Below are 144179 nucleotides of genomic sequence, written 5' to 3' on the forward strand. Positions count from 1 at the left end.
TTTCATGTGGAAACCAAGCCACAGACGAAGAGGCCAAAAGAGTTGCACATTCTTCCGAGATGTTTAGTTTTGATACTCCTGATGTAAAAGAGAAAATGGTTGTAATAATGGTTATGAATAAAATCTTTAATCATTTGTCATGAACGCAGTTAATGGAAGTGCAAGGTGAAGCTCCACAGTAAGAGAAGGACCTGTGGATGCTGAGGGTTTTTTTGTATCCCCTTCTGAAGCACTGTGGTGACAAGACAGTACTGGTAAACTGGTGATGCCTCTAGCCCTATTAAGGGTGGCGTTAGAACAGCTACACTACCCTGCGCATGTCACTAGGGAGAGCCTTTCAGCAACTATTGCGGAGGACTGGTTTGTACCGAACCTGTTAGAACACAATGCTTTTTATGTCGTAAATTGCATCGTATGTCAAAAGTTTACTGCTGGGCGCATGCTGCGAACAGTTAGAGGAGTAATTCCTCGATCAAATGGTCCTTTTCAGCATTCACATATTGATTATGCTGATATGCTGCAGATTTGTAATGGATATAGGTATATGATAGTGGTAGTGTGCCCTTTCTCAAGGTGGATTGAGGCTGGTCCATGCACGCATCCTGATGCCACTTTCACTGTGAAGTTCTTAGTCTGAGAAGTATTACATAGATGGGAAGTATGTGAGGTGCTGAGATCAAATAATGGCCCCCATTTTGTGAATGAGGTATTCGAGCAAATTAGCTTATTACATAGCATAAAACACTACTTTTCTTCTGCTTATCACCCGCAAGTGAATGGAATATGTTAGAGACTCAACGGTCTGCTCAAAGAGAGAATAGCTAAGTTGAAACTGACACTGAAAAAGGGGTGGCTGCATTGCTTGCCCCTTGTATTATATGCATTGAGAAATCAGCCCGGTTCGGATCACCACCTCACACCCCACAAACTAGTTACAGGGAGGCTAAGGAGAACACCTCTACCTCCTCCATCGAGGACTAGGAGTTATGCCCTGACAACTGTACAATTGTTAGGAGAGGAGTTACGTGCATACTTAACATGTATGACCGCTAATATCTCTGTCATTTCAGATCAAGTCAAGCGGATGAGGTGTCGGTCTGAAAACACAGATGAAGACCATACAGCAACCGCACCTGAAGGACTATGTGAACCTAAACCATTTGCTGGAGATCAGGTTTTAATCAGAAATTTCACAAGAAAGTGGCACAAGCCTCAATTTAGCGGCCCTTTCATTGTGGAGGACATTACTCCATCTGCAGTTAAAGTCCTAGGGAGACAAGCTTGGATACACCTAGGTGATGTGAAAGTCTACGCTGGAGAGACCACCGTACCCCTAACCCATTCAGAAGCAAGTCAAAGAGAAGAAGTTCAGCAAGTGCAGACTCAATCGATGACGAGAAAGAAGGACGCAAAGACTGTCCAGTAGACAGATTAAATGGTACACTTGGACTGTGGCTCCCCCTGAAACACTCTTTGTAGCTGCTAAGCAAGGAGTGAGCGAGCTATTGTTCTTGAGTCACAGGAGTTTGCTGACATTGAACTGTGGAGTATTGGAGTAAACGAAAAATGCCCGATTTGGACTTTTTGTTCGACAACTGGAAGAGAGAGCAGTTCCCCTACTCGTTTCTCACTGAGTTTCTCTTTGGAGGCACCCATGGTGTTGTCCGATGTTGACATACACACACTACTTCTTGCTGTCTTCATATGTATTCTACGAGCTTACCCTGCTCTTGTTGGGAGGAGCACTGACATACGTATTTTTGTTCAAGATCCTAAGAATGGCCCGGCCATTAGACGATTATTGTCCGCAATTATAGAGCATATCAGACTATTACCTGAACATCTTACTGGACGTACAGATGGTCCTATCTGACAAAATTGCCCACAAACTACTTGTTATGATCTTTTATTATTTGCTTCAAGTACACCCTTACCTTTTTTGGCGAAATACTAACACTTTTGTGTTCATGCAAGATCCTATAAACCGTCCAGCAATCAGCCAGTTACGTGTGGAGATCATAGAACAAATTCAACAATTACCAGAGCATCTGACAAGTTTGTCTAAATAAAACCAGTTTTTCCTTACCTAAAAGTAATTACAGGCAATTATGCAGTCTATAGAGCATATTTCAGGTCCAGAAAGTGAGCAAGGGCGACGTGTGGAGAGACATTGATGGTGGAGCCTCATGTATTGGTGCATAATATATGCTTGTTCTACATTTATCATTGTTTTTCTGATTTGGTAATCCACACCGTGTATTTAATTGGCCCCAAGAAATCAGTGGTCCCATTGATCCTTCCCACTCCAGTCACCTTGGCAGAACTAGACATTGTAAGAATGTTCCTACTCCAGTAGCTCACCTAGAGGTAACTATGTCTGTAACAAGTGACCCCAAGCATCCCTTTGGAGGGAGGTCCATTTTTGATTTGCTTTGTGGTCATTACAGACAGAATCATTTGACAAGAAAAGAGACCTAATAAAAGTGCAAGGAAGGATGATTATGAATTAAATAATTATTTAGACAGTACAGCACATTTGGGAAACATGTGGTATAAGCACATGAAAGAAGTGGGAAAGAGGACTTCTGAGGAGGATTGCTATGTATGTGCACTCCTGCCTTATGCTATGGGAAAGTCTAAAATATTCATAGCTATTGAAATAGATGTTCAAACGGCTCATTGCCTTACTCACCATACACTCTGTCATACAAGAGGTCAATTCCAGGGTGAAACAGCATCTTTGATATGGGCGACAGAATGGACAGCACCAGATGAGGATGATTCTGTTTAAGATATAAAGACAAGAGCAAGAGCACACACCAGAAATCATGTGATAAGATATGAACAGCCTGGTAGGAAGGGAGCAGGAATTAGATGGGAAGTAAATAGAAGACTCAATTGCTAAGGAAAGACTGAAGAAGAAATTTGAAGCTTTAAGGGAAGATGCCAATTGCAGATCTGGGGAACAGTGCTTTCTCCAGATGGATGGGAAGAAGGTGTAGTCATATGCAGAGCTGTGGCAGTAATTGGTAAACGCAAGCCATTTATCGAACGAGTAGAAAATGGATGCAAACCTCGATGGCCGAGACTTGTAAAACTTCTGACGTGGGTCGAGGACAAAGAAGGTCCATTGCAGATAGTGCCTTTAGCTAGTGCAGAGCTATGTTTCAGAAATAATGGAACAAGAAAAGTTGGAGAGAATCAAGAATGCGGACAAATCTTTGATGTACAAGGAATGAAGGACGGGACAGTAGTGATAATGGATCACTATTGGGCCTGTGGATCCAGAGCTTACATGAAGCTGCCCAGAGATTGGGGAGGACTATGTTCTATAGTGATCATTCATGTTCCAGCATTGGTGATTCCTAAAAGTGACCTGAACATTGGCGAGTTTCCAAAAGCAGATGCTCATTTGAGGAAGAAGAGATCTGCTGAGCTCTTAAATCGCTTTTCCATATAAACATAGATTGTTCAGTCAGACTTCAGCAATATTCACAACAATCTTTATGCCTAGGATCCAGGTGATGATAAATGCCAAATGGTTACAAACAACCAGATGGGAGCTTCTGCAGATGATCAACACCACCGTAAAGGGATTTAATGCTATCAAAGAGGAACTAAGAGCCATAAAACTGATGAATCTTCAGAACAGATATGTCCTGGACATGATCACAGCTATGGATGGAGGTGTTTGTGCCAAAATCAGAGAATCATGTTGCACATTCACACCTTCTCACGACAACGAGAATGGCACCTTGACAGAGGCTATAACGATGCTGACAAACCTACACATCAAGATGGAAGACAAAGTGGAAGACATTGCTGATGACAGCTGCTTTGTGTCAATCTTCTCATGGGTTCCACAATGGATGGCGAACATTTTCAAACTCCTTAGAGCCCTGTTGGTGATGATCATGTTTAGATTCTGTGTGATCAGGATAATAATCTAATAATCACACAATGTAAGAAGACTGTGAAGAAAGCAGTAGGAATGAAGATTGTAATTGATGTTGAATCAAGATTTTAAGATAAAGAGCTGACAGACGAAGAAATCAGAGACTACGTAAAGGCCAGCATCCATGCACCTGAGGGAGCAAAGTTTCTGTACCCGAAGAACCACAAAAATTATGTGGGGAGATGGATCTACTGTAGTCCCAATGGACAATGCATGCTTATGACCTGGAGTGTTGATGAGCATGTGAAATCAGCAGGATGCCTGAAAGGAGTCATAAAGATATGGGTCCCAAAGAAGCACTTCTTCAGACGAGGATGCCTATATGTGAAGACTGATGAGAGAGTGGTGATGAATCTCCCAGAGGGGGGAGTGTAGAGAAGCCGTCAAGTATCCCCACCAAAAGCTCTGCCCATGTTGCCTATATGTTGGGAACCAGAAATTGTGTCATGTGCAGTACCAGTGAGGATGCATGTACCACAAAGATTCCTGGAAACAAGGTATCCATTGAGACAACACTATTTGCATTCACGAAGATGTGATGGTCTTTTGGACAAAGTCCCGGAAGAAGTGTGAAAATGAGTGAGAAAGAAGACTGGTGATTTCATGAGAAGCAGAACTGAAGCACCCAGAAAAGATGCATGAGGCAAAAGAGTATAGACATTCTATAAGATCTGAAGAGGAGGTATCAAAGATGAGCAGCATTTTGGGCTCGAAATGAAGATGCTCATGCTAAAGAAACACTGAAGAAAATGTAAAATCAGTTTACAATTGTACAGATGCAGTAACGCAAGTAGACAAAGTGATCTGGATGTTCCACGATGCACTTTAGCAAAGCTTGAACCCTGTGAATGGAAAGGGTTTTAGGGTGTCGCAGTTGGAAAACAGCTAATGGGGAAGGAGAATTCAAGAAAGGCTTGGCTGGCCCAGCACCAAGAGGTCGAGGCCACCGTGAGCCTGGTTGTCCATCCAGTAGTTACATGAACATGAGAAAGAAACAAACTTCTGTTTGAGGTGGAATGGAAAAACTTTGAAGGCGTCAAGATGTCATCATTTAATAGTATTAAATGCAGCAAAGAGCATGAAAATGCAGTTCCCAGTCACATGGTCAGATCAAAATAGAGATTGGGTTGAGCTACACCGAAACCAGGAGACAAACTATGCCTAGACTCCCTTTTATTCTCAGGCACAGTGAGCTTCTGCAAGGCCAAGTTCAAAGCCTTAGTTGACTGGCAGACTGCAAGAGTGATGATAGATGTTGGGCTAATTGGGTGGGGAGGCATGACCAGGCGAATCCCCACCCCTCAAACACCTAGGGTACCAGCCTGCATGCTGCTGGCATGTGGAATATTCCAGAAGGGTACAAGTGTGCCAACCAATTGTTGAGGGCCACGTAAAAGAGAGCCCTATAGTTTGTATAACCAATGAATCGTCGTATATTTTGTGATGATGTAGATGAATTGCACTAGAGGAGGGTTTAGTTGTCCACCTGATGTTAGAGACCCAATCACTACCCCTGTTAGTATGGAACGTTTACTTAGATGTTCCCTGTCAGCCTATCACATCCCCAAGTAGATTTTTGTAGTTTGCCACGTAGTGTGACGTCATTGATGAAGTTTTGACTATAAATGTGTTTTTATAACATGCGTTGAGAGAAATCGACCGAACGTTTGTCGATGTCCGTTGTAACTCCCTGTTTTAAATAATTGCAAATAAAACTGTACCTTGTTTTGCCAACTTCCTGAGTCGGTTTGATTATTGATGTATGAGTACAATCTGCACCCCCATCTATCTCTAAGTATTGCTGCCTCGTCTTAAAGGGTCCTAGGTCAATGGGTTCACCAGTGTGACACCCATGACAAGTGGATGTGCACACTGCATGCATTAATCCATCCTTACTGCTACTGCAATCTCCCGAATCAATTACCAAACCTCTGTGAAAGTGCACAGAGGACACCTAGGGCATTAAAAGGCAAAGGTAGGTGAAGAATAATAGCAAGGTACATTCTTACCCACAATCGTCAAACCAGTAAACCGCACACATTGAAGGGGACATGATCCTACTCAGCGTTGTGAGTGCATGAAATGTCCAAGTGTGTAGGTGTAACTCAAGGTGCAACACAGTAGTAGCATGCCAGAGTGCAAGGCCTTGACAGCCATGTCTCCATGTATGAAAAATATACAGTGCATACATAACTACATCTATTCCGTACAGCAACAACCAAAAAACTACATGTACCAGAATGCATCACACCATAGTGACAACAACAAGCAAAACACAGTTAAGTAAACCCACAACTCATGATGCACAGCCACAGAATGCCGATACTACCACCCCCAAAACAAATTTTGGCTGCACACAAATTTGACAGGTACAGTTTGCCTGTTAGTACCAGTTAAATGTCTTTATAACGGATACTTTTAAATTCAATGCTTTTAGATCGTAACTTGCAAAATGAAAACACACTGAACAATTTTTTCTCTCTAATATATGATTTCTAGGGGGGTTCCCCCTTAACAACTGTTTTCCACCCCAGTACCCCCCACCCTTTTCGATAAAAATGTAAACCTTTACTAGACACACACATATATTATCAACATGTGTTTTTGTCATATGAGTTGCGATACGAAAGCATGTCTATATAAAGGATTCATAATAAAGACTGCATACCATTAGTACCACAAAATCACACTTGCATTTCATTTAAATGCTAAGAGTACCGTGTTACATGGACATTTACAGCGTAATTCATAGAATTTCGCACAAAAGTGGCGCACGTGGCTGGCGCACAGTGTCCCCGTGCAATAGACTGCGCCAGCCGCGTGTGATAAAATCCTTTTCTTCGCACAGCGTATTCATGGATTTTAGCCTCAAAAACCAGCCGTTGAGCAGCGACCCTGCAGCAGTGCCAGTTACGCCCCCAAAAACGCCCTCGCGCAAGGAAAAGCCTTCAAAATTCCCAAATCATCGCAAAGGGCTGCGCTAACCCTGGACCAGTTCACAGGGCAGCCAAACATCAAACGCCAAGCGGGGAACGTGTATTTCAGTGGTTTGCGGGAAGTTTCACACGCAAGTGTCCTGGGTACGTGTACATCAGGGGTGCGCGGGAAGTAACACATGCGATTCCATCAGGGCACGTGTATTCCAGGGGTGCAAGGGAAGTATCACATGCAAAAACAGCAGGGTACGTACATTTCAGGGGTGCGCAGGAAGTGTCACACGTGATTCCATCAGGGTACGTGTATTCCAGGGGTGCGCGGAAAGTATCACATGCAAAATCAGCAGGGTACGTGCATTTCAGGGGTGCGTGGGAAGTATCACACGCGATTCCATCAGGGTACGTGTATTTCAGTGGTGCGCGGGAAGTATCACACGCAAAATCAGCAGGGTACGTGCATTTCAGGGGTGCGCGGGAAGTATCACACACGATTCCATCAGGGCACGTGTATTTCAGGGGTGTGCGGGGAGCACTACACGTGAATTGCCCGTGTGGGTCCTCCCAGGTGTTCCCTCTACACCCTCCACGGCCCCTGTAGGTGGCCCACACCACAGGGGACTACCCTGCACATGTCCCGCAGGCAGCCCATCCACCATGCCCCCCAGCCAACCCACATGAAACCTTGCACTACTGCCCACCAACGCATGTCCCCCTGCACCTCCACCCCCCAGCACTTTGGTGCACCCTCCACCAAGCCCCCACTCATGCCTCCCTGCACCCCCACCCCCCAGCATCCAGGGGCACCCTCCACCAGGCCCCCACTCATGTCCCCTGCAGCCCCACCCCCCCAGCATCCAAGGGAACCCTCCACCAGGCCCCCTCTCATGTCCCCCTGCACCCCCACCCCCGAGCATCCAGGGGCACCCTCCACCAGGCCCCCACTCATGTCCCCCTGCACCCCCACCCCCCAGCACTGTGGGGCACCCTCCACCAGGCCCCCACTCATGTCTCCCTGCACCCCCACCCCCCTGCATCCAGGGGCACCCTCCACCAGGCCCCCACTCATGTCCCCCTGCACCCCCACCACCCAGCAGTGCAGGGCACCCTCCACCAGGCCCCCACTCATGTCCCCCTGCACCCCCACCACCCAGCAGTGCAGGGCACCCTCCACCAGGCCCCCACTCATCTCCCCCTGCACCCCTGCACCCCCACCCCGCAGCACTGTGGGGCACCTGCCAGCAGGCCCCCACTCATGTCCAACTCATGTCTCCCTGCATCCCCACCCCCCAGCACTGTGGGGCACCCTCCACCAGGCCCCCACTCATGTCCCACCCATGTCCCCCTCCACCCCCAAGCACTGTGGTGCACCTGCCAGAAGGCCCCCACTCATGTCCCACTCATGTCCAACTCATGTCCCCCAGCACCCCCACCCCCCAGCACTGAGGGGCACCCTCCACCAGGCCCCCACACATATCCCCCAGCCAGCATGTCATCACAATCTAGATCCCTGGCCCTTATGGTCAGCCTCCAAATGCCAAACACCCACTCGAGAATTGCATCCACCCACTTAGAAATGGCAATAACATGATAGAACCCCAATTGCAAGTTTGGAAATTAACACATGTCCCTCACATACACCAAATAGGTGTCAGTGAATGTCAAAACCCGTATCATGATATGCATGAAACCAATGAGATGATACTACACATTGAAGTTTGAAGAAAAAATATGTATTAAAAGCAACATAAATTGAATCAAAAATAAACAAACAAAAATGGGAATTAAAAAAAAAAACAGCATGTCTGTGAAATAATGCAAAACCACAAATCATAATCCAAAGAAATGTTGTCCAAAGTCACAGTCCACAAAAGTAAATCCAATGGAAAATTAAAATCGAAAACCATTGCTCCATGGGTAAATCATTAAAAAAAATGAAAATCCAACAGTCAACTATATACAGATAAACAATCCAGGGTCCATGATCCCAACGGAAGAAATTAAACCTATCTAATAACACTACCTAATACAAAAAAACTATATACAAAAATGTGGCCATGTGTCCAAAAGGTCCAAAAAAAATGCAAAACCAAAGGAAACCTAACACTAACTACAGAACTATTTACAAGGGCAGCGGGCTAGTCCGACGCCTCACTTCGGGATGTTCCGGGCCAGGGCATCATCAAACTCCTGCTCAATGTCCCGGAGGCACTCCTCCTCCATGGCCCCGAGGGTCTGCAGGGCCGTCGACATGTTCACCTCCAACTCCCTGCGGATTGCCTCGAGGCACTCGGCCCGCCTCAGGGCCCTCCGCATGGAGTTCTCTGCCCTGACCATCGTGAGCCGTGCCTCTTCCACCCGCTGCCGCTCCGCATCTATGGCGTGGCCCAACCGCTGCCACATGGAAGACACTTCCCGTCCTGGGTCCTCCTGCCCTCCGGCCGATGTCTGCCCCTCCGATGTCGAAGGCCCCGAGCCATCAGGGCTCCCACCTCGTTGCTGCTGCTGCTGTGCCTCTGCCCGTGCACTGCCTCCTGCTGCCTGCACATCCTCCACTGGCTGGGGTGCAGTCATTGATGTGGCCACCCCTGCTGGACGTCCGACTCCCGACTGTGGCAGGGATGCCTCCTCCACCGGCCTGGCCGCACCGTCAGAGGCAGCTCCACAGGGCACCCAGGTGACTAATGGGTGGGAAGATGGCACGGAGGATGACTGGCGCATAGGGGGTTCAGTTGAGGAGTGGGTCTGAGCAAGCACCATCAAACGGAGGAATCCGGCCTGGGTGACATGTCCCAGTAGGCCGACGCGGTCAACGAGCCATTCGAGATGACGTGCAGTCTCCTCATGAAAAGACTGCAGGTCACCTCACATGGCCCGTTGACGCAATGCCACACCAGTCAGGACAGGCTCAACCCGGACCCGGATAGCCACGTCCGGAGGCAGAGGAAGGCCAGTTGTTGTGAGCTCATCCCCTGCCTGAAAACGGGTCTGGACATAGGCATCCCTGCTGGTGCAAGATGATGCAGTGACAGGATCAGGGACAGGATTGCACACAGGCACCTCCGCGGCGGCCTGTGCTGCCTCCTGTCCCTGGTCCTGCACTGCACCACTAGCACCAGTGGAATCCCCACCTCCAGACCCCGTCTCTGTTGCTTGCATGGCCTCCTCCTCCACCAAACCCCCCACCAACCTGGATGACTCCGTGCCATCTTCCCCCGTTGGGCCCTGTGGGGTCCCAGCTGCCCCTTCTGCTGCCGAGGAGTCCAACTCCAACCTCCGCCTCTTGGACCTCCCCCCGGCAGCTGCGGCCTGGGACGCGGCACCGGACTCCTCACTCCCCGACGAGATCACAACCTGAGAGGGGAGCCGGGCCTTGCGTCTCCGGCTGGCGGTGCAATCCACGCCGATGTGCTCCACAGCACCTTCTCCGCCCTCTTCATCATTTGACGCTGCAGACAGGGAGAAATAAAACACAGGCATCTGGGCACTGTACAATGGACACATACACACATGACAGTTGTACATGAGTGGCATTGGCAAACCTCAGACATGGCATCACAATCGCCAACACACATGTCATTTCAACTTGCACACATGAGCCATACCACAGCCATATCGCAACTGCCAGCACCATCCATACACATACAACAGCATGAGCAGGCAAAGGTGAGCCAGACATCACATGCAACACAGGGTGTGCACTACATATGCACACACACCACCACACTTGCATGCATGTGTACACCTCTGCCAACTGTCGCAGTGTTCAGATGGGCATCCATGTCACATCTGCCAATCAGGCTTCCACATCCCGCTGTCACATGCATCCATGTTGCATCACTGTTGCACCCTTGTCAAATACACACAGTGTATGTACACAGTGCTGATACATGCAGCTGAAAACAACATACATGCGTGACATCACGAACATGCCTACTTACATACACATTCACCCAAACATGTGTGCCCACAGAACTGCATTTGGCATGCAAGCCTACACACACAAGCACCATCCATGTCTCACACATGACAGCCCTCGCATGTGTTAGCCTCACGGCCCTGTACACCCCCACCCATACTCGGCCCCATACAAACAGATGTGCAACGTGCACACTACTGGCACATCACCACACGCACAGCATACAATCATGATGCATGTACACTTACCGCTCGACTCCAGACGGGTCTGCCTCTCAAGGACCTGGACATGGAGCGCTGGAGATATGCGTTCCAGGACCCTCATCTGATCTTTCGACAAGTGGCCCCGGCGCCCCTTAGCATCCGCTGCCTTCAAGAGGCGCCGGGCCTTGTTGAGGGTCCTGGGCAAGAAGTCCTCCCAGCGCTTCTTGACATGTTGGAAGTCGCAGACTGCCACCCCCTCCGCATTGATGGCAGTCACGATGTTCGTCCAGATCCGAGTCCGTCCTTCCTTGTCGGCGCGGGAACTTCCGAAGCGGGCATCATAATGCCCAGGACTTGCTCCACCAGGACACCAACTTCGGTGGCAGTGAAGCTGGTGCCCCTCTGCCTCTCTGGCCGGGGGTTGTCAGTGGTGCCAGATGTTGCAGTGCCCGACATGACAACCCCAGAGGCTGGAGTGGGTGGGCAACTGGGTCCTGGTGCTGGGCTGTGGAGCGATGGAATCTCAGTCGGGAGTCTTCGGTTCCAGCAGGAGTGGTCACAGCAACAGCACCCCTGGCTGATGTGCAGGCAGCAAATGGCAGGGCACGTGGGCAGCAGGCAATCAGGCAGCAGCAGATGGCAGGTGGGAGCGTGCTCAGGACTCTGGGGGGGCAGTAATTCGGCCTTCTGGGCAGGAGCGTGGTCTTCCGTGTGCTTACGCGTGGCCAGCTTGATACGGAGTGATTTGGCACGTGAAAATCCAGCACGTCTGCGTGTAATTCGAGGAAAGGGCCTTAGCGTGTAAGCGCGTCAGCACACGTACGTGAATTCATTGGCCCAAAGGCCAACAGTGCGTATGCGCGTCTGTGACGTGCGTGCGCGGGCGTTTCCCTGTACTCGGGTGCATGTTGCACGTCCAATGACTGCACGTCAGAGTGTCAGCGCGTGTAATTGGAGGATGGGGCCTTAGCGCGTACACGCGGAAGTGACACTGGACGCGTGGGCATGTTTAAAAGGTACGTGTAGAACGCCATTTCCTTGTACGTGCTTTTCGTGGAGAGCGAGTGGGTGAAATCTGTACTTCTTGTCGGTTCACATGCGATTTACTTCACAGCGTTCCAAGTTCGTACTCCCTGTTACCTCTGACAGCTTTTTTTCTTCTTGTCTTTTACCTGGGCCTGTTTCCTCAAACAGCATTCACTTCTCCTGTTGTCCTGTCTCCTCAGACAGCGTACAATTCTTCTTTTGGCGGGGGTGTTGCCAACGCGCACACGCATGTATTTTACACGTGATTTTTCCTGGTAGACGGTGAGTTGCGCACGTATTTGACATCTGTGCTTGCCCCGTGTGTTGCTTACCCCTTCAGAGGTCAGTCTAGGCTGCGTGTGACACGCATACGTTCATTTTTGTGTTTCTGGGTGCCACAGCGTAGTGCAGGTTTTTTTTTCCACGCACATGGTCTACGAGGGGTTGCGTGCACATTATCTACCTTTTTCGGGGTGCCTGTGTGTTGCGTGTCCCGTCATCTTCCCTTAGGGGTCACATACAGCCTTGCTGGAGCACTAGGGTACAAATTCCATCTAGTACCCTACCCCTTTGACCCCCAATTGCCCAGGACAATAGTTTACTGCAACTCCCATACGCACAACAACATCAGTGCCAGAGGTGGCAAAGGGGGGCGAGCCACAAGAGGTGGCCGTGGTGGATACGGTAGGGGACGTGGCCAGGACTTGCAGGGTGCCCCTAGCCTACCATATGTGGGTGACCAGTCAGGGACACCCATGCCCCCCCTGGTTGAGGGTAAAGTGGCTGAGACCATCCCTGCTCAGCCCTTGTTGGACCAGCCCATTGTGGCACCAGACCTGGCACTAGATGACTCCATGGCTGACTTACAGGTCAGCAGGTCTAGGCCACGTGTGGCAGTGCACGTTGGTGTCACCAGCCCACATGGATCAGGGGCATCATCTGCTGCCCCGAGTAGGCAGGGTGGTGAGGCTGCAGGGGCAGCTGCGGCTCCATCCACACCAGCTCTGAGTGTCCCAGCCAGGACAGTGTCGGTCCTAGTCCATCCTGCTGATGTTCCCCCTGACCACATCACACTTCAGCTAATGCCTGCACCAACTCCCATGGTGAGTGTTCATTCCCACACTCCTAGTCCACAGTCCACCGGGGCTCCTGCCCCTAGTGTCCAGAGCGGCGTAGGACACTCAGTACCACCACCACCTTCCAAGCGGAAGAGGAAGAGTGCTTGTCCAGTACAGGCTGATGCCCCAGACACGGCTACACAGTTCGGCCCACCAAGGAAGCCCTGCTTCAATCGGGTCGAACTTGATACACTTGTGGAGTATGTGTCCGCACATGACACCGAAATGGTAATTACTGCAGGATGCAAGACCACACCTGCACAACGTCAGACACACTGGCAGACCATTGCGGAACTCATAAGTGCCCTTGGATTCGTGAGGCGCACAGCTAATGATTGCTACAAGCGCTGGAATGACCTTAAGCGCATGGCAAAGAAAAAGCTGGCCTCAAGTCATGCCGCAGCTCTAGTGACTGGAGGTGGGTCTCCGGCAGAGGACATAGAACTCACTCCACATGAGTATGTTGCTGGGACCTACGTCACAGAGGAACAGATCCAAGGCGTGGGAGACCTGCCAGATTACGAGGCATTGTCCGGTGAGTGCACATGCATGTGTGTGTCATCCATATGCATGGCGTGTGTGAGTGCTTCTGATTGAGTGCCAGGTGAGGGGGTGTGTGACTGAGTGGTTTGGGACACCCATGTGCTTCATCCAAAACATTCTGCGCAGCAGGATTTGGGTGTTGCAGTATCCCTTCTGGCAACAGTAGACATTCAGCCCAACCTCACGCCAGTTGCCCTTGAATTGTCATCTTGCCACAACATAGTTGCATGTTATTCTGTGTTCATTCAGGCTGATTGTCTGCATTCCACCACTTTCACTAGGCATTTCTCAGTCCTATTGTCTGACATGGCTAGGGTACATGCCATCTGTGTGATGGCATGTGTCATGTATTTTAATTGTACATGCCAATCACAGGCCAATGTGGGATGGCACTGCTAGGCAGCATGCAGCAAATTTGTTGGTCTTCCATCTTGGTGTCATCTATGTGTGCCATTTGCCTCCTCTTCATACGCAGTGACAGTGCATGCATGGGAGGGTTATAGTCATGTGGGACATGTGTCAATGAAGTACTGTTTCTGTTGCTTCTCAGTCCTAATTGTGTTCCATGTTGCTAATGTCTGTTCCCATTTCTTTTCTTTCATGTCTTTGCAGGGGATGACGCGCTTGATACTGCTGGGGTTGTGGAGATGGTGCAGACCTAGGAGGGGTCTCAGGCCCGACCGGGCACCAGTGAGGGACGTGGTGTGGTGGTGGGTGAGAACCCACACTTGCTGCAGGCCGTCATCTCAAGGGGTGTCTCTGGGTGCACCTCCCCCGAGCTCTATTCAGGTGTCGATTCGGATGATGAGACCTATGTGCCGTCGCAGGTAAGTGTCTCTGGGTGGGATTCTGTACTGTCCAACCCACCTGCACCAGGGGTCGAACCCTCAATGGGGATGTCAGTGTTGGTAGGTCAGCCTTTGGTGGTTACGGATGCAGGGTCACACTCCGCTACATCTGATCCTGTTCCTGGGCCAGCAGATCAGAGGGGAAATGCAGTCCTGCAGCCTCAGGCAGTGCCGGCACAGCAAGGCGCAGTTTGCCTTGCCCCAGACAGGTGTGGTGCCCGCCGACATGGTGGCCGTACGCCACCAGGCAATACCGCATGGGAGCAATCCATATACGGTATGGCAAACCAACAGGCAGCATCAACAGAGATGATGGCTCAGGCCATGGATAGGGTGGCCACTTCCATTGTCCCCCAAGAAAGGCTAATTGAACAACTACAGCAGGCAACAGACTCCATTAGCCAGTCACACAGGGAGGACATGTTGGCGTCCAACAGGGACAGGCGGGCGGCACTGGAGACTCTGCGGGAAGCCATTTCCATTGAGTCCCAGGGCCACAGAGAAGCCCTGAGGGTGGAACTCCGTCAGCTCAGGGCAACTCTGGTTGAGCTTGAGGCTTCAGCTAACAGGAGGACAGAACAGCAGCTGGAGCGGCTCACACGTATGCTCTCAGCTGAGATGCAGGCAACTAGGGCGGAGGTCCGGGCATCCTGTGAGTTGTTGCATGGGGTCCTCCGCACAATTATCCTCCAGAACCAGACCTTCCACACCCGCATGCTTGCTGCCATGGAGGACCAGACTAGGGCTTTGCGTGGGCTGCCTCCCATAGTGCCACCACCTCCTGATGCAGCTGCAGAACGTGAGGAGAGCGACAGCAGCAAATCTCTCACAATAGGGTAGCTGTGCAGACCATGAGCCCATGGAGGTGTTTTTTTTTCCAAAGATCCACACAGGTGGGTTTTGGTGTGCACCCTGTCCTCGGACCTCCTGGGTGGCCTCCCCTACCCCCTGGGCCCATTAATGGCCGTTTTTATTTTATTTTTTTTATTTTTTATTTTTTATTTTTTGGATAGTGTGTTGCATTGTGCGGCTCCCGTGGGCATACGCTGTATTGTGGCTGGGCACATGCAGGCTTGTCCTGAATTTGGGTCAGATGCTTGGGTTTGTGTGACACACACCCATCCTGCTTCCCGTTTCCATGGGCTTGCAAAGGGTGTGCCCAAGTGACATTGACGTACACGGTGACGTTGGACTCCCATTTGATGTGTGGGCAGTCTGTAGTCAATACTGTGTATACATTCCTAGTGCATATTGTTGTTGTATTGTACACTGCATGGTGTATTGATATGTGCCTCTGCATCCATCTCATCCTCCTAATTTGCAGGTCCATTTCTCATGTCTTCACAAGGCGGTCTACTTTGGGACTGGAGTCCATCACATACTACCTGGACGTTGATGGAATGCCAGTGCTTGCGGTTTCTATAGATGTGCTCAGATGCCCTGGGGGGACGTAGAGCCACATGGATGCAATCAATGGCAACAATCACTTTGGGGAATTGTGCCACCCTGTAGAAATCCTGGCTGACAGCCTGTCTTTCTGCAGGTGTTCTGGGCAGGTATATGTGCCTGCGAACTGATGGGCGTGCAGTGATGATGGCCAACACCTGGTGTAGGCACCGTGACTGCGTGGCCTGTGACACCCCCCCCCACTATGGCACTTGTCCGCTGAAATGATCCGGTAGCCAAGAAGTGCAGTACATTGAGGACCTTCTCCAGGGGGCTGAGTGCTTGGGAGCACAGGGTGGGTGATGTGAGGTCATCCTCCCACTCACTGACCAGGTCGAGTATTATGTGTGGTGGAAACCTGTACCTCCCATACACCTGGTCATCTGGCATACCAAATAGGCTGGTTCTGGGTGTGAAGATTCTGGCCCTGACTATCCTTCTCCTCCTCCTGCGGCATCCCACGGCCACTGCTGCCAGGAACGGTATATTCATCCTGGCATCTGAGCTTGTTTGTTGTTTGCGCACTCTTTTATGCTGCGCGGGACGTGCGCCTGCTTCATGCTGGCGTACGTGTTTCAGGATTGGTCCTTTTATTTTTTGGTGTGTTGTAGGCGAGCGTGTAAATCTTCCCGCCCACCCCAGGAATACACGTAACACGCTCTCCCAGGCCCAGTCGCAAGTAAATAATCCCACCCACCCCTGGAATACACGTACCCCACTCTCACAGGCACAGTCGCGTCTGTAACTTCACGCGCACACACCGAAATACACGTACCCTGCAAATTCGTGTGTGGAACTTCCCGCGAACCCCATAATACGCGTACCCTGCTGATATCGCGTGTCAGACTACACGCGCAACCCTGATATACACGTACACAGGCGATTCGCACTGCTGGGGGGTGGGGGGTGGTAGGAAGGAGTGGGGGCCTGGTGGAGGGTAACCCACAGTGCTGGGGGTGGGTGTACAGTGGGACATGAGTGGGGGCCTGGTGGAGGGTACACCTGGATGCAGGGGGGTGGGGGTGCAGGGAGACATGATTGGGGGCCTGGTGGGGGGTGCCCCTGACTGGTGGGGGGTGGGGGTGCTGGGAGACATGAGTGGGGGCCTGGTGGAGGGTGCCCCTGGATGCTGGGGGGTGGGGGTGCAAGGAGACATGAGTTGGACATGAGAGGGGGCCTGGTGGAGGGTGCCCCTGGATGCAGGGGGGTGGGGGTGCAGGGAGACATGAGTGGGGGCCTGGTGGACAGTGCCCCTGGATGCAGGGGGGTGGGGGTGCTGGGAGACATGAGTATGGGCCTGGTGGAGGGTGCCCCACAGTGCTGGGGGGTGGGGGTGCAGGGAGACATGATTGGGGGCCTGGTGGAGGGTGCCCCTGACTGGTGGGGGGTGGGGGTGCTGGGAGACATGAGTGGGGGCCTGGTGGAGGGTGCCCCTGGATGCAGGGGGGTGGGGGTGCTGGGAGACATGAGTGTGGGCCTGGTGGTGGGTGCCCCACAGTGCTGGGGGGTGGGGGTGCAGGGAGACATGAGTGGGGGCCTGGTGGAGGGTGCCCCACAGTGCTGGGGGGTGGGGGTGCAGGAAGACATAATTGGGGGCCTGGTGGAGGGTGCCCCTGGATGCAGGGGGGTGGGGGTGCAGGGAGACATGAGTGGGGGCCTGGTGGAGGGTGCCCCTGGATGCAGGGGGGTGGGGGTACTGGGAGACATGAGTGGGGGCCTGGTGGAGGGTGCCCCTGGATGCCGGGGGGTGGGGGTTCAAGGAGACATGAGTGGGGGCCTGGTGGAGGGTGCCCCTGACTGGTGGGGGGAGGGGGTGCAAGGAGACATGAGTGGGGGCCTGGTGGAGGGTGCCCCACAGTGCTGGGGGGTTGGGGTGCAGGGAGAAATGATTGGGGGCCTGGTGGAGGGTGCCCCACAGTGCTGGGGGGTGGGGGTGCAGGGAGACATGATTGGGGGTCTGGTGGAGGGTGCCCCTGACTGGTGGGGGGTGGGGGTGCTGGGAGTCATGAGCGGGGGCCTGGTGGAGGGTGCCCCTGGATGCTGGGGGGTGGGGGCGCAAGGAGACATGAGTTGGACATGAGTGGGGGCCTGGTGGTGGGTGCCCCTGGATGCAGGGGGGTGGGGGTGCAGGGAGACATGATTGGGGGCCTGGTGGAGGGTGCCCCTGACTGGTGGGGGGTGGGGGTGCTGGAAGACATGAGTGGGGGCCTGGTGGAGGGTGCCCCTGGATGCATTGGGGGTGGGGGTGCTGGGAGACATGAGTGTGGGCCTGGTGGAGGGTGCCCCTGGATGCTGGGGGGTGGGGGTGCAAGGAGACATGAGTTGGACATGAGTGGGGGCCTGGTGGAGGGTGCCCCTGACTGGTGGGGGGTGGGGGTGCTGGGAGACATGATTGGGGGCCTGGTGGAGGGTGCCCCTGGATGCAGGGGGGTGGGGGTGCTGGGAGACATGAGTGGGGGCCTGGTGGAGGGTGCCCCTGGATGCAGGGGGGTGGGGGTGCAGGGAGACATGAGTGGGGGCCTGGTGGAGGGGGCCCCTGACTGGTGGGGGGTGGGGGTGCTGGGAGACATGAGTGGGGGCCTGGTGGAGGGTGCCCCTGGATGCAGGGGGGGTGGGGGTGCTGGGAGACATGGGTGGGGGCCTGGTGGAGGGTGCCCATGGATGCTGGGGGGTGGGGGTGCAAGGAGACATGGGTTGGACATGAGTGGGGGCCTGGTGGAGGGTGCCCCTGGATGCAGGGGGGTGGGGGTGCAGGGAGACATGATTGGGGGCCTGGTGGAGGGTGCCCCTGACTGGTGGGGGGTGGGGGTGCTGGGAGACATGAGTGGGGGCCTGGTGGAGGGTGCCCCTGGATGCAGGGGGGTGGGGGTGCTGGGAGACATGAGTGGGGGCCTGGTGGAGGGTGCCCCCGGATGCTGGGGGGTGGGGGTGCAAGGAGACCTGAGTTGCACATGAGTGGGGGCCTGGTGGAGGGTGCCCCTGACTGGTGGGGGGTGGGGGTGCTGGGAGACATGAGTGGGGGCCTGGTGGAGGGTGCCCCTGGATGCAGGGGGGTGGGGGTGCTGGGAGACATGAGTGGGGGCCTGGTGGAGGGGGCCCCTGACTGGTGGGGGGTGGGGGTGCTGGGAGACATGAGTGGGGGCCTGGTGGAGGGTGCCCCTGGATGCATGGGGGGGTGGGGGTGCTGGGAGACATGAATGGGTGCCTGGTGGAGGGTGCCCCTGGATGCTGGGGGGTGGGGGTGCTGGGGGACATGCGTTGGTGGGCAGTAGTGCAAGGTGACATGTGGGTTGGCTGGGGGGCATGGCCATGGTGGATGGGTTGCCTGCAGGACATGTGCAGGGGTGCAGGGTAGTCCCCTGTGGTGTGGGCCGCCTGCAGGGGCCGTGGAGGGTGTAGAGGGAACAGCTGGGAGGACCCACACGGCCAATTCACGTGTGGGACTCCCCGGCACCCCAGAAATACACGTAGGCTGCTGGATTCGCATGTGGAATTTGCTGCGCACCCGGAGTACACGTACCCTGCTGAAATTGCGTCTGGAACTTCACGCGCACACCGAAATACACGTACCCTGCTAATTCGAGTGTGAAACTTCCCCCGCACACCGAAATACACGTACCCTGCTAATTTGCATGTGAAACTTCCAGCGCACCCCGAAATACACGGACCCAGGGCAATCGCGTGTGGAACTTCCCGCGAATCCCGTAATACATGTGCCGTGCAAATTCGCGTGTGAAACTTCCCGTGCACCCCGGAATACAAGTGCCCAGGCCAATCGCGTGTGGAACTTCCCACAAACCCCGTAATACACGCACACGCTAATTTTCACACAGCGGGTGTCCGTGTTTGTCGGTACCCCTTTGCACCTCATTTGTCCTAGAGGGCCACTGTATGGACCATTCATCATGGCTGTATATGGGTGCTTTTTGTTAGCGCACATTTTGGCGCACATTTATTTCAGGCGCAGGGACGCTACCGCCTGCTTTCTTGTGGCGTACTTGTTTGGCCCTGTGCGCGTCTTTCACCGTGCGCTGGTTTGCGCTATTCGATTCCCTGAATATGGGTTGTAGGCGAGAGTGTGGGCGTTCCGCGCACTTGCCTCCTGTACTTCCCCCGTGACGCCCATATTTTCACGCGCTGTTCCCCATTCCGAGTGTTACGCCCCATGTTCCGCCTACTTTTGTGATGTGCGCTTCGCTATGTGCGATTTCGCAGTGGCTGTGGCGCACGCCGTTGGATGACCTGTGCGCCGGCGTGCGCCGCGCACTTTTTCAGCGCACATCCAATGTTTTTCTCGCGCACGGACCTCCATGAATCGATGTGCGTGGGTTTCCCTGCGATTTTCGCAGTTGCACTGTGATTTTCGCACTTTTACTGCGAATCGCACGTTTTGGCACCTCTGCGCGGGAATTTTCAGCACACATTAATTCCATGAATCGACCAGTTAGTTGAATTTCATTTGTAACACATTACTGACATTTACATCCATTTCATGTGTGTCAGTTGTACGAAAAGTGTTAGAAGTCATGTTGTCTGTGAATGGTCCATGTGAATGCAACTGCGCAACACACACCCCACATGCATTCTGACAAAGTGCCCTTCTGGTACACGAAAATGAACATATGCTAGCTAAACTCAATTTTGCTTGTGCATGTTATTCTTCTCAAACGAGCGCTAACCAGCTGGTGCCAACATGATATGACCAGGAAATTGACATGTACACTTTCTGTTGCTCCCGTGCAGGTGAGGCTGGGTATCCCCTAATGCCAGGGTTAATGACCCCTGCCAGGCAACCCCACAACATCCACGAGCAGACATACGACCGTGCCCACGTACGTACTCGCTACACCATTGAGCAGACGTTTGGCCTGTTGAAGGCCAGGTTCCGCTGCCTCAGCAGATCAGGGGGGGTGCTGGTGTACAGCCCTGAAAAGGTTGGGAAAATTGTGCTTGCATGTGCCATGTTGCACAACATGTGCATCAGGTGCAACATCCCCCTGCCCCTGACATGGACATGCTGCCACCAGAGGCTGAGGATGACACTGATGATGAGCAGGCTATTGCACAGCGCTGCGATGGCAGGGATGGACGTGTCATACGTGGAGACCTCATACACCACTACATTTGAGCACCTGTTACACACACAGCACAGGACATTGGGCACAGGGCACTGTACATGAATATATGCACTCACACTGAAAGATCACTGTCCAGTCATGATTTCTTTTTCAACACCAAATATATTGTGACAAAAACAATTATTTACATTAGTGAAAAGCCTTAACTCCCCCCACAATCCCACCCAGCTATGCCTCCCCACACTCCCTCCCCAACTATCCCCACACCCCCTCCCCAACTATCCCTTCCCACACCCCCTCCCCAACTATCCCTCCCCACACCCCCTCCCCAACTATACCCACACCCTCTCCCCAACTATGTCTCCCCACACCCCCTCCCCAACTATCCCTCCACACACCCACCCAATCAGCATCCTATTTCCATCCCCTTTTAGGCTCAGGGGTTCGCCCTTCTGCCGGGCGAGTCAGCCGCTCAGATCGGCACATTGGGCTGCTTGGAAGTGAACTCCCTGTAGTCGAACTTGTGGAGGGAGCCAGTGGCATCGGCATGTGCCTTTGGTCCATGAGGGCCTGCACCAACACGGATATGGTCTCGACCAGGGAGGACATATCACTGTTGCCTTCCCTCACACGCCGTGCCAAATGCAGAATGGCACCTGTGGCTCTGCTCTTTGACCGGGCGGACCTCCTGGAGCTGTCCTGAAGTCCCTCCCGTATGATCTGGGCCTCATGCAAGTGTTGTTAGACCATTGAAGCCAGGGATTCCTGCCGTGCCTCCATTTTGGACAGGCACCCCTCAATTTCCATGACATTGCGTAGGGGTGGAGGTTGTCAGGTTTGGGGGATCATTAGGCCCATGGGACTGAAGCTGTTGGCCTCCTCATTGCTCTGGTCGCTTTCAACACTTCCGACTCCACCCTCACCCCCAATGTTGTCAGCTGAACCCCCTTGTTGACACCCTTGCGTAAGGGGTGGAGGTGCCTCCAGGTCGGGTGGTGGCTGGGGGGCAGGGGCCTTCTGGTCGGGTGGTGGCTGGGGGGCGGGTGGTGGCTGGGGGCAGGTGCCAGCTGGTCGGGTGGTGGCTGGGGGCAGGTGCCTCCTGGTCGGGTGGTGGCTAGGGGGCAGCTGGTCAGGTGGTGGCTGGGGGGCAGGAGCCACCTGGTTTGTGGGTGTCTGGGGGCAGGTGCCTCCTGGTTTTTGGGTGGCTGGGGTGCAGGCATTGTTGCCTGCTCTCATCTGCCAGAGGATGCATTAGAGTCCTGGGTGGACGTGGTGGTGGTCCGGCGGTGGCGTGGCCTGGTGGTCCTGGATGTGCTAGGCTTTTCAGCCTCATTGGCAGATGATGTGCCTGTTGGGGTCAGAAAGGCATGGCATCAGTGATGGGTGTGGATTCATCAGACAGACATAATTGCTAATACTTTCCGATGTAAGTGCTGTGTCACGGATATGGTGGCGGCCATGGAATGGTGCACACATGCATGTGTTGGGGATGCTGTGTGGGTGCATGTGTGGTGTGCGTACATAGTGTGTGCAGTGGCTGTTGTGTGGGGTACTGGTGTTCCTCGTTTGGGTGTTATGGGTGTGCCACACAAGCTGGATGACATGGTGTTGTGGCTAGTTGTGACATGGATGTGTTACACATGTGACTGCTGCCTATGGCAGTTGCTGCGTTGGTGATGATTTAGCGGGATGGGCCATGGTGGATGGGACGAGTGGGACACATGTATCATTGATGTGTGCATCTGGTCATTTGCTGGTGGTGGAGGTGCTTGACACTGACGTGACTTTGGGCACATGCTAGCACGGCAGTGACAACAGAAGTTGTGCTGTATCCGGTGGATGTGTGTCTGAGTGCTTGCAGGTGCATTTTGTGAGGGCGTTACAGGGGGCCTGTGTGATGTGTGAGTGGTGTATGAATGTGGTTTGCGAGCAAGTTCTATGTGGATGTGGCCAACCAGGTTGAAGGGGGGTGGGCAGCCAGTAGGGCTGTGGTGCTGGCATTGGGTACGACATACTTGACATGTTTGCCTACTCAATTGTATACAGGGTACAAGGTGTGTGATCTGACATTGGGTTTACGTGTACTCACCAGCCTCATCAGATGTTACACCTCCAGCCTCCGCTGCTACTACTCAGTGGCCTTGAGGTGCATGACGCTGCTGCATGTTTTCTCCCATGGTTGCAGATGGATGGGAGATGCAGGTCCGCCTCCTGTGGCCGTGCCCTGGGTGCGCTGTGCTGACAGGAGGTTCGGCACCCTGAGACGTAGATTGTCCCACCTTTTGTGGCAGTCCCGGACTGTTCTGGGGGTTGTCCCGACTGCCGTGACCTTCCAGGCCACCTCTTCCCAGATGGCCTTTTTGCACATTTGTGCTAGGCGCCGTAGGTCACTGCTGAACACTTCATCAGCATTTTCGACTAGCGTGACGGCCAGCATGTTTAGTTCAGCATCGCTGAACAGCGGTTTGTGCCTCTGTGCTGCTTGTAGCCTAGAGGACATGTCTCTGGTTGGTTGTCAGTTCTTGGGATGTGGCTGTGACTCCGGTGCACTGAGGATTGCAATGGATTGTGTTTTGTTAATGACCGCCGGTCCATTTCCTGTCCCGGCATCAAGTTATTTCTGGTCACGGTAATACTGGCACTGGTAACAATGGTGCCGGTAAGTCCAGTTGTGCAGAGCTGGATTCGGAGTCAGAGGTACCAAGGGTGCCGGTGTGGTGGTTTTGGGGGGAGTTTAGTGGTATTACATGCTTGCCGGTGGAACTGTTTCTGCCATGCCGGAATGCGTGTGCACGCTGACACGGAATCAGCCATAGATTCTGGCAGCAGTGCCACACGGACACGGGAGCACCGGTATGCCGGTAATTACGATTTTCTTCCGGCATACTTGTAATGAGGCCCCTAGTATTTGATAAGGTGTGCAGCCTTGTAGAGCCAGGTGAGGCTGTACCAATAAACCTGCAGGGGAAGGCTATAAAAGACATTGATGTGCCAAAAACTGGCAATTCATGTAAGCCTCTCACTCATCACGATCAGTATGAGCAGTTTACTGGTACTGATGATCATAAGGGTGATCATGTGGATACCACATCTGGAATGAATCCTACCTTGTATCTCGCCAATTCTCTGTCTCCTGGAGCAACAACACCTCTCAACTCACTCCTCTAACTGTTGGTGTTCCACAAGGCTCTTTCTTGGATCTGCTCCTCTTTACACTCTTCCCCTCTTCTCCTCTGCTCTTGGGGCACTAATCTCCTCCTTTGGGTCCTTATACCAACTCTTAGAGGACGACACCCAAATCTTCTTCTCTTTTCCTGAACTCTCCTCTGATCTCTATATCAAAATGTCCAACTGTCTCTCTGCCATTAAATATTAGATGGCTACACACTCTGTGATGTTAAACTCTACCAAAACAGAGGTACTCTTCTTCCCTGCCAAAAGCGCTCTCTCATCTCTTCATCTGCCTATTCAGTTCCCACCTGACACTCTCCCCTGCTCTTCTTCAGCTAGAAACCTCAGCGTCATTTAGGAACCTTCACACACCATCGCTACTTTCATCTCCAAAACTGGAACAGCAGCTCGCCTCAACTTCCTAAATATTAGGTAAATCAGGCACCTCCTACCTTCCAACACTGCCAGGCATCTCTTAACCACTCTTGTCTTCAACCCTGCCAGCATCCTCTCCCCAACTTTGCTTTCTGTCCTCTCTGCAAGACCATTAACTTTTCTACTAGGACTCTTTCTGAACTCCCTAACTTCACACCAACTTCCTCGTACCATCACCACGCTGGATGGCTGATGATGCAAAACAGGGCAAGAATTACATTTCTTCCCCTGGTTCACAAATCTATCCATGGTGAGGAACCACTGTATCTATCCTCCTCTATCCAACTCTATAATCCTTCTTGTAATCTCTGCTCTGCCTCCTCCACTACCCGTGTGGCTCCTCGCCCTCCCTGTGCTTCTTCTCGCTTCTGCTCATTCTCTCTTCTTGCTCCACTTGCATGGAATTCTCTTCCCCTGGACATCCGAGAAACAATCCACACGGATTTGTTCAAAACCAAACTAAAAGCCTACCTCCTTGCCTCTGTATTTCCTTGTTACCTGCCTCTAACCTTCCTCTGTGTCTCATTTACTCTGCCTCCATTCTAGCCCTTCACCCATCATTGTCATGCCCTGAGCACAGCTGTTCGCACCGCCTACCTGCACTTAAAAATGTTCAATTTTGGTTGTCCTTAGTCTATGTATGTCCACTTATGTATTGTCCCCGGTGACTGTTCCATTTACTCGCCTCCACCCACAACCTGGTCAGAATGTACCTCAAATTCACCCCATTGTAAAAAGCTCACTGCTTCCCGTCAAATCTGATTTCTTATCTATTGCACATTCTTTTGTGATAAAAAGAGCATTGTTCCTCCTTTATATAAATAAAATAAATAGGGCATATGTCTGGGTCCTGGACAGAGACTATGGGCCTCATTATGAGGTTGGCGGTAACCTGCCGATGCTACCGATGGGTTGCCGTCTACCTCGAAACACTGAATCTGGCACCTGACTTCCTGGTGCCACTGGGACATTACAAGTCCCGGTGGAGCGGGAAGTCAGGCGGCGGATTCGTTAAGTCCCCATTCCTGTGGAGTCCAGTAGGACTCCATAGGAATGGGGACTTTGAAGCACCGGCACCGTTGCTAACGGTGCTGGTGCTTCAATGACAACACTGCCAACTGGCCCAGACAAACAGACTTTTAGTGTGGCGGTCTGGAAACAAGGATGTCGGTAAGCTTACCGGCACCCTTGTTTCCGGACTGCCACACTCGTTATGAGGTCTCATATCTGTGGTAGAACATTACATGGTCATGTCCCATTTCTGGAAAATACTGAGTTGCCAGGATGTGCAGGAACAGAAAGAGGCACAGCAGCGACAAAAGGACAGCAGGTGGGGTTGTTGTCTCGTATTCAGCAGTAGAGGAAAGACTCTTAGAAACCTTTCGGAGAATTGCATGCTCACATACACGGCAATGATGCCAAAACTTACTTGTGATGCCCACTTTTCTGTAGCATAGAGCTAATAATCAAAGTAGTGATATGATCCAAAAACAAGTCTTTAATGAAATTTCCAATCAGAGGAAGCTGACACAGTTACGCCTTGTGCTGCCAATGCATTTCGGACAACCGTCCGTCATCAGGGCAGACCAGTACTGTGTCCAAAAGTAATGCAGAACCTCTGTATCTGGATCACTGTGTGCCACTTTTCATCTAGTTAAGGGATCAGTTCTCACTTCAAAAAAGCGATTATTCTTCCCTCATGGTAAACTAAAGACACATGTACCTACTACATGCAACCACACGTATTCAGCAGTCCCACCTGAGGATTGGGTGCAAATATTGGCTGTTATCTGAGCCATCTCTGCAGTATGTAGACGAACTGTACAGTGTTTGTAACTCTCCAGAAAATGTAATAAGAGAGGCCACTGATGCCCAACACCCAAGGATTTGGTCTGCTGTTCAACAACCTGGAGAGGAGGGAGAGGCAGGGGGCATTGGCTCAGATGTGGCAAGGTCACTCCGAATGGCCAACGCCACCCCATAGAATACGTCATCATTATTCCCACAGCAGAGATGAGCCCAGGCTGTCTCAATCCCCTCGAGCACCCATGGTCCAGGACAAGAAGGGAAGAGGAAGTACTGCTGTTGGTGGATTCATTATTGGCTGTTCTGTGTGGGAGTTGGGATGGGGAGAGGTAAAATCCGCAAATAAGTCAGAGAAATTTGACAGTGGAAGTTGGGATGGGGAGGGGTTTGGGCCAGCCAATAGAGCAGAGGATTGTGATAGATCAGGGGTTAGCGTCAGCCAAAAAAGAAAGGGGAGTGTGATAGTGAAATCAGGGCTATGGTGGGGGTATAACCAGTGAATAGGATAGGCAAGTGTTAGAGCAGGAGTTGGACTAGGGATGAGGTAGGATCTGAAAGTAGGGGAGGCAAGTGTGTGTAATGAGTCATCACTGAACTCTAGCATAGGATCTCCCCCCATGTGGCCGGGGAAGGCAGCCGCTACCTGATCCTAACCCTGGGGGTGTTATCATGTGGGAGGATCACATTGAAGGAGGTGGCTGGTTATGGGGAAGTCATTACTCCTTCAGGAGGGATGCAGTATTTATCTTCTTGTGAGGATGAAAGTCCTATAATTCCAAAATACTTAATGGCATGTTGACATTGCACAAGTCCCTCCCATGAAACTACCCAAAGAAGGTGTCTTGAAAAGTTATCTAAACAGCATAATGTTTGTGGCTTGGGGGTCCAGGAATTAAATGTGCCATCCTCTAATTGTCATGATTTTGTCTTAGGTGGAGGTCCTGGTCCCAATGTTAAATCTCAAACCTTTTACATATCCCCTAACACTGATAACTCAGTTTGCCAAACAATTAAAACTACCTGAATATGAAAGAACCACTATGGACTTCAATATTCACAATGTAAGTGATACTGGGATGAGGAAGAGGAACTCAGAGTTACTGAGGATCAGAGGTACCGTTGAACAGAAGGTGCATTCTAGTTGTAGAGCATTGCACCTGAGCAGGAAATTTAAACCCAAGAATGGGCTTCAGGTGATGAGAAGTGTGGCAGGAGTAGTAGAGTCCGGAGTCCTGGAAATGCTGCAGAAGCCGAAGGAAAAATGCCAGTTGAAGCCGATGTGAGCAGAGAAGGCGGGTAAGACTGCAGTGTGCGCAGCAGGAAGCATTGTCATGGACAGCAACGGGAGAAGAGGCCCATCCATATGGCAAATATGTACCCACCTTATGCCACATCGCTGAGCGGGAGGACGCAGAGGTGCAGCAGAGATAGCAGAGCTCCGGAGAAGAAGCGGGCAGACCACTGCAGTTGTTGGAATCTGTCAGAGGAGCGGGCTGAGTGCAGAAACTCCCTCGCAACACAGACTGATTAGTTGGTGACCCAGGGGTACCCCGAGCAGGACATTTTGCAGAAATTAATGACTTTGAATACCAAACTGATAAAGTGAAGAGGCGAAAAGGACACAATTCCCCTTCTAAGGGATACCAATTTGGGGAAACCTGCAACCTGCATTGCCCACAACCAAGAGGCTATAAAGAAGCAGTAGAAAGACAACATTGGTGCACGTCCCCTTCTTTGGGATACCAACTTGGGGAATTCTATAATCCACATTGTCAAGAGTCAAGAGACTATAAAAAGAAGCAGCCATTGTTCAATCCTCCTTACATTGGATACTGGTGTTGAGAATCTTGGAATAAATATTGCCCCTAAGACTGATTGTAGTTGTAAGAGTGTTTTTCTTCCTGGCAGGTGAGTAAACCAGGAAAGGGATCAGTAGTATTTAGTCCTGGCAGGCGAGTATAACAGGAAAGAAGATATTTTGAAGAAGTGTGGTTTTGGCAAAAAGGTGAGGTGGAAAGAATGTGTTAACTAGATTATTATCCTGATAAACAGTTACTTCATAAAAGGTAGTGGCTGTGCCATCCTGACAAAAGGTAATTGTATGATCGGACTGAAAAAAAGGTCTGACCGTACAAAAAGTCTGAAAAATGCGACCACCAAAGTTTCGAACACCAAAAGTTTGAACCTTTGGTGGTAGCATTGTAGGTAAGAACATCCTGCCCACTATAATGTGTGGTATAGTGAGCAGGGGTTGCGGGGGACACCCCTGCAGCTTCTGGAAAAAGAAAAAAAGAAAAGGACCCTGCAGTGCCGGTTCCCGATCACAGAAGTGAAAGGGAACTGGCGCCGCAGGGAGACAGCGTGAAGGAAAGGTAAGTAGGGTAGAGGTATGTTGGGGGTGTGGGTGGGGGTATGTTGGGGGTGTGGGTGGGGGTATGTTAAGGGTGTGGGTGGGGGTGTGTCATGGGTGTGTTGTGGGTGTGGGTTTGTAGATGCTTGTTTGCATGAAAAATGTGCGAACCTTTTGTGGTTCGCACATTTCTCATGCAAACCATTCCGTTGCTGACTTTTCCGCGATGGAAAAATCACTCAGATCCAACAAAAGTAATCCATTTGAAGAAAAAGTGTGATATGCTAATAATTGCTTTGCACCTTGAGGAAATCAATTGCCTTGGTTAATGAACTTATGTTTTGTGAGAGAGACGTTTGCCTTACCAAGAAGGATATTGTGGAGAACAACAATTGCTTTGAGTTTTGATCAAGTGTTTATGAAAAAGGCTTTTCTTTTTTGTTGTATGTATTTGTGTGAGGGTCAGGGACTTTTGGACACTAGGTCATCTTTCTTTAGTTTAGTTGGCTTGCTAAGGACATCCTTGTTAGGATAGGGAAAGATAGATGTTTATCTCACACTTTTTCATTTTAATAAATGGCAAACCTTGAGAAAACAATACCTTTGTGTCAGTCTTACATTTGTGACCCCCTCACATATGGCAGTGGGAAATGGTCTAGGGAAAGTCACTAATGGTTTAGGTTTTATATTGTAAATAATTGGTTGTGTAGACATGCACCATGGTTTCTGCTGACCCCTGTGTTTCACTTTAACAAGTAGGTCAAACATATGTACAATACCATGAATTGGATTTTGTTGTAGTTGACTTCAGACAAATATATTCATGTACTCTTGGCAGGTAATGCATCATATGTGTCCACTATGCAGGACTTTTCCATGCTGCACATCATCATTGTTACCTTTGCTGTAAGGCTCTATATTCTCTTGTGCTTACATTGCAAGAGGACCACTGCTGCATTTGTGGTGTAGAAGACAGTTGACTATGATCCCTGATTGGCTGCCTGAATAGTCCCGGGGGCCTGGCGTTGAGAGCCCACACCTGCGCGCCACTTTAGACCTCGGCACTGGCACGTGAGTGTGTCCTGGCCCCAACCCCCTAGCCTTGCTGCTGGTGTCCATTTTGCCCCTCTCAGTCCCCTCCAGCCCCTTCATGCACCGTAGTGTCCTCGTTCCCTTTCCCCTCCCAGCTCCAGCCCGCCCATCCCCCGAATGGCTAGATCCCCAGTCATAACTAGCCTTCCCTAGGGCAGCCCCTCGGCAAACAGCGGCTCCTACATCGGCGGCTCCAAGACGTGTCTGCAGGTGTCAGCAAGGGAAGCCAATGAAGCCAGCAGTTAGCAGACACCAACAAAACTGTAAGTGTGACATGGGTGGGGTCTAGAGCAATTACTCTACTCCAGAAAGCTCTCGCCACTCTACCTTACTTTCCAGAATGCTGACTGCCATTGACCTACCCCATACATACTTAGAAATAATTGTATGGCCGGACTCTAAATACTACCATGCATTACATATTAACATAATTGCCAATGTTAACTAGTGCCACTCCTAGGGGGAACTATGAAGATTAACAGGTGCCTCACTTGGATGGAATTATGATTGGTAGAAAAAACCACACTCAGATGGAATTGTAAATGGCAGCATGTCACCTGGCTAGATTTGTAAATGATAACATCTCCACCAAGTAGATGGAATTGTGAACAATAACATATCCTGCACTTAGATGGATTTGTGAATACTAGCATGTGCTGCACTGGGATAGAATTGTAAATATAGAATTGTAAATGATAACATGTGCCACACTTAAATGGAACTGCGAATGGTAGCTTGTCCCAAACTTGTGCCTAATATCATCACGGTGGTATAATTGAACTTAGAAAGTGTGCCTAATATCATCACTGTGGTATAGTTGAACTTAGAAAGTGTGCCTAACTGTGGTATAGTTGAACCTAGAAAGTGTGCCTAACTGTGGTATAGCTGAACCTAGAAAGTGTGCCTAACCGTCGTGTAGTTGAACCTAGAAAGTGTGCATAACTGTTATATAGTCGAACTTAGAAAGTGTGCCCAACTGTGGTATAGTTGAACTTAGAAAGTGTGAATAATATCATCCTGTATGAGGTACGGACTAAAGGTGGGCACCACTATTCGTTCTGTTGTGCAATCTGTCTTTATAACAATTATTTTGTAAGTTCTACTTTTATATGATTTTGTGTTTGCACATGGAGCTCCCAGGTTGAAACTAGCCCAATGACACCAGGGCTATATACAATCTTGACAAGTCGAAAAACAGGGTGGAATCCACCCCGTAAAAACCGGTGCTCACTCCTTGCTCCCAGTTGGAGCTAAATGTGTTGCTTTGTATTAGATCCCAGAGTGTTTTGGCTATCATTCAATTTAATTTTCATTCAACTGTTCTTTCATTAATTCATTCAATAAAAGATTTCCAAAGATTTGAATAAATGTAAAAAAAACTTCTCTGAGTGTTTTATAAATAAAATAGCTGTGTTTTAATCACACAATGTATCAAAGGCAAAAAAAAGATTCCTATTCCTTTAAGTAAAGCTATTGCCAATGCATTTCGGTGCACAGCACCATCTTCAGTGCTTTCTTTTCAAAAATTAACATCATATCTCAAATTCATATGCTGTATGCAGATACAGATTTCAATACATGTCATAAATACATACCACCGTACCACCGTTTGCATGTCAAAGTCATAGTGATGTGTGTTGCGGTTCATTATAACGTAGAAAAGGTAAAAAGGACAAACACAACGTGTCTATTAGTTTCTTTGGCGTGTAATTTTGACTAAATCAACATTTCATGCTCGCTTAGACCGCGTATGCATATTTACCTGAGTTTACACGGACGTTGCTGCCTCCGTTACGTGTATGTAAGGACCTCTCCCTGTAATAACAAAGAGAGTTGCTAAACCTTGGCCTCAACACTACTATCCTTAATGTTCCTGCACAGTACCCACGGGACTCACCTTCCTTACACGTCTGTTCGAGCACCTCATCACCGGGTTGCAGCGCTGCACGCCCGCAAGGATTTTCTGTTTTTATCCGTAACCATGGTGATCATGGCATGAATTAATGAAAGAACAATTGAATGAAAATTAAATTGAATGATAGCCAAAACACTCTGGGATCTAATACAAAGCAACAAATTTAGCTCCAACTTGGAGCAAGGAATGAGCACCGGTTTTTACAGGGTGGATTCCACCCTGTTTTTCGACTTGTCAATAATATCATCCTGTGGTATAGTTGAACTTAGAAAGTGTACCTAATAGCCTAACTGTGGTATAGTTAAACTTAGAAAATGTGCCTAATAGCGTATCTGTGGTATAGCTAAACTTAGAAAATGTGCCTAGTAGCATAATTATGGTATAGTTGGTTTGGATAGTGTGCCTAATTAACATCACTGTGCTAGAGCTGAATCTAGAAAATGGGCTTCATCACGACTTTGGCGGTAACCCTTAAAATCGGCAGTAACGCTATTAGCGCCGATTTTAAGGGTCCGTCGGATCACAAGTCCAAATACCGCCGGCGCCATTACAGCCGGCTTGACAAGCGTCGGCTGTAATAGCGCCAGTAACCATTTGCGCTAAAACATCAGCAATCACGAGTCCGGCGTAGGCACAATTAGCACCAGAAAAGCGGCAGATAATCTGTGGAAAATACCTCCAGCAAAAAGCTGGAGGTAACAGAACACAGGCCACAGCAATAAGGGCCCAGGTGGAACCAATGCATATCAGAGGCCTACAAAGGACCCACCCATGCACAACACACCCTCCCCAACACCATTACACCAGCAGGAGCAGGGAGGAGACAGCAATAAGGGCCCAGGTGGAACCAATGCATATCAGAGGCCTACAAAGGACCCACCCATGCACAACACACTCTCCCCAACACCATTACACCAGCAGGAGCAGGGAGGAGACAGCAATAAGGGCCCAGGTGGAACCAATGCATATCAGAGGCCTACAAAGGACCCACCCTTGCACAACACCCCCTCCCCAACACCATGCTGCCATTTGGAGCCGGGAGCCTTGATGTTGACTTCTACCTGCTGCGCCTGGAGCTACAGAGGCCAGCCAACCAGGCCAGGGCCCTGGGAGTGCAGGGGGTAGTGGGGATGAGGAGAAGGAGGAGGAGGAGGAGAGCAGCACCAGCAAGGCGGCCAGCCATCCCCAAGGTCAGGCCAAAACCCTGGGCCCTGACTGATGGCCAATTGGTGACCGAATATCGAATGGACAGGGCAACCATCACCCAGTTGCTGGACACAATCCAGGGCGATATTGGCAGCCGCATAGCCACCAGCACAGCAGTACCTGCCCTAGTGAAGCTTGTGTCTGTGCTTCAATTCCTTGGGACTGGCAGCTACCAACATACCGTTGCCATGATGCATGGAATGGCCCAGTCCACATTCAGTGCCATGCTGGGACAGGTGCTTGATGCACTGTTGAATCATGTGAACGAGCACATTGCATTGCCAGCCACACAGGCACAGGTGCACCAGCTGAATGGTCAATTCTATGCCATTGCCCAAGTCCCGAATGTAATAGCAGCCCTGGACTGCACACATGTGGCACTTGTACCACCCCAGGCACATGAGGCAGCCTACAGAAACCGGAAACGGTACCATTCCCTCAATGTGCAGATGACATGTGGTCCTGACCTCACCTTCAGCCACTGCTGTGCCCGGTACCCAGGATCCACCCATGACTCTATGGTCCTGCGCAACAGTACCCTGCCGGCGTACATGGAAAGGCACAGAGGCCAAAACACATGGCTGCTGAGTGAGTACAAATGTATACCATAATGCATGTCAATCCACCACTGATGGTGCCTGTCACGAAATCCATTATTCCCAATAGATAGCACCATTACTGCAGCATTCACATTCAAGCACCTTGCACGATAAACCTTGGACATGTCCAACACAGCAGAACACACCCATGCAGGATGTAAAAGACATGTGGCGGCACAGTGACATATGGAAGCCCAACCACCATAAAGCCTCCTGTGTGAGTAGCACCATGGCTCCCAACACTGACACAGTACAGAAATCCCACCCTGGCCACCCAACAGTAATGACATTCTAAACCATAAACTGGCACATCCACAAAGGCACCACATATAAGTAGCCTAAATAATAGCAATGTACATCCCATGTACACTGTCCCCAGAATGGCCAAGCAAATGCATGGAGAACAGTACATAATAGTGACAACCAGCAAATGCAACTGCATCCAAATGGATTAGCAAGGACATGAGGCAGCCACTTCTGCCATGCAGAAGTAGATGGAGGAGCCCCCTTACCCAGCGACAAGTGAATGAGTGCTGTTACATCCAGAAACATAGGCGTACCAAGTTGAGAGTACATCATTAATTCAATTGTGCCAGTAGAACAGCACACTCCACAATGTTCTAGACCAAATGACAATGATGGCAAAATCACACTGATGACAGAGCTCTGCACACCCACTGGACTTACCTAGTCCCCATACCGGCTTTCTCTCCCCTGCAGTTGATTCTGGATATCCCCAGTACAAGTGGCTCATGGCCCCTGTGCGTCATCCACTCACGGCAACGGAGCGGGCATACAACCTTGCCCATGCTTATACACGGATCTGCGTGGAGAGGGCATTTGGACTGCTGAAGGCACGCTTCCGGTGCCTCGACCACACGGGAGGGGCAATGATGTATGCTCCAGAAAAAGTTGGCAAAATTGTACTGACATGTGCCATGCTGCACAACATCTGCTGTCGCAGAAATGGCCACTGCCCCCTGATGCGCATGTGCAGGCACCTGAGGATGGGAGTGAGGGTGATGATGTGCCAGAAGGTGTTGCACATGCACAAAGTTTTGGGCTGAGGGAGGAGAGGTTGGCCAGACAGGGATTGATTGATGGATTTTTTTTAAATGGGTAATGGGTAAATTGGACAGATGTCACTTCACGATTAAATTGGATTTGTCAACAATCACTACTGTCCATGCATTGTGATTTTTCAAACGTGATTTATTTTCAGTCCAACAAACCCCCCTCACCCAGTGAACACCCAGCACACAATCCCTCCTCCCTCCAGTGAACACCCAGCACACAATCCCCCCTCCCCCCCAGTGAACACCCAGCACACAATCCCCCCTCCCCAAGTGAACTCCCAGCACACAATCCCCCCTCCCCCCAGTGAACTACCCTCAACTGTGCAGATAGGCGCATGTGTCTTATCAGGGCACCAACAATGATGCCATGCACCACTAGGATGGTCGTGGGCACTTTCCTTTTCCGGGCCCCTCTGGTGTGTGTGCCCTCAGGTGGTGCATAGCCCGGTGCCTAGGAGATGGCTCGAGGGAACCCTCCGTGGGTGTGGTTGATGTCGAAGGGACTGAAGCGGCGGCCAGCATGTGCTGTCGCATGAGGTTGTTTCCCTCCCTTGTTTGTTCAGCAAGTGCTGAGACTGCCTCGCTCAACTCCCTCACTTGTTGTCCAAACCCTGTCAGGGCAACGGTACATTGTTCCATGACTCTGCGTGTGCGCGCATTGTCATGCGCTATGTATTTGCATCCATGCCGTATGGATGCACTGACAGCCTTGATGTGACGACTCTGCACCTTGGCCATTGATTCCACCCTGGCCTGTTTGGGCTCAATAATGTCGAGTCGGCCCATCACTGCTGCCCCTGTGATGAAGGGCACCCCTGGTGTGTCATGTGCTGGCCTGCGACTTGTGCGCTGTCGGGTGGGGGGGCTGCATGGGGACATGGTGCCGGCTAGGATTGGGCTGCCAGGCTCAGAGTGCCGGTCTTCTGGGCTGCCATATGATGGCGTGTTCTCGTCCGGCTGTGGTGCGCACAGGCACATGTGGGGTTTGTGCATGCTGTGTGCCTGGCCTTGGGCTCCCCTGGGGTGTGACCATCCCTTCGGCGTCACTGCTTCTGGGAGAGTGCTGTCCTCCTGCATGATGAGCACGTGGAGGTGTTGCTCCCACGTCGGGCTCCGATCCACAGCTCAGTCCCTCAACATTGGGGCTGTGACTGGTGGCTTGGGGCGACCTGGCGGTGGCCTCCCTATGGGCATGTGGGTGCTGCTGCTGTCTGGTAGGGCTGCGTTGGGGTGAAGTGGGGGTTGGCCTACGTCATCTCCCTTCCATGCGGCCTCTTTGTGGGGTGGTGGTGCTGGTGGAGGGGCACTGCCTTGGGCGCTGTGTTGGTGTGGCCTCCTCCCCATCATCTTCATCCCGTTGGGATCGACATGTTCCTGTGAGGTACATAGGGTGTGGTTTGAGCTCAATGCTACATATATTTGTGTGATGCAGTTCATGCCAACAAGTGGGATTGAAGACAGTATCAATCACGCATTCTCCTTGCATTCTGTTCTGTCGCCACGTGGTTCTTGTTGTGAGTGGGCATGGAGGTACACTGCATGGGAATGTTGGAGTGACAAGATTGCATGCGTGGTTGGGGTGCACTGCGCTCAGGGTTTTGGAGGTGTATTCATGCACACTCCAACTCTACATAGCTGTCCTATGGCCTTGGATGTCAATCCCCTGCCCCTGTCATTCATGTACTCCACGTGCAGGGTCGTCTAGGCAGCACTACGGTTCAATGGATGTAAGCCTCACTTATGGGTGTATGCAGTTCCTCACACACATTTCTTCGCATTCATTCTCTCAGGGTCTGCATGTGTGGTTCTTTCAGCTGCATGCATTCGGGGGTGGGACTCACCTGCAGATGGATCGATGCCAGTGCCTGCCTCCGCTCCACCAATGCCCTCAATGGTGCCAACATCTATCAGGGCATTCATTTTCTCCTCCCAAGGTTTGAGTTCGGGTGGGGGTGGTGGTGGCCCTCCTCCAGTGCCCCTGCTTGCACTCTTGTGCTGTGACAGGATGCCACGGACTCGCACGTGCAGGTCGTTCAGGCGCTTGCGGCAATCCTCCCCATCCCGGGGGACGCGCCCCACAGCACTGACACTCTGGCTGATGTTGCGCCAGATTTGTGCTCTGCGCTGGCCACTTGTTTTGCGCTGCTGCAGCTCCTCATGGTGTGTCTCGGCCTCCTCCACCAGTACAGCTAGCTCCTGGTCACTGAATTTGGGCTTTCTCACCCTGTCCAGGGCAGTCTTGCCCCTAGTGCGCTCCTGAGACATGTTTTGGGGTTGGATGGCGTGGATGGCTTCCAGGGGCTGTGATATCCGACAGATTGTGATTTCCAAGATGGCCGCTGCTTTGTTTCCCGTTCCGGCGGTGACGCGCTTCATGCGCTCTAAAAGCACGATATGGCGGTATCGCACGGTGCGCCGGATTTAAAGGTTTGCGCTATTTGTGATAACGCCATGGACCGGGGCGCGTGCACGATAACTTGTGATTTGGCGGATTGTCCGCCGGGGGCATTGGCGTTAGCGCTATTTACGTCCGGCGGGAAAACCGCTGCATTACCGCCAAAGTCGTGATGAGGCCCAATGTGCCTAATAGCATCAATATAGTATACTTTAACTTAGAAAATGTGCCTAATAGCGTCACCGTGCCAAAGTCCGAACTTAGAAAGCGTGCCTAATAGTGTAGCTGTCGTACAGTTGATTTTAGAAAGTGTGCCTAATTAACATCACTGTGCTGAAGATGAATCTAGAAAGTGTGCCTAATAGCATCACTGTAGTATAATTTATTTTGGAAACTATGCCTAACAGCATCACTGAGCCAGAGTTTGAGCTTGGAAAGTTTACCTAGTAGCTGTGGTATAGTTGAACTTAGAAATAGCGTAACTGTGTTATAGTTGACTTTGGAACGTGTGCCTAATTAACATCACTGTGCTGGAGTTCAGTCTGGAAGGTGTGCCGAATGGCGTCACTGTGGTACAGTTTAATTTGAAAAGTGTGCCTGCCAACGTCACTGTGCCAAAGTTTGAGCTTGGAAAGTGTGCCTAATAGCGTAACTGTGGTGTGGTTGAATCTGGAGTGTGTGCCTATTAGCGTCGCTGTGGTAAGGCCGAACTTAGAAAGTGTGCCTAATTGCGTCTGTGCCAAAGTTTGAACTTAGAAACTGTGCCTAATAGCATAACTGTTGTATAGTGAATTCAGACAGTGCGCCTTATTTAACATCCCTGTGCTAAAGTTGTTTCTAAAAAGTGTGCCTAATAGCATCACTCTGCCAAAGTTTGAATTTAGAAAATATGCCTAATATCATCACTGAGCTAAATGCGGAATCTAGAAATTGTGCCTAATTGCATAACTATAGTGTAGTTGAACTTAGAAAGTGTGCCTAATAGCATCACTGTGGTATAGTTGAACTAAGAAGGTGTGCCTAATAGCATCACTCTGCCAAAGTTTAAATTTAGAAAGTATGCATAATATAATTGCTGCGCTAAATGCTGAATCTAGAAATTGTGCCTAATAGCGTAACTGTAGTATTGTTGAACTTAGAAATTGTGACTAATGTACGCCCCCCTGTCCTGCTCTCGTGCTTGATCGCAGGCGCTTTACTGATAACCACCATATCACACTACTACGCTTACTCTCCCCTATACACCATCATTCAACTAGAACACAGCTGTACTATGACACATTCGGTCTAGCTGTTCTCATAATAACATGACCCCACGAACTCCACATCATCCTAATAAAACGCAGCTAGCTGAGCACATTCTGGCTAGTTTAAGCGTCTCTACAGGCCTAACGCAGCCAGAACTCAGTCTTGGTGTCCACCCTCCAGACTGAACACATCCAACTGATTTCCTGAGCACCACACCTACCGATAAGAAACAGCTATCATTCAACAACCACACCAGATGCACACATATCTGGCGCGCCCATGCACCATACCACTTTCTCTCTCTCTCTACTGACTGAACTGTGGTTCCATAGGGCGTTCAACCTACTAGTGCTTTGAGATCATACCAATGATACATAAGGCGCTATATAAATGCCAAGTAACATAACATAAAATAACATATCTTTCAGACTTTCTCAGGGCAGCACACATGTGTCCCCTTCTCTTGGTGAGAGCTCATGAACTTTGGTTTCAGTAGGTTAAGTATCCTCTCAATGGATTCACATGTCTTGAAATGCGCCTCATACTGATATTTCTGTTTCTTCTTGTGATCCTCGATGGTGGTGATTGGGTAGGGCAGCAGTGAATATTCTGAGTTACCCGCATAGGAAATGGTAACTAACTGCTCAGTGGGTGAAAACACATTTTGCTGTACTTGTGTGCATCTAATGCAACACTTACCATGTGAGACGTACCCCCTATGTCATCAAATTACACTTCTGACATGGTATCTCAATGATGGAGTGAGTGGGGTTCTAGTTTCTTTGTTTTCAGATACCACCAAGTCACCAGCGACACCCACTGCAGGCATGGTCTTGGCTTGAAAACGACTTTTCACTAAGTTTCTTGTATTAGTGATACTGCACTACAACTCCAGAAAGCTATTGAGGGCAAGTGTAAGATACTTGGATGTAATGTTCCTTGTGACATGTAATTGTAATTGTTTATTTGTAGAGCGCTTATCACAAGTGAATGGCTTCAAAGTGCTTCAAGGTGGAAAGGGAACAAGGGAATACAGTCATCATTCTTAGGCCTTTAAGATTCCGAATAATCTAACATAACAAAAATAACTAGCAGAGTAGGCCAGAGGCATTTCTACTAGCGGAAGTGCATGACAGGAAGGAATGAGGGGGGTGGGGAGGAAAGAGCATACCATCAATAAATGACATGGACTCATCTGGTCACCTTAGTGATAGGCCCATGGGTGGGCTACTTCAGGTGATGAAGGGGGGGGGAGTTGAGTGGAGAGGAGAGGAGATTCTGTAGTATCATCAAGTGACAGGGTATATGGGTAAAATGTGATCTAATGCAAGTGGACCTGTATAGTGCCTGACTGCCACTTTTGGTTATCTCGCTGCGCTTGGCTGTGTAAGAAAAAAGGTTGATTGGTGCAGGTCGGACTCATCCGGTTCCTGATTACCAATCTGCTGTCTATGGGTTTGGCATAAGAAACTTGGGAGTATGTTATGCATAGGTAAGAGCCCAAGATCTGATAGACTTGTTTTGGGTCTGGTTAGCCACTGATGTGAGAGAGTGCGACAGGGCTAAAGAGGAGAGCTTAGTCGAGGCACGGTTAGTGTGGATGTGCTAATGACTAGGCCTATGGTGTCGTTCTGTGAGCGGTTTGTGTGTGTGTAGTGCAAGATGGTAGGAGATCTCTCTCTCTCTCTCTCTCTCTCTCTCTCTCTTTCTCTCTTTCTCTCTTTCTCTCTTTCTCTCTCTCTCTCTCTCTTTTTCTCTTTCTTTTTCTCTTTCTCTCGCTCTGTCTCTTTCTCAAATAGATGCATTGTACCCCATGAGGAACAAAACCAGCATCTGCGAGTTGGCAGATGAGGGAAAGGGGCGGTGTGGAAACTCGGACATTACCATAACCTGCTAAGACGTATAGGAAGCAAGAACTTAAGGAATATGAATGTGCTGGTGACCCAATTCATTAGGAGCCATGCCTTTATGCCCATGTATGTCTTCATAACCTGCCAAAGGATGTAGCTGGCAGGAAGATGCCATCATGGGTTTATCCAGCTAACGAGACATAGGCCCTCATTCCGAGATTGGAGGTAGCCATGGTGCTATTTGCGCCATGGCTGCCTCCAAGACCGGGTCCGGCACCAGCCTGGTTGAATGGGGACTTACCGGGTCATTCCGACCATTTGGACCCGGTAAGTCCCCATTCAACCAACCATTCCTAATTCCCATTTGAGCCCTCATAGGGCTCAATGGGAATGGGGAAGGTGCTAATAATGGGCCCTCGAATAGCAGGCCGTTATTAGCGCCACACGTCCTTTACGGTTCCCGCTAAGGGACCTCGGAATTGGGTGGTAAGGGATTACCGGCACCGGTCTCCTTACCGGTGCCCGGTATCCCTTACCGCCCAACTCATAATGACCTCCATAGCCTCACATGATCCAAATGGTCTGTGAAGCTCGGGTGGCCATATTAGTAAAGTGTAATGAGTTGCTAGTTGGCAATAATCCAGGATGAGAATGTTTGCTGGGGGATATCCAGCTGCCCCCTTTGCTTTTTCAGTAGGGGTTGTTTCCTATGATACTGTTTTTACTGATAGTTGGCTTCTTGGAACTGCATGTTGTGCTCTCTTGTGTCTTAGCTCTTTGTAGTCATGTACAGGGGATCGGTTGCACCTGTGGCTGCTTAGGCTGTATGCTGCTCAAGTGTCATTCATTTTACTCTTTCTGACGTGATGCAGCTATTTGGCCATCATTTCCTCTGAAACATTGGGTGAGGACAAGTGTGGACTGGGAACCAAAGGAGGCCCTCAATATAATGTTCACAGTGGCCCTATATTACACATCTTGAGCAGGCTCAACGGTTTTCCTGTGACAACATTTGAAAATAAAATACAATAGAGGCCAAGGGTTCAGAGGCCCACCAGGAAATCTCCTGAGTTCCCTGTATGCCAGCCCAGCCCTGGGTGAGGATCACTTTCCGTATGGGCTATGACACAGGGGAAGCTGTCTCCACCTATCAAGAATTATGTTGTCATGTGGCTTATTTTCGGTGTGGTACATATTTTGGGAGGCCCTGTGGGAATCTGTCAGGCAGTTTTGTACTTCTGTTGTGGTCTACTACACAATACCATAACAGGGCTTTTGTCTAGATTCTAGATAGATATGGTGGCATTTAGCATAGTCTGGACCTATGGCATACAGGCCTGATGGACCTGAAACCTATATTAAGTGTATTTCAACCACCTATGAGAAAGTGACGATTTCGTCAATGAGGTTTGGGACAATTTTCTGGAATAATCTAGCTAACTTTACTGACTAACCACATTACTGGTCATTTTTGTATATTGTTCTGCTCTGTCAAGAAAGTGATGTCTGTAGTTCTCTTCTATCCCTATTGTCGTCTTCTGGTTTTAAACCTACATTTAACTCTTTATATAGATGATTTTGATGTTAGGATAACTTGCATATTGTACTTCATATTTGTTTATCCTGTTGGTTTGTACAAATGAGTGTAAAATGTAAAATACAAATACTTTTCTTTTTTCTAGAATGTTTGCCTCTATGAATCCATATCAACCTGAAGAAAGGGCTTAAAGGCTGAAACGCCTTTTGGCACTTTGCACTTTTAATTGCGATGGCTTAGCGTGAATTCTAGATGATATTGAACAGCAGTTAAGTGTGGCACTTCTATTTGGATATTTAACCCTGCCTTTATGGTGACAGCACTCGTTAATATTATTCCTAAACATGAAAAGGATCCAAATTCTTGCTCCAGTTACACATGCGGTGGCCCAACCAAATACATGTGACAACAAGACTGATGTTCTGCAGTTGTTTATTGTTATAGACAGGATGGCTTGGGAGGAACCCCCTATGGGACTATGATCATGGGATGCAGGGAACTAAGGAAAACATTCCAGAGGGTTATTCCTCCTCTCGGGGATCTAGCACCCTGCAACCTTCCTTACCTTAATAGTGTTAGGGAGATACCACTCCTACTGTGGATCAAGCACCCGGTTAGCTTCCCTATCTGTTTCAGGGTTAAAGGGTGCAGCACCCTGCTTGCTGTATATCCAATATTCACAAGGTGCTCACAGGGGTATGGCTTATGGGCCCAGGGACACTACATCCAGCTTGCTCTACTTCTTGTACTGGAACATCCAGGGATGTAGCACCCAGCTGGCCATGCAGCTTGAACTGTATTTTGTAGAGATGCAGCACTCAGCTTGCTATGCAGTTTGCATTAAGCCTTCCAGTTGCATAGCACCCTCCTCGCTATGGAGTTTTCATTGTGCCTTCCAGGGATATAGCAGCCACCGGGGCTATGCAGCTCAAGCAAGGCCTTCTGGGGACAGCACCGGGTCCACACCAGCTTATGCGGTGCCCTCTCTCCAGTCTCACGCTCTAATCACCCCTCTCTCTCTTCTCTAATGGCTTCTGAATCTCTTACTCCAGCCTCACACCCTTGTATCTCTCACCTTTCTCACAATGGCTCGCTGATGCATCGGCTTGTATTTGCTCTTGCTGATTGTGGATAACTTGCAGCTGCTGAAACGGTTGCATGCCAATAACAGAATAAGAGAATAGTGCTGCTTTGTCAGAGGGAAACACAGCACTGGATAAGAATTCTTCCTGGAATGCAAAGTAGATACACACTGTTTCAATCGTAAAATGCACCAAGAGGGGTAGTGGTAAAATTGCCATTGATTGTATAATGACTGCTCTTTGTAAATGCATTTCAACTGTCCAGCCTTATCACAATACACTGACATCTTAATAGGGTGGTAATTAGCACCAAAAATGTGACCATCTCCGAGCCAATCTTAAATATTGTCATACCCGTAAGCAGATGACCCAAAAGTGTGTCTGATTTTATTTTCACATAGCAATAAAGTAATGATGTCCGTAGCCCAACCCCTTCCCCAGAAACGTAAATATGCTTTTGTTTGCTGTGTTTTTTGGCATTAAGGATGGTTGTATTTATGGATTTGCCAAAAATGAGGAAATAAACATACAGAATCACATATCCTTTAAAAAAAATCTCTATTGATTGATTGATTTATTTATTTATAGAGTGCTTTGCACCAAGGCACTGTACATTGGAACAACAAAATACAAGATAACAAGAACCAGTAACAGTGGGAGCAAAATTTTACATCATGAGTCATTCAATAAAACAGTGGAAAGGGCAATTAACGGAAGGGGTGGGGAAAGGGGAGTGGGACTAGAAGTGGGGGGCGGGGGGTGGTGGCGGATTGGAGGGAAAATGGAAGGGAGAGAGAGCAGGAGAAGGGGAAAAGGAATTTTGGCAGGGGGGAAGAGGAGAGAGTAGAGGGGGAGTTTTCAAGGAGGAGAATGGAGGAGGAGGGATTTAAGAGAAGTGCGAAATGAGGAGAAGGTTGTGGTAGAGCGGATTGTGAGAGGGAGAGAGTTCCAGTGCAGGGGAGGAAGGAGTTGGAAGGAGCGGAAACGGGAGGAAGCGCAGGGGGATGGAGGTACAGTGAGAAGGAAATGGTCAGCAGAACGAAGGGAGCGGGAAGGGGAGTAGAAGGAGAGAAGGGAGGAGAGATAAGGAGGAGCAAGACCATGGAGGGATTTGAAGACAAGGCAGAGAAAGTTGAATTTTAGCTGTGAGTGGAAAGGTAGCCAGCCAAGGTAAGAGAGCGAAGAGGAGATGGAGTCACAGGTGGTAAGGAGACAAAGGGTACGAACAGCTGAGTGGTAAACGTACTTAAGAGGGGCAAGCTGAGATGCGGGAAGACCAAAGAGTAAAGAAGAGCAGTAGAAGAGGCGGGAAAAGACGAGAGAGGAGATTAAGAGTTTGGAGGCATGGAAAGTAAGGGAGGGACGGATTTTGCGAATATTATACAGGTGGCATCGGCAGGTGCGAGAGGTGAGTGAAATGTGTTGTGAGAAGTTGAGAGAGGAGTCAAAGAGAACGCCTAAGTTACAAGCTTGGGGAGAGAAAGGGAGATTGGAGGGAGGAAAGTGAATGAAAGGGGGAGGAGAGGGAGGGAGAAGAGAATTAGAGGGGAAGAAAAGGACTTCAGTTTTATCTGTGTTGAGAGAGAGAAAGCGGGAGGACATCCAGTTCTTGACAGCAGTGAGGCAGGAGGAGAGCTTAAGGTGAAGGTCAGTCGTGAAGGAGGAGAAGGAGAGGAAGAGTTGGGTATCGTCCGCATAGAAATGGTGGGAGATGTCAAACGAGGAGATGACAGGCGCAATGAGGGATGTGTAGAGAGAGAAGAGGAAAGGACCAAGTACAGAGCCTTGGGGAACACCGCAAATAAGAGAGAATGAAGGAGAGGTCTGACCTCCCCATGAAACTGTGAAGGAACGGGAGGAGAGGTAAGAGGATAACCAGTTTAGGACATGGTCTTTAAACCCAAAGGAGGAAAGAGTGTGGAGGAGGAGTGGATGATCGACAGTGTCAAAAGCTGCGGAGAGATCAAGGAGAATAAGGATAGAGGATTGCTTGGTATGTCGAGCAGAGAGGAGGGAGTTAAGGATAGAGGTGAGAGCAGTTTCAGTGGAATGTTTGGGACGGAAGCCAGATTGGAAGGGAGGAAGGAGAGAGGAAGTATTGACAAAGGAGCATTCTTGCTACGCAGTACATGCCACTGGAAGGACGAGCATGGGGAAGAGGGTAATGAGGAGCTTACAGAAGGAAAAGGAAGGTTCTGAGATCTTTCCTAAATCTGGGGAGGTGGTTTCTCAGCAGGACAGAGTGCCATATATTTTCGCTCTGATCGTCTTCTTGATTTCTGGGAGATGAGAAGTTTGGCCTTATGAAGTCAAAGAGTCCTACAGGGAGTGTGGACGGTGAATTTGGAGGTGAGGAAGTCTAGACAGAGACCATGGAGGGTCTTTGTGGACTATGCATGAAGACTTTAACTGAATTATTTTTGTGTGGTGGCTGGTGGAATGACGAAGACAGTCAGATGTGATCTCTCAGATTGAAGTGAAGCAGGAGTCTGGCTGCAGCGTCCTGCACCCTCTGGAGATAAGGAAGCTGGTTGGGTTGAAGGCCTAGGCAGAGGCTTAGCCATGATTGTCTAACAGGTGGGGCCTGAAGCTAATGTAGTTGGGTCCACTGCAGTGAGTGTGGCCAAATTCAATGCTGGTGGAGAGTTTAGTGTTAACAGCAATGACTGTCAGTAGAATTAGAAAGGGGACTTTGCAAAGGGGAAGTTTAAGTTGTAAGTTTACATTGTAAGTAGTAGAATTTGATGACAGAGCTCTCTTGGGTCATGAGGCACATGTGTTGGTCTAGGAAGAAGGCTAGGTCCTTAAGAGATTTGACTGGGACATTTTAATTATGTCATAATGCCCCTGATATTTAGGAGGCATTCATCCCCTAACCCAGTGCTATTTATCTCACTGGGGTATTTCCCAAATAGTCCATGAAAAAAAACACTTCTCAACTCAATGGAATGACAATTATAATGGGCCTCATTACAAGGTTGTCGGTCCAGTAGAATCGATGCTGTATCACCAACCGGCATCGTTTACCAGACCAGAGTATTACAAGCAGCGATGCTGGTGTCACTGGCATCGGCAGGGACCCGCTGTGATCGGGCCCTCCCTTGCCAATATGAGCGCGGACAAGCGGCAGCCGTGCCCATGACACCGGCATGCCGCAGTCAAGTGCACATTAAGAGTTGCACGGACATGCAATTACCGGCATGGAGATGCCGGTAACAATGAATACCATGATGCTGTAAACAACGGCATCGTGGAGCAGGCGTTACTAGGGATCCGCTGTGTAGAAACCTGCCACAGGTGCACACAATCAGCATAGGTGGAGGCAATGGAGTCTGGCACAGCTCAAAAGGAGCACTCCCACACACCACACCCCTCCCAAATCAACACTGCTACCATTAGCAATTGCAATACTGGGGCTGGAGGACATGCCTGCATTGCTACTCCTTGAACAGGCAGTGAACCAGAGAATGCAGCGGAGGCGCAGGAGGGGAAGGAGGGCGAGACTGGGCCAGAACATATCAATGGTGCAGGCTTTTGTACCCCGCAGGCAGCCACCAATCCCTTCGCCTAAGGGCCAGTCCATTTGACCTAACCCCTGCACAGATCTACACCCTGTACTGCCTGGACAGGGAAACCATCTCCACAATAGTGGACCTCATTCATGATGACCTGGTGAGCCTCATTAACATCCGGACAGCCATCCCCCCATGCTGAAGGTTGTGTCTGTGGTACATTTCCTTGCCACAGGCACTTACCAGCACACAGTGGGGCCGCTGCATGGCATCTCACAACCCTGTTTTTCCTGTGTGCTCAACCAGGTGGTAGATGCACTCTTGAAACATACAAGGGACAACATCAAGTTACCATGGACTGTGGAGGAGGTGAATGCAACCAAAATAGCATTCCATGCACTGGCAGGGAGGCCAAATGTAATTGGTTCCCTCAACTGCACCCATGTGGAGCTAGTAGTCTGTCATGCTGTGGAGGTAGTGTACCACAACAGGAAGCTCTACTATTCCCTGAATGTCCAGATGGTGTGCGATGCATACAAAATCATAACGTATTGCTCTGCAAGATTTACGGGCTCCACAAATGATGCCATGGTGCTGCGCAACTCCACACTTCCCTGCTAAATGGCAGGATACGCTGCACAACGTACCTGGCTGCTGGGTGAGTCTAACCTACATGGCCCTGAGGGGTATTGTGTGGGTGGGGGGACCACAAGCATAGGTAACCTGTCTGCTGGCTGGGCCTTGAAGGGTATTGAGTGGAGGGGGACCACAAGCATAGGCATCATGTCTGCTGGCTGGGCCTTGAGAGGTGTTGAAGGATGGGGGGGCACAAGCATAGGCAACCTGTCTGCTGGCTGGGCCTTGAGGGGTGTTGAGTGGGGTGTGGGGGGACCACAAGCATAGGCAACCCGTCTGCTGGGTGGGCCTTGAGGGTCGTAGGAACATAGCACCGGATGACATGCATGAGCAGCACAAGTGCACACCACATGCATTAATCCATAATCACCCCTGAAAATAGGCGTAAGAATAGGCATGGATGCAAGGAAGTGCAGATAGACTGCGTTGGGCAATAGAAGTCAAAGTCGCATGGGTAACCAGCCCGACATACCTCTACATCCCCAACCTGCACAACAACAGATCACACACATGGGACAAGACCACACACAGCGTCAGGGGTGCCTAAAACTGTGACCCTAGTTAATTGAACTGATTGTGGGGCACAGCCAATGGATGCAGATCTGGCATGCCTACACATCTGTGCATACATGCAAGCAACATATGCAGTGGCCACACCAGTTCATGCATCAGGTACATCATAAGACATGAACCAGAGGTAACACAATGCAACACCCTGCAGTCACAATGCATGAAATACACCAGCACTGCAAAGTAAATAACGAGTCATGCTGCCATGGCAGAACAAATTCCAACTGCCACACAGAGAAATCTCAGTCACTGCACTCACCCCACAGGTACACTGCAGACCAGCATACCTGTCCAGTCACCTTAAGGGACACCTCCAAGTACAATGGGTCAAGCATGGAGACTATTGCAATCATCAAGCAGTTACCACCACTAACATACGAATGAGAGGTGCAGACTCCTCCAAAGTACCAAATTTCCATCATGCCATTACCTACCCAGCCTGATCACAGAAACAGAACCCTCCACCAGCGGCCCATACCACCTATGTGAATGTGCCTTTGTCATATGGGGGAAGGCGTTGATGGACATGTAAATGGTGACATCAAGTAGTCGAATGCGTGATTTGTAAACCACTGTATTTCATGAAGCACATCAGGCAAATGTATCATCATGCACTGTACATGCATAGTCCATTCTCACTGCTAACGCATCCATCAGATGTGAGGACATCATGGCCTTTTAACTTCATTTGTTAGAGTGCTGTTTCTGATTGAAAGGTCCTTGAGATGTGAACAGCACCCATCGCCCCATAATCATGGATCACTCCTAAGTACACTTACCTGGGTCTTTGAATATGGAACATGTCATGTGCAGTCATGAATATTCTGTTGCATGTAATCATGAACGCTGCACAGGCAGTGCCTACAAAGAATAACCAAATTAATCACAAGTACACTTTCTATTGCTCCCATGCAGGTGCTGCTGGGTATCCTCTGAAGCTGCAGCTCCTGACCCCCATCAGGCAACCAGTCAACATGCACGAAGTGGACTACAATCGTGCCCATTCACGCACTTGTGTCACAATTGAGCAGACTTTTGGTTTGTTGAAAGCCTGGTTTCGCTGCCTCAGCAGGTTGGGTGGGGCACTCATTTATGGTCTGGAGAAGGTGGGCAATATTGTGTTAGTATGTGCAATGTTACACAACATGTGCATCCGGCACAACGTACCCCTACCCCCTGACATGATGCCACCTGAGGATGATGATGATGATGATGGGGAAGATGCTGGCAATCCTCTACGCCACAATGTGAATGAAGGATGGGTGGCACGCCAAGATCTGATTGCCCATTACTTCTGATGCACTGGGGAACACAAAGTACTGTGAATGGGGCACACTGGGCACTGTACACAATGTACAGTGGGCCAATGCTGCCATCACAGTGATCCCTTCCGGCATGCGCCGGGCCACGCGGTACACAGCCCGGCTGACCACCCTTGCATTCTCCTGCAGGGCTTCCTGCAAGGCCTGCCTTGTTGCTTCGGCGTCAGCCACATATTGCCGCACCATGTCTTGCATGGCCTGCTGCCACCCTTCCATGCGTGACAGCCACCCCTCCAGATCCCTGTGTGGGCTTATGGGGCTTTACAATGCTTCGTCCGTGTCGCTGTCAGGGCCACTGGCTTCCACTGTGCTGTGGCCACCGGAGACATGTACTGGAGATGCACGTGGGGTTGCATGCATGGGTGGCGTATTTTCAAGTCCTCATGGTGGCTGTGGCCTGGGGGGTCAGCCGCCGCCTCACCCTGCTCACTTGGCATCCCCGATTGTGCCTCATTCAGGTCACTGTCCACAGGGGATCTGTCCTCTTCGGCCTGGCCCCAGATGTGGAAGTTTTGCGTGGGGCCTTGGTGCCAGGAGTGGTTCTTGGCTGGGGCTCGTTGCTGGCAGCAGTGCGTCTTGGCTGGAGGCCTTACTGGCAGCAGTGGGTCTTGGCTGGGGTTCCTTGCTGGCAGCAGTGGGTCTTGGCTGGGGGGGCCTTGCTGGGGGTAGGTGGTTCCTTCTCAGCCTGCAGGGCAGCCTGTGTGTCCTCTTGGCTTGGGGGCCATGGCGTGGATTCTGTGACATGCTTCAGTCCTGTCCTTGATGTCAAATGCTCCCCGCGGTTGGCATTGTCTTCACCACGACGCTGACGTGCAGTGGCTCTCTGTGGTGTTGGGGCGTGTTCTGCCTCGCTGTCTGTTCCTGTGCCTGTGGGGGGCAGTGAGGCAGGGCATTAGTCATGGGTCATCATACATCCTACATACATTAATGGTATTACATTCCGAGTAATGCGCATTGTCATGGACATGTTGGTAGGCCAGGCATGGTGCATACAGTCATGTTGTGCAAGGTGTCTGTTGGGTGTCCTACAGATGTCTAGTGATTTGCGTGTTGTGGCCATGCTACAGGGGCTGTGTGCCATGTGTTGAATAATTGTGGACCTGAGTTGCTCCCATTTTCTACATGGATGCATTGATGTTTACACTGCGTGTATGGTCATGGTGGGTGGTTGGCGGTGGTGATGTGTGCATCGTACCATGAGATGGCACAGTGGTGAGTCCTGCATCTGTACAGTGATGTGTATGTGTGTGTGTGTGTGTGTGTGTGTGTGTGTGTGTGCGCATGCAGATGTTGCTTGTGCTGGCAATTGTGGACTCATGTGGGTTGCATCAGTGGTGTTTGCTGGGTATGTTTGTGGCAAGGACATGTGGTTATGTTGGAGGTGGCTTTAGGTGGGAGGTGATGCGGGATTTATTTGCTCTAATCTAATTGCCATTTGGACTTCGGCATTGACATTGAGGTTGAAGGGGTGTGTTGTGACTTTGGTATTACGTTAAGGGACACTGACCTTCTTCGTCAGATGTTGCGACTCCCATCTTGGCATTTCCGGCACCCTCAATGCCCTCCATATTGATTACTGTGCTGCACGTCTCCTCCCATGTTGCCAGTTTGATTGGGGATGGTAGTCCACCTCCTGTGCCCAGCCCCTGGCGGCAGGCAATGAATAGAAGGTTGTGGACCTGTAGACAGAGGTCATCCCACCACTTGCAGCAGTTGTGGTCAGTCTGGGGTGTTGCCCCCACCGCAGACCCTTTTGGGCAACCTCCTCCCACACATCTTTCTTGCGCAGTTGCGCTGCACAGCGCAGGTTGGCGCAAAAAACAACATCTGCATGTTCAACCAAGGTGTCCGCCAGCATATTGAGCTCTATGTAGCTGAACCATGATTTTCTGCGACGGACTGTGCCTTGTCTCGTTGCCAACTTCCTCAGCTTGCTTCCTGACTGCTCTGTTCTCTGATACAGATGCTGTAAGCTGAGGATTGCAATGTATGGCATTTTTAAAGATGGCTTGCTGTGCATTTCCCGTTCTGGCGCGATCACGTTGCTTCCGGTGCTGGTGTTAGCTGCATCGGCGTACCAGTACATATGGCATCCTTGGTGCCAGTGGCATCGTGGATGCTGGTATCGAGGGTTTGGGGCTGTTACCGGCATGCCGGTGCTGCCGTTACCGACATGCCGGAATGAGCGTGCACACTGACTCAGAATCTACCGTAGATTCTGGCAGCAGTGCTGCACGGACACGGTAGCACCAACATGCCGGTATTGTTTTTTTTTTTTACCGGCAACCTTGTACATGAGATGGAGGAACTGATTGTTCTTCAATTTGCTTTGAACTTATTGTTTGTTCATACTACTTCTCAGAGCAGCATTCTAGTAATCTCATGATGATGTCTGAGGGTTTTGCATGTATATTAACCTAACCGATTCAGCATTTGCACGGCTCGGCTCTTTCATAGGTATTCAGAACTATCACCAAATATGGCGGAAATGCGTGGCGGATTCACCACATGTGACAGTGAAAGACACATGAAGCCAGAATCTGCCGAGTTTCCACACCTTTCAAGCGGACATGTTGTGAATCTGGAAGGATCTCTGCTGTGTGTGCATGCGCATAGCGAAGATCTAAATGGCAGATGCCATGACTAACATGGCAGCTTGCATCGACACGTTGATTCCAACCGATTCGCCCTGCTTTTTCCAAATGCAGTGAAAACAGATAAGTCCACTGGCAGCATGCCGGCATGCAGCGATCAGAACACTGAACGCAGTATCCCGGCATGAGGACTTCCTGCACAGCGCAGGAGCACAGCATGGAAACTCCAGTGTGGCATTTCCTTGCAACGTTCCTGCAGCGTAAGGGTACTGCTCAGCACCTTCAACAACATGGAAAGAAGTGGTCAAAGGCGTCAAGAGCCTTTTTCCATGCTCTGCGCCCACACCTGTCTCATTCAGTATGAGACCAAACAGGGTGTTTGGAAATAAAAGCATGACCTTTATGTTATGGCTTATTGTTACAAATGTGGCAACGTTTTTGAGCACACAGCTTAAAACACTTCATTTATTAAAAAAAACCATTCTGTGTGCCATGCAACATTCTTACTTTATCACTGTCTGAGACAGATCTGTGGTCAATTTGCAGACAGAAATGCAGACTTGTCATATGCTGAGCAGATGATTCCATCAAATTAACTATCTCTAGATGGTTGCCAAGGTATACAGACATGTTTTACATGGTACTGCGGGAACGCAGCACTTGTTTGTTCTGGCCACCCTCTTTTGTACTTTTTAAATCGATTGAGTTGCCAACTAGACCTAATTTCATTGACATTTGCAATAATTCTAGAACAGAATGGTTTGTCTTGCATACCTACATCTACATTTTACAAATACTTCTAAAGTCAGTAACATTGGGCCTCATTCCGAGATTGGTGGTAGTCATGGCGCTATTTGCGCCATGACTGCCTCCAATAATGGGTCCGGCACTGGTGTTGTTCAATGGGGACTTACCGATGTTGTCCGACCCTTGCGGGACCGGTAAGTCCCCATTGAACAAACCATTCCCCATTCCCATTTGAACCCCCATAGGGCTCAATGGGAATGGGGATGGCGCTAATACAGGTTCGCGACTTGCAAGCCCGTTATTAGCGCGCTGGTCCCTTAGCGGGACCCGTAAGGGACGTGTGGTCGGACCACACGTTCCTTACGGTCCCCTCCAAGGGACCTTGGAATAGGGCGGTAAGGGATTACCGGCACCGGTCTCCTTACTGGTGCCTGGTATCCCTTACCGCCCACCTTATAATGACCCCCCATTGAATTATGCAATTATCCATGCAGTATTTATTCACTGGCATGTATGTCATGTAGAATAATTAAGAAACTGCATTTTAGCGGTAGGAATGTAAATGTAGAGGGGACAGACGTGGTTCACAAGGCTAGTGCTCAGAGGCGGTAAATAGTGCATTGAGGGGTTGTAATGACCTTGCTGTGCATTGCTCCTTAGTCTCCAAATGTTCCAAACAGGCACAGAGGAATTAATGTGCTTTTTCAGGAATTTTAATATGCATTTGTTTGTTAATATAATTTTATAGACCCACAGTGAGGGCTATACTCATAGGCGTAGCAAGGATTGTCTAACAAGTGGGGCCTGAAGCTAATGTAGTTGGTCCCGCCACAGTGCCATTAACATCTGTAAATGCCCATACAGTGCTGCTAAGTGGGCATTTACATATTTTGGGTGGGCCTTGACCGCTCAGGCCCTACCCTGTCTATGGGCCCTATGGGGGCTGGAATGGGGATGGGTATTTTGAATGGGGACTTACCGGGTCCTCCAACGTTGGAATGACCCGGTAAGTCCCCATCCAAGGAACCCAGACACGAGTTTGGAGGCAGCCATGGCGCTAATAGCACCATGGATGCCTCCAAACCCGTAATGACCCCCTATGCCTCTGTGTGTACTTTGCAGTATGAGCCCCATAGACCTAAAGTGAGGGCCTTTAACAAGCTCTAAAGGCCCACAATACCCAGTACTGCACAGGCTGCAGGTCTATAAAGCTATTATAACCCGCCTTTGTTATTAAAAAAGGGTATGCATGTGCTGGGGATGGCATATGAAATTGACTGACCGGTTTGTGTGGAGTTGCTGCTGGTAGCGGCTGCATAATCTGCATTAGATACCGGCTGCTGTAGCCTGCAGATTGTACATTTAGTACTCACAATGGCCTTTCCAAGAGTTATAGCAAGAGATACGGCTGCCACCCTGTCTCGCCTGATGGCTAAGGCCAAAGAACTTGCTGGATAGATGAGGACGATCAACACTACGTTCTGTTGTTTTTCTATCTGCCCTTCAATTAACTTTTATAAAATGAAAGTTATTCCATCACTACTTTACGGCATGGAGCTTGGTGTTGTTTCTCGATCAATTGATTACGCAAACATTGAAAGTAGAAACTGGAAAAGGATCTTGAATCTACCAGACTGTGTGCCGATCGAGGCCTTGCCCTTTGAGATTGGTTTAACATCATTAAATTGCCATTTGAACTGGAAGATCTTTTCGGAATACTGTAAATTTTTGGATCCACCTGCAAGGTGATTGTATGTTGATCTTTCCGATGCAATGGTGAGGGGGGAAAAAGGCCCCATGATGGGATTCCAAAAATATGCTGAATTGATATTGATAGCCTGTGACCAAACTGTCGATAATTTGATCTGTGACCGTTGGGCAGTAAAAAAAGACTGCATAAATATGTCTCAAGACAGGCAATATGTAGAGTGAGGGGGCTGAAATTACATAGGTCTTTGTCACAATATGACAAACGTCTGGGAACGGTCCCTCCTTATCTTCTGAAGTTTTCTAAAGCCTACCGGTGCTCCCAATTTTTGAGGTTCAGATTGAACTTGCTGCAGACGGGGGGGGGGGGGATTCACCAGGCAAGATCGAAAACAAACAATGAAACCGATGGATCCTGTGATAAGTGTAAGATTGAGGGGGTTTTATAAACACGGGAGCATATCATATTGGATTGTGGGGATCTTCAGAAGGAGAGAGCAAAGCTGATGGGGCCACACGTTCATGATTTTAGGTATTCTGATCTTAAGGATTTGTTTCTCAGGCTCGTAAGTGGTGAAGAGACCTCCTTGACAATTGCTACTGTTAAATTGTTAAACTATGTGGGAATTCTGAGACTTAGGTATGACTTTTATACAGTGTCAGACTGGGCCATAAAATTCTCTCATGCACCAATGAAAAAGTGGCCCACAATTGCAAATGGCTATTTATTCCTTTTTTTACAATAGTTTGAATAGTTTTTGAATAGTAACCATGTTTTTGTTGTTTTTTTAATTAAGTGTGATGCGAATTGTGCATTTTAAATAATATATATCCAGCAGTACTGGTCAACTACTAGCCGCAGAGTGAATTAACTCATCAAACTGGGCCAAATCAGCCAAATAAATGGCCCACTTTGACCAAAGAAACGGGCTCATGAGTGGAGGGAAGGGGCATTTTTGGACCCCACCCCTCCCCTATTCCTACACTTCCTGGGTAGGACCAGACACGGCTGCTTTGGGTCCAGGGCCCCGGCCCGTAGCACTCGTATGGGAATACCTTTAGGAACTGCGAACCCTTTCCTGCGGGGATATCTTTAGGAACTGTGACCCCCCGTGCATACACCCCTTATAACAGTGTAAAACCAAAGGTGGATAAGACTCCATTTTGTAAATCACTGAATCAATTTTGCAAAGTTATAATAGACCTGGAGGTTTCACTCAAGCTGCAGCTCTCCCTGTCAGGCGCGCACTGCAAGCAAGCAACTCCCACCACCTCCTCCCCTGTGCCGTCTCCACAATTGCTCGGTTCCCATGAGAAGGCTGGCTACGAGAATGCAACAAAATCCACACTGTATCTTCTGCCTCCCGTCCCACTTCACTAACCCAGATACAGCACAGAGCAGGGGCCAAAGGAATACCTATTTATCTCCATATACCTGCCCCACACCCCACAGACACTGGCCATAAAAACATAATCCCCATGCCCCTTGTGGCAGAGTCAACAGTTAAAAAGAGAGACCCCTGAAACCTGTGTGTCTATCTAACGTTTCAATATGGACAGATTTAATGCCTTTGTATGCAAGATTGTATAAACCTAATGGTTGGTTAATGGGTCCACAAATTAACAAAATAAATACATATACGTGTATAATTAGAAGTCCTTATGTCAACCCGCCACAATGAAAGTATGATACCTGTTAATTTGTGATACAGAAATTATCATAGCAACTGTCTGTAACAGTCCAACACGTAACCAAATGTTAAACTGTACACACTCCCATTACGCTACCTCACTTTTTATGAGTTCAGATGTAAATATATGTGCAACACCGTGCAACCATAAATAGCAGTAATCCCTTTTAGTAAGCTACACTCCAAGTAAAGACAAACCCACAGACCCTTACAGTGGTAACTTTTCTTTTTTATAACAAATTAATCCCTGGTTAAAGATATGTTCTATTTCTTGATGTATTCTTTCCTTTCTTTTCTGTTATAATGAGAGTCTCTAGTTAAATGGAAAATATAGTATGTTACAAACCAGTATGATTTAAGTGCAACACAGCGAGCCACGTGTAAAAAGCTTGCATGTTAAATCGTGTTTTAAAGGCTCAAATTTATTTTACAGCATGGAAGCAGACTGCATGGAGGTCTTGAGTCTCTCCAGTCCATTAAGTGTCAAAAGAGAGTAACCAAGAGTTAGTGATGTTTGGTCATTCGAACACCGAACCCCCACCAGGAAATGTATGTCTATAGATATATGTACCTTTTTGTAACCTAGCCGTTTTAGCTATTTATCCTGAATCCCCTTTGTTGTTATCAAGCGGATACCTCCGACCATACAATGACCTCATGAGCTCTGCTCCCTAGCCAGTATATTCAGAAGGGGTCAAACAAGGGGAGCATCCCATTTGGTGGGGGGCAGTTAGTTCATGACTAGTAATGTACAACCTGTCTTTGAACCCTGTTTTCACAAGTGCTCAGATACAGACCTTTCCTCCGGACAAACAGATCAGAGTTCTGAATGAATGAGAGTGCGTGGCCACAAGGGCAAATGTTACAAGGACAGGATGTTAAAGGATACATGAAAAGCAGCGTGGAATACCAGGCTTATGAGCCCAGCTGACCAACTGATCCCGGACACTACGTCGCCTCATCACATGCGCATGAACCAATCAGTCATCTCCAACCCTATAGCACCTATAGTTGTTCACCCCCAGTGACCAATTCCAATTGATTATGTGCCCCTTAGGCCTTCCGTCTGTTCGATTACGATAAAGCTGTATAAAAGTACTTTCTAACATGTTTTCGGCAGAGCACTCTCAGCGTGAGCAGAGTAGATGCTGCTTGCCCTCATTTTAGATAAAAAGCCTTTAATATCACTCTCACTTGGTCTTGGTCTCATTCCCTCCTGGGATGTACTTTTATTGACTCTGTTGGGTGTATTACCAGCATTTTTGGGGGTCTCCCACTTTCATTGGTGACCCCGACGCGATTGCGTTCTTTCCCGTCCTTCTGGCATGAGACGCCGGTCGTGGTCTTTGAGCGAGGAGCGCCACACTGACTGATCGGGTCCATGGGGTCTCGGATCAAGATGGACACATGAGTATCAAGTGCGGGTGATATTGAAAGGACGGGTGGGAGTCAGATTAGGAGGTCTTGGGATAAACGGTATAATTTTGGTGGTAAAAGGTGTGCAGATCTGTAGCGCAAGGGGGAAGGGTCCTGGGGCCCTGGGTCTTTTCTATATTCCATTCTATCGCATATGGCCATTAGGACAGTGACGAAGTATAAGGTGAAAAGAGGTTGACAGGGATCCTATCTCCGGTGGGAGTTGGAAGGTGGCACCGCGCAGTGCTATCTCGATTAGTACAGGCTATACGAGTGTGGAAAATTGAGGCAAAAGAAGATAATGTAGAGGTCTTAAGGGGAGACCTGAAATAATATTTAGAAATGCTTGTTTCCCAACTTTATTTTGTCTATCTTTTTCTCTCTCCCTCTCGGGTGGATTCGAGCAAGAAGAAGAGAGAAAGTATTTCTAGGGGAAGATAATTCAGTAAAGGTAGAGGGGGTATTAGGAACGGTGAGGTATAATTTATGTGTTTATGCTTTCCGTTGTATGTCAAATTCGTTAAGTGTTTGTCTCGTTATGGAGATATATTGTTTTTTGTGTATGGGTTCAATGAACATGATTTGACAATTCATTGAAAGAGTATAGTCTTGCTAATTAATTTTTAAGGTATTAGAAAATAAGTGAACTGTTCATCTCTTTTGAAAAACATTGCATAAATACCTTGAGTTGGTCAAATAAGGAGTGTATAAGTGAAGGTAGAAATTGTCATTGAGTTATACAGGTTGTAAGACACCCCTCTCCCACATTTGTAAGATGCTGCCAGGGTATGCAGACAAAATCAACAAGTACCATGACCAATGACCAATGGGTCGTGGAGTTGAAGGGAGAGGGATTACCCCAGTATGGCTAGAGGGCGGGTCCTTTGATAAAGCGGTATTAGATATGGTTGCCATCTGCCTGTCTATAAAATATAAGGGTAAACAGTTGCAAAACAGAAGGGAGATACTGGACCTGTGGCGTCTATTTGAGGAAGTGCCCCCAGAAAAAGGAAGCAAAAACAACGCATCTCGCCTGACAACTGGCAGTGAAGGGCTAACCACACAGAATGAGAAAACAATAGAGATCACATGTGTGTATCCCCTATTGACAAAACCAGTACCTGCAGAAGGATACAGCAACCCTGTGTACATAGCAGAACCCACAGCACCTCCCACACTTAAGCCAACCACCATAGCACCACCCCCTTATGAGAGCCAAGGGTTAACAGGACAGGTGAGTACCCCTACAGTCGATATCGAGGAGTTTACACAGGATTTGGGTTTGCGACTGACAATGGCTCGAACCAAGCTGTCTCGCCTAAGGGCCATGGGAGAATCAGAGGGGTCACTCACCCCCCAGGTAGAACGTGATGAGACACCCCAGCCGAGTACAGGGACAGGGGAAGATTGATGGAAGAAAGGAGAGATTCTATTCAGAATAAATTACACCCCCACGCGAATCATAGAAATAAGCACAGCTGACAGTGAACAGGAGATAGAAGAAGGAGGGGTAGTGTCAGACAGAGAGGAAGAAAATTGGAGCGACTTGGAAGAGCAGGAGGAAGAGGGGAGAAGGTTGGGAATAGCCACTGGCGGGGCCTCGTTTGGAGATGGGTCATCTTCCATGGAAAAATGGAGGGGGAGGCTAAGAAACAGAGCAGGGCGCATGGCTGTGATCAGGAAGAAGGGGAAGAAGGTGAGTACTAAAAAGGGGGCAAAGAATTTACAGCTGCCTCTAATACACAGGGTTTGGGAGGCCAAACTACATACCATGGGCTCAAATGGACAAGGCCAACTTGCTTAAACAACTACACCCACTATCCGGAGGCGCCAGCAAGTGGATATATGCTTTTGAAAAACACACGGCAGGAGTGCCCTTTGCACTGGGGGATGTTAAAAGCTTTCTGGTATCTGCAGTGGGAGACCATGCTAACAGGGTCTGGGCAAAGGAGGGGTTCCCAGGAATGAGGTTAGATTGCGACCGCCATGATGGGGCCTAATTTAACACAGTGCGGGCTCCCGTGTGGGATGCATTGAGGGAAACATTCCCAGACACTCCAGATTTACAGTCAGTGATGAAATGTACAATGAATGATGAGGAAGATGCTATGTCTTTCAATCTCGGGGTGCAGGATATGTGGACAGCGGAAACAGGTACGGCCTGGGACCAATCAACGTCTCTGTTCTACTTCATAATAAAGAGGGGGCTCCCAAAGGAAGTGCAGAAGGCCGTTGATATAATTGCTGGGATAGAAGCCAAAGGGTAGCCTGAAATTCAAAGCATCATAGTGCACCACTGCAAGAGGATCAAAGAGAAGGAAAAGGAGATATCTCAGCAGCGGTTGGCAGAAAAAGGTAAATTAGTGCAAAGTAAATTATTGAAGGTCAGTGCAGCGGCAGCTACCGGCGCGGCAGGGAGGGAGCGGGAGGAGGAAAACAGAACAGTTGGGACTGCCGATGCAGATGGTGGCGTATTGGACAGGTAACGGCCAGGATCAATGGTCAGGGGAAAACCAATATGAGGGACCACAGTGGCCAACGAGAGGAGGGTGGAGCAATAGAGGAGGATTCAGGGGATCAAGAGGAGGGGGTGCAGGGTATGGAGGGCCCAGAGGGGGAATGCAAGGGCAATGCTGGAATTGTGGGAGGTGGGGTCATTTTACGAGAGAATGTCGAAGCAGACCCAATAATGCCTATCCAAATGAAACCCAGATCGGAAACCTCCACCCGGGAAGCCCTACCAATGGGCGGAAATAGACGAGACAGTCCGGCCAACCCAAGATACATGAATGAGCGCCTAATGCCCCTGCAGGACACAACTTCACACCCTCAGTGTCATGACAATACCGCCCCCATGCGCAATAACACTTATGCCACCACGGCAAATGGTCGCCAACGGCGCCATGCAGAGGGACAAGAATGGTGACAGGGAATGTTTTTGATGTTGACGAACTTCCATGGCATTCAACGGTATTACCGGTATTACCCAAATTGTTCGTTTACAATTGTTCGAATGAACAATTGACCGAATTTAAAGGGTCACAATTGACCTTTTCACAATATATATATATATATGGGTTTTGGGGGGTTTGGCGTTGGGTGGGAGGTTGTGGGGGGTTTCCCCCCACATATATGGTACAATTGACCTTCACAATTCGGTCAATTGTGAAAAGGTCAATTGTCATTCGAGCAGTTGTAAAACGAACAATTCGTATACAACCCATTCAACATAGGACAGCCCACAGAGAACACTTACGTGTCCAATACTGTCGACAGCCCTTAACGCAGCAGAGGAACCACTGGTGGGGGCGGTGATAGGAAACAAGCAATTCATTTTTATGGTGGATTCGGGAGCGTAAAAATCGTGTCACAAAGAAGGCAGGTTGCTGCTTTCAAATCGGACTTTGGAAATACAGGGGTTTCTCTGAGACGGTGGTCGAGGTTCCATACACTAAAGAACTAGAGATAACGGTGTATGTGCCCCCCTATTGTACTATGAGGAGTCACCTATCAATTTACAGGGAAGGGATCTTCCCAGCAAGCTCAACATGACAATCTCCTTCACTGACAGAGGAAAAGTGTGCTCCACACCAGGCATATGCGCGATCCGTGCCATGCTAGTGATACACACTCAGGCAGATTTTCCACAAACACGCAGCATACCTGTAAATCCTGACATGTTTCAGTAACGCAGGGACATTTTGCGTGCGAAAAGGCCCTTGCAGCCGCGGCATTCATGATAGATAAAAGCGCTACGATCGTGATGGGATGCTCTGTCACGTTATACGTAGAACAGTCTCTGTTTGCCATTCTTGAAAGATGAAAAAGCACATTAAGTACTCAAAGAGCTACAGAATACAAATTGATCATTTCTAGTGCTAACATTCATATTGTGCGATGTAAAAGTGTAAACCCAGCTACATTCATCACAGAGACGTGCATAGTTGAAGACATGCAGCAGCACGACTGCTCCACATACACCGGGGATGATGATGAAATGCCAAAAGCAAATGAAAATGTACTGTCGGAAGGGGAAATTTACTTCGTGGATGGGTCTGCCTCCATAGATTGAGAAACAGGAGAAAAACATGTAGGAGCAGCAGTAGTCAGGGTGGAAGATGGGGAATTTGAAGTAATTGTGCAGAAAAGATTACCACCCCATTTCTCGGCCCAAGCAGCAGAACTAGTAGCGCTCATAGAAGCGCTTCACACAGCAAAAGGGTGCATAGTGACCATCTATACAGATTCTGCCTATATGGCGACAACAGTACATGGTGGACTAGCAAGATGGGGAAGAAGGGGATTTTGAAGGGCAGATGGGTCCCCAGTACAACATGCAGCATTACTAGGAGAGTTGAGTGATGCAAAGAACCTATGCTTGTAGTAGTTGTGAAATGCCAAGCCCATAAATGGGGTGATGATGTCATCTCATTGGGAAATGCAGCAGCGGACGCTGCCGCGAAAGAAGCGTCCTACTTACCAAAAGCCCCGACAGGTGAGTATATATTACAGAAAGCAGTAGAAGAAACACAACCAGACGGATTTAACTCACTACCAGTTTCTCAGATGATCAAGCTCCAACAAGATGCACCCAGCGAGGAGAAGGAGACTTGGCTAAAGAGGGGGTGCAGCCAATCGTCTACTGACTTATTATGGAGACAAAATAACACAGGCAAGGTAGTGATGCCAGCAAAATTGCTAGAGGTAGCATATAAGCAGTTACACTTCCCAGCCCACAATGCAAAGCAGCACATCATTGCAGACACACAGGAAAATTGGTTTGCTCCCGGAATGCAGGAACACGTGACAAAGCTGATAATAGAATGCATCACCTGCCTAACATACAACTCCGGCATGACATTACAAACTCTTAGAGGAACATTACCAAAACCCAAGGGACCCTTCAGGGAACTGCATATAGATTATGCAGACATGGGAGAGCGGTGTAATGGGGCGCGATATTTGATTGTTGTTGTATGCCCCTTTTCCCGGTTGGTGGAAGCAGGCCCCTGCACTCACCCAGATGCATGGTGTGCCGCCAAATTTTTTGTGAGAGAGGTGTTTCCCAGCTGGGGAATCTGTGATGTCATACGTTCCGACAACAGAACACATTTTGTAAATGACATGTTCAAACATATTACCGCAATGCTGGGCATAACCCACAAGCGATTTATCATCCGCAATTGAACGGTGTTGGGAAAAAATGAGCTGATTTCTTAAGAGCAGATTGTCATATCTATGCCACACGCTCAAAAAGAACTGGGTGTATTGCTTACCCCGGCGCTTTTTGAAAGGAGGAACCAACCCAGCAAGGACCACCACCTGTCACCGCATGAAATAGTGACAGGTAGGGGGATGCACACAGCCCACTCACCCTTGTGTAAGCAATCTGACGCACACCAAAGCGCCACTGTTCTAGGGGAAGAATTCCATGAGTATCTCAGAAATTTGACAAAAGCAGAATGAGCCATAGCCAAGCAAATAGCACCCCCTTTCACCCAGGACAACTCTACTGACACAATAGCTCCAGCTTCGGAAAGGCCAGACTGCCAGTTGATGACAGGTGACATGGTATACATGAGATGTTTTGTGCAGAGATGGAACGAACCAAGATTTCATGGTCCATATAAGGTGATTTATTGAACGCCCACAGCGGTCAAAGTGCAAGGACTAAGCTACTGGGTGCATCTGACAGATGTGCGTACAGCCCAAGGGAACTTAGATGGCACAGACCCCGAAGAAGGCGGGAATTAAGGTAGTACGCAAACTTAGAACATAATGAGTATAAGTGCACAGGGAAATGTGCCATAGAAGCACGGGAAAACTCAGGACTGGTAGGTGCAAATAATTGTAAAGCACGATAATGTTCTGATATTCGTATGACAGCGTAGATAATAATGGACTGTATATTCCCTCTCCCTCTTCCTCTTCCTATTTATTCCTTTAGTGATATTGAACAGTTGAAATATGTGCATGAGAATAACATTTTTTCCTCCTTAAAGCAATAGATCTAATGAACTGCATTTTGCCTCCTTCGGTTCTCCTCCTCCAGGCTCGAGGTGTGGGTGAGGGAAACGGAAGGATGCTGAAGTACAAAGAAGCGTATATACAAGGTCGATAAAGAAACTAAACTATGAACGTTAAAGGGAAATAATAGTGGCCCGGAAAAGACAATTTAAAATGTACAGAATAATGATTGGAAAAAAAAAAACACACGCAAATTATATGCATGATTAACAATTGCTCATATTTCGTTTATTAGGAGACTCAATGGGCATGGACGAGGCCCCAGCTGCAGCAAGTGATAGTGTAGATAGGAGTAGATGGAGGAGAGATTTGTATCCTAGTTATTCATATGAATGCGTGTTGTTTGTGTGTGCAGTGGTATTTTTTACAACACTTTTTGGCCTGTTTCTGTATTGGATAATCGTGTACATTTCAATTGATGTTGGCCAGGGGGGTGTGGGCGTAGAAACAATCAAGAAGGGGACCCACCTAATTTGGGATGGTGCCAAGTTAATCTGGGGCCACGGGACTCCCGAAAATGAAAATAATAATAATAATACCACAAATGTTCCCCATATCACAACGATGCAAGCCTCCCCACAGTCCCCACAAATGAACGATTCCTACTTTAGCGTGTAAACAATGAATGACAGAACCCCTTCAGAACTCACGTGGGTGCAGAATCACCCTTACCCAATAACTGTGTCAGTTTCAGAAATGGCAACATCTAATGACCCAACCACCAGAGAAGGGGGTAATAGGAGTGAACGCATGGTAAACACGTATTAAGACTTATATACCCAATGGGATGGCAAAATGGGTGACAGGCAGGGCCAGGGGACTAAAGGAGGGAGGCCTAGGAGGAAAAAGAGGTAAACGCAAGGAGAACATTGGGAAGAACACTATAAATTTGGTTTAAACACAGTTGATGATCCCCAGCACCCCCACCAAACAAATAAGTGATATACAGACATGAGCAACACAGCAAAACAAAGAACTAATGAGAGCTGCTTTGTCTGCTCACTCATACCCAATGCCTCAGCCACTTCCAAGGTACTACTGCCACAGGAAATTCCATTTGCAGAGGCTCAATGTCTCCTACATCTTGCGCTGTGCCGAATTAAAAAAACTTTTCAAGCACACACAGTCTCATTTGAACTATTGCAGAATGAACGGACATGTTACTCCCGGCCACAGGAGTGATTTGTGTAAAAGAGCCTTTTCTGGTAATAAAGGGAACTGAACCAGGAAGAGTGAAAGGAGAGTATCATTATATATGTACTCCCCTTGGACAAGTAGGTCACCAAAAACCCTCCAGAATCCCTGAGAGCAGAGAGCAAATCATCCAGGAGGTAAGCAGACATTATTGTTGAAAGCAGACATTATTGAACCATAACAAAGTCCTTGGTCTTCCCCTATTGTCCTAGTTGCCAAACCAGACAATTCTTGGACGTTCTGTATTCATTTCAGGAAAGTTAAAGAAGTGTCACAGTTTGACAGCTATCCAATGCCCAGTATAGATGACTTGATTTACAGATTAGGGGATGCTGTATACCTTTCCACCATCAACCAAACTAAAGGCTATTGGCAGGTGCCTGTCAATCCAAGGGATAAAACCAAGACCACTTATTCAATCCCCCTGGGTTATTCCAATTTAAAGTGCTACCTTTTTGGTTGCATGGGGCCCCTGCTACTTTTCACAGACTAATGGATGAGGTTTTGAGACCTCTGTCATCATTTTGTGGGGCTTATTTTGATGAGAATATTATCCATACCAAATCTGGCCTGAACACATGTCGCATTTGTACCTTGTCACCCTGGCATTAAGAAAAGCGGGACTCACAGCAAACCCAAAGAATGTCATCTAGCCAGATCTGCTGTACAATACTTGGTATTCTTTGTAGGGAACAGATTAATTTAACCTCAGACTGATAAAGTTAAAGCAGTTATGGAATCTCCATTCCCAAAAACTAAAAAGTAACCATGAGCTTTTTTAGGCCTTGATGGTATTATCGTGGATCAGTGTAAAGACTGGAGGGGGGTGTCTGTACTTCTGCTCTGTATATGGTAGAGGAGAGGCACAGAGGACCCCAAACAAGATTCTCTATTGTGGTAGCACTGGACGAGCAATCAAGGCTTAGCTTCTCAGGAGGTGATGCAGGCTGTTTCTTAAGTACAGTGTAGTCCTCAAGCACCCACAAAGGAATGTCCACACACTGCATTAGTTAAAACACAGTCTTTATATAATTAATGTTCAAGGTTATGTACACTATCACGATAACTCACTTTGTGCTCGGTTATCTACAATGGCAAATATACAGTTCTACGTGGTACCACTATTACTATTAGATCTCATTAAAGTGCATCAACTATACAGTTAAATGTCACACAAATCAGTTCGTAAAGGAAACCAACAATAGATATAGGAGGAAAGCAAGATGATGAGAACAATAGGCAGAATACTCGCCTCTACTGTTAGACACAGTTCCGTGTGGAAATCCCCACACCTGGGCAACCTGTAGAATAAAGATATATTACAAGCCCAGTCCATATATTGTTCACAAGAATCTTTCCAATAGTTCAGCAACCCCAAAGTACCTGGTGTTGTAGAGTTCCTCGTCAGGAAATCGACAGCCCTTCTTGAGTGCACTCCCTTTAAGGCAGGAGCCACGGTCGTCGAACGTCTGGCGATGAACACAGTGAACCACGGCGGTGAAGTGGCAGCTTCGTTCCTAGCGGTGCTCGTCGACGGGGAAGCGTCAACATCCTGCAACGAAGAGGCGTGCGGGGCACCTCAATGTCAATAGTCCTGAACCGCAAAAGAGTTTGAAGAACTGTGGCCCAGCAAGGGCATCGAGTCGTCGGCATCTCTCTGGTCTTTGAGTGGCGGGAAACCCAGCAGCGGATGCTCCTCAGCATGTCGACGGCCTGGCCTTCTCCAGCGGGATAAGGCGGGCTGCGGTGCGGATGAGCGCGTCCGTGAATCGAAAGTTCTTAGGTAGCGGGAGCATGGCGGCTCTGGTCAGCGACGGTGGTCTTCGACGGTGGAAGACAACAGTCCAGGCGCTTCTCTTTGGGATTCCACGGCAGTCCAAGTCTCCGGTCGGCAGCCTGTCGTAGGTCTGTCTACCAGGGGGCTTTGGCAAAGATCAGCTGGTGCACGATGGTCCCTCATAGCTCGGGAAGAGGGCACCTTACCAGGTCCTCTCTGGGTGAGTCCTTGGAGACACAGCAGCTTTCAGATTCATGAGAAAGGGCAACAGCAATTCTTCACTTCCAGCACGGCTTCAAGGTCAATCTTCAGTTTCACTCCAGTTACTCTTCATAGTTTGGACTTCAGCTTCTGAACACAAATTCTAGCAGTAAGAGGCCCCCAGATATACTAGTTGGTCTCCCATTCATTCTGCTGGGTCACACTCAGTCACCCAATCGACCAGAAGGGCATTCATGCAGGCAGGCAACCAATCAGGTGCATAGTGCATTCAGGTCATTCACTTCTCTCCAGACACTCACAACAAGTTATGTGTATTGGGACAAGTACCCAACCATTCAACACTCCACATTGCATTCATACTAGTTTCGGGCAGGACTGTCTCAGTCATTGGGCCTCATTCCGAGTATGGCGGTAAGGGATAGCGGCCACCGGTAACGGGACCGGTGGCAGTATTCCCTTACCGCCATACTCCGAGTTCCCTCTGCGCCCTCGCCTTTAACGCCTGCTTTGAGCAGGTGTTTAAGTCGAGGGCGCAAAGGGGCCTCCAAGCCAATAACGGTGACCGTAATGAACGGTCACCGTTATTTGCATCTTCCCCATTCCCATTGAGCCCTATGGGGGCTCATTCGGGAATGGGGAAGAGCCTTGGTGAATGGGGAATTACCGCCCCGCCAACCTTGGAATGGGGCGGTGATTCTGCCATCCACCAAGGCGCTGCCGGTCCGGGTACGGCGTCAACCAAGGCGTTAATAGCGCCATTGGTTAGCGCCGTACTCGGAATGAGGCCCATTGTGTCAAACAACAGAAACCAGACATCTACAACAAGTAGTGCATATTGGTCACACACTCCATTCACCCAGGTCCCACCCACAGGGTGTACCCACAACATACAGTCACTGGGAAGGCTCCATTTAGTCTGGCCTGGACTTCACAACAACACCATATATGGAACTTCCACCCAATAGCCAGTCAAGGGGAATGGACAGAGTCAGGGCTTCCCAGGACTTTGGGAAAACAAGGTAATAGGCAATTGAAAGCAAGAGGCGACAGGGGCCATCTTGTTTTCTATCAGGAATCAACTGATTCCAATGGCAGGTCCTCGGTATCCCAAAATGGAGGATACTCAGAGCACCTGTCTAATTCTTTATGGAGCTGCCACCAGCATACCCTGCTCTGTGGGCCACACAAAGGTGCCCAAAAACATACACTAGGGGTACAGGGTTGTACCCCCACCCATGGGTGCCATAAGGGTATCCCATGGGTCTGTACACCAAACCAAAGGAGAGAGCTGCACTGGCAGGAGTCCCACATGAACTGCTGTGCAGAAAACACAACAGAATACAGAATAAAAAGCAGTAAAGGACAAGGATGCGGAGGCCCTGTCCCTCCGATGCATTTCCAGCATCACAATGGTATTATCATAGATTTATTCCAAATGTTTCTTCTACTTCTGCCCCTTTTACTGATAAACTTAAAAATGCTGAACCACAGTAACTTAGATGACGGACGGAAGACCAAAAGTGTTTTGATCAATTAAAACATATATTGTGAAGTGAGCCTATTCTGAAGGTAGCAGATTTCAATAGACTATTTATTTTGCAGACTGACGCCTCACATATTGGTCTTGGGCAGTATTATCTCAAAGTTATTATGGTATAGAACATCCTATCTTCTATATTAGTAAGACATTGTTTTCCCAGGAACAGAACTATGCTATTCTAGAATTGGAAGCCCTTACAATTAAATGGGCCATAACATACTTGAAATACTATTTAAAAGATAGAAAGTTCAGATTAGTTACTGATCATGCTCCCCTTAAATGGTTGAGTTTAAGGAAAGATACCAATGCTAGAGTCATGGCTGGTTTTTAGATCTACAGCCCTATTGTATCTCTGTTGAGCATCGAAAAGAAAAAGAACAAGGCAATGTTGATTTCCTTTCTCGATTCCCAATGTAGGCTGAAAAAAAAACAGCCACATTAGGGGAATCAGCAATGATTCCCACTGAAAACCTAGCCTGGGACCCATCTCATGTGACGAGAGAAAGGCAGACACTTTCTGATCCTGACCCTCAGGGTGGTGTTCTGCGTGAGGATCTCATGGGGGCATAAATTCCCTAAGTACTGGTGCAAAGAAGATGATTAAAAAGGTACAATGTTGCAGGAGTGGTCGATCGTTAATTCAAATAACCCGCACCTGAGGGAGATAGAGAGGCTTAAAAGCCCCCTCCTGTGTAGGCAATAGAAGAACCACCTCCGGTTCCGGAAGTAATTCAAGACCTTCCTCTTTGCTTCTGCCTTCGCTGCTCCTCTCCACTGCTAATCAGTTCTGCTTTGGCACCTGGTAACCCTCTGATTTTCGACCCAGGTTCTTGCTCACCCTGCCACGCAACGCACTGCCTCCCGGCAACCCCTGCACTTGGGTCTGTATCTGTAATCCTACAGTCCCCCCTTTTCTGTACTTATCAGACACACCCTGTCTGTGTGTTTAACCTAGTTCTTGTCACTTGCTGGCTGCACTACCACTGTTGTTGTTTTCTATTCCTTTGCTCAGCACTTTCCACTTCTTCCCCCCCTGCACTTTCCCCCTTCCCTCTCCCTGCACTTGCGCATTCTCAATGTCACTGGGCCTAGTAAGATCATTGTTTTTTGTTCTCCCTTGTTCCCCTCCCTTGCCTCGTCGCGCTCTGAAACACATGTGTATGAGCGTGATACAAATAAAATATCAATATCAATATCAAGAGCAGAGGAAGCAGGAAGCAGAAGCAGAGTGGTTTGTGCAGACAGCCCAGGCAGAAGCTGGAGGAGAAAGAAGACGCTGGGACCACTGTTTGTCAGATATATGCTGCCGGTCCTGAGAGGGTCTGTTTCTCCCGAAATGTGAAGTGCAGAGGTCACACATCGGGAAGCATGCAAGAGGGAAGCTTGCCCTCTGGAGACCTATTTTGCAGAGGCTGAGCAGTGGGAAGCAAAAGCGAGGGAAGCTTTCCTTCCCAGGAGGCTGTCTCCTGTGGCTGGCGTCCACCAGAGGTCCTCAGGAGCAATTTTATCTACTATTGCAGGTTTTCTGGGTCGCGAGGAGCCCCAGAAGTAGAAGTCCAATGGGCGGTGAGGGGAATGGAAGCGCATGCCTTACCTGGTGAGTTCACAAGCTGGCCATGACCACGGTGCACTCCGTACCCCCTCGTGCATTCAAGGCAGGAGTTCAGTAAGTAAGCAACACTTATGAGTGAAAGTAGTTCTGAAAGTAATTTTAAATACCAAACTAGTGAAAAGCCACAAAAGTTTTATGAAACAGAGCCAAATGACTGTAACATTAAAAGTGCGAGTCTGAGGAAAGCCCAGCACCCCGAACGGGTGAGATTGTTAATAATTAATACCTACAAGCATTGCCCAAGCCAAGAGAGACTGACATCAAGGCAAAAATAATCCAGCAGATATTGAAAGAACTGTGTAAAGCTGTTACAAATAAGTTATATTTCTTTAGAATGTATCAGTTGTGGCAAATCATCCTGATCAAGACATTATTGTTGCTATTGATGAACTGAGAAACTGTTAAAGGAAGAGGGAGAGCCTTCTATTCTCTTTGTTTGGACTTTACGTTGACAAGTTGAAGTTGAACCAAACTGTGTTGGAACTTTGTTGCAAACCAGGATTTCCTTATTTTCTTTTCTTGAACTGTGAGTCTCACTTAAATCTGGGGGAGGGGAATTTGCCCAGGTTATTAAGAGAGACGGTGGTTACATTACGAATACAATGACTATTGTTTTGAACTGCCATGCATTTCCTTATTTATTGTATGCATAGGTGTGAGGGACAGGTATCTTTTGTTAGAGTGTTTTCTTTAGTTTATTCTATGCAGGGAAATCCTTGTCAGCGTAGGGATAGTGAGGCGTTATCCAAACTTCTAATTTAATATAATGGCATTTGTTGAGAAACCTTCACAAAGTTGTCTGCTTCACATTTCCAACCCCTCACAATTAGTAGTAGTAGTAGTCGTTTGTAAAGCACCTTCATCCCATGGGTATGGCCTCAAAGCACTTTTGGGTGAACGCTGTAAGGGGACTAAAGTTGAAGGTATGGAAAAATCGTCCGCAAGGTTGGCATGCGTTTGTGCATTTGGCCAAAAGGAAGTTGGGTGGGATGGCCAGGCCCTAGTTAGCTACCCATGTCAATCAGGCATCTGAACGGGTGCTGTGAGGTAGTCAGGAGAGTGTGCGAGTGCAGGTGATTCATTATGTGACCTGCTAGACCGAATTTATGTCATGGGACTTAGCTCCATTCTGATGGCAGAGATGGTGTGCGTTGTGTTTTAGACTGGTTTATGGAGGTGAATATGTGAAAGTGGCAGCGTTCCTGCGGCTAGAGTCCAATGAAGTGGTGGGCAATATGAACCCTTCACCCCAGTTGGTTCTTTGCTTTCAATGTGGTCATGGAGTCTGTTCGTCTGGTCTGCTCGTAATTATACTGTACCTTGCTCTGGAGATATCCTGGGGAGTCCAACAGTGTCACAGCTTAGGTGTTATGAGGATACACGTGAAGTGGGGATGGGTTCATCGAGTTGAATATGGGAAGAGCCATTTTTTGAGGGCCTTCCTGAAGGAGAGGTGGTCCTCTACGTGGCAGATGCTGAGTGGAAGGGAGTTCCGGAGTGTGGGGGCCTGGATAGAGAAAGAGGATTTTCCTATCCTAGCGGAATTGAAAGGGGGATCACACAGAGGAGTGCAGAGCCAGATATAAGGTTTCTGATGGGTTAGTAGCATGTAAGTTTGTGTTGGAGGAATTCAGGGTCTGTATTGTAAAGAGCACGGTGGGTAATGCACATGGTTTTGAAAATGGCCCGCCGGCAGTTAGGGAGCCAGTGGAGCACCCTGAGGACAGGAGTAATGTGTTCTCTAGGGGAGAAGGTAAGGATGAGCCTAGCTGCAGAGTTTGAATCCCTTGGAGCTTTCTGAGCTGATAGGCAGTGGTGCCCAGATAGAGGGAATTGGCATAGTATGGGCGGGAGAGGATGATAACCAAAATGGCTGTGATTCTGTGAGGATAGGAAAGATAGGGGAAGATTTGTTAGATAGGGACGCCTTGTGGAATAGGGAAAAACAGGATTTATTCTTCATTATTTAATAAACACCCTAGTGAAATGTTTAACCAGAGTCAGTGTCCTTCTTCTGACCTACCACACTTGACAATACACATCATTTTACACCTGCATGAGATTTTTCACTCAGGCGTAAAACAAATGGATTTCGCTGGAATGCACCTCAATTTATCACTATATGGCAGGCAGATTCCATAAGAATCCAATACTAAATGCCACCTGAAAAGCATAATTTGGAGGCAGAATTTATTTACTCACAAAACAAATAGTAAAAGTGACGTTTACAGGTGGGTTCACCTGGTATTACTCATGTTTTCTCTCTGCTTTGTGGATGTTTTAGATTGTATCCAGGGGACCCAACAGCAGATAAGTGCATATGTTGGGGGTCCCCTACATACAAATGGCATTTAGTATAAAATGCCCCTCTTAATGTACTCCACTATTCACATGCCTCAATCTCAATGGTATGTTTTGTGCTCATGTAGAATAATGCATAGAACTACATCAAGTGTATCTTAAGTGGATTGGCCCATTTGATGCTCCTATTGGCACGCCTACAGGTCTCACCAAGCTTTTGGTCTCACTGTCTTTGGCTGCAGTGTTTTCATGATTGTTTCTGCTCCCTCAGGGGTCACCTTCCTTCCTTCCTTCTTGTGATTTCAACTGCCCAATGTGTACAGAACCTCCTCCTGACAACATTGTAATCTGGCCTTGTCTACCCTGTACCCCTTGTCTGCCAAGACTGTCATCAACTGTATCAACTCTTTTTGGCACTGCTCTTCTGTCTCACTGCATACCAGAATGTCATCCACATATTGAATTACTGTGCTGTCAAGGTGTACGTTCCCTAAATCCCTTTGGAGAACCCTCTTGAATATAGTTGGGGACTCACAGCACCCCTGGGACAGCCTTGTATGTTTCCACATTTTATTTCTATACTAAAAGGGGGTCAAGTCTTGGACTCCTCTTGGAGGAGGATTGAGAGGAATTTATTTTTTAGATTGATCACTGTGAAATGTGTGGCTTTGGATGGGATATCGCATAATATTGTTGCTCGGTTGGGAACCAATGAAAATATTCTGCCTCAACAACATTGGGTAGGGGTGTAAATCCTGAATAAATCTCCATGACTGACCACCCCGTCTCTTCTTTGTAATGGGTATACAGCCGTGTTACACAAGGGCTCTGAAGGCACTAAGATCCCCTGTTGCACTAACACAGAAATTGTCTCAAAAACACCCTAATCTGCTTCTTAGGACATGGGATATTGTTTCACTCTTGGCAGGATTGCTCGTGGCTTCAGTTCTATCTTCACTGCCCATACTCCCTTCAGTAGGCCAACATCATAGGGACTACTTGTCCACACTACACTTGGCACCTGTGCAAGTCATCTTTAAGAAATTATGGTGTTTTTTTTGTTATCAAGGACAGGCTCTGTGGTACTTCCCTTATCTCAATTTGCACCCAATAAGTAATGCTTATGAAAAACACACTTCAACATCTTCCTCAATATCTTGGAATAGCTCTTCATCCGTTACGTTAAGTCAGTTAGTCTGTGTCCCTCATCTAAAGCAATCACTACCCACCATGCTTTCCCTTTGTCATCAGTTCTGTAAATAATCATTCTCTCTTCCCTCACTATAACTCTCTCCAGTTCTATTGGGAGCACATGTCCTTCCTGCTCATCCATGGGGTCCTCTGGCCAAAACAAGAATTCTGCAGCTAGCCTCAATATTTTGGCCCTGTATCCCAGGAAGCCAGGCTAGTAGACTTGACCCATATTGTTATACTTCAGGGTCCAGGGGCATGACCCTCTGAACTGTCTGACCACAAAATGAAAATGCAAACTCTCACGCATTCATACAATGGATACCTAGAGTGGAGCACACTATTCCCTGAACAGTAAATGAGATGGTCATGCTGAGTGTACTTATCATGTACCTTCCCATTATGTTGACTGGTGTCTGGTGGGAACACAATACTGGCATGGTGAGATTGTGTTCTCCGATAGTGAAAGGAATTTCGGCAGTAAATGGAACCAGATTTGCAGCCCCAGAAAAGCCTTGTGCATTCATGGCAACGCCTCACATTGGGTATCTCCCCTCCCTAAAACAGGATCTGGTTGCCCTGTATCTACGAGAAAAGATCATCTTTTGCCACCTATGTCACGCTGACTCATGGCTCCGCTTGCGGGTCAGGTGTAATGGATAGGATTGAACACATCAAGTCAGTCTGTGGGCTATCCTATTGTGGGTATAGGTTCATCCTCATCATGCTGAAAGGGTTTTCTCCCACTACAGTCACATTCCCTATTCTGGGTGTGGGAGTCTGCACTTTGGTACTTGGGTTCCACATGGCCACAGTATTCTGCTGTGTTGGTTCTTGCAGTGGCATTTGCTTCTGTTGGATCTGCAGGGGTGCTTCCTGTGGTTTCAATGGTGGCTGTTGTGCGTGTATCAGTGCTTGCTGTGTTGGTTGCATCCGCGGCATGTGCATATGATACTGTGTGTGATCTTGGGCATAATAGTCTGGTGGCTCCGTGCTGTATGGTGGCGGAAAGGTTGCCCCTTCCTTGGATCCCACCAATTCTGTTGCATTCCTCCCCTACTTCTTCATACTCAAGCTATGTGTCTTATTTTCCCACATGCCCAACATTGCTTGGGTGGTTCCATAGGTCTGGGCTGTCGCCCGTCAAACCCTCCTCCTTGCGGGGCCTGAAATCTAAACCCTCTCCCCTAGGAACGCCCCCTCTTCCTCAGGGCCAGTAATTGTATTCTCTCCTCCCTGCAAAGCTCCCTCCAGCCATTGCCTGCACCTCTTGGCTGACCACTCCATCTCTATTTGTCAACACGGCCTCTTCCCTTGCAAACTTTGATCGTTTTTTCTGAACCAACTTTGCTTCTTCTAGCTTTCTTTCTTCCGCCTTCCTTCTTATTTTCTCTGGTAATAAACGGCAATGGTGAACTATGGTCAAATGTAGCACTGGCCATGACTTTGCTTCCATCCCCACCAGTTTCTCCAACTGTCTCTGTACTGGATTGGCTAGTCCCTGATACAGGAGGTGATCAAAGAGTGCTATTGTCTTGTTCCATGGTTCACAAGTCTCAAGGCGCCAATGCTCCTGAATCTCCTGAATATAGGCAACAGGGTCTTTATCCTCCTGCATTTTGCATGTTATTATCACGCTCATGTCTGTACTCTAAGTGCTCTCCATACTACTGCCCTACAGTTGTTAAATGACACTCTGTCATGTGCTGTATTCTGTGCAGTCACCCCTGGATACCCTGCTCGCCTCCAATTGCCATCTGCTCTCTCCCCAATACTGGCAGCAAACAAGCTTATTATGTCAAAGGAAACAGATACTCATAGAGACATGTGTGAAGTATGTTTCTATCAACAATTTTTTAATGAACGGGTTGAAGGTCCCTGAATGTCTGTCTTTTATCTTATTTTATTTATTCCTTTGATGATACTTTTGTTGTTTTTGAATATGAATTATGTTAACCAACATCATGAACAATTTGAATTTATGGTACACATATTGACATATGCACAAGCAACAATGGCTAATGGTGTGATGAATACATTGTGGTTTGTATTGATTAATTTTGGCCGGTTTTGATAAAGGCGAACTGCTGAAACACATGTCATCAGGAGGGCACACTTCAACCCTTTCATTAAAAAATTGGTGATGGAAACTTACTTGGTGCATGTCTATATGAGTATCTGTTTCCTTTGTTCATTTTAAGCAGGTTTTGTTGGCTTTTTACCGCTATACTCTCGTGAGACGCAACAGGAAGAAGACAATCTGCAAAATTAAATAAACACTAAGCACACAAAAACATATGTAATAAATGTAAAGGTGTCACCAAGCAGACCAGCCATAAAGATAAGAGCCTTGTTTGTCTTTGAATAAGCTTATTACGTTGCCCACTGCTAACATCATCCCCACAGTCATTCTTTTAAACTCATATATCCATTATCCTGCTCCTGTTGGTAACGAGGGCAACTTACATCTTACATTATCTTTATCCATTTGTGGACATGGTACATATTGCGTCCGACCTCCCCTCTTTTCTAGCAATGGGAATTGTGTTAATTCTGCAATAGGTTCAGGCTCTATTACCCCATTCGTCCTTGTAAAAGCACCAGTCATGCTCACTCTCTTTCGTCCTAGTAATGCTCTCAATCTCTGTGTGTATCGGGTTACGTCTTCTAAACTATGCGATTGTGCTTTTGTGTATTTAGTGTGTGTCATAAATTCAGGCTTTTCCCCTTTTATTTCTTCCCCCTCGGACCACTCTGTCTCTCTTTCTGGATTTGCCCCACTTGATGGGCTTCATGCGTCTTTTCTCTCTTCCTCATCTTCACTTTCCCCCTTTTCCTCGTCAGATCCCATCATCCCACAACGATCATCACTCTCTTTGTCCTCTTCCTTCTCAAAATTCAACCGTTTTAACATACTTTTCCTGTACGGTCCCTTCACAACCATATACAATGGACTTAGCCACTCCCACTGCGGAGAACCCACTGTGATCCTCTTCACTTTAACGGTAGCGCCACTATCCCTTCTACTCTGATACAGTGTCCCAATCCCTCATTCTCATCTGGAAGTGTGTGATTATTCATTATCTCCTCCATTTCTCTAAAGTGCCTCTCCCAACTCCTTTCTCTTTCCCACTCCTGTTCCTTATTTTTCTCCTTCTCCCATTGTAAGCGTTCCTTGACAAGTCTCTCAATGTGTCTTCGCCACCTCTCTTGGTTTAATTCTATCAGTCTCTCCCTTCCTCCTCTACTTCCCTCTTTGCCTTCTCTTCTGCTTACTTCTGTTTTTCCTTTTACTCCTTTTGTTTTCTCACCCTTTTCCTCTCTTTCTTTTCTCCCTTTCTGCTGCTTCTAATTCCCTCCTCCTTTTTGCCTGCCATTTATTTTCCTTCCTTTCCCTTTCCTCGATTTCTTCTATTGCCTTTTCCCATTCTCTCTCTTTTTCCTTTAACTTCCTTCTCTGCCGTACCTCTTCTTCCCCCCTTATCCTGAATCACCTGAACTTCTTTTGCTCGCAGGCTTTCCCTTCTAATTTAACCAACATCTGTCCACCCACCCACTCATTCGCGCCAGTCACCATCCTTCCTGTCACTCTCTGTTAGCTTTGCCTGCAATTTGCACCACTCTTAATTTTCATTCCATGTGAGCCCTGGCTTTCTGGTTACTTAACTTGGCTCCATTTATTGTGTCTTCACTGCTGTATGCAGGGGACACATATACAGGGTTGGTATAGCCAAGTCTGCTTTCAATTCTTTCAAGGGGTAAAATCCTGACCCTTCAGTTCGTGGATCAGTGCTCTGTGGAGGACGAGGAGGAGCCGTGGATGCTTTGCCCTCTACTTCATGCTGATTGAGCATTTAATCCCTCCTGAATGGTGGGGTCCTCCACCTCATCCCCAAACATCTTCCATAGCTCCCGAATTGCTAACCTTCTGTGTAACTTCTTTTCCTTATAGGCAGCTTGTAAATATGTGGTCATCTGTTGCAGCACAGATTTCGAAAGACTGCCCTCCTGAGGCCAGGCTTTAACCATCCTCCTTACTTATTTGCGAGTCCATTCTGCATTATACTTGCATATTTTAGTCTTATACCATGGAAGGGACGTGGACAATTGCATAATTGGAGTGTCTCCCATGAAGGCACGTCACACGTCTGACTGCCGATACTTACCTGTCCTTTAAAAGTATTTTTACTGAACATTTTTCCACAATACTTTTTCAATTTCTCATCAGCAATATATATATATATATACAATTTCCAACATACTTCAAACCTTCTCCTCTCCGCCTTCACCAAAACCAATTGAGGTGCACACCACAAACGCTGCCCATACCCAAAATTCCACCCTTTAAACCCTTAAATGCTTAGCTCTTAAGGAATTAAGGCTAAACCAAAACTCCATGTGTTCCTAAAACGTGAACCACTTTCAAAACAACCTCATTTCCACAGTTTCAAACCCGCTTCTCACCCTTCTGCTGTTATCGCACACCATTGAAAAACCAAACCTTTCCTGTCACTCCACCACAATCTTCTTTCCCCTTGCCATGTGTAAACAAACTCCTCCCATCAATCCTCCAAATCCTATTCACAACCTACTCCTGGAGAACACCCTTCCGCCAGGTTTCCTCACAACCACTTACTAGCAGCAGTGACCTCTACACATATAAGGCATATGAGTGCACTCTCAAAACAACACAATAACCAGAACCCCATACGCAACTGACCAGTGATGTTTCATCCTAGAAAACCTAAGGTAGGAAGGGATTGGATAGGGGAATCAACTAGTTATACATTCTATACGGGTCAGTACATTCATTGGCTATACTCAGTTTGATAGCTCCGCCTGAGACCTCCTAATAAAATGATACAAGTGAAGGCATGTCATCACAATGCAGTGTAATTGGCTCTTGCCACATTGATAGATGAGCATTTAAGGTGGGTAGGGATTGGCCTGTGGTGTCTTTCTAAGACTTGGCACTTTGGAAGGTTACCAGTGCTAGAGAAACAATTCAGGTTAATGAGAACGGCACCTAGGGGCTACTTGGCCCAATTTCTGATTCTCCAGGCCACAAGCCCTGATGTTTAGCTTTCAACATAGCACTAACTTGTATCTTTTGTCCCAAGAAATGGATGGGAATGAAGGTTTCTGTCTGTCTCTAAATCTAATGAATAGGCATTATCCTCCAACTGTAGGTCACGTGTGTGGAAACAACATCTTGGATTATTCTGCTCAGTTTTTTAAGGATTTTAGCACTTATTAAAGCAGGTGTCATTACCTTCTTTGTCCTCTAGAGACTTGTTTGAGCTACTTCCTTCTCAGTATTAAGTCCGAGTTGGTGGGAATCTGACCTTCCAATGTTACTTTTTAATTTGCTGATCTAAGAAAAAATATCTCACGTCTGGGAACTGGTATTGCCTGCTGTCTTGGGTGTCAATTCAAACCTGTCTTTCTTTAGTAACCTTGGCAAAACATAATCACTGTTTGTCTGTGCTGTTCATGTTTGGCTTTTCTGCTAACTCAGCGAACCAGGTCCTCCTGCAACCTCAAGGCTTCTTCAATGTCCCCCTTTCACCCACCTGTGGCTGCGCCGCCCATCTTGTTTTACATGTCCACTCATTTTAGTTGCATTCTGCAGTAATTAAGCATTATGTGTATTCTTGTGCATCTTACATTTCAGCGTTTATAGGGTACATGTTTTCTAACCTATTGAATGCAAGGATACTCGTCATGTCTAAGTGCAATTTGACCTATTGTTCATGTATCGTCATCATGGATGCGTATGTACTTCCTACTAATGCACCTACGTGTGTCAGTGTTCAGTAGTGACATAATTTGCTTTCATCACCTGTGTCACAGCATGTTCATATCCTCCATAACTTGCAGATTTAGATCCTCTGTGATCCCTGTGTGCTAGGGTCGGTAGGATTGTCTCAGCGAGTACCGTCTCTCAAACTGGCAGTACAGTGTTGAGGAGGAGTCAGATACCATAAGTGATGTGCGACTGCTGGTTCTGTAACTTCGGGACAGGGGAAGGGCTGACGTAATGAATGACACATTTGTTTGTCTCTCTTCAGGACGACGCAGAAGCCAGGAAGCCTTTGACTAATTGAAGCGTTCTCTATGTTATACATCCCTCCTCATGATGCCAGACTTCTCCCAATTATATCCTCCAAACGGATACATCACCAGTGGGGACAGGGACACTTCTCTCCCAAAATTTAGCGGGTAGAGAATGGCCTCTTTTATGCATCAGTCAAAACTTGTTTCCCAGAGAACTAAATTATGTAGCAAATACATTAGAATGTCCTGACATCATGTTGGCTGTGGAGGTCTTGATAAATTACCTCACTGGTCAACACTTTCAATTGCTCACAGACCATGCTCCTTTAACCTGTCTTGACAGGAATAAAGAAACCAATCCTCGTATTCTGAGATGGCTCTTGACACTACAGCTCTTTACATTCAACATTAGAGCCTGACAAGGTTACCTACAGGCACATGTCAACTTTCTAAATCACTACCCTTTAGAGAATACACAGGAAGCTCCACAGAAGGGGAAAAGGTATGTGACGATGTCACTGGTGAGAGGCTTGGGGTTGGGTGACACTGGGATCCAAGAACCACCACCTGCTCCATAATGCAGGCCATGGAAGTGATATGGGAGGCAAGGGGGATACACTGGTTAGCAGCATCATCCCTAGACTGGTTTGAAAGGAAAGGCCTACCCTCCTAAGAACCTATGCCGCCAACTCTCTGCAGGTCAAAGGTTTCTCCAAGCAGAGAGTAGGAGGTAGATCCCTCTCATTGGCTGGCATTTCCCTCTGGAACAGCCTCTCCCCCTCAGACTTGAACCAGAACTCCTTAAGTTCCGAAAACTTCTCAAGACCTTGCATTTCTCCTCTTCCTACCCTCTCCCCCTCCTGTGCTAACTCTCCATCTGTCGCTGGACTGGGGCCTGCTCCTCTCAGAGTCTTACAAGGGCCAGACCTCCCACCACCAGTCCTCCCCAGCATCCTCTGCCAGCACTTGCCCTTGGGCTCCCTTTGCCACACTATCCCAACTTAGTCTTTCTATCCACTGCACTCCTCCTGCCCTCCCCCCTCTTTCCCCTGGGACCTGCCGCCTCGGCTCAACCAGCACTTGCCCGCCCCCACCTAAGTGGGCACCCTATAATTGCACTTCTCCCTCTGCCCCTCCCCCTTGCACTTATCACCTCGTCCATGCACTTGCACGTTAGGATTGTGACAAAATCAATGTAACCGTTTCTTTTTTGGTTGTATTCCTATGATTTCCCATGTCTCCCCCGCCCCCATGTTTGTCTTGTGGTGCCTGGAAACACCTGTGTATAGGTGCCATACAAATGTCCAATAAATAAATAAATAAATAAATACAACCCTGCTGTAACCCAAGGATCTCATGAAATAGTATCATAGAACCCATTACAAGCCAAAGGCTTCCAAAGATAGAACATTACGAACACACAGCATGGGTATTTCACTCTGTACCATTCAGACTGGATTAGAGGGAAGAACTGAGGGTCATGGTCCTAATGAGAACCTAAGTGGAAATTCTGATAGCCTTAACCCCAAAATCCAGCCCCTGCTTTAGTTTTACAGAATAGAAGTAGTTATGAACCTGTATGTGGTTTCAAGTCATCTGATGATTCTCGGCACACGCAATATCCTGTGCAATATCAGACGTTCACTAGCAAAGAAAAAGATCTAACTAAAAAATGTGTTGCATGTTAAGTCTTTATAGGGGGCCTTACCACAACATCAATTGTTCAAAGTCAGAAATCTTTAAAGGTTAGGACGGGGGACCTACCTGAATTAGAGGCATTGCACCAAAGATGCTTGAGTAAGAAAAGGGATTGGGATAAGACAAGAGAAATCTATAGAACACCGGAAGCATCGAGAACGGTGTACCCTCTAAGTACGTAATCAGCCCAAGATGGCCACTATGAACCTCTTGTTTCCTTAAAAAGGCTCCATGTAAAATATAATTCGTGTGGACGCCAAATGATACCCAGACTCTATGCACTCCAATGAAGTTTACTAGCAACTCTTACACTCAGTTATTAGATTATTAAACACATTCAGCAAAATGTATAACATAAAAGATCTAGGGATCAGTAAGAGAGTTATGTAGAGGAACTTGACCATCATATTTTATACTTATCGTGGCAGCTAGTAGATGTACCCAATTTTGGCAAATGGGGATGAGCAGGTTGCAGAAAAAATCTGAAAGTGGACAGGGCAAGCACATTATTTGTATGTAGTTGGATGGTGGCGTTCTTTGTGGGATTTTAAGTGCGTTTTGGGTAGATCAAAGCACATTGTTGTCCTTAGCTGCTTGCTTATATGCCCCAGTATATATGTTCAGAACTGTCCTTGTTCATCAATAAGCAATAGCAAACAGTGGTCCATAAATTGTCAATTTATCATTCTTTTAATTACGGTAGTGTGCCAACACATGTTTCGACCCTACTACTGGGTCCTCTTCAGGGCTACCGTAACCCGACCAATATGCCACACCCATTCACATAATTGGGTGTGTTATATTAGCATGTAACAACGACAAAGATATACCTTTTCATACCCATAGTTTTGGACGTTCCACCACCCATTAACCATCCCAACATATTAGTACAGTAGCCAAAAACATGCCCATTTCAGAGTGATACGTTACCAACATTTGTATAGTAGTTCCACAAGCACATAAAAGCATCTTCATTTTCAAAAAGAGGAAGACTTAGCATCCACTATCACATGTATTTGTGTGCCCCCCTCTGATTGAAACAGGTCTTTTGGCCAGAACAGTCTGGCCAAATGGCCTGTGTCAATCAAGGCGGGCCATGTTTTTGGCTACTGTACAATGTTGGGATGGATAATGGGGTGGTAGAACGGCCAAAACTATGGGTATGAAAATGTATATCTTTGTCGTTGTTGCATGCTAATATAACACACCTAATACGTTTTGAGTGGTATTGGCATAGTTGACCTAATGCCAACTTGACCTACTCCCATTTTATCGCATCTTTTTGACTTAATTTGATAGGTCAAATGGTACACTTTAATGAAAAAATTGTTGTGGGGTAAGGTGGGAGAAAGTTGGGGGTGGTGCGGGGGTCACCCCCCACCGCCTCCCCCCGCGCATTAGGAGGGAGTTGCAGGGGGTCTCCCCCCAGAGTAGGTTCAAAAAATTAGGTCAAACAAATTAGCTCAAATGGGCAGAGAGGGTCAAGTTGTTTAGATCAAACAACCCATATCCTTTTGGGTAGATGTCTTCTTTTAAATCATTAGTATTTATTTCTGCAGTGTGGAACCTCAAGACCTCCAAGCCGTCTAGAAGGATAAATCCTTTCAGCGCTCAGAAGTGTTCGGAACCCAGCAAGGAGCGCTGACTAACATTCTTATAATAATGTTTCACTCCACACAGCAACATGGAGACAAATGATAGCTAGGCAGCTATTTGTTAAAATGTTAGTAAGAGATATACACGTCCCTGGACCTGTCACAAAGCGCAGCTGCACTGCTGCTGCCACAATGAACCATGAAGGTCTGATGAATTACTTCCGCAGTTGATGAATTACTTCCACAGTGGAGGGGAATGTGTGCAGCTTGCAATGCGCAAGCCAGCATCTGGAAAACCAAGTACTGTTTGTCTCTGAAATAAAGCAGCAGCAATCCTTTTGCAAAAGCATATGATTCACATCCCAGCATTTCATCGCCCAAGTATGCATCCAGCAGCCGCTCTAAAAGCAGGACAAGGGGATTGGGCGTTTCTGTCTGTGCAAAAATGGTGCATCACGTCCTGCTCACTGTATCCCCACCTGCTCCATAAGAACATGCTGCAAAAAACAGGAAGGCAGTGGGCTAAGGAATAACCAACACCAAAGTCACTTTTATACTATTCCGTAAAAAATGTATTTTCAGGGTTAAAAAATCATCAGTCGTTTTAGGTCCAGCATACTTTATGTATGATTTATTGACTGATTATAACACCCAAGGGCAGATCACATACATGGCACAGATGATAGGCATTTTGCACTGTGAATAGACAATTTTGCACCAATATATGCAGAGACCTAAAAGTGGCATTTTTGCACTGGTAAATCGGTGCAAATGCCAGTGAACAATTAATTACCCGTCAACCCGCCTAAATTGCCTGTCACTTTTGCACTTGATATGATCCAGGCGTAAGAGCGCCCCATACCTCAACGTGTTGCGAGGCACTGGCCACGGATCTATGAAAGTTTGCTGGGTTTTTTTGTTGCCGAATTTGCCTTTTCTAACCAAAAACAGTGGGGGTTGAGGGAGGGGGGAGGGTGGGGTGCGTGCAGCCCTAGCTTCCAACCCCACCCTCCCCCTTACTATATACCTTACCCAAACTTACCATCTGTACGTTTGTGGTACGCAAAGTGGTAAACAATTTGGCGAAAACAAATAGATGTAATTGCCATTCGGCAAAAGTGAGTAATAAATAGCCTGGTGACAGCTAATCTCTCATTTATTTTTATATTCTTTTTCAGTTTTGAAACTGCATATTTCATTGAAATAATGGGGAAGTGGTCAAGTTGTGTTCGCAACCAGGACGAGTAAAGTACCTGCTTGGAACTGCTTTTCTGGACCTGGGCCTCATTAGAGAAAGTTGCACCAGAGAAATTGCAATTTTGCTCTCTACTAACACTGGGGCAAACATTGCCCTAGTGCATAAATTGAATTCTTACGATGCATTTTTGCGTCAGGGCAATGTTTGACCTAGTGCTAATTCTGTGCCATATTAATAATAGGGCAGACATTGCTCTGTTGCAAAATTGCATTCAAAGAATACAAAATGTGCACTAGGGAAATGTTGGCCTAGAGCTAATAGCATGCACGTTTTCCTCTGTAGCTGTCTAATGCACGCCTGTAACTCTACTGATATTCAGTGCCATATTGCTTCCCAAAGTGAGGATCGTGTTCAATAGTTATTTATTTATTTATTCACATTTGTAGAGCACACCACAGCCCTTAGCCAAAGTGGCGCTTGTTACAAGAAAGCTTACTTAGTTACATATCATTGTTGTACACTTTTGCTGTTTGTTACATGATACGAGATTTGCTTAGTTACATATCGATGGTATATCGATGGTAAAACATTCTAACTTGATACATGTGTGGAGCAATGCTTAGTTACAGAGGTAGTAGATAAACAAATGACTATTAATGGTAGAGCCAGCAGTGGACAGTGTAGGTAGTTGGTGGGTAGGGTCAATGCAGGTAAAGGGTGAGAGGAAGGGTAGGGGTTTAGTTGAAGAGAGTGGTTTTCAGATTCTTTCTGAAGGCGAGTAGGGAGGTTTCAGCTCGGAGGAAGGTGGGCAGGCCGTTCCATAGCTTAGGTGCAAGGTAAGGGAAGCCTAACCCTCCAGCCTTCGCTTCATTGATGCAGGGAATGTTGAGTTGGTTGGCATAATGGGTTCTGATGGGTCTTGCTGATGAGGCTTTTGAGAGTGTTTCTGAGAGGTAAGCCGGGGCTGTGTGGTTTATGCATTTGTGGGCTGTGGTGAGAATTTTAAATGTGATGTGGTCCTTGACTGGGAGCCAGTGCGCTGCTTGTCTTGTATGAGTGATGTGGTCCCTTCTTGTGATACCTGGTGCTGCCCTGAGTGCATTGTTTTGTGTGGTCTGGAGTTTATTCATGTGTGTACCTGAAGTGCCTGCAAGGAGTGAGCTGCAATAGTCTAACTTCGTGCCTACAGTGGCTCTGGCGATAGAGAGGCAGTTAGGCTCAGTTAGGAAGGGTTTGATAGCGTTGATGAGTTTTATGCTTAAGGCAGAAGCTGATGCTATGGAGTTGACTTGCTTATTCATGGAAAGCGTAGCGTCAAGGTGGACCCCAAGGGTCTTCACAGACTTAAGGACAGGGATGATGGTGTTGTCTATGTTAAAACTAGAGTAAGAGCCGTCTTGCTTTGTCAGCATGTTTTTTTGGCCAAGGATGAGAATCTCGGTTTTATCCCCATTAAGGCAGAGACCATTTTACGCCATCCAGGCTTTAGAGCGGCAGCATCAGTATCATATGAGCCAGATAGAGGTAGGAGTACTTGGGTATCGTCCACATATTTAGTATATGAGATTCCAAGTGCATCTAGCTTATCAAAGAGAGGCTTTGTAAAAAGATTATAGAGTGTGGGTGCAGTGCATAAGCCTGGGGACTCCACAATGAATTGTGGTGGGTGCTGCATTTGCTTTATCCGAAAACACTTTCATTAATCTTCCTTCAAGGAAGGAGGTAATCCAGGAGGTTGCCTGTTTGGAGAATTGGGCTGCTTGACTGAGGTGAGTGGTGAGGATGTTGTGGTCAACCAGGTCAAATGCGGCTGATAGGTCTAAGAGGAGGAGGAGGCCCGGAGGAGGAGGAGGCCCGGTTTACCTTTATCTATGATTTGGGTGATTTGGTTTTTTAAGCCCAATAATGCAGTTTCGGTGCCATGCCCTTTGCGAAATTGAGACTGTCTTTTTCCAAGGACAGAGTTAGTCTCAAGGTGCTGTTGGATTTGCGTGTGTGCTGCTTTTTCCAAAAGTTTAAGAAGGACTGGTACAGTAGTTATAGGCCTGTAGTTGTTGGGCTGAGAGGGATCAAGAGAAGGTTTTTTCAGAAGAGGGCGCACCCAAGCTTCTTTAAGGCTGGTGGGGAAAATGCCGTATTGAAAGAAGCATTGATAAATGCTGCAAGAAGGGGGGGCAAGGTCCTTGGCGCAGTCTTTTACAATCTTGGGTGGGCAGATGTCCCCTTTACAGAGTGAAGGTTTGAGGTGTTTGAGGAGGTCTATAACTTCAAGTTCAGTGATGTTCTTAAAGATGAATTTGGGGTGGTGTGAGGTGCTAGCCGGTGACGTGGCCTGAGTAGGCACGTTTTGATTGCATAATGTATTATAGTGGGTCTGGATTTACTTCTGGAGGAGGTCTATCTTATTTAGCATGGCAGCTTGGATGCTGTCGCACCAGGCTTTATCGTTAATGATTTCATCCGTGCTAGTTGGCTGTATGGTGAGTTCCTTAAATATCGTAAATAACTCTTCAGATTGGGAGTTGGCTTTGGAAATGCGTTGGTTAAAGGAGTTAGATATAGCAGTGAAAATGGCTTCTTTATAAGTTCTCACCAGTGATTTGAAATTGTTTCTGGTGGAGTCACAAGGGTTGGATTGCCACGATTTAAGTGCAAGACGCTTATTAGAGCGAATAATTTGCAGATCATCTGTAAACCACGAGTTTGTCTGAAATTATTTTTTCTCTGTTTTACTTTTTAGAGGTGCTACAGCGTAAATGGCCTTCGAGAGGGTGTCCTTAAACATATCTGCCAAGATGTTAGGATCTTGCGAAAAGGGAGATGCTAGGCAAGGGGTGTTGAGATGTGGTTGGATGTTGTCTGCTGTGAGTTTTTTGAGCTTCTAGCTAAAGTGGAAGGAGCGGGTTTAGTTATTTTGGGGCTGGAAGTGGTGGGGAGGGAAAATTGGAGGCAATGGTGGTCCGTCCAAGGGTAGGCGCTGTTGGACGTGAGTGATGAGTTGCAATTACGGTCAGCAATCCAATCAAGCGTGCAACCTTTGGTGTGGGTAGGGCTAAGGTTTTTTGGATGAATCCTAGGTCTGTGAAGTCCTTTAGGAGTGCGCTAGCTGCCTTGTCATTGGGGTCATTAAGACCTAGATTGAAGTCACCTACGATAAGTGTTTTAGTGGTTTTCTTTAGGTTGCTGCTAAGAAGGTGGATAATGTGTCCCTGGAAGTCTGTCTGGGGTCCTGGTGGTTGGTATAGGAGATGAATATTGATGGTGTTAGTGGGTGAGAGGGCTAGTTTCGCTGATAGTATGTCAGCGCCAATTTCTGTATGGAGAGGTGTTGCCCTTAAGGAGATTTCCTCTTTATAGATTAGTGCTACCCCCCCCCTATTTTAGAGCTCCTATCCTGTCTGAGAATGGTGTATCCAGGTGGTAGGGCTAGGGTGATTGCCGGGCCGGAAGCAGCGTGTAACCAGGTTTCCGTAGTGAATAAGAGGTCCAGATCTTGACTCAGTAGAAGATCATTGATTTCTAGTGCGTGGGCCGTAAGAGAGCGGACATTGAGTAACGCACAATTGAGGAGGGCAGATCGTGGTTTTTTAACTGACTGTGGCGAAATGTTGCATGCTGTGGGTGGGTGTTGGAGCTTGGAGTGATTGCGGAGTGTCAATAGCTGTATGGATTTGATTTTGTGTGTGCGTGTACTGGATGAAGAGAGGAGTTGTCTAGCTAGGGAACGGGATCCAAGTCTGTAGTTTCTGTAGGTGAAGTGTGCTGGGTGGGTGCGAATGAGCATAGGTAAGGTGCGTGTTCAGAGTCTGTGAAGTCTGGTGGGGGAGTTGGGTGCGTGCGCTGCTGTGGTTCCATGGTGGCATGTGGAGGAGAGAGCGCGGGGGTAGTATGGTTGTTGTGGGAGAGTTGGAGGAAAAGATGGCCGGAGGAGAGGCACATCAGAAAAAGTGAGAGCGTGATCAAGTGTAATGCGTGTTTGCTGGGCAGCCTGAATTGTTTCATGATATTAGGACTAATGGTAGGAAGGCGCTGTTGAGCGTGCATGAGTGTGCAGAGGGCCATTGATGCCAGGAGTGAGTGGGTGGTGGGTAGCTTGTGTGTTGCAGACTGACTTTGCTATGGCTACACAGAATTATTTACTGTAAACTTTTGTAGGTAAATTATAATACAATTTTAGTGAGCAAAACAATGATAAGAGTCTCAGAGGTCAATATACTTCAGACAATGGCTTCACAATAAAAGCTAAAGATCAAATGGTAGCAACATACGGGCTAAATGCAACAATCAAATGGGGAGTCATCTAGGGCTAAATGCAGCAGACAGATGGTAAGCAACAGTGTGTCTAATTGGTTACAATAGCATTAGTTCAAGCAATGATGATAGGAGATGTAGTGCACGGTGCATGTTACAAGGGAAAAATAGACAGGACCCTGTTGGATAATATGGTACAATAGGGTTGCTGAATAGGCCACGAGATTTCTCATCAGGTAGTGAGCTGTCAAATCATGGTAGGTAGGCGCAGTCTGGAGAGTTACCACGGACACTGTTACCCATAAAGTGGTGGTAGGGATAGTACAAAATTATAGCAAAACGAGGCAGTGGTACTGGCACAATCAGCAGCATAGAATCAAAGTATCAATATAAAGTATGCCATCCTGCCGAGCAGGACACAGACAACCTATTACAGCATAGAACTCATACATGCAAATCGGTAGTTAACAAATGAGGTTCGCTACTATGAGGTGATTAACTAAGTCAGGGCTGGGAGGTAGGTGCAACTCAAATGCTGCAGTCCTACCACTCAGAAGAGACACAGCATGAATGGCAGACGTAGCTGAGCAAAAGCATGGAGTTCAGTAACAAGGGTAGCGATTTGGCGGCAGCGTAACACAGGCATAATGTGACACAGAGGGGCACAAGGGTGATAACAAAGCTACAATTAAGGCATAATGGCACAAGTACAGATAAGAACGTAGTGATAGCGAGCGTTGGTTCCGTGGCGCACAACAATATGGATAGGGTGAGAGCATATCAAACAGTAGGAGAGCAAAGTGGTGCTTACAAGACAGCTTGGAGGCAAGCAGCAATAGTCACAGGGCCCATAGTCATGAAGGAGAAGCTCGAAGTTCCATGCCCTGGCCTCTGTCGCCTCTGGACAGGCTCAGGACAGGAGCTTGCCTTGGGACTGTGTGCCTTGGATGTGGGCCGGTGCTCGCATTCCGGCGAGATTCGATTGGCTAAGGCTGAGACTTGGCCAATCTGGATGCAGCCTCTGGTTCCTGGATGCTGGAGGCAGTCAGGCGAATTTGAGGGCGGCCATTTTAGCCTCTGTTCCTCCTCGTGCTGAGCAATGGAGGAGAGTCGGAGAGTAGTCAGAAGATGTGCAAATAAACGCGTTTCTCAGCCGGTGACAAGGATATTCCCTTCCTGCACAAATTTAGGAAGGTGGATGCAGAGGGGGAACGGCTTGGAAGCGTGCATGTATAGATGCATGGGGGTAGCCAGTAATAATGCTCAGGATTACCTGGTGAGGGTAGGATAACCTGAGTTTAAAAAAAATGTATTCACATGAAATGATCCAGTTAATTATGTTTCTGAAATGGAGGTCTGTTAATCAGACCCCTCATTCAAATGTTCCATGACATATTATAGTGCTTGAGAGGCCTTTCTGTAACAAGTCTACTTACATGACACAACCAGCTCTGCAGTGGCACAGAGAAGGTTCAACGGTCACATGTGCATCCCTGACAGCTGCTGGGAGATAAATCATCTGTAGGCAGATCTATCAATTTAACTTCTGCACCTCTAATAAAAGTTTTAATTGTGTGCCTTAAAAAGTCTGGTGGCAGGTTAATCCCTAAATATAATCCATGCCTGGTTACAGAATAATGGCTGATAAGAGCACACAATTATGAATCCATAGCAATCTGATATTACAAAAGTGTCAACTCTCTGAGCAGGGCAAAAATGTGAAGTGTATTGGTGTTTAGCCTGACAGTTGCCACATCTGCCTTGCGGAACAGTAGCCAGGATGTTGCTTCCTTTGATTCTCCAGTAGGGAGGGAAACACCTTCCCCAAGGCACAGAAAATTACCCCAGGAGTACACCTGGGAACAGTGCTCCAAGGGCATCACTGACATAACAAAGCCAGCCTCACAGCGGGATGCTAATCAATGGAATGCCTTTGACACCAGTTGGCATTGAGAAGGGGAAGGGTTATAGTAGCCAGAGAGGGAAGGTATGCCTGGAGAGAGGCTCCACTAGCTCACTTTCTGTTAGGGCTCCCTTCCTTTCCTTGTCCCCTCCATTTCCTGCAAGAAAAGCGCTGTGGGTGTGATGTCATAAGGAAAAGGGCACTTGTCACAACAACATGTAATGGACACCTTACAGCAGGCTTTCTTTGGCTCAATCCCCTAAGGCTTTTTGCCTTTAGAAGGAGACGGTCAGCCTCTTATTCTTTAACTAATTCCTGGACTCTAAGAAGAACAAGAAGATACACCTACGGATCTCTGGATCTCTGTTGGGAGTGAAGTACATTTCAAGGTTCTCTGCCAGGGTGGTGAAGACAGATGGCACCCCAGGCACAATAAAGCTCTCTCCCTAAACAGTCCCTGGGAGGAATGGTGGTGAACAGCTGTTGGACTAAGGCTTTATTGTGGCTGCACTGGAAACAGGAACTTGTCACTGGAGGTAAAGGAACCCCTGTAGGTGCCAGCCAAGCTCCCTCGAGTGGTAGTGCATCAGATGGACTCACCTTGTCCTGGGGTCCCTTGATTGGGACTCACAGTATCCAAAAGTCCATGATCAGCTGGAATTTTATTGCACCACCTCACTTCAAGCCATCTTCGAGCTACCTCAACTCTGCTGAATGGCTTTGGAGCCAATATAGGACCTCACAGTGCTGCTATTGGCTAATAAGAGCACACAATTCTTAACCAAATTAATCGAAATTACAACTGTGTCAACTGTGAGCATGGATAAGATGTGAAGTGTATTGGTGTTCAGCCTGAATGTCTCCACATCTGCCTTGTGAAATGATAGCCACGATGCTGCATATCTGCTACTTCAAGCCGTTTCAACGTAGTCTACCACCAGTGAAGATCATCACCACCTTGACTCAAGCACCAGCTCAAAGCTGTGGAAGCATCTGACTTGCCGCATCCAAAACATTGCATTACCCAACAAAACCTTGTCCACTGTCTCGACCGACTGTATGCCATTATGTCCCATGCCGATTCGACCCATTGAAGGCCTAGTGTAGACCCGACTCGACTGCCAACTCAAACCTGTTGGGACCCGAAACTCGCACCATCTTGAGCACCAACTTGATCCACACAGAGCCCCGTCTGGGTGCCAACTCAATGCCAACTCACCACTGGAACAACGTAACTCGACCAGATCACAGGACAGCACATAAAAGCTCAGCTCGATGCTGTTGATAACTCAACACAAAAGAAACTATTCACTGAGAAGAGTATTCTGGCACACTAGTGGGGCAATAATGACTTTTAAGACTCCCTTTTCTGCTTTTTTCTCTGCTTTTTTTAATAATACATTTTCTTCAACACTGACATTGTGCCAGAACATTTGCCTGTCAAAAGATCATGGCTGTTACTGTTTGCCCACAGGCTTAGCAGGAAACAGTGTGATAATCAGTGGAGGTATAGAGTCATCTAGAACTTGAATAACCAGTATGTAGCCTCTGCTATAATAAGCCACTTAACAGTAGGTCATCAAATCATTCATTTCAGCCAATTGGGTGAAATCGTCACAGCAGTTAAGGCTGGAGGTGCAAGCATGTGACCACTTTCTCCACACTGCCCGCCACTCCCCAACACTGCATCTCATTTTGTTAAATCCAAACTCCTTCCAAACTACAAAACTCAATCGCAGGCTGCCGTATCCCCCTACATTCCATCCTAACACACGCCACCCTATGCCACATTTCTGCCCCACATGTAGACAATACTGCACTTCTTTTGACTACACTACACATCACAATAATCCACTATACACTACCTCACCAACCCCACTCAACTATACCATAATATTCCCTTACTATGAAAAGGACCCATTAATATGATGCCTGTGTTCTTTTTGGATGCTCGTATACTGTTTCTGATAGAAGAACTCTTCGTCTGTGTCTTCTAAAATATACCATACCACATCACTTGACAATATCGAAACACACGCTACAATACGACCACAGAACCACAACATTACTTACTTCCGGTTATCGAGCAAGAGCACCTAGCTCTGCACTGCTGACTCAACAACCCATGTTTCTGTCTTTACACTGCACTTGCTTAACTTCACACTCCAGTGAGGAGGGCATTTCATGGTGGGGAGGATCCAAGACTGGGCTGTAGTTCTTAAGTCATCTGTTGGGTGAAAGCATGACACGCAATGTATAGTATTAGTGCGTTGTAAACCTAGATTGAGAGTGGCAACACACTTGGGTTGGCTTTTGTGTGTTCTTCATGTGTTTTTTAATTGATTTTCCATTGATTTCCATCATGTATAAATGTAATTTCTGTGGAATGGGCACATGCATTGGGTTTAAATACATTTGAAGATTTTTACATGAAAGAACGAAAATATGTTTTTTGGCTAATTGGTTGTACATTTATGCAGCAATTTGTGCTGCGGTCATTTTCATCTGGTGTTAACCTCTAGAGGGGATACGTTTTTGTATAGACAATATGACAATACCCAGGATATCCCCTCATAATCCAGATCCCTCTATTTCGTGTTTTAAAGGTTTCCTGCAGCTACGGTAGTTGCGAGGGTCTTATATAGCAATTCAATTAACAAAGGATCTTCTAGCAACAAGGACATACCCGTGAAAATAAATTCTCGCCGGGATAGGACAGAACACATCCCTGCGTTTTGGTGCATTTAACCTTGCTTATCTTTCTCACCACAACAGTATCCTAGGAATGTTTTCTATTACCCATCAATATGGATAGACGAATGCCATTCTCTGTTGATTATATCAACCAACTACTACAATCGGTAGCAGCCCTGGCGGAGTCTGGCCCAGCTACAGCAGTTACCAGTATTGCTGAGTGGGCCGAAATGGTCCAAATGAAACAAAAGATTAATTAGAATGGAAGTTCATGAAAAGATCATGACAGAATATCTAAGGCATAATAGTTTACCACAAGGATTTATAGTTTGTAAAGGACCAAGACTTTTTCTCGATAATATGAAATTTCGTACCAGCTGGAGTCACATAGAACAAATGTGGGCACGATTGACTTGTGCTGATTATTGAGATAGCATGTATTTGTGAACCGGTCTGCTCATGAAATGGTGGAAGATATGTCAATTTTAATCTGGGAGGAAAGTGATCACCTGCCATATATCTGTGTTGTTGACATTCCGTACTAGCAATTATGATTACAATATGAACAGAGATATTTCTGTAAATCAAGGAGGAAATCGGATATGGTGAAACCACACAAACCTAGCAAGTCCGAAAGCTGTGGCAGAATGAGAAATTGCTTCCTATAGCACACGCTATGTAACCGCCTGGGGGATGATCGATTCACATCCATCAATGAATTCTCAGTGATTACATTATGAATTAAAGAAGTGATCCATAAGAAAGGAATTATAAGCGTGTAGCTGAACGCTGGAATTATACTGCTAAAGACCATAGTCGGTATGACCATAACATACAAGCTGCCAAAAGAAGCTTACGTAAACACATGTTGGACAAACTCAAAGATACTAATGTCACGCTGACTGATACGGAAGTGACAATACATATGAAAATCCTGACATCTAGATATCGTCACTGGTTGCGAGATCACCAGTGTGAAACTGAGCTGTGGCAACAGTTGGCAATATATAAAAGGTTGAGTATTAATACTGGCATATGCAGGTTAGTGAAGAGTGGAAACAAAAAAGACCTACCTATAAATAGTGTGTGTGAAGAAACCTGGCGTACTCATTTAGCAAAGACATTAGGGGCTGTGGAACCAATAGATGAGGTAGTGAACCTCACATGTAGAAAATGGGAATGTAAAACATCTTTATCTGGTATTATCACAATTAATGAGCGTTTGAATGCATCAAGGGCTGTGGGACAAGGTGGCACTTGTAATGCATTGATCAAGTCATCTCCAGCCACTTGGGCGCAGGCGCTATACATCCTTTTTGTAAATATACGCAATCGTGGTAAATTACCCGCAACCTGTATATAAAAAAGGATGTTGGAACGATCCGGGTAACTATCGCATGCTAATGATGCTAGATATTCCAGCAAAAATATTTGCAATGTTGCAATGGTTCTGCTCAACGAACTGAATGATTGGATTGCTACTAACAATATTTTGCCTCCAAATCAAACTGGTTTCACGAAACAGTCAGGCACCTCACATAATCTCCTTACCTTTGTTTCAGTGGTACAGTATGCCTGGTAGCAGCAGAATTTGCCTGTATATCCTGCATATATAGATTTCAGTTCTACAATCTATACTGTAATGCGAAATTGCCTATTGATGAAATTGATTAAGTGGCATATTCCTGAAGGAGTGTTATATATGATCAGGTTATTTCTCCAAAATACAAGTGTGAGAGTGCGTTTAGGTGGTCAGGGTAGGCTGTCTAATATGCTCTCCACCCAGAGGGGAGTTAAGCAGGGATGCATATTGGCTGCAATGCTTTTTAACTTATACTTTGCTGATCTTGCCCAAACACTCTGTATTGCTAATGCCCGTCCAGTAAAAATGGGAGCCATAACGATAGGCTGGTTGGGTTACACAGACAATTTGCTCATATTAGATCCCACACCTAAGAGACTTCAATGTATGTTAGATGCATTAGGAAGTTATGCTAGTACAAATGGGTTTACTAATTAACATTGGTAAAACCAAAATCATGGCATTCCGAAAGGTGAAATATGCGCCACTGAAATTTGTATGGAAGATTAACCAAGAAGAAATCGAAATTGTAAGGCACTATAAATATCTAGGAGCGCTTGTTGATGATAACTTATCTTGGAACTCCCAGTGGGACGCAAACAAACTCAACTATATGAAGATAGCATATACTATTAGTTAATTCATTGGCAGATAGGGTGGCTGGTCAATTCAGACAATCTTGTTGCTCTATGCGTCGAAGATCGTACTCTGTATGCTTTATTCCATGGGGCGACTGTTACTTGGCACATTTGGACAAACTTGAAGCAACAATTCTAAGGATGTTGTTCAGAATGCCTAGAAATCTATCAATAGAATACTTAAGAGTTGAGTTTTGGCATAAAAGTATAGTCACGGAATATAATAATATAATAGCGGGATGCTTATGTGCTATGAGAAACTTGAAAGCCTTAATAATAGCACCATTATGGTCGAAGTTTTTAAAGCATAAAGGGGGTTAGATCATTTTGAACATTTTGAAACTCTGGTTAGATTGTTGTTAAAAAGCAAGACCTGTTTAGCTGGGTTTATAAAACCAACTCAGGGAAACAAATTACTTGCTCTGAAAGAATGGCTGAAACAAAGACTCTGACCCTTATTCCGAGATTGGTGGTAGTCATGGCGCTATTTGCGGCATGACTGCCACCAATAACGGGTCCGGCACCGGTGTAGTGTAATGGGGACTTACCGGTGTAGTCTGACCTTTGCGGCAGTAAATACCCATTGAAAATGCCATTCCCCATTCGAGCCCCCACAGGGATCAATGGGAATGGGGAGGGTGCAAATAACGGGCTGGAAAATGGCAAGCCCGTTATTTGCGCCCTGGTCCCCTAATGGGACCCGTAAAATACCTTACGGGTCCCGTTTGGGGACCTCTGAATTGGGTGGTAGAGGATTACCGGTGCCCGGTATCCCCTACCGCCAGACTCGGAATGAGGGCCTCTGTGTGTACAGTAGTGAAACTGATACTGTACGATTGGCCACTAATGTGAACAGTGGAAATTGTATTCAATATTGGCTGCCACTTAGACAGGTGCCAAGTCATGTTGTAGCATATCCCAATAGCTTTTTAGCACGACATAACGTATTGCTAAAATTCAATGTGACTAAATTGCTTGAAATCTAGTGTGTGAGACTTGGGACCTCATTACAGGTCTGGCAGTAACCGTGCTGGTGATGCCAGCAGGTTGCTGCTGGACCGTAATGATATACCAGCACCTGACTGCCCGGTAACACCAGGGGATTACAACCCCGGCGGTCCAGAAAGTCCGGCACCAGTAAATTGTAATTCCCCATTCCCATTGAGTCCATCCTGATTATTGAAGAAACACCCCTTTGCTTTTACTTAAAAAAATAATTTTTCATAACTAATAGGTTTCCCAGATACACACGTTGTTGACATTACATGTACATATCATATATCACATAAGGTAGTCTCTGTTCCAACTCTGATGTTTCTAAGAGCTTGCATTCAAAATGGCAACTAATTTTTGTTTTTGGTAGCTTTTGCAACATTGGTTTTTCATCAAATCTTTACACAGACCTGTACCCTCTTCCTGAGCATATTAATCTAAGTTATCATGTCTCTAGCCTAAATACAGTGTTTGTAGTATTAATAATTAGCAGGGTTTTGCCTGAGAACATCACAGAGCGACTAGCCTAGTCTTGAACTGGGAGTGAATGTGTCATTTTAAAGATCCCAAAGTTGTACATTTCTGTCATCTGGTTACAATTAGTTATCAGTATTCTTATAAAACATATGTTTGCCTTCCATTCACTTCACTGCAGTGTTTGGGTCCGCCCCCAGAAGCTCGGTGAGTCAGACGGTCACATGGCCTTCTTTTCTGGCATCTCCCAGAGCAGTGTGTTGACAGTAAACACCTAAATCAGCATATCCTATTCAATGGAAAGAGTCTAATGTGTTGGATCCTGTAGTCTGGAGGAGAAACCCCTCCCTCTCAATCAACAGGGCCATGTGATATCCTGCCTTCTTGTGTGGAGTTCTGAGGTGAGAAGGATTCCCAGCCTTTTGGACTGTTAATTGAATCATCCTGTCTTCTGGGAACAGCAGCTGTTTAAGAATTTTAATTACCCAAAAGGCTTTGAAGTTTCCAGCTGGCTCAGCATCCTTTTGCAACTCCTGAAGTACAGTTCTCCTGTCAGAGTTTAGACCGCTAGCGCCGGTTTGCGTCCAATTCTGGTACTGCACCCATTTTTTTTTAGGAGTTGTCTTGAATTAACTCCATTTCAAAAAGGGGATTTTACTTGATAGTATATGATCCTTGCTTAACATTGTTTTGATGGGAATCCTTACAGTAGAGTGGTGATGTGGAACAGCCCACAAGAAGGTTGAATCTTTAGATTGGTCTTGTGTTAACTGTTTTGCATAGACAACAAATGTGTTCCGAAATACACTGGGAAGAAACAAAAGACCACCTACCTGGGATTATGTAGGATGAACAGGTATCTGAAGAAACCCTGGTGTTCCTTCGAATATGGCATTAACCTTCGAAGAATAAGAGAAATTCCCCTGAGAACTCCTCAAAGGACCTGCAAAAGCTTGCCCTTCGTGAAACTCTGAGGGAAACCCTCGTGGGGAATAAAACCCTGGAAGAGCTGCTGGCGTGCGTTGTCTTCCTGCTGAGACCCGGCGAGAAGGCTGGTCTGGATATTCTTCTGGCTGATTAGACGAGTGACCTTTGAAAACTGAGCTATATATAGTGGATAAAATGAACACAGTTATTCCTGATAGTCTGGAAAAGAGGGGTCCCTATAGAAGGTTCTTAGAGCTTACCATGCGTTAAACATGAAGAGTGCGGAGAGGTTAGGAATCTCTGTCGGATTGCAAAGGTAACATGGCACTATGATGGTGGAAAGAAAAGACCCGCAAGATTTAGGGTGGATGTATCTAGTCCTATAAAAGTAGGATGGACAAGGAGATAAGCCTACCCTTTCACTTCCAAGTCTTTTTGAGCCAGCCTGAGTAGATAAGGAGCGTCTGGAGATTCCCAACAGGGTATTGCTACAAAGGAAGGATGAAGAGTGAAAAACGGAAGTCTGATCGCCGAAGGGCGATCGAAGAGGAGAGATGGAAAACAGATTAGTACCTAGAGACTCCCTAGAGGGAGGTATGGAGGAGGTTCCGGGTCTAAGCATGCTTAGAAGTAGAATCGATCCCGGAAATTAAAATGAAAGGTTCCGTAATGCCTTCTGAAATAAGAAGGAGGAATGGAAAACAAGAACGTGAGTAAAGAGGACAAGAACGGTTGGGAGAGAGAGTTTTTGTAATCCTAGCGAGGCGAACTTACAAAGCGTGTGCCGGCTCCTGAGAGAGTAGCAACGCATCTTCCTTCTGGTGTCGCTGGATTATAAGAGGGTAAACAGGAAGTGATGGTGGAAGGTTGAGAGGCTTCCTGGGAATTAACAACTAGCCTGTACTGTACGTTTGCGATGATGACCGCTGCGGCGGCCATCTTGGAATCAGTTTCAACTAGACTGTGGTGTGAGCGATTTCCTGGTGCAGAAGTGGCGGCCATGTTGGAAATACGTCGGAAGGTGAAATACACATTAGAAACCATCACAGTATGCCCCTTTTTAGACCCGTTTCCTCCCGGTTTAGACGGGTGTTTGAGGTGAAATTTCTTAACAAGACGTGGAGCATGAATCTCAGTTTCAGGTTCCCATGTGCGGTCGGCAGGAGAATACCCCTTCCAGTCCACTAGATACTGTAACCGACACCGATGGTATCGGGAGTCACAAATTTCTTTGACTTCGTATTCTGGTCCGGTTTCATACATCGCTGGGGAGGACGAACTGAGACCACAGGGTGAAAAATACTTCGATTGTCAGGTGTTAATTGTGATATGTGAAAAAACAAGATGAATCCGGGACCAGGAGGTTGGGAGTCAGAGTTTAAAGGCTGCTGTACCAATCGTCGAAATAACTTGGAAAGGTCCAAAGAATCGAGGAGAAAGCTTAGATGGTACTAAATGGCGAGGGAGAAATCTAGAAGATAGCCATACCCAGTCCCCTTTTTTGATCACTGGTGCTGGGGTTCTGTGTCGATCTGCAAAATATTTTCTTTTGACTTGTGAATTTTGTAACGGGGTCAAGGCTGAACTATGCCCGTGACGTATCTGGAGCATTAGAGAGTCCACATCTGGAAATTTGGTTTCGGATTTCTTCATTATAGGAAATGAAGTGGGATTGAATCCATACGTACAATGAAAGGGAGTTGTGTTAATGGCAGAATGGTATGAGTTATTATATGTGAATTCGGCCATGGGCAGGAGTTCGTTCCAGTTGTCTTGGGCTGCTGATACATAGCTCCGGAGATATCCTTCCAATGTTTGATTGAGTCTCTCAGTCTGGACATTAGATTGAGGGTGATAGCCTGAACTGAGAGCCCGAGAAATACCGAGGTGTGAACAGACAAGCTTTCAATATCGTGAGGTATACTGTGAACCCCTGTCAGAGATGATAGTCTCGGCTAAACCATGTAAGGTGAAGATGTTACTGATAAAGATGCGGGCCATTCGTGCTGCTGACGGTACTCCTACCAGTGGAGTGAAGTGAGCCATCTTGGTAAGGGTATCGATAGTTACCATTATGGTGGAGCAACCCCCTGAAGGTGGAAGATGAACGATAAAATCCGTTGATATTATCTGCCAAGGGCGAGAGGGTAATGGCATCTTTACCAATTCCCCAAGAGGTGCTTTTCGAGGAACCTTGGTTTGTAAGCAGACAGGGCAGGATCTAACGTATTCCTTGACATCCTTCCGGACAGTAGGCCACCAGAAGAAACGTGAGATTAGTTCCATAGTTGACAGGAATCCACAGTGTCCAGCTATCTGTGAAGAGTGACACATGTCCAAGACTTCTTTCTGGAGGGGTCGAGTCGGAATGAATGCCTTATTTCCATGGAAATAACAATTATCTTCCTTGATCAAAGCCATTTTATCGGCAAGTGACAGTTGGTCCTTGGTAATGTGTCTTGATTGGACCTTGAGTCGTGACAGAAAATCCGGTGTGGTTTGTAAACCTGAAGCCATCAGGGGAAAGATGGATTCTTCCTTGAAAAGTTTGTTGGGAAGGTGTTCCTTGCGTGAAAGAGCATCCGCTTTTGAATTATCCCTTCCGGGAATAAATGAGAAAGTGATCCTGTATGGTGAGAAGAAATGAGCCCAGCGAGCCTGGCGGCTATTACAGGTTTGTGCGTACTGCAGAATCCGGAGGTTGTGGTGATCTGTCCTGACTTCAACAGTATGTTTGGCCCCTAAGAGTAAATGACGCCACTCATCCAAGGCTTGCTTGATGGCTAGGAGTTCTTTTTCTAGAACAATATAGTTTAGTTCAGCAGGGGAAAGTGTCTTGGATAAATACGCTACAGGGCGTTCTTGATTAGAATTGTATAGTTGAAGTAGGACTGCTCCTAGGGCGTACTATGAGGCATTGGTTTCAACAATGAACCTGCGGGATTGATCCAGTGTTAACAGGATAGGTAGCTGAGGTAAACAACTCCTTAAATTTGTTGAATGCTTGGTCTGTGGTCGGGGACCATAAAAACTTTATTCCTTTTTTAAGTAGATTCATCAAAGGTTGGGTAAGTCTTGAGAATTTGGGAATAAACCTTCGATATAAATTAGCGAATCCAACAAAGCGTTGAATGTCTTTGCCGGAAGAGGGAGTGGGCCAGTTTTGGACTGCGGACACCTTCTCAGGGTCCATTGCTATTCCTTCGGCCGAGAGGACATATCCTAGGTAGGTAACCTGAGTTTGATGGAAGGAACATTTCTCTATCTTACAATACAAATGGTTTTGTTGGAGCCACCGTAACACCTCTTCAACATGTTTCTGATGTTCTTGGATATTGAAAGAGAATATCAAGATATCATGTAAATAGTCGACCATATTATGAAGTAGCAGATCTGCAAAGATGTGATCCATAAACCTCTGGAAAATAGCCAGGGCGTTGGACAATCCAAAAGGCATTACTCTGTATTGAAAATGTCCAAACGGAGTTCTAAACGCTGTCTTCCGTTCGTCACCCGGTTTTATTCGGATAAGATGATAAGCTCCCTTGAGATCCAATTTGGTATAAATGTTGGCCCCTTTGACCACTTCAAGGATGTCGGGTAGTAATGGCATTGGGTATTTGTCTGGGACTGTGATTTTATTCAGCGCACGGAAATCTATGCACGGGCGGAGTTCTGTAGAGTTTCTCTTAGAAACAAAAAACAAAGAGGCAGCAGCAGGTGAAGTGGATTCGGTGATCAGTCCATTTTTTAGATGGGTTCTAAGATACTCACGTAGGACCTCCTTTTCGTTATCAGACAAGATATACATTCGCCCAAATGGTAATGGCTGGTCAGGAACCAGCTCTATGGAACAGTCATCCCTACGGTGAGGGGGAAGTTGGGTGTATTCTGAGACAGAGAAAACTTCCTGGAATTTATGATAAAGTTCTGGAAGCCCAGAAACATGGTTAAGGGAGGTTACCCACTGGTGATTCAAGGGGGCTGGAGCAGAGTCAACCATCACCTTTTGCTGATCTTTAACACAATGGGTGATGCAGTATTCAGACCCCAGAAAGAAAGATCCAGCTGTCCAGTTAATGAACGGGTTGTGTTTCCTTAACCACGGTAATCCTAGAATTACCGGATGATGGGCTGCCCGAATAATATCCAACGTGAGAATCTCTTGATGGGCAGAGATGGTCATCAAGATTGGATTGGTTTGATCCTTGATGGGTCCGGAAACCAAAGGGCTACCATCCACACTTTCCACTGGAATAGGTTCTACCTTAGTGGACCTAGGAATACTGTGTGAAATGGCCCATTGATCATCAATGAAATTTCCGGCTGCTCCACTGTCCACTGGTGCCGGTATGTTCTGTAGCAGACGATCTCCAAAGGAGAAGGAGACCATGAGTACCACCATATGAGAATTGGTCTGACTAGTACAGAAGGAGGAGTATGAGGTTTGTGAGGAACCCTGTTTAGGTGTTGGTTCCCGTACCTTGGTTCCCCTTACGGCCGGGAGCTGGCGTTTCCCGAACACCGAGGTGGTGTAATTGGGCAATCTTGTACCGTGTGGTTATTTGAACCGCAGTACATACATAGACCCAAGGTCCTCCTACGGTTTCTCTCTTCGGGAGTCAAGGGGCCTCGAGCTGTTGTACCCAATTGCATCGGTTCATCATTGGACTGTTGACGAGAAGAAGAAGGAGCGAACGTAGTTCGTGTATTCCTTCCCTTTTTTCTCTCTATTACTCTTTCCTTCATACGGTAATCTATTTGCATTACCAATGCGATGAATTCAGTTAGTGTAGAGGGGCGTGGGACCTGAGACACCTCGTCTTTGAGGTCTTCAGATAAACCTCTTCTGAAGAGTGTGACCTGAGCGTCATCTGACCAAGTGGTTTTGCTTGCCATCTGCTTGAATTTGGTTATGTAAGCCAAACTGTCTAAACTTCCTTGTTTTAGATCTAGGAGGTGTTCTTGCTAAGCCACACGAATCTCTTGGCGGCCAAACATGGTACGGATGCTATTGCAAAATGCTGTATGAGAGTCTAAAATAGGGTTATTGTTTGTGATTAATGGTGTGGCCCAAGCCAATGCTGGTCCAGTCATTTGTGAGACCATATATCCCACACGATCTCTATCGGTATGAAAATAAGCTGCTTTAAAGGCAAATTGCACAGTGCAGGAGTCCAAGAACTCCTTAACCTTATGCGGGTTACCATCAAACTGTCCTCCAGGTAAGGGTCCTGGAGGAACGTCTGAGTAGTGTGGGATACGAGGGGCTGCAGCCTGTTGGGCCGTTTGCTGTTGGAGCTGTTTTAGGGAGGCATTCTCCTGCTTTAACTGCTGTACTTCAGTAGTTAGGGATTGAACAGCAGCAATCAGCTGTTGAATTTGTTGCTGCTGTTGCTGATCCATGATTTGTGATTCTTATGTTTCTTGCCCAGAGTACTAGGAACAACAAAAAAACACTCGGGCGTTGCTAACTGTTAACTGTTTTGCATAGACAACAAATTTGTTGCAAAATACACTGTGAAGAAACAAAAGACCACCTACCTGGGATTATGTAGGATGAACAGGTATCTTAAGAAACCCTGGTGTTCCTTTGAATATGCGTGAACCTTCGAAGAATAAGAGAAATTCCCCTGAGAACTCCTCAAAGGACCTGCAAAAGCTTGTCCTTCATGAAACTCTGAGGGAAACCCTTGTGGGGAATAAAACCCTGGAAGAGCTGCTGGTGTGCGTTGTCTTCCTGTGGAGACCCGGCGAGAAGGCTGGTCTGGATATTCTTCTGGCTGATTAGATGAGTGACCTTTGAAAACTGAGCTATATATAGTGGGTAAAATGAACACAGTTATTCCTGATAGTCTGGAAAAGAGGGGTCCCTATAGAAGGTTCTTAGAGCTTACCATGCGTTAAACATGAAGAGTGCGGAGAGGTAAGGAATCTCCGTCGAATTGCAAAGGTAACATGGCACTATGATGGTGGAAAGAAAAGACACGCAAGATTTAGGGTGGATGTATATAGTCCTATAAAAGTAGGATGGACAAGGAGATAAGCCTACCCTTTCACTTCCAAGTCTTTTTGAGCCAGTCTGAGTAGATAAGGAGCGTCTGGAGATTCCCAACAGGGTATTGCTACAAAGGAAGGATGAAGAGTGAAAAACGGAAGTCTGATCGCCGAGGGGCGATTGAAGAGGAGAGATGGAAAACAGATTAGTACCTAGAGACTCCCTAGAGGGAGGTATGGAGTAGGTTCCGGGTCTAAACGTGCTTAGAAGTAGAATCAATCCCGGAAATAAAAATGAAAGGTTCCGTAATGGCTTCTGAAATAAGAGGAAGGAATGGAAAACAAGAACGTGAGTAAAGAGGACAAGAATGGTTGGGAGAGAGAGTTTTCGTAATCCTAGCCAGGCGAACTTACGAAGCGTGTGCCGGCTCCTGAGAGAGTAGCAACGCATCTTCCTTCTGGTGTCGCTGGATTATAAGAGGGTAAACAGGAAGTGATGGTGGAAGGTTGAGAGGCTTCCTGGGAATTAACAACTAGCCTGTACTGTACGTTTGCGATGGTGACCGCTGCGGCGGCAAATCTTGGAATCAGTTTCAACTAGACTGTGGTGTGAGCGATTTCCTGGTGCAGAAGTGGCGGCCATGTTGGAAATAGGTCGGAAGGCGAAATACACATTTGAAACAATCACATCTTGTGAGCTATGATTTTAGCAAATTTTTGACATCAAGAAAATGAATTCCCAACAGCTCTGGGTTGCTTTTGGCAATCAGCATTGCCATTCCTAATGGTTTCAGGCTACTGCGTGTGTAGCCCAATGGTGGTTTTAGGCAGTGCCCTCCTGTGCTCACAAACATAGGCAAAAATGGGTGGCAGCCTATTCTTCACGTTTCCCTGTGCACTTTCTGGGGAGTTCTGGCCATCATGATGTTTTCAATGCCAGTAATGCACAGTTTTATGGTAGTGCTTGGATGCATGGGTAAAAACATCCCACAAGCCCCCCCTCTTGGAATGGCCATTCTGTTCTTTCACTGATGGAACTCGCAAGATCTTGGATGTCCACCTCATCCTCTTTCGATTCCACAGTTGACAAAGTTCAGCATCTTTTCCTCCATCAGGATGGATCGATCGGTTCTCCTTGCTGGTCCTGATGGGAGTATTGGGCGGTACCCCGGGCCCCTCGGATCTTTGCTCCCAGTCTCTAGGTCGTCTTCCGGGTTTCATCTCTCCTAGGATGATAAAGCAAAGTGGCAATACACATTCCTAGACATTTTCCACCCCTATTAATGGTGTGGCGAACAGACACATTTTATACATCAGGATACATTTTGCAGTATTATTTTAAAAACAGGATATAACAGGGAACATTGCATTACGTTACTATCTTTTTGATATGTGGGATATTTTAGAGTTGGAACTGACTTACTCTGAAGCGGCCCCCTTTGGTATTGCAGAGGACTCCTCCAGTTGCTGCAGAGTGTGCCTGGGATGGCAACACTTTAACTGATATATTTGGACCCACTTGTCTTCCCCTTCCGCCAAACTACCTTTGGGGATGCGGATCTTGTATGCAACTGGGGAGACCTTGTCTATAATTTCAAAGGGTCCCTTCCATGTAGGCAAACATTTTCGCTGTTTGGCCTGGTTCCTTTGGAAATTGTATAGATAGACCCGTTCCCCCACCTTATATTCCTTCCTGGTGGTTTTCAAATCATAGTCAGTTTTCATGCTATCAGCTGATCTTTCTACATTCCGCTGAGCGTAGGCAAAAGCATGTTGGAGGTGTTTCCTCAAATTCTCCACATACTCATGAGTTGTGGAGGCATTGATCAACGTCTGCTCTTGGGTCCTGTAGAGCAAATGCTGGGGAAGCACCAACTTGCATCCAGTCATCAACTCAAATGGTGACATTTTGGTTGCAGATGAAGGGGTAGATCTGATGGCCATTAGGACCAGAGGTAATCGGATATCCCAACCTGGCCCAGAATCTGCCACGCAGTTTTTTAATATGCTCACAATGGTTCTGTTGTATCTCTCCACTGGACCAGAAGATGCTGGCCGATAAGCAATATGTAGCTTCCTTTTGCCCCCCAGTATCTCCCACATCTTTGTCATTACCTCACTGGTGAAATGGCTACCTCTGTCTGACTCAATCATTTGAGGTAGACCAAAACGGGAAAAATGTGGTTAATCATCAGGGCAGCTGCTGTTTCTTCCTTGCAGTTTGGGGCCGGGAGACATTCCACCCACTTGGTAAACAAGCATGTGACCGTAAACATGTACTTGTTTCCCCTAGACGAGCGAATCACAGGGCCTACGAAGTCGATTTGCAAATCTGACCATGGCAGTGTCATCCCCCTCTTTTGGAGAGGCGCCCAGTGTTTGAGGGATGTTGGCTGAAATTGTGCACACACAAGACATCCCTTCAAGTATTGGTCAAGGTCCTGCCCTATGTGTGGCCAGTATGCAACCTCTCTTAAGATCTCAAGTGTTGTATGAAACCCCCTATGACCGGCGGTGGCCGCATCATGGGCGTGACTTAACATCAGGCTTCGGAATGAAGTAGGGATCACCCACTGATCATGGCGAGCTTGGGATTTCCTTACCAACAAACTGTCTTGGATTCGGAACATCTTTGGACATTTCATCAACACTCTAAGGTCCTCTTTCTCAATGTAATCGGTATCCGTCAGGGGGAAGTTCTCAGGGTCCTCAATGTGTTGGTAAAACTTACCAATTATTGGATGCCCCTTTTGAGCCGTAATCAAATCAGCATCTGGGTTCTCCTTACTCCATTGTGTAGTTGAAAGATCATTGTGAGCATTTGTCTGGGACCTAGTGATAGCAGTGACCTGGATTTCCCCCAACAGGGACTCTATTTCTATTAAATCCCCTTGGATGGCCCCGGGTTTGGCCAGCTGATAAGCTAAGTCATTTTCAGTTTTGTCTGGTCCCTCTACTTTGGAATGACCCTTGATCTTTTTCCAGTAGATGGTCATCCCATTCGATGTGACCAGATCATCAATATTTTGGATTAACTTCCCATGTTTCAGGGGTTTGTTATTAGCACATAACATGCCTCTGGTTTTCCAATTAACCAGGTGCACCACGAACCCGTTCCGTACATAACCTGAATCTGTGATTATGACCAGTTCGTGGAGTTGATGTTGGACAGCAGTGAGGATGGCTTGATACACAGCCATTCTGCCACCTTACTACTTCGGGGACCAATTTTGTACCCAGCTGAGGGTTCTGGGGACTCCTTCACCCATGCATTCCCTACGCCGGCCACCAGTTCTTTTTCCCCGTTGTTGTCAACATGGTAAGAGCATCCATCCACATAGACAGTGGGCATTCCCTCACACTTGCCCTCTTCAAGGCTTTGTGTGGGGAATTAAGGTATGACTCCATGTTGTCCTTGATTTTTAGACTTTCGTCCTCGAGACAGTTTTCTCTGGCACAATCATGCAAGTCAGCCAGACCTTGCGCAATGGGACTCTTCTTGTTTTGGCCATATCTGACCTCCACATGAAAGCCTTGCATTGACAGAATCCAGGAAGTAATTCGGGAATTACTCACATTTCTGGCTCGGATTCTGTCACTTTGGAGATATGGCAGAGGCTGGTGTGTAGTCTCCACTATGATGTGTTCCCCCTGGATGAACGGGCGGTAATTCTTCAATGCCCACACCGTTGCCAGGAGTGCCTTCTCATAATCGTTGAATTTTTCCTCAACAGAGGATAAAGTTTTGCTCGCATAGGAGATTACTTTATTGACCTTGTCATGCTTTTGGTATAATACTGCCGTCAAGCACGTATTAGAGAACCCTGTCTCCAGGAAGAACTCCTTGTTTCTGACAGGGTAAGCTAGGCAAGGCGCTTGTGAGAGGCTTCTTTTGAGTTGTCTTACTGCCTTGGATTGTTCTGGACCCCATTCACACTTGACCCCCCTTCAAGAGATGAATCAGGGGTCTGTTGATCTCTGTGTAGCCCTCAATGAACTTTCTGCTGTAATTAGTCAGTCCAAGGAGGCTCCTTAGTTCCCGCAGAGTTGTGGGGTCTTTCAGTTTCTGGAGTGCTTCCACTTTCTTTTCCTGGGGACAGAGACCCTGAGGAGTAATCTCATGCCCCAAGAAATTAACACGTGTTCTACACCACTGTGCTTTTTGGAAGGAAAGTTTTGCTCCGGCGGCCCTCAACTGGGTCAGGACATAACGGATCTCCGCTATGTATTCCTCAACAGTTGAGCTTTTAATGAGGACATCATCTACATAAGCCAGGTTACCCCTCGCACCCAGGTCGGGCATGGCCTTGTGTAGGAAAATGTTGAATTTATTGCCGGAGTTGAGGTATCCGAAGGGAGTTCGGGACTCCATTGATGCGAGAGGCAAGCGATATTGCTTCACAAACACTGGAGTCATTCCAGGGTCCGTGGGAATTGTTGTTGTGTGGATGTCGGTGTGACCACAGTCATATGAGTCTACCGCAAAAAGATCTTGGAAATCCAAGAAAACTTGTTTCAACTTTTGCTTCTGTTCCAGAGTCACACAGGCATCAGCTAGGTTGACTCTCTCTTCCACCATCTGCCTGAAGCCTGGAAAGACTTCTGGTTTTGCTATCTCAGCGGCCTCCTCCAGCTGGGTGGAGAAGTCCCTGGTCAGAGTGCTGATTTGGACTGGAGGCTTCAGGTGGGAAAGGCAGCCCTCATGGACCTGGAAATCACCTCATCCCTTCTGAAGTCACAAGTCACGTCTTCCTTGCCATAAGGGCAGGAAGTGTACACCAGGAAGTTCCCCCCATGCAGGGTAAAGATCCTGTCTGGTGTTGTATTGTCATCACTGTCACTGTCAAAACAGTCCTTGGGGATTGGTCCTAACAGTTCATTTCCTAAATCAATGGAGATATGTCGTTCATCAACCGCCATTCGAATAATGGTGCCTGCGGCTAGAGTAATACTCTTTAAGTCGCTGTTATCCACCTCTATTGGAATGGTGTCATGTTCTATGTTGACTAATGGTGTTGGGTTTACCCCCAACCCTTGCTGTTGGAGAGAAGCATTTAGATGAATATAAGCATGAGGGTTTTTCAATTTTAGTCCTCTTTTAACTTTCACTTCTGGGATGGTGATTTCCTCTTTAACATGAATTTCAACTGCATAAGGTAGCAATTGAGCTGACCTAAACACTTTTTCTGGATCATCAAAACCCATGGGATTATCCGCTAATTGGGACCAAGCTTTGAAATTTATTAGGTACAAACTAATGGCAAAGCGATTGAGAATATCACTGCCTAAGTAAAAGGCGGCAGTGACGTCTCGCATGACCCAACAATTATGGACTATGCTCTTGTTGCCAATGGAGATTTTGAGCATACACCTGCTTGGCAGGAGATGTTTGGATTTGGGTGTTTCCAGATCCATTTCCCATTTGTCTATCAGTTGTAATGTGGGAATGGCTGGATATTTTGGGAGTTGGCGGAACATGGCTTCGCTGATGAATCTCTTACCGTTGTTCACACACACTCGAGCGAGAACGGAGTCCTTCCCATCATTTAACTGAACAGGGATGAACATCTGCTCTTCAATTGGCTGAATATCAGCCAGGCTCTGAGCTGATCTTTTTGGACTATCGGAGGGGGAGTTTCTGATTGTGGATTAGTAAAGAATTTCAGAGTATTTCCTTCCAGTGTGGAGTACCAGCTTAAACTGGAGGGAAGCTTGATTTTTAGAAATAGAGAGGACCCCCCATCACCAGTCTGTTGTCCTACTGCTATTACTGTCATGTCTGGAATTTGGTTGTTTTGGAAGTGAAATTCTACTTGGTCAGATTTTTGTTCAACCATGTGGCACGTGCCGTTTAAACTAACATGCTTGACACTCTGCTTTAATTTTATTGGTCGGCTAGTCTGAGTCCAGAGGACCTTGTTTACGCAATCTATTGGGGGTGACAACATTCTCAGGAGGTCATTGCCTAGTAAACAAGGGGTGCCCTCTGCAGTCACTACTATGACTGGGTGTTTCACCTTGCGTCGCCAAATTTTGATGTCCAAATCTGCAGTTCCCTCGACAGGAATTTCCTTCCCGTCAAAGTTCTGGAGTTGTCCAGGAAGAGTTGCCTCAAGGGGGCACAGATAATGCACATTTTTGGACAACTGGTGGGCTAATTTTCTGGTTTTGGACATTGCGAGAGAAGAGATTTGGGCAGAATTCTGTGGAGAGTCATGGGAATCTGCAAGAAAAAGTTGGCAACTTGAAAGATGATATTCGAGTACCCCTCGTTCCGGTCCTGGGTCGCCCATCCCCTTTTTGGAGGCAGTCACCAGAATGGGTTTGAACCCGGGGATTTTGATGCTGCTGGTTCTGGGATAGGATGATGGGCGGCGACAGCTCAATCCCCACATCTACCCAGTCTATTGATGCGGTTTTGAGGTCCCCCTGGTTCTGGTTCTGGGCCGCCCCCCTTTTTGGAGGCAGTCACCAGGATTGGTTTGAACCAGGGGTTTTCGGTATTGTTGGTTCTGGGATAGAATGATGGGCGGTGACAGCTCAATCCCCACATCTACCCAGTCTAGGTTGGAATCCATTGGGACCCATTTTTCCTTGGGAGGAGTTCCCCAATCTCTGAAGGAGAAGATCCTTTCCCCAGGATCCTCTTGGGATCCCTCTCCCTCATATTGGAAGATCTGTAACTCCTCCTCAAAGTGGGTCTGTTTGGGTACTTTGTTTCTCCTACCCCCCCTCTGCTCCTTGGGAGGCAGACTTTCAGGGGCAGGAGATTTTGTTTCCGGTTCCTGGGTTTCCAGGGGCTGTTTACAAGTGGGGAAGGAAGCTTCCTCCAAGGCTTTACACCCCCCTTGTGCCTCCTCCCTGGGAACCGGTGGGTTATCTGGGTGCTGCCCCGTCATTGTTCTGGAGCACCAGGCCCAGAGTTTGGGGCATTCTGCGGTGGCATGCTCATCTGAGGGTTCTGTTGAGCCCTCAGTATGTGACCCAGATCCCGTGGCATATTTTGGACCTGGCGCTCTAACTGTGAAACCCGCTCAGGCTGATACAGGGTTCTATTTTCTCCCCTGGGCTGATCCTGGGAAGGGTAGCTATCCCTTCTCTGGTAGTACCCCTGGTTGGGAAGATTTGGGTACCCCCTCCACCCTTAGCCTCCCCTCTCCCGGATAAGGTTGTCTGGGCTCAGGGAATTGGGGAAAGGAGGATGGATGGTTTTGGGGTTGGAAATTGGGTGGATATCTGGGAAGAAAGTTATGCCCAGTGTTTGGGGAATTTTTGCCCTCGTGTGAGTAGTTAGGAGGGAAGTTCCCTAGGTCAGGTGCTTGGCTGGATCCCCCCTTGGGCTGGAGGAGTCCACACATAACCCAGAATTGGTCTGTTTCCGTTGTAGCAGGGATTTACATAGTCAGGGGAGCGAGGGACCCCATTTGTGGGATTACCTCCTTGACTCCCTGTCTGTGACTGGCCCGAGGGCCTTCTGGGCTGTGAATTGTTCGGTGCAGGCAGGTTTTTAGGCCCCCCCATCTCCAAATCTAAAACGGGGGCAACCTTTACCTCTGCCAGCTTGGCAGCAGCAGGGGTGCTGTTGGTTTTGGGGTTATTGGGCTGATTCTTATTTTCCACCGGTTTCTGCACCTCATAGATGCGGGTGGCTTGCTCAATGACCCAGTCTAAAGATCTTTTCTCGTGAAAATCTCTCACGAGCTGGGTCATTATGTATTTGGGTAAGGCATGGAAAAACGTATTATCAAATTCCTTACTGTAGGTGCACACCCTTTTGGTAGTCTGCGCAAAAGCACGCTTTAACTCCTGCACAAATTCTTGTGGGGCCTGATCCTCCCCACATTGCAAATTGTAGGCTGCCTTGCGAGCCTCTTGGGGATTTCTATGAACAGAAAAATGTTTCAAGATGGCCGCCCTATAGGTGGACCAACTTGAATGATTTTGGTCCTCCAGCCCCGCAAAGAAACTGGAGTATTCTGGGGAGAATGTCCATTTGACGTACTGGATGCAGCTACTGCTGTCCTTCAAATGGAAAGTCTCCATCATTTGCTCATAAAGCTCCAAGTGTTCCCAAACAGAATACTTGGCGTTCTTGTGATAAGGGGTGATGACACTCCTTATTGCCTTGATCTGCTTTAAGGGGTCCTTAAGCAAGGCCCTTTTTGCCATATTGGCCCTTTTGGTTCGGGTAACCCTGTTCCACTCATCCTCTGACTCAGAGGCACTGCTCCCAGAGGTGCCCGCCTGATCTTCCAGGTTTTCCCGGATTCTGCGAGCCTGGGAATAGCTGGCAGAATGTGGGGACATGGTCTCCTGTGTCCTGTGACGCTCAGAGGAGTCTTCAGATCCCTCCTTGCTACCAGGATTTGATGGGTACCCCCCCACTGACCTAACTGGGCAGAGGTTTTCAGGATGCCCTTAGTGGGCCTACTTTCCTGGGGTTCCCCACTAAATTGCACTGTGCTTAGGTGCCCATACCCGGATGCCCGCCCATCCATTCCTGGGAGGTACTGGCCTATGAACCCCATACTTTTGGCTGGATAGTAATCTGCCATCCCTGTGGCCCTGTGCTCATGTGCGCCAAGGCACATGGGGGTGGCAGAGTCCAAGGACTGAGAGAGATGAAGGCCTCTGGTACTAGGGCTCCTGAGGTTATGCTCATGTGTTTCCCTTTCCCAGCGAACTTCATCTCTGTCAGCCCCTGCTCCCTGTTGCAATGCAAGAGCCTGCGCTTTCAGTTCCACAGTTAAGGCCTTACTAGACTCTATCAGTCTCTCCTGCATGGCTACCTGTTGCTGGAGCCTATCATTGTGCTGACAGAGAGCCTCATTCTCTCTCTATGTCTCCTGATTGGTCCTGGAATACTAATACTGGGCCAGTCTTTGCTGCAGGAGGATTACCTCCTGAGTCCCATCCCTACTGGCCTGCTCCTTTCTTGCCAGAGCATCTTCCACCCTCCTGGTGTGCTCTAACAAGTTCTGATACTCTTTTTGGAGGTCACCCAGCCCCTGGAGGGCCAGGTGATTGCCTTCAATTTTTCTTTTAATTGGCAGACTTCCTGGCCTAAGGTGTCCCTTTCCTGACTAAGAGCCTGCATCTGTGCCGCCAGGTCGTCCCTCTGCCTTTGAAAGGCACCAGCTTTCTGGCGTTCTTGATCAAACTCTGCCTGGGTATCCAGGTCTTTCAAAATCAATTTATTGCTTTCCTCTTTCTCTCTGTCTAGTCGGATTTGCAGGTTGGCTACCTGCTCTGTGCCTGCCCTGTTAAAGTCTAGCTGTTGCTCCAGCTTTTTCTGGCTCTGCAGTAGGGAGTCCAAACCTTCTTGGTACTCCTTCTGCAAGGCCAGAAATCTAGTATCCGGGTCAGCCTTTTCCTGTTGCAGGATATCCATATCCACCTTTATTTTAATAATATACTGCCTACTATCATTTTCTGACTCCTGGCTCCTCTGCAGCCTCTGCTCAGAAGAGACCAGGTCAGATTGGGCCTTCTCTAATGCCATCAGTTGCCTATTTTCCAGATCTTGGCCTTCAGCACATTTGTCCTGTATGGCTCCCATATATAGATATAAATATGCTGCTATCCTGACAATCTTGTTGTGCTCATCTTTAGCTTTAGGAGCCATATATAGTTCACTCAGGGCCACATGTAAGGGACCCTGATCTCTCCAGATATCTGACCCAGTTGTAGTGACCTGTTGTGTGATCGCCTGCAACCATACATTTGGTCCTGTTCGGACCGTTCACCTCTCACAAACAGTTTATGTAAGAGGTGCTCTCTCGCTATTTTGATGTCTATCAGTGTCGTCATTCTGGAAATTGACTTCTTTCCTGACTTACCGAAGGTAGTATTTTATTTTGAAAAACAGACCGTTTCTTGAGAGCGTTCCTTTGAGGGGTGATTTTACAGTGTAACACGGTGTGGTGATCCAACAGAATTTATATATCCTGTCAGTTAGCACACTGTATTAATCTACACAAGTGATAGATCTAATCCAGAATCCCCGGCTACGAGCCCCCACCCGTTTAATGACTTCAATCAAGCATTCCCACTAAGTCAGTGCCTTGTCTGGGATTGCTCAAGGGAAGCCCTTATTTATATATTTTTATGACAAGTTATAATCTGGATGATGAACCCTTGTATAACGCCCCTCTCTTAGAATCCTCCTGACCCCACTGAGCCAAGAAGTAGGTTTGTTTTGCAAATTAAAAAGGTTTATTTGAAAAATTAAACAATAGATATATATCACACTTTTATAAATAAAGTGATAATTGATAGCACACTTGTGAATATGAGCAGTAATCAGCAATAGGTAATCTTACAGTAATACAGTTCTTGGTTACTTATGAATAAGAACAGAGGACTAAGGTAGCAGACAATTCTTTATATGGTTCAAGGAAATGCAAGGTGAATAAAAGACATTACAGAAATAAACTTGATATGATTTCAGCAAAAGATAATATGATCACTTTTTCTCTGACAGTTCACTCCCCCCCTATGCAATGTAAGGAGATGGAAGTAACACACACACAGTCTTCAGGAATACAATCACAGTACAATACGAATTCAGTTGCCCCCTAGCAATCTTAGAGAAATAGGGATGATTTTTTAACACAGGCAAAGCACTTTGAAGGTGGTATGCAAAGAAGGGAAAAATAAGCTAACAATGATTTTAATTCCCCATAAGAGATTCAGGGTTATTAAATTAGTTCAGGATCACTTTAGCAATGCTCTATGAATGATTGTCAGGTTGTAACGCATTTCAGGAAAGGAAAGCAAGAAGCTGCTATTTTGACAAGTGAAGAAATTTGAGCCAAATCGCAAATCCCGGCACTTTTTCCGAGTGCGTTGAGCGCGATTACGGAAAAAGTATAATGAATAGAAAGTCGGTTTAGAGCTTGTTGGAAAGCTGGGAATCTTAGCTTCCAAATGAATCGTTCCTAGCACAAACGGTTCAAGAGATACGGATGATTTTATGAAGGTAGTTTTTCAGAAATTAAATAATGATTCAAAATGGCAAAATGACACTTTACAGGTTTAAATCAGAGAAGGAACACCCAATTCCTATGATGCAGTTATGGACAGGTTCAAATGTTTTGAATCAGATTATTTTAAGCTAAGAGATTGGTTTTGCACAGTTCTGGCTGAGTACTAACACTATGAATTTGAAATAGGCCATCAGGGTCTGGTCAGCAGGTTGGACTGGACTCCGGGCGGGTGGTTCTGAAGTCACAGCTCTCTGGTTCAGCTCTGCTCTGCACTTCACCGCGGTCTGGTCTGTGGTTCTCTGGTTCTGGTCTCTCTGGTTCTGATCTGGTTTGTGGTTCTGCTGTCGGCACTTCTTTCTGGGTCTGCTACCGGTTCTCGCAAAGAATACAACAGCTTGCCCGACTGTAGAATAGTTTGGTTGGATTGCTGGATTCTGAAGACCTGCTGAAAAAGGATTTAGCTGGTGGTCCAGGCCTCTCTGCTTTAAGTTATGGAGTTAAGTTCTGGATCTCTGGAGTTCTGGATTCTGGAGTTCTCCGTCAGCGTGCTGCGCGGGAATTCAGTTGAAGGTTGGAAAATGAATGTCCCTGTCTGGCTTCCAGTGGCTCTTTTTATCTCTTTTGAAAATGGGTGTGGATGCTAACTTTCTATGCCCAACCCACCCAGAAAAGGGAGCAGTGAGTCAGAGTGAGTCAGAGTCTTACAATCTATTGAAGAAACGCCCCTTTGTTTTTACTTAGAAAATTAATTTTTCATAACTAACAGGTTTCCCAGATACACACGTTGTTGACATTACATGTACATATCATATATCACATAAGGCAGTCTCTGTTCCAACTCTGATGTTTCTAAGAGCTTGCCTTCAAAAATGGCAACTTATTTTCGTTTTTGGTAGCTTTTGCAACATTGGTCTTTCATCAAATCTTTGCACAGACATGTGTCCTCTTCCTGAGCATATTAATCTAAGTTATCGTGTCTCTAGCCTAAATACAGTGTTTGCAGTATTAATAATTAGCGGGGTTTTGCCTCAGAACATCACAGAGCGACCAGCCTAGTCTTGAACTGGGAGTGAATGTGTCATTTTAAAGATCCCAAAGTTGTACATTTTGACATCAAGAAAATGAATTCCCAACAGCTCTGGGTTGCTTTTGGCAATCAGCATTGCCATTCCCAATGGTTTCAGGCTACTGTGTGTGTAGCCCAACGGTTGTTTTAGGCAGTGCCCTCCTGTGCTCACAAACATAGGCAATCATGGGTGGCAGCCTATTCTTCACGTTTCCCTGTGCACTGTCTGGGGAGTTCTGGCCATGATAATGTTTTCAATGCCAGTAATGCACAGTTTTATGGTAGGGCTTGGATGCATGGGTAAAAACATCCCACATGCTATAAAAGATAAGAATCCAAATGTAAATTACCTTCTGGCATACTTTACAATTAAAAACTATGAAAGCTAAAAGCAGGAAATGTGAGACTAAATGCATTAAGAAATATAATGTGGATAGCAAAATATAATATAGGGGATTGACTGTTTAAATACCACAACCCCTTTTTGACACCAAGAAGAGGTACTATACTGGCAAAATTGATAATGCTCCCAATTCTAGTTGTCTACCATTTGGAACCATGAAGGTCCAACTATGTTCTTCAGATGTCTCCCGAATGAAGTCCCACTAAGAAATATCACCAAACATGTGTATAGTGGTTATGCATTTAGGTGGTCAATGACAATGACCATCACTTTTTCTCTGACAGTTCACTCCCCCCCTATGCAATGTAAGGAGATGGAAGCAACACACACACAGTCTTCAGGAATACAATCACAGTACAAGTGTATAGTGTATACAAGTGTATAGTGGTTATGCATTTAGGTTGTCAATGTCAATGACCACCACTTTTTCTCTGACAGTTCACTCCCCCCCTATGCAATGTAAGGTCATGTCAATGTGAATTTGCCTTTGACAAAGAGAGTGGGACAGCTCATTAACAACATTTCTTTAAAACATTAACTCTTCAAAAAGATCCAGTAATTACCCAACCAATGAATTGGGATATGGTTGGGCTAGTTACCTGGCTACAATATGTGTGGGAGCAAGGGGTTGTTTATGCCCCCTCATACCTTCCGCACGATGTGGACCACTTGCTCGTATAATAGTTGGGGGCGCCTCCATTGCCTGCATGCATGGTAACAGTAAGCAGATGCGGGGCTGTTGTGAGGGACTCTTGGCTTCCAATTTGTGTGCCCTCGACTCCATCTTTGGACTAGGCCTCACTGCGATAATACGAAAAGGCTTCTCTCCCCTCTGCAGCGCCACGCACTCCACGCTCCTGGCCCCCACCTTTTCTCACTCTGTCTGAAAGCTTCACAGCTCCATTTCTCATGGATGCGCTGGGGACAATTGAAACAAATATACTAATGTAACATCTCACTCTTCCTCTGAGATCACTGACCTGTGTGTGAACCGGCCCGAACCATGACTTGTACCTCATCCATCTCCACAAACCTGCCTGTGCCCTCTTACACCTGCTGTTGGAAAATGACTGCCACTATAACCCTGTGCCCCTTAAGGTATTCCCTTAATGTACCGGAGGTGTGACCCTGCTGTGAAGCCCACCCCAGTGTGCCCCCTAATAAAACTAGACCTCTGTCACAGTATATTGCACCCTAGAACTAACAAATGTCAGCATGCTCCATAGTTGTTTTGATGCGCACAGACCTACCCCATGATCGATGTTATCACGCTGACCAAGAACCCTAAACCCGGTACTCCATATAAGTCCCAATGAGTGATGTTATGATTATATGTATGCAATTTATAGGTTCAAAAGGATTTACTTAAGAACATTCTAAAGATCATTGTTTATTACATTTCTAGTGGTAGTTGTTATGCTAGCTTAGTTAGTGTCTGCCGTAACTCACTGAGACCGGACCCTCACCCCTCCTGGTCACTGGCAGCCGGACCATGTGATGCTCACCCTCCCGCCAACGAAGCAACCAATCCGGATGAAGCAGCGCCCATAGCCGCATATGTATCAATGTTATTCACCCAATCCCAAGCAATTGTAGTCCCATATAGAGTGATGTAATTGATGACGTTTTTTCCCTTGATAAGGTATTGATTTTGTAATGTTTGCCACAGCGCTCTCGGGGCAGCAGAGTTCTCTGGATGCCAACTCTTTATAAAGAAAAAATAACTCTTGCAACCTGTTCTCTTAGTCTCATTGCCTATTGGGGTGTTTTATATTTATTTGGATTTGCATGTGTAAGACGGGACGTGAGCCTTTACAAATACCATTCAATATAATGAGTGTGTAAGTGTACAGAAAATAAATACTTAGTCTGTGGGGATGATGAGTGTTGGGTCTTCACACAGATTACTATTTGTTAACTATGTTTTTGTGAATTATTTCCTGCAATTCCCCGCTAAATTTTCTTTGGATTGTAGGTTCGTATGTGATCAGGAGGACATGTTTCAGTGACAGTGAGTGCCAGCCCACAAGCCGATCGGGAAGGATGAAACCCAGATAAATAGTCCAAGAGAAACTTCTCTTCCAGAATCGATATCGCTTGAAGAGTATAGGTCCAATTCATACAAAATTGTGTAACTCCAAAAACACCATTGGATGTTCTTATTTGAGATGCTCAGTTCAGGGAAAAGCAGCTGTGACCATTGCTTTAAGTGGGATACAATATCCAGAGGGGGCACTGACATTGGAAATGGCCTAAATGGGGTGTGGTCCAACAAGATGGAATATGGCTTAGGTAGGGTCACCTCCTGCCTCTCTATTTGTTACTTAATTGTATTGTTGACCCCCACCAGCCATCACTTTAATTAAACAGATGCAGGGGTCATAGCCCTCTGATCCAGGCTGAGTTGTGGATGATCCTTGCTTGGCGGGGATCAGCACCATAATTAAGTAAAAAAAGGAGAGGCGTGCGGTGCCCCACCGACTCAATAGTTGCCAGAAAATGTTCCCATCTAAATATTATTCTGTTAGAAAATTGGGGTAAATCGTGTACATGTTTGTAAACAAATACGAATAATTATACATACACACATATAAACTTCAAAAAGTGACCAATTTAAAGAGAAAAACAAAAACATATGGAGTGTAAAATAGTTATAGTACATGAACTGAAACAAAAACATATTAATTAAAAAAAGAGCAAATCCAAGAACAAGACCAAGAGCAAAAAGAAAACAACAATCATGTGTTCAAAAAATATTTATAAAACAATTAAATTGCTTTAATCCTTATACATAATCACTCATTCATACATTCATGAAGTAAAGGGATCTAATGACAAGAATTATTCCCCTTCGTTATAATATCAAGTTTTTTTTGGTCTTGGTAGGGTTCAGGTCACAACGAACAAATAGTGCGATGACGGTTCGCAATGTATTGGTTCAATGCCGTCATCTGGACCAATAAGGGGGCACTAATGTCAAATTGAAAGCTCATGTTAATCAATATTGCCAACCCAATCATTAAGGACATCTTGTTCCTTGAAGAGCGATGTGTTTTAGTCATATATTCTTTACCTCTTTTTCTTTTTCTTGTGTTTAGGTGGACAGCCGTGAATGATTGGCCATCAATCTTTTTTGCCTATCAAAATAAATTAAAACATGATGAGATGCTACACTAGTCAGAGAGAAAAATTGTCTGCATCATCATAAAGAAGGTTATAACCCACATATTTACCCATGTCATGCTCCAGAAAGCCCATCCACGGCCGCATAGAAACAAAGTTTAAAGAGTCTGTTCATTCTCGAGTTCTGCAACAAATGGATGGGATGGATCACGTAGGTGGCTGATTGTACACAACATGAAGTATCATAAAAGGAAAATCCCAAAAGATCATACTAGGCCTTTTGTGGTAACTCCATGCTAATGAATGTTCAGCATATGGCTGATGTCATGATGTAGCTTACTGACTTACATACTACCATTGAATAATACATTGTCACGTGACATTGTTAAGGTATTGGTATTAGATCATATGTTCGAGCTGCAATTAATTAGCTTCCTCCCTGCACAGAGATGCTAAAAACTGATGGAGATAGAGCCACTGGTGGCAGAATTTAAAAGTATGTTCTCTCCATGTTAGAACAACGAGGAGTACGCGATGACATATAACATTAAAGAGTCTCCCAGTGTGTGTTCATGGATGTACTCATAAATAAATATGTCCGATTCAATTGACTCAATCTATAACTTCTGAGGTCTGCTACATCTGTCAACCCTGTACCTTGCATTATAAAATGAACTGGCCCTTATACGTGAATATAACTAGACACATCAGCGGAACACCAGTTTTCTAACTGCCATTTTTACGTCCATGCAATTCGGGTAATAATCTTACATTAGTTATTCACAGTTTTAGTAGGTGTCTTCTTTTAACATTCAGGACATGGCTGAAGTAGTCACAAACATTAAGGTACATCACAAAATACATGTCTCCATTAATCCAGACCTTACATTGCCTATATCAAATCTCCCACAGTGGATTGCATGTGTACCTATACACTTAAACAAAGTATGTTAGCAACCCGTTACAAAGGTAGCTCACTAGATCACTCCATGACATTCCCCAAATTGCATAATAAGAAGGTACCTTTCAGAAATTACTGCATAGCATGACCCAATCAAAATTCTCATTGAGGCCCTGTTTGTGACTATCCAGCCTATAGATCCAAGCATGTTCCTTATGTGGTAAACGTCTCGCTGTGTCAGATGTGTTTGATATGCATTCTACTATCCACCATAGCAGATCCTCCGCCATATAGCCTGCATCCAAACAATGTCTCACTGGTGGTGCATTTAGGTTTCAACAGTGAATGCGAGACCTATATTCAAATATACGAATAGTAGCTGATCTCATAGTATGGCCAATGTATCTCACTCCGCAGGGGCATTCGATACAATACACCACTCTAACAGATTTACAATTAGTGCTTGTTTAAGGTGCCATATGTAGTCACCTATTTTGAAATTATCCACCTTTTTGCAAATTTACATTCAGTACAGGAACCACATGGAATGTGTCCTGCAAGCATGCCTAAGGTCCATGCTGACAGCTGATGGTTAGACACTTTAATAGATGGAAAACAGGAATTTACTAGTTGGTCCTTTAAGTTCAAATTACGTTTGAGTGCAAATATGGGAGCTGTCCTTTATAAAAATGTAATTTTATCAGAGGCCAATGTCGTTTTATTATCTGCTAAATCAATGTAGTGTGTGATAACTGTGGCAGGTCAGAAGAAGGAGTTGGACACTCAGAAGACATAGTTCAATTTGTTATTAATGAAAATTATAAGTAGAAGGCCTAACTTGCCCTATCACTAAAGGAGATACCCTATATATCTAGGGAAACTAATGGTGCTTGTCCAAACTCATAAAGTCCAAAAAGAAAATATGTCCTCCAACCAAACTACCCTATCTGCCCCTGCCACTAATGTTAACTAACTTAAACTGACCAACAGAATGATTTGTCTTCAAATGGTCTATCCTCCAGTACATTCAATATTTTCTTGAATTATACGTCCTCTTGGTAGAACTAACAGTCTCTGCGATCAATACCTGTAGTTCCTCAAAAACACTTTTATTTCTCGTGCTTTCTGTGGTCTTATTTTAAGACTGTCCTCCAAGTTAACCTTTCTTAAACCTTGGGTTGTTACTTGTAGTTCTTTCTTGGTTAGGGTGTTCCTCTGCCCCTTCCTCTGCCCCTTCTAAGCTTCTATTATCATCAGTAACTTGCAATGTCTCTGGTCTGACTGGGTATTTCCCAGCCGTATTGATTCAGCGCCTCTATTCTAGGCTTTTCACCTCTAGGCTAAATGTGTCTTTGGTTGCTGGCTACACCATACTTGTGTGCGCTCAGCCCTTCTCTTCTAGGCCTTTCAGTTTTCACTTAGCTTTGTTGTGTCCTAGATAGCGTCTCCTTTGTAGTGGGACGAGGTAACAGCTTCATGTAGTAAATCTCTTTCCTCTCTCAGTCCCTCGTTATTTGTCTCTGACTTCCATCATGTAACTTTAGGCCTGCTTTCTCATTTGTCAGACTTCGCATGTTTTCTGTGAGTGGCAGCGTTATCCTGCGGGCCTCACAATTCTCCTGGTCCCCCCGGTACCTCTTAGCCGGGGATTGGGCTCGGCTCTCTCTCTGGACTGTTTTCTCTCACCCTGATTCTCGTCTTCACTTTCTCAGGTCTGCATTGGACTCCTACTTTACACTGGTGCTGCTATTGGAAGCGTGTCTCGCCTCCTTCAAGGGTGGTATCGGTATTGTTCTTGGGGCATACTTTCCAACACTTCCTCCTCGTGGTCATGCCACCATTGGATTGCCTGCTTCTCTCTTGGTTGACCCAAGCCTCTTCCTGCATCTGCACATGCCGGTTATCTCTCTCTCCAGAAGCCGCAGGCGTCCGCGACTGGCTTGTACTCCACCTCCTGGCTGCGTAAGGATGTCAGGGGAATTTCCCCTGTTCATACATTTCCTCTCCCCTCTTCCTCATTGGTGCAGTTACATATGCTTCTCGAATTAGAGACATCATCCTTTTGTTGTGCCATTGGTTTCACTCTTGCATTGCCTTCAACCAAAGACAAGGATGCCAGATTCTTAGGCTTATCAGGTAGTCCCGTGTATGCCATTTAATTCATTGGCGTAGTGAGTTCCTCACAGTAATGGGAGTCAATGTCCCCAAAGATGGAGTCTTTCCCGATGAGGTCCCACTTGCCTCTAAGGAGGGTTTTGTTGAGTGGGCTCACCTCCATAGCCTCACAGGCGGAAGCCCCCTTTGGGGTGAAGAGGTGGATACCTGTAATTACTCACATAGCACACACCAACTTGTTGTCTGTCTGTCATGTGGTAATAGCAAGTAGGGTTTCCCTTAGTGTATATTGTGCTCTTTTGTTAGATTTATTTATTAGGTTCTTGGAATAACCACAATCCTTGAAACACTTATTTAATATTGAAGCTTGTTCTTTATAATCAGAATTTAACTGTAAATCCTGGCAATCCGTAGGTACTGTCTGTATGGAAGATTATCCGTCTGTGCCTGTGAGCGATAACTTCAATAGTGCAACAGAGTGTTGCAATCTGTTTCCTTTCTTAAGAGACAGCAGGACAATCTGCTTTGTTCATTTCTGATGGTGATAACTAAAATGTTAATTTCAGAATTGCTAAATTCCCTAGTCAATTTGATATGTTGATTGACACCATTAATCCACTTATGTAATTGCACTAATGGTTCTGGAGGACACTTCCAAGTGAAGATGACGACATCTATATATTGCTTCCATAACCTGATATGACCAAAAAAATGATTAGTGTGGTTGAGGATACATAGATGTTCTTAGTGTGACATATAGAGAACTGCGAGACGAGGGGCAAAAGATGCCCCCATCGATGTGCCCTTTATTTGTTGAAAGAAAATATTGTTAAATAGAAATAAACAATGTTTTCCAATGCAAGAGTTCTCATTTCAATTATAAATTCATAAGGGATGTTACTTTGAGGGGCACAGAGTGCAGTCTCTCGGATACAATCAATATCCTCATGCCGGAGAATGTTAGTATAAAGGCCCTGGATAACCATTGTAAAAAGTAATCCAGCATGTAGATCAAATTCTAGATATTAATAGCATGACGGGAGTCCCTCGAGTAGGTGGAAGTTTGCTGACTAAGTGGTTGTAGATAATGATCTATAAATGTGCAGATGGGCTATAAAATTGATCCACACACTGAAACTATGGTTCTGCCAGGAGGTGTAGCCACATTTGTATGTACTTTGGTAAAACATAAAAGGAAGGAATACGGGGATTAATTATGTTCAAATATTCATATTCCTGAATGGAAATCCAATTATTCCTAAATGCAGAGAACGTTATATCCTCAATCAGACTACTAATTCCATTACTAAGGTATCTATGCAATACTTTGTAGTGAGTTCTTGCATCTAACAATTCAAGAGACATACTTTTATATGGATTTCTAGTCATAACCATGATTCCCCCTCCCTTATCTGCTGGTTTACTGAACACATTATCATCACTGTTATGGCTATTCACTGCATTGCATTCACTGGAATTGAGATTGCATTTGATTTGTCGAATTTCTGTTCTTTTTTAGTTTATCAATGTCCTTGAGGACCAGTTGCTCAAAGGTGAGCAGTTCAGAGGGAGTAAGGTTATCTGTCAGCATATAATTTGATTTATTTCTGAGACCTGAGTCATTAGGTTCATTGTCATGACAATGGTCAGTGAAAAAGCCTTTAAGCAACATTTTTCTGAACAAACTGTTTAAATGCAGTTTCAGTTTGGAACCAATTAGTCTGAGTGTTAGGTATAAAAGATAGCCCCTTGTCAGAAAGATTGACGGGGGGATTGGTAACAACTGTGATTACCTTCCACTCAAAATCAACCTATCCCCTAATCACACCATTGCCATCCACTTAGTCTACAGAACCCTGGGTCCCAGCTTTGATTTCCATGATGCCTTGCTGCACGCCCTCTCACATAATCTGAAAAAAACTTTTAAGGTTCTGCTCCTTGGCGACTTAAACCTTGGACTTCATGACCCTAACGACTCCCAGGCCACTGTCTTGGGCAAAGCCCTATCCACACTTGGGTTCGCCTATGTCAACTCAGGACCTACCCACGTCAAAGGTTGCACTCTCGACTGGGTTAGCCACCACAACTGCTCTGTTCGCCTCACCTGCAACACTCCCATCCACTGGTCTGACCACCATTACTTACAGTTTGACCTTAACACCCTTAAAGGGTCTCCCGTTCCTGTGATGCCACTCCCCGCTGCCCTCACCAGAAGCTCACGTCAACTAACTGCAGAAAAGATCTCCCCTCCCTTAGAAGTGCCAACACTGCAGCCTCTCTTCTCAATGGACCCTGATATCCTCTCCACAGCCTTCAAAACCGCTGTTGCCCAGGCCGTAGACGCCATCGCTCCTCTTAGTATAAGGAAAGCTAAGAAAGTTAAACACTCCAATACCTGGTTCTCTCAAGAGCTGCTAGAACTTCACTCTAAGAAGAGACGTGCACTCTCTGCATGGAAAACAACCCCAATGAGATCTCTAAAAAGGCTTTCGATGCCATATCTAGGGAATACAAATCTAGCATCATCAAAGTCAAAGCAGTGTCCTTCAATACGAGGATATCCAATGCTAAATCTGAGACCAAAGAAATCTTCAGCATCTTTCGGGAGTTGGAAAAGCCGTCATGCCCACCCCCCACATTCTTAAAAGATGACAAATGGTGCAACAACATCCAATCTGCCATGCTCGACAAACTTAACACCATTCAATCAAAAATCCTTACCCATCAAAAAGCACTTTCTCACCGAGCTTCAAATTGACCCTCCTGAAACCATGCAAACCAAATCACCAATTCTCTTTGAATTCAAGGCAATTACTGAAATTGAAGTTGCTGCCCTCCTCAAAACCATTAAACCCTCTATCTGTAAAGGTTATGCGTGTCCAGCACAGCTCATTAAAGACTGTGCCCCCACCTTAGTACCCTTTATCATTGCGTTCATTAACGCCTCCTTCCAATCCGGCCATGTCCCTTCTGACCTTGAGGAAGCCTGGGTCCGCCCGCCCCTTAAAAAACCATCCCTCGACCCACTGGTCCCAGGGAACTACAGGCCCATCACCACAGTCCCCTTCCTCTGGACAAAGCAGCCTATCTGCAAGTTCAGAAATACCTTGAGGATAACTGCCTTTTAGGTCTTCGGCAGTCTGGATTCCGTCCTCGCCGAGGCACTGAAACGGCTCTCCTTGACGCTGGAAAATCTGCGCTTCTCCTTCTCCTCAATCTGTCGGCGGCGTTTGACTTGGTGGATCACAACACACTTTGTCACCACCTTGCCAAATCTGCAAACTTCTCCCCCACAGCGTGTGAATGGATCACCTCATTCTTGCAAGATAGGGCTATGAAAGTCTTTTCCGACTCAGCCTGTGCCACACCAAGCCTCATCAAGTGCGGAGTTCCACAGGGGTCCTGCATAGCACCCACCTTGTACAACCTGTTTACCAGGCCACTATTCAAATTGCTGGACGCCCTGGGCATCTCATATACAAATTATGCAGATGATACACAGGTACTCATTCCCCTCTCGGGTGACTAGCAGGCCGATAGCATCACCCTCAATTCTATCTACTCTAAGATCCAATCTTGGATGGCCCAGAACTGGCTATGCCTCAACAGCAAAAAAACGGAACTTCTGCTGATTGGATCCCCATCCATCCTCAGCAAACTAGGCAATCAATACTCCACCTTCGCTGTCGACAACATTCCCATTGCCGTCTCCCAAACAATCAAAATACTTGGCGTCTACCTTGACTCAGACCTGACCATGGATAGACAAATCAGCACCATTGTTTCTTCATCTGCTTATTTCTCCAAACTACTTAATGCAGCAAGACCTTTCCTTTTGCTGCCCAATTGCCTCACCATAGCCAGGGCAATCATCGGCTCACAACTTGACTATTGCAATGCCCTCCTGGCTGGGACCTCCAACAAAAACATTGCCAAACTACAGGTGGTCCAGAACAACGCACTCAGGGCCGCCACTGGGATATCCAGGAGGGACCACATCTCCACTACAAGAAGGCAGGTGCACTGGCTGCCAGTTAAAGAAAGAATAATCTTCAAAACCCTCTCACTCGCCCATAAGTGCCTCCATGACCTAGCACCTCCCTACCTGGCTTCCAGAATTCAGACACTCTCCTCTCAAAGTCCTACTAGAATGGCTTACACCAACATGATCTCCACTCCCAAAAGCAGGAGAGTGCGCGCAGGTGGCACCAGCTTCCCTTCCATGGCCGCCTCATTCTGGAACTCCCTTCGCGCCCACCTCAGGATGATTGACTCCCATCTGGCATTCCGTAAAGCTATTAAAACCAGACTATTTGTTTGATTTGCCAGTCCTAAGCCTCAGCCTATCACCTGCTACTTAACATGCCTGTAACTAAGTCTGTATCACTGTATTAACAATTAAGCTTCCTTTCATCAACTTGCAAGCGCCGCAATGCCTGTGGGCTGTATTGTGCTCTCTACAAATAAATAAATAAATAAAATAAATAACTCTCCATCATTGGGGCTTCTTTTTGAAAGATTAACATTGTGACTTCAGGGTTTACCTCAAATATGCCCGTCTCTGAATTTTGAACATTCCCAGTGACCCTTGATTTGGGTAACTGGTAGGTTGGGTATCCTGTCCTCTTCCTCTTCAACATCCTCGTCCTAAAAAACGTTGTCTATTTGCAAAGTTAGTGTCAGGTCCAAAATCATATTGTTCCTCATTTGCTGAGTCCAGAAGAATCCGAGAAAAAGTGACCCATCCTCATCTTTAAGGTCTGTCCCTGTTGTATCGAAAAATACTTTTCTGTGAGGTATTTGTTGTTGTGAGAAATAGTCATCATTCAAATATGGATATATCATTTTAGATTTTAATTTTCTGATATCTTTTTCCATTTTATTGTTGTTTTTGTTGATGATAGAGACCTGAACTCATCAATCAGATTATTAATCCCTGTTAATTTATCTTTTGCATTTTCAGTGGTATTATTGCCGAGAAACCGCTGTTCACTCTCATCAAGCTTAGCTTGAATTTGGCCACCGATTTTGTGTGCTGTGATTTTAGTAAGCACCATTAGATCACGACAACATTTTGTTGCAGTATAGCTGAAGTTTTTTCTACAGTCACTCTCATCCAAGAACAGCCCTGCTGGGATAATTTTTGCTTTGAGATATTCCCGGAGGAAGTGACCATGCATTTCATTAAGGAAGCATTTCTTTTTCATTTTTATTAAATCATCATTTGTTGTTTGTAGGGTCAAGCCAGAGTTGATCCTGGTGGATTAAATAAAGAAGGGCCCTGAATTAATTCTTGGATGAGTTCCTCATTATAACTTAGTGTCTGAACATCTGACATGGTGTGTGTATATATCTCGAGTCAAGCCCCCTTAAAAAAAAAAGAGGCATTTTTCCTTTTCGCCGTATCTCTCTCCTGCGTGTGTATAGGTAGGCAACCTTTAGGTGCTCAAATGTGTAATCAAGTCCAGGCATTTTTTTCTAAAGCCTGAAGCTCTCGTGCAAATGGGAGAAATCAGGCGAGGCTGATATGGTTTCTCCCGTGTTCGCAAGGCTTCAGGAAGTTAAAAAAAATGCATTGGCATGTGGCAGCCTGATCAGCGTGGGCCACAATCAGACTTTAAGGAGCACTTTTCAGAGTCAGCTGGTGCTCTGTCCTGGCTAGCCCCAGCCCACTTAATGCAGTGATCTAAGTGAGCGGGAACGCTGTTCCACTACTTTTATTTTTTCTGTTTTCCATTCTTCTACTTTTTACGACCATATTCACCATTCTATACAGAGGATTTGTCTATTCATGTCCCTGTGGAAGTGTAAAGTTCTAATAGGATTACTAGTCACTTAAACTATTGCAATGCCCCCGTTGCAACACCATGTCACATGTTGCTCTATGCTTCCGCCTACCCTCCCGCCTGCCGAGACCACAGTTCCACTACTTTTTTGGGTACACTTCTACCAATGACTAAAAGTCAAGCCTGTGACCAAATTCATGAATGTTGCGCCTGTTTATCGGGGCCTTGGCTACGGGTGACCCGTTCGCATCGATTAGCGTCAGTCATGTACCACTAATTAATGGTATTTTTCAAATTCCACTTCGGTAGGAGAAGCACCTTTTACAGCAAGTGGCCTTAAAATGCCTGGCGAAATGTAATTTTTATAAAAAGAACATGCATGTTCCTCAGTGTCTATGGGATGGGAATGCATGCGGGAGAGCAGTGGGTTATGCAGCTGCTGTCCCGAGGGATGCACATGTATTTGCAAAGGGGATGGACATGTGCAACCCAGATATGAACATTAACAGCTGCTTTGGGAATCGCAATCTCTACTACATTCTTGCACTTACAAGAGAAACAGTGACTCCAGTCCAGTGTCTTACTTCCTGGGAATAACACAAGCTCTCTCTGACACAGCACAGTTGTTACCATTCCAAGAGTATTTCGAAACATTTCTGTTCTGAGAGTTTTTTTCCTTGGACTGGTTAATGCGTCCAGGCTGTTTTACAACTGTTGTACTCTGTTCTCATCAAATCCTGTATGCAATTGTGCAACTTTTTCTTGTTTTCGCTGCAGGGGCCAGAAGAGGAGTGCATGAGGTAATCTGTATGAAACAGTTGTGTTCTAAGCAGTTTGTGAACTGATGTTGCCTTCTTCTTGGGAATAAACAGTATTAATGGCATGATTAATTTCCACATCTCTTGGTTTAAACTAATTTTATGATTGTTTTATGTTAATTGCTTTTAGTGTATAAAGAGCAGATGCCTTCTGATCACCGCCCACCATGATTTAAGCCACCGAAGTTAAAACAAATGGCAGTGTTTGACTGCTTCAAAAACGTGTAATATACTTTTGATATTTTAGGCTGCTTTCTATCTCAATGTATAGATCACTACATTTCTCTGAAGAACGTCAATAAATGTTGCCGTTTGAAAATAACCAATTTTACTAAACTCAAATATGAACTATGTGATTTGTGCCATTTTCAAAATGCTCGAAATTAAAAGTGTGAGTTGATGATAACTTGAGAGGATGCTGGCATTGCAAAAGGCAACACAAATATGGCAAAATTAATAGGTCTGAACTTTTCCGTAAGTGAATAAGTGTTTGTTTAATAATGGGTGCGCTACATGTGGCTGTAGTGTGTGTGTGTGTGTGTGAGAGAAAGAGAGAGAGAGAGTGTGTGTATGTGTGTGTGTGTATGCACGTGCGTGTGTGTGTGTACGTGTGTGTGCGTTTGTCTATGTGTGTATGTATGCGTGCGTGTGTGCGTGCATGCGTGTGTGTGTGTGTGTGTGTCCATCTTTGGGTGTGGGGGATGGGATGATTTAGTGGACAGATGAGTAGATGCATTTATGTATTTGTGGTGCTTGTGTAGGTGAATACATGAGAGATCAATGGGTGAGTTTGTGTTGTTATGTATATGTATGGACACGCTGGATGTTGTATGAGGTTTAATGCGTGTGTGGTTGTGCTTGTGTGTGAATCCATGGATGAATTATGAGTTGATGAACGAACCATTGTGTGGGAGCGGTTGATGTGCTTGGCTGTGTGTGTAATGTGACTGGGTCAGGGGTCTGACCATGTCAAGTGAAGGCTGGTACCCCTCCCGACATTGAACAGCGGGGGCTATTTGGATGTAAGACAGGGCCAGTACTGTCCCAGAAGCAAGGATGGCGGGTTGGGGAAGGGCTTAAGTCTTTAAACCCCACCTCATGTGGCATGCCTGTTAAACCTGTTGCAACCTCCTATTATCCAATGCCTCTCAGTAATTGCTCTGGGCAGAATTCTCTTTTGTCTTTTTCAGAACAACAACTCCCAGAGCACGCCTGGGAACAACCAAGAAAACCCAGACCAGAACCAGGGGAATGGGATCAAGAACAGAAATGGAGTGGTCCGGGATTTTTCTTGCCAAAGAGAGTTGAGACACTAAAAACCCAACCAAGCAACCCCAGAGGGACCCGAGGTGAATGGTGGGGCATCATAAAAAAACTCAGAGTCAAAATAGAATGCAGGGGAGCATGTGAGGCATAGAAATCCTCCCAAAACAAATTGGAAGCAAACCCAATGAGCACATGAACAAATCCATAGCGAATGAGTCGCATGAGAACCTGGCTGCTACCCTCAAATTGGAGAATGAAGAGGGTGTGTGTTTTACAGAGGTTTTAAATGCTTTTTTGCCTTTATAACCCAGGTCATGGGGAAAAGTCAGGCACAGATTGCCCTACAAAGTCGCGTGAGTGTGGAGCCAATGGAAGGCGGGGGAGTCAGAACCTGGAAAAGAGCACCATAAAGGGGAGTGAATGGAAGGCACAGTGTGGGTCGGATGGGTGAGGTCAAAAGGAATTAAGGCAGACCGAGAGACCAGATGGCGGATAAAGAGCAAAGCCGGAGTGCTGAAGGACTGGTGGCAGAGCGGGCGCAGAGTGCAGGTGATGTATTGGTTGTGATGGAGAGTGGTATCATTTTTGTAACAGTGCAACAGTGAGCAAGAATGTGTTTGTGACTGTGAGAGTAATGGTGGGAGAGAATGGAAGGAGGGAGAGCAGGACACCATATCCGCGGATGGGTGAGAAGAGCACCTTATCCACGGAGGGTCATTTCCCCCAGAGGGGGAGCAGGCCACCATATCCCTGGAGGGTGAACAGTGTACCATATCCCACAGTAGGGTAGTGATGAGATCAGAGGATAAGAGGAGAAGAGAGTAGCAGAGCTAAGGGTGTGGGGTGAGAAGAGAAGAGCAAGGAGGGGGTTAGAGGAAAGGAGGATGGTTGAGTGAGAGTGCGGAACATCAAAGGAAGAGAGTGATGGAAAGTAAGAGAGGAAGTAAGATAGAGAGAGAATCAGGGAGAGGGGAGAAAGGGAGTAAGTGAGTGAGGAAACAGACCAGGAACAGACCAGGGTGTCTGTTACTGGCACTAGAAGGACAACATTGTTATCCGGTAAATCTGGGGAGAATGTTAGGGTACCCATAGGGAGGGAGTTTCAGAGTGTATGTCTCAATCCATAGCCAGCAATCTTTTAGTGAAAAATCCCCATGGGGATTATGGAAGCCTGGGTTGGGGTGGGTGGGGCACAGGAGGATGAGATAGAGAGGCACAGCCATTAACTGGACTCCTCTGAGCAAAACATCTGCAACCCAAATTGTTTGCAAATTCTAATAAAAGCCTGTGAACTCTCTTTAAAGACTCTGTGGATTATTAATGCCACCTGTGACAGTAAGTTCATGGGCATTGTTCCCATCACAAAAAGAACCCTTTTCCCAATGGCATGTGCCCAATGTGACCTGTTCTGAAGCACCAGGAGAGAAGACAATGAAGGAAGTTGGCAGAAGGGAAGGAACGCCATGAGGAGGATTCAGACTCAAGCGCAGATCAGACAGAAAGAGAAAGTGGAACTGTTGGCGGTTAGAACAGCTTATGCTAGACACAGAGCCTGATGGGATCAGTGAGAACTGGTACCAGCCTCAGTGTGTGATTGGGGAAGGAGGTGGCCACAGGAAAACACAAAGAAATGGTTCTATCTGTGCAGACAAAGATAGATGTGGAAGTATTTCAAGTCGAAAGCCTTGTTAACAGAAGAGGAGTGTGATCCCACTTTGGAAGTAAAAGGGAATGCTTCCACATGTATTGTATTGGGTTATTTATATAGCACTCTTTCACCACTTGTGTGGCCTCAATGTGCTTTTTTTCTCGTTGGAACGCCCTCAGTGACTGCAGTCAATGTGGTGGGAAATTCTAAGGAGTTTAGCTTAGGAGATGCATGTTGCCGGTGTAGGACTTGTGTGGCTGGCAAGGCTCGACTAAGCAGCCCGAAGAGAGGTCAGGCACGTGGGTGGGCGCTGTTGAGGGTTTGCAATAGATTGCTATTGTTGAGAGAGTCGATGTGTGGCCAGCTATACCGAGTTCCTTTCAGATGGTAGTCACTGTATGCTAGTGGCAGAGGTGTTGAGGTACGTCAGGTGTTGAGGTACGTCAGGTGTTTCAGTCTGTAGACGGCTATATGTGATGCTAGACTGGATGAGCATAGTCATAGAAGCATTAGCAGCGTTCTATCATGCATGGATGCTTGGCCATGCCTGTGGCCTGTTTCCACCATGGTGGTGTGAGATATATGTACCGTAAGCTTCGAACTTGTTCGGCTGGGGCGATCTTTGTCCAGTGCAGCAGAGGAAACAGGCCTAGATATGAGAGTCCTATACCATTGAGGCCTAGGTTTCGCAGTGAAGTAGGTTTAACCCTATAATAGACAAAGATAGAGGCCACACATGCACCTGAGAGTCCTGCACAGTGGTTAAGAGGCTGAGGACTCACTATGCTATAGATTTCACCATATAGTAAACAAAGACTGAGGCTACACCTAGACTTGAGAGTCCCACACAGTGTGAGAAAGGCCCAGGCTTCACAACGCAGTAGGTTTCACCATATAGTAAACCAAGATTGAGGCACCCCTAGATGTGAGAGTACTGCACAGTGGGAGAGAGACCCAGGCTCCACAGTGCAGTAGGCTTCACCATATACTAAACAAAGATGTAGGCTACACCCAGACCCGAGAGTCCTGCGCAGGGGGATAGAGAGGCCCAGGTTTCACAACTCTGTAGATTTCAGCATTCAATAAACAAAGACCAAGGACACCTCCAGACTTGAGAATCCTGCACAGCGGGAGAGAGGCGCAGGCCCCACAACGCAGCAGGACCCACCATATACTAAACAAAGATGGAGGCCACCCCCAGACCCAAGAATCCTACACGGTGGGAGGGAGGCCCAGGCTCAGCAATGCAGCAAGTTCCAGCATACAATAAACAAAAACTGAGGCAACATCTAGATTTGAGAATCCTGTATAGTGGGAGAGAGGCTCAGGTCTCACAATGCAGTAGTTTCCACCTTGTATAAACAATGGGTGGAGGCTATACCTAGATTAGAGAGACCTGTATAGTGGGAGAGAGGCCTATGTTTCCTAATGCAGTAGGCATCACCATGCAATAGACGAAAGATGGGGGCTACACCCAGACTAGACAGTCCAGCACAGTGGGTTGGAGGTCCAGGTTTCACAATGGAGTAGGCTTCATCATATAATAAACAGAGATGGAGGCTACACCTAGATTCGAGAACCCTGCATGGTGAGAGAGAGGCCTAGGCTTCACAAAGTAGTAGGTTTCAGCATATAATACAGTAGGTTTCCATAATATAGCAGACATAGATGGTTTGTTATGTCTAGATTTGAGAGTTACATTTGTATTGGGAGATTGCTAATATTGAGAGTTCCCTAAGCGAGCGGTGCAGGTTAACATTAACAGTGATTCCTTAGTGATGGGCGTGTGCTACCCTGGGCTACTTATCTCATTGTTCGTGGTTACTATTTTGGACGGATTTGGTAGGTGGGGGAGTTAGGGGGTGGCAGTGAGAATGTTGCGGATATGCCACAGCGAAAGTTGCTGGCTTACCTGGAGTGCTTGTCAGGTGGGAGTGTGGTTGTGTGTGTGTTAATAGTGTTTCAGGCATGCTACAATGAAGGCTGCTGGCTTACCTGGGGTAATTATCGGGTGGGAGTGTTGTTGTGCAGTGGGTTGTGGTGTGTCAGGTGAAACTGCTGCGAGAGCTGCCGGCCCCTGTGTTGTGATTGATGCAGGGGAGTTTTTATTAGTGGTGTATTCTTGGGGTGCAATGGATTAGGAGAGTATTGGGAAATACCAGGTTTTAATGGCCTTCTTGAATTTCAGGTGGTTTTCAGTGTTGCGAATGTCTAGTGGTAGGGAATTCCAGATGATTTGCGCTTGGATGGAGAACGAGGAACCACCAAGACTTGTGGAGCTGAGGGGTGGAATCACTAGGCGAAAAGCTGTGCGAGATCGGAGGTTCCTGGAAGGTTGGTAGGGGACAATTTTGTCTCCGAGGAATTCCGGGCTGGTGTTGAGGACTGCGCAGTGGGTGATACACATGGCTTTAAAGGTGTTGCGTCGAGAAATAGGGAGCCAGTGGAGGACTCTCAGGGTAGGGCTGATGTGTTCTCTGGCGGGTAGGTTAATGAGCAGGCGTGCTGCTGTGTTTTGGATTCTTTGGAGTTTCCTTAGTTGGGATGCTGGGGCTTCTAGGTAGAGACAGTTTGCATGGTCTAGGCGGTACAGGATGATGGGGTTGATGGCAGAGAAATAGGGGGGATAGGTGCGCTAGGGGAAAATCTGCCTGAGAATCCGTAGGTGAGGAACAGATGCAAATAGAATGGCACACACATTGAAGATACCACTTTGTATGGACAAGAAGACACCCCCACTTGCGAGCTGAAATGCTGCATTAATAAAAGGGTCTGGAATAAAGAGGAATAATACATGCTGGAACTTACAGTGAACGTTTACATCACTGAATAGTGATAAACAGGAAAAATATGTGCTAGATTTTGTAGTGAAAGGACTTATCAGTGAACTGTGATAAATAAGACCCAGGAATACTGGCTCCTGCAGTGAAAGTTCCTCAAAGAAATGGCATGAGATTCTGAGACATTGAATATAGGAAGAGGGAATGAATGTTCCTAAGCATATGAAAGTACTGCAGCAAGATATTTGGATTCAGGAACTAGGAAAGAACATTCCTAAGGTTAGTGAGAATGTTTGCAAAATGCTAAGCCCAGGAAACGTAAATTGAGCGGAAATGTACAGGTCTCAAATGGTGCTGTTAGGCATGCACTCCAAGGCCAGAGGATGCTCCTTAAAGAAGAAAGATTGAAGTATGCAATGTAGCACACTGACTTATATGTGTACGGCTGCAGGGCCACGTTTTTGGGATGGGGATACTTTGCCAGCTTCTCAGGCCATGTCTGCACATCTCTATGGAAATAAAATCTGACTCCATCTCTTTACTGCCTGAATTTGATTTGTGGTGGAGTTTGAGATGCAGGAAACAGAAGGTAAAATTCTTAATAGCAAACCTGTTTGTTGAATTCAGACTACAGGAGCCACGCGAGAATGTCCTAATCGCATGAAAGTATTGCTGGAAGCAGTCTAGATACAGGAACCAGGGGAGAAATCTCCAAATGTAAACCAGAATGTTGGTGAAACAGTAAATAGGGGAAATGAAAGTGAATCCTAAGCATATACAAATATTTAAGAAAGCAATTGACAAATTAAATTAAGATGCACCACAAGGTACTTGTAACAGGGAACTGAAACATTTTGTGTATCAGAAACTGCAGAGTAAAGGTAAATCCAAGATCAGAAAGAGAACCTGGTGAAGAAACCTCACAGACAGAGAGGTTGACATATAAGTCCTAAATCTATGCAGGTTTAAGTCACCAGTCCCAGTGCCAGAATTCTCCACCAGCAAATAAGTCAATTTAAGGCAAATACAATGCATCAGAGTCACACTGACCAACTGATTGCTGTGACGTTTTGTGAATTATTCCTTGTACTCATTTCATTTGAGAGCACCACAAAATGGTGTCAGAACTGGAATCTAGCAAGAACTGACCCAGAGTTCAGCCCATAGAGATAGACCATGGAAACAAAGAAGAACTAACAGTCTAGTCTATGGAAAGGCCATTGATGTTTCTTCACCTCTCTAGGTTGGAATTAGGATAGTTGAGAGGTTGAAAATACAGAGAGATCAGAGGAAATTAGACAAATGAAAACATCCCCATCGCCTGGCGGGTGGTCTTCTCCATCCTCTCAATTAAATCAGAATCCTGTTTTCAATCATAAACTAGGCATGGAGATCCTACGTCCATCAACGACTAGTTAAAAACTACTGAGCTCTTCCAGCAAGTGGCAGTGGGCCACCCAGTAGATGCTACTAAGATCATAACTTCAGGAGAATGTTAACTTTTTCCAGAAACACAATACCTCATCCATTTTGCCCCATGAACCCAAACATGGAAGTAGTTATTGAGGCCTTAGACAAGGCCTATAGGCAGTTGTAAGAAGCATTACAAATTTAGGATAAAAGATAAATAATAGTCTTTCTAGGTCAACAGAAGGCTATAACTCAGCTTTGGGAGGCAATTGGTCAATGTACATCCTAACATAGTGGACTGCATCCTACAAAATGATATCCTTGTAGAAAATGAACACATATCCTATACTGACTTTTATAGGGTTGCTTGAAGAGTGAATTGGCCGTAGAAAGATAACGCCTTTATGGTGTACCTTTTCCAATGAGAAATTACAGATATCTTGCTAAAATGTCAACAATAGACAGCAGCTATGCCAAGCAGTTGATATTGAAAAGACCCAGGAGGATGAATACACTTAGAGGCAAAATTTCAGAAAGATGTGACTTCTTGTCAGGAAACGCCCAGGAAACTAAGTGGCGCCTTGGACATCATCACATGAACCTGGGAATGACATCCCCAGGTCGACAAATCAAGCTGGAATACCTGAAACCATATCCCCAAGCCAAGTGACTGATACCATTTCAGAAAGCCCAACACGCATGAATGATGTCCCCCACATTTGCCATCACTCACAGAGGAAACCCTGGATTGTGGATTCCAGAGAAGGTAGACTATCTAGAAACCTTAATAAGGTCCATGGGTCATGCCCAGGTTACCCAGTCCTTGCTCAGCCAAACAGAGATGGACTTTATCTCCCATGTGCCCCATGTCTTGTAAAAGGAAAACCTGCAACAATATGGGAACCACAATTATGGATTCAGGTATAAGAATGCCATGAGGAGGACTAAAGAAGTAGTGCATTCCTCTCCCTGAAGAGGGCATTCACTGGAGAACTGCACCACTCTCCCATTTTACACAATGAGAGGGGGATAAGTACAGCTCTTTGCAGTACAAAAAGGGATACACTTCTTCCTTACACCAAGGGGTGACCCGAAGAAAGGACAACTAACTTTTCACTCACAGCTTGATCACCCCCGCAGGGAGAAAGAGCACACTGCAGCCACTCCCTCACTGAAAACATTAGGAAAAGCACCCACTTAGTGTATGGTGCATACGAAACGGTTTATCAACCTCCACACTCCTTAAAAAGGCTGCATAGTACACAGACTGATCCTGTGACTACCCCCATAGTGGGCAGACCTCCAGCAAGAGGCAGGGAGAGAAAGCAGCAGTGGCAATTCAAGCATAAGAAAATATAAACAGAAGAGATTCAGAATACTGCCTGGCCAATTGAAATGCGTCCCTCATGTGCCTAGAACTACAAAGCATGCCTACCACTACCACTTAGCTTGCTCAGGCAGGTCACACAACCATTTCAGCCACTCAGAGAGGAGCTTTCAGCACATGCTCGATATAAAGGCCACCTCCCAGGATATCGGTGAAAGGGATTTCGGGAGTGCAGAGATGGTGAGATGCAGTGTTGGAAAGGAGGAAGACTACTGTAAACAGAGATAAGGAAAACACAAAGGAGGAGCTGTCCAATAGAGGAGGGAGATGGAAAGAACCTGTACATTCTGGAGAAGTGGGAAAGGGCTGTTATGAGGAGCAGATGGTGACCAGAGAGGTGAGAAGGTGATAGCCTGTGAGGCCTGGAGAACAAGGGAGAAGGCAAATGGTAACCTAAAGAGTGCTTACATATTGTGTGGCCTGGAAAGAAGAGGATGTGTAAAGAGAGAAGACTGAGTGTTGAGGAGAGGACAGGAGGTGACACAGTAGCAATGAGGAAGAAGAGCTGGAGAAGGAGAAGAACTCCTATGAGGAGGAGAAGTGATTAGCCAGGGAGCTTGCCCCAAGGGGAGAAGAAGGCGAGTGGGGCATCATATCCCCATAGAGAAGAGATTGAGGCAGTGGCCTATGAACAGGCAGAGATTGTGGTCTGTGGAACAACTCATTAATTAAAAGAAGGTAGAAGTCCTAGCCAAGAGGAAGTGAAGATATGACTGGCTAAAGTCTAGTCAAGGAAATAGAACAGAGTTGAAAAGCTGAAGTGGAAGACCAGAGCAGAAAGGCCAAAGGTCTGGCCTAGGGTATGACAAACAAAGATGAAATCAAAGTCTTGATCACGAAAAAAGAACAGAAAGGGGAGACAGGGCCCTGACCAAGGAGAGGCCAGAGAGATCCAGAGTAGGGGCTCAAGATGCGTAAGCAAAATGTCTGCTATTTCCAACCTATACATGGTTTGTGAAATTTCACTGACGTGAAGCAGCACTGGAACATCATATTGGAAAACGGTATGTAGTTATTTTATTCCTAGCAACAAATATGTATTTGAATGAGAACTCCTCCATCAAAAATTGATTAAGTCATGATGTACCTATCACATATAATCTACCTCATTTGGAATTTAAGCTGAGAACCAATTCAATAAAATGTGAAGGATTGTGTCGGACGCGGCTGCCTTGATTCTTGGAGTTCTGTGCAGTGCGGCTTGATGCGGCTCGTTAACAAGCCTTTTCCTCTAGTCTGCACGTCTGGCATTCTCGCCAAGGAGTTGTAGGAGGAACAGCAATGAGAAGCAGCGGCCAGCAAACATTAGGAAAGGCTATTTAAAGCCTCACAAGTTTGTGGGGCACCACAGGCCACACGGCCCGAGGGCTGTTGGGCCCAGCTACTTAGCTGATCGGCTTGGTCTAGGTGAGTATTTGGTCTTACTCTTATCTTAGAGTACCGGGCACTGGCCCTAGATTACATTTTCTGAGCTGGTGGTAGTACAGTGCCCATGTCAGCGAGGCTGTGCCATGGTTGAGTGAAAACAGCATGTGAGGTTGCCTGGATTTTTACTCCTATATGGCTCGCTATTACAGTGAATGTAACAGTGACTTATAATCGGACAGAAAGCCCAGCATCAATTACATACTCCGGCAGACTGCAGAGAATGCGGGAGGCTTCTTCAAACAGGTTGTGGCCATTCCATCAGTAAGTTTACATATATTATATACTGACAACCCACTGCTGAATACATGCTGTACAACCGAACATGCAACCAGAGTGAATCTATGTGAATCTAAATCATCTTGTGAGGTACTGGGGTGACTGTTGAGCCTATTGCTATTGGTGGAGAGCGCAAATTTAATGAAGATCTTAAGCAAGCTTGATTGCACTGGAATCAATGCCGGTTCGTACCTGTAAAAATCCAACATGGAGTACTTGCATAGAGGAAGCAGCGAAGCTGTGTTTGAATGTAATTGCGGGCGGAAAGATAATCCCCGACCTAACTGTTAATCAGGATGCAGCAAAAAAAAAACAACTGGCACTAGTAGCACAGGGAAAATGACATCCTCCTTCCCTGTACAAAATATTAAGGGAGGGGGTGTTGGTTGTAGCGGACTTTGTAAAGGTTGTCACCTCCTCTCTTCAATTAGATAATGGGAGAGTCTTTCCTAGGGTTTCTCTAATTGACGACAATCATTAATTGTTGAACTTGGGCTATTCATTGAGCATGCATCGATGGGTGGCCGGGAGGTCAATCATCCTTTGAGTAATATGACAGTGATAGCTTCCACCAACATGGCTAATCTAACAGAACGCATATTAGCAAATCACCGGATCCGGGGGAAAATTACAATGAATGTACTTAATTGTGATAATGTGGACGACACTATTATAGTCATCTCTTACATTCTCAAGGTGAACTCATTAGTAGTATTTTACACACACTTATGAACATATCGCCAACCACCATGCCAGGTGAGGAGAGAGATCTAAGCATTGTAGAACCTCTTGAAAGTGATATTACGGAGCATAAATCAATGCCAGCTAGTAAGAATGTGCAGGCTCTGGATAAAACCATAACTATGGAAGAAACTAATGAAAATGCATCTAGCAAAGAAGGAAGCACAACAAAAAGCGCATTCAATGTAAGAGAAAGAGACTACTGAAAAGTTCAAATAAGATGGAGGATGGGAATCGTATGATATGTTTGAATGCAGCAACGAATGTAGGGACCCGTGTGACCGTGAGACATCCCGGTGGAAATGTGGAATTGGCTACAGTCAGTAAAAAATGTGGTAAAACTGCTTTTAAGAAAACAATTAGCTCCAACGAGCCCGAGCAAGTGAAGGGCCCTATCGACCAGTGGTTAACGAAAGAGAGGCACCACGCCAAATGCATGGGTAATGAAGAGGAGGCGGGGGATCGGCCCCAGTTTACTGGTGCCGCCTCATCAGACACATAGTTAATGGCTAATGCTGAGAATAGGACTAATGAGGAGCTCCTTGAAGAAACCAAGGCCTGACAGACTGAAAGCAACCCACAGGCGAAATTAAACAAATACAATGTATCCAAGATACAAATATACAAACCTAAAGCCACAGAGGCTAGCCCCTTTAGAAATCGGTGCAGAGTGATCCAAATTCTGCACCATGTTTCGAAATTGCAACTGATCACGCCCGATGATACAGATGCCGTAGAGTTATCTGATGTGGGAAGCAGCACTAACTGGGCTATTGGTCATTTTACTTCTCCTCTGTTTATAGAATATATATTGCCATATGCCCCAATTTTTCAAAAGACGGGTTTTGAATGTTTTCTGATGCAAACAATAGAATTGTAAAGTCTAACAGTGGGTGTGACATTCGACAACTCCAAACCAATGTTAATAAATTCAAACTTGCGTAAACACAAGAAGATTGGAGTTGGTTACCATACAAATTGTGCCATAAAAATTGAAAGGAGGACAAATGTCGGACTCTAGACTGCCAGAACAAAGTGCAACTTATATCATGGAACAATCAGGGTTTTACTCATTTCTAAAACATCAGGAGGACCAGAAAATGTTGTTGAATGTGTGAGGGGTCAGAAAGGAGAGGCTGACACAGAGTTGTAATATGTTCAACATCAGACATTTTATTAACTTAAAAGGGTTGGATAAAGGCCTTTCTGTCCCTATCCTAAAGGAAGTTTCCCCAGCTGGGACTAAACTAAAACAAAAAATCAGTCTCTGTCTTGCCATCAAAATTATATAAACAGTCCATGTGTCCAAACTATACCAGACCATCACACTTAAACAAATAATCAAAGGTCCAAGGTACATGTTTTGAATTTTACATTGTACAGTTATTTTTTTAGAAAACAAGTATGCACATTTGACAAAGAATCCTTGAATACAGGAGGGGTTCCCTTCCCCTGGATTATTTCAGGTAGCATAACGACAATGGGCCTCATTGCGACAATGGAGGTAGCCATACGAGGTACCGGGTCCGGGTTCCCTGAATGGGGAAATACCGGGCCATTCTGACCTTGGAGGGCCTGGTATTTCCCCATTCAGGGAACCCGGACCCGGTACATCCCCATTCGCATTTGAGCCCCCATAAGTAACACAGCAGGGGGCCCGGACAAGGAAAGGGCATACCCTTGAAGAGGGGGCTAAATCAGGCAACACAGACAGGGCCCACCCGGATCCGGGGCAAGAAGATCACCCGGAAGAGGGCCATACCCCCGCCACAATAGACATCTGTGATCCAGCGAAACCAGGGGCTCTGGGGTTCCTGCTGGTTCCTGGTCAATAGGGGCACACAACGCCAGCCCCAGAAGTCGCAAGACACCCAAAGTGTGCATCTCTCAGACAGCGTGTGCAGTGAGGGGCGGCCCCTGGGAATAGGCACTGGCGCTGACAAGGAGCGCCGAAGGTAATCCAGTGCAAGTAAGCGGAGAGATAGGAGGACACAGGCTGCGCATTGGGGGGGGGGATAGTAAGCTGCAGTGAACCCCAGGCAGCTGCAAGTCCAACAAACTGCAATAACACGACCCTCAGGAGAGGAGTAGGATGGCTAGATACTCAAGCATGGCTGCTGACCTGGGCACTGAGGGCGCACCGCTTCCGCCGCTGTGTTTGGGCTTGTGTTGGCAGCGCAGGAGGGGTGCACCGTGGTGCAGTCCCTGCAGGACAGGCGACTGCGGCGGCCCTGGTGCAGGGTTGGCCAGCAGGTGAACAGAAGAGAGCAATCACTATTGAGCGATAGCTGGGGTTTTATTGTCCCCCTCCAGAGTGCTGTCTGCCCAACGGACAGGCGACCATGAGAGCTACAGACACACAACACCCATGCGCCAAAGGGATAATGCGTGGCAGCAAAAAGTACAACAAGACTGGAGGACGTGGGAGAGCACAACCCACTCGAGAGTGCCACAGCGCTGTCCCGGCAGGGAGTCACATCAGCAGAAGTATTTCACTGAGCTGGTCGACAGGGTGACCCCAACGAACGGAAACACAATCAGCCAACCGCCCGGAGTAACCCGCCTCCAGGCCTGCCGGTAACCATCTATGAGGTAAACCACACTGAATAATAAGGCGGCCTGCAGTACAAAATAAACTGGAGCCGCCCCCTCCCATCCTTGTAGGGACAAATAGCAAAGCGAAGGCGGATGGCCCACAGAGGCTGCAGCAACGTATGCGTGCAGGAGAAGTGGAGCGCCTGAAACAATGCAGGGCACCGCTTGTCTGGTCCCCCGGCCCCCAAAGGAGCTTGGTCGGCTGCCGTGGGGCATGGGAAGAGAAGGACAGTGACACGTCAGACAGTAAAGGATGTCAAACAAATCGAAAGGGGAAAGAGCAAACAAACCAGCATTGAACCTTTTGCCAAGAAGACGGACAAGTGCCTGCCCACCCAATCAGACGCTGCCATGGCCTCATCTAGCGCACAGCAGGAAGAGGGCGAGGCAGAAACCCAATACTAGAAGCTATAGCGGCCCTGAAGACATCCCTGGAAAATAAGATGGACACAGTGATGGTGGACGTGGGCCTCCTCCGACAGGATGCGCGGAGCCTCGCAGACCACGTGGGCACGGCAGAACAACAAGTTCAGCAGAATACCACTGACGTGGCAACCACCCAGACCCAAATGTCTGACTGCTCTGACGGGTGAAGACCCTGGAACAAAGGTTGGAGGACACAGAAGGGACGGCTCGAAGGAATAACATCCGGATAGCGGGACTGCCAGATGGTAAAGGGGGCCAGGACCCCACAAATCACGTCGACAAGCTCCTGCTACACGAGATCAGGGGGGGCACTGTCCCAAGGCTTCACAGTAGAAAGAGCCCATAAAGCCCTGACCAGGAGGCCCCAACCGGGGGCTCCTCCGAGGTCAATGATTGTGAGAATTATGAAATTCAAAGATAGAGACAAGATATTGACTTTCTCCAGAGAGGGGAGGGGCATAACTGGAAATTCCTCCAGGATAACGATTTACCAGACTACACCATCTTGGTCCAGAGACAAAGTGCCCGGTATGGACCTATCAAGGAACGCCTCAAGGCAGCGGGTCTTCCCTACATGTTCATGTTGTTGTACCCAGCAAAATTGAAGGTGATCTGAGAGGGCAGATCGCATTTCTTTGAGACAACAGAGGAGTCCCAGGCGTGGATGGACCAGCAAGGCATCCCGCAAGGAAGACCCAGAAACGCTAACAATAATGAGAATTGCCTCAGAGGACAATAGAAGTGAGTCAATCAAGAGAAGACAGTTCCGACACCATTGATGCTATGCAAGTCAGCAGGCATATAACTAAAGGAGCAATGAGATTCGCTATTCCCGCAGATGGCGACGAGACACGCAACCCCAAGACTTTTGTTAGTTAGGATGCCAGTTCCAAGGCATCACGCTGCCGCAAGCCAGTGCCGCTCCGGTGGGCAGAGCAAGAGAAGAAGCGAGGCTCGAGCAGGGGGAGGGAGGCTGGGCGTTTGGTTAGTAGTCATGGTTAGTGAGTGGATAGGTAGGAAGAATGAAGGCACATGTGGGGAAGGAAGCACCAAGTAACAGGAACAAAGCGCAAATGGCAGGCAAATCACACATATTCCGATGAGGGCTATCAGAGCAGCACAACAAGGAGGGAAACCCGCAATAAATCCACACAAGTGGGGTACAGCACATATAGGAAAGGTCGACCCCACCCCATGCGAGAGCATGCGGAGGAGGAAGGATTGCTTCCAGGACTTCCCGCCTCCCCTCCTAGTACTGTTCGATCGTTGCCCATGCCTTTAGAAGCATGCCCGTTCTATTTCCGCACACGACTGCGTCTCCGGATGTCGTCTTTGCACTTCGAGCGTTATACCGCCGAATGCATTACAACCGTGACACCACAAGTACGATCAGCCACAGCAATCGCATGCTTTTATCCTGATTACGGCATCGGAACTATTTTTAACTTTGCCAACTAAGCGTGGTACATTGTGATTGAACATTCGACACAAATTCCTATCTTCTGCTGCGTCAACGTCCCTCCCTTTGTATAACGCTGCTCTAACATGTATGTACTAGGGCCCATCACCATCACTATTTAGTTCGGCGGCAGTCTGTCACGGACTGACCGCGTGTCTATTAGCTTGTTACATTGCCTAATACAAGGCTAGTGCCCTACCATAATTGTCTTACAACTGCCTACACTAGTATGTATTACATGCTTTAACCTGTCTAAAAACCTGTGTGATTTAGCCCAGTGGTCCTATGTTATTTGCTTACACTGGACCTCGTACTGCCTTTACCTGCGTGGACTGCTTCAATAATCAGTAAACCTGTCTTATAGCGGGCGGTCCTGCTCTGACCTATTTTAATTTAATTGATTGTCTACTGATGTATGCCTATTGCCTGCCAACCCATTAAGTTGCATTATGTTTCGTTAACCTGACCTGAGTTGACCCGTGTACACACCGCCTGTGCTATACACATTAACTGATTTCCCCAAAACGCACATGGTGCAAAGTAGGGGTGTCACGGTATTGGTTTTATGACGGTACAATAACCTTCTTGCCAAATGACGGTATATCATGGTTATCGCGGTATAGCAGGTGGAGTTAACTAATCTTAACAAATATTTTCTAAAAGGTC

The sequence above is a fragment of the Ambystoma mexicanum genome, chromosome 10 (assembly GCF_040938575.1).
Source record: "Ambystoma mexicanum isolate Mex_15411 chromosome 10, UKY_AmexF1_1, whole genome shotgun sequence".
Lineage (NCBI taxonomy): Eukaryota > Metazoa > Chordata > Amphibia > Caudata > Ambystomatidae > Ambystoma > Ambystoma mexicanum.